The sequence below is a fragment of the Myxine glutinosa genome, chromosome 5, assembly GCF_964187855.1.
Source record: "Myxine glutinosa chromosome 5, kmMyxGlut1.1, whole genome shotgun sequence".
In the NCBI taxonomy this organism is placed as follows: Eukaryota; Metazoa; Chordata; class Myxini; order Myxiniformes; family Myxinidae; genus Myxine; species Myxine glutinosa.
Genome location: NC_136265.1, coordinates 186,548,028 through 186,692,206, shown reverse-complemented (window position 1 = coordinate 186,692,206; position 144,179 = coordinate 186,548,028). Strand labels below are relative to the sequence as shown.

General features: G+C 45.6%; 2 protein-coding genes and 1 long non-coding RNA gene across 12 annotated transcripts in view; all 3 read right to left on the bottom strand.

Moving 5' to 3' along the window:
- Nucleotides 1-13,739, bottom strand: part of MACROD1 (mono-ADP ribosylhydrolase 1) — a 193,258-nt gene extending 179,519 nt beyond the window's left edge. Inside the window, exon 1 of one of the 6 annotated variants that reach the window (XM_068115275.2) lies at nt 13,307-13,739. In XM_068115275.2, the coding sequence (XP_067971376.1) occupies nt 13,307-13,598 (292 nt within the window). In that variant the 5' untranslated portion in view covers nt 13,599-13,739. The remainder of the gene's footprint in view (nt 1-13,306) is intronic. The other 5 variants (XM_078779261.1, XM_068115276.2, XM_068115274.2 and 2 more) reach the window with 5 other exon arrangements.
- An 18,428-nt stretch (nt 13,740-32,167) lies between these two features.
- LOC137426597 (uncharacterized) lies at nt 32,168-56,522 on the bottom strand. The gene is made up of 4 exons (XR_010984376.2): nt 56,460-56,522; nt 55,394-55,588; nt 37,115-37,290; nt 32,168-34,335 (listed from the first exon to the last, which is right to left on the bottom strand). It is a non-coding gene; the product is annotated as an uncharacterized LOC137426597 (long non-coding RNA).
- Nucleotides 56,523-70,827: 14,305 nt separating this feature from the next.
- Nucleotides 70,828-132,827, bottom strand: LOC137426599 (serine palmitoyltransferase 2). 5 transcript variants are annotated; one of them, XM_068115267.2, is made up of 12 exons: nt 132,537-132,827; nt 110,949-111,137; nt 103,235-103,389; nt 101,563-101,711; nt 96,572-96,696; nt 87,151-87,244; nt 85,960-86,065; nt 81,255-81,474; nt 80,880-81,006; nt 80,553-80,688; nt 80,241-80,370; nt 70,828-73,052 (listed from the first exon to the last, which is right to left on the bottom strand). In XM_068115267.2, exons 1-12 carry the CDS (start codon nt 132,639-132,641, stop codon nt 72,957-72,959), a joined length of 1,632 nt encoding a protein of 543 aa, XP_067971368.1. In that variant the 5' UTR covers nt 132,642-132,827; the 3' UTR covers nt 70,828-72,956. The 5 variants fall into 5 exon arrangements, with proteins under 5 accessions (XP_067971368.1, XP_078635383.1, XP_067971366.1 ...); XM_078779257.1 differs by having other exon boundaries at nt 132,549-132,827; XM_068115265.2 differs by lacking the exon at nt 70,828-73,052 and adding an exon at nt 73,716-73,928 and having other exon boundaries at nt 132,537-132,811.
- Nucleotides 132,828-144,179: the final 11,352 nt, after the last annotated feature.

Genomic DNA, 144,179 nt, shown 5'->3' with positions numbered 1-144,179 from the left:
ATCAGGCACAAACGCGCAGAATGGCGGGACACAGCAAAGCTCCGCAGCCTTACCTATTAAAATGAAACACGAAACTGCGTTCAGATATATACAGAAAATAATACAAGGATTTATTCATGAAAAGTAAAGACAGTGAAAAAGCACGTGCCGGTAATAACTCTAATAAGAAGCCTAAATTGGGATCCCACACACAACAGATAACAAACACGATACAAGGGAGATGAATACGAAAATAACACGTCTCGTCATGTAAACGCAGAGCTCGGGCTTATCTGGCTCGAGTCGTCTTCAGTGTAACACGGCCCCGCGGCCCTCTCCGTCCGCCTCCGAGCGCCACCAGGCCTCGTCAGTTCAACGGCACACCACGAGCTCCCTTGCTCCAAAGGTCCAACGCAGGGCTGCACAAAGCAAGCGAACTCCACTCGACCAGGGACAGGAAGGACTCTCCAAACTCGGGATCGCACCAGGACCTTCTCAAGCCGTGAACTCCTTCGAACTCCACTCACACCGGGAGTGCTGGCAGCCAACTGCCGAAAACGGCATCCGACCGTCGATAATATCTCTGGCCGATGACGTCACATTGGCGCACTCCTCAGCCAATAAAAGCCTCCCAACTCGCCGGCTCGCCCAGGTCGCGCCCTCTGCGGCATCACTCCACTCTCCCGTCCCCGACCCTGCGGTCCTTGTGTTATAACACGTGCTAGGCGAGGCTTGTAGGCCTTGGAGGTGTAAATGGTGGCGGCCAATTGTGGCGGTGTTTTTGGCCTGGTTTCCTGTCCGTTTGTTCCGAAGTCATTGTCAGGGAAAGGAATTATTTAATGTTGCACTAGGGACCTAATGTTTATGTGGTTTGCAGTGCCATAATGGACAAAGGTTTGACTACTAGGTGAGACTCACAGGGGCGTTATCTTTAATCCCTCACTACTTATCACACGAATCTCCTGGTAGATCCACAATTATACACTTTATCCCGACAAACGCCTAAACATCAAGAACTTATTACATGTAGAGTCCCTGTCACGACAGTCGAATACCTACCGATACAGATCTACCTAGCTCGAGATGTTGCTCTACCAAATCCATAACAATATTTATCAAAAGGTCTAAGAGTAGAGAAGATCCATAGGGTCCGAAAGTTCAATCAGTCATTGGTTAAAGGAGTACATTGGTTTTAATACGCAAAGAAGAACAGAGTCAAAAACAGATTTTGAGAAAGACTTTTATAAATTGATGAATAATGCGGTCTTTGGTAAGACCATGGAGAATGTGAGGAAAAGACAAAATATCAGACTAGCAACATCTTGGGAACAAGCATCAAAATTAATTAATAGACCGAGTTTTACTAGAACTGAGGTCTTTACTGAGAACTTTTGTGCGATCCATTTGGTCAAAGAGAGTATTGAAATGGACAAACCTATTTATATTGGAACATCAATTCTTGATTTATCAAAGTCATTAATGTATGATTACTTTTACAATAACTTGAGGAAGAAATATCAAAATGATGTTAATCTACTTTATATGGATACAGATACTTTTATTTTGAAAATTAATACTGACGATGTTTATTCAGACATGAAAGAGGACATTAATATCGATGATACTAGTAATTATAGTACAGAGAGTGAGTTGTTCTCTTCTAATTTGTGGGATTGAGGTCAAAGGCTTATGCTTATAAATACATTGTGAATAACGTTGAAAAGACTGATAAAAAGTTGAAAGGTGTAAAGAAAAATGTTATTGAAGAAACAATAAACTTTAAGGATTATTATAACTGTTTAACAACAAAGAAAGAAGAGTTTAGAAAGATTAATGCAATAAGAAGTTTTAAACATCAATTATATTCAAAGAGGTGAATAAGAAAGCATTGGGGGCTTTTGATGATGAGGTTTATTTCAGAAAATGGAATTGATAGTCTCCCTTATGGTTATAAGTGTTAAAATATATATAAGTGATAAGTTGAAAAGGGGGGTTAGGGATTTTAACGGGCTACCGCCGCCTTTTTTACGATTTTTTTTTTTTTTTTTTTTTTTGTATACTGAATCGAGGCTCGTGAAAGAGCTAACATTTACTTCACAAACAAATCAACCAGACAAACAAAATATATAAAAAGAGGGAGCGGAAAACAAGATGGGGAGAGAAGGGGAAGCACACAAACACAACATTTGAGAGCAGGGAGATGTGTGGAAGGGAGAGGGCTTGGGGGGAGGAGGCGTGGGAAGAGGGGGGGGGGTGGAGGGAGAAGTATAAAACACAAGGACACCAAGGACTTCCAGGACAGAAGTTGGTATTTCAAAAAAGTGGCATTGGGGTGAAATTAGCGGGGGTAGAAAAGATCAAGGTTTTGGATGGGGGAAGATAAGAGATGGTGGTGAACAGCTGTTTTAAAGACCTGGAGGGTGGAGTGGGATTGAAGAGAGTGAGGGAGTTTGTTCCAGAGGTGGGAGAAAAGAGGAATGAAAGAGTGAAGGTGAGCAGAGAGTCTTGATTTTGGCAGTTTAACCATAAGAGGGTTGCAGGCAGATCTTGTGCGACCTGTAGGAATATTTGGGGGACAGAGCCCAGAGAGAGCTGGGGGAGCAAGGCCGGAGAGGAGTCGGTAGAAGAAGGAAAGACCACCAACCTGCCTGCGATGAGTGAGTGAGAGGCCCTTGGAGTTAGCTTCATCGCGGGAAATTCCAATGATTCTGAATGCTTTGGTTTCAACAGCGTGAAGACGAGCTAGGTGTGAGGCAGGAGCACCAGCCCAGAGGGGAGAGCAGTATTCCATTGAGCTGCGGATGAAAGCCTTGTATGTGGTGAGGAGCTCAGGTGTGCCAAGGAAGGACTTCGCACGACGGAGGATGCCCAGTCGGCGACTGGCTTTGGAGGCCAGATTTGAAATGTGGTTTTCCCAGGAAAGATCATGGCAGATAGTGAGACCCAAAAGCTTGAGTGACAGAACTTCTTGGAGAGGATTATTCAGAAAGTGGATGGGAGGGTTGTCCAGTCGGTCTTTTCGGAGAGACATCGTAAGAGTGTGAGATTTGTCAGGATTGAAAGACATGTTCCACTTGTTTGCCCAGTCTGTGATTTTGTCCAGGTCTGCAGAGAGTGAGGAGGCAGCAGACTGCCGATCTGAGGGATGAAGAATGGAGATACAGAGGATTTTCAAGAGAGTCAGAGAGATCATTGATGAAGACCAGAAAAAGCACAGGGCCCAGAACACTGCCTTGTGGAACTCCAGCCTGAACAGGAAGAGGAGATGAGAGAAACCCATTCAGGGCCACACGTTGACTACGACTAGAGAGGAAGTCCGCCAGCCATGCGTGGAGATTTCCATGGATACCAAAAGAGGAGAGTTTGGTGAGCAGAGCAGGGTGCCAGACCGTATCGAAGGCACGGGATATGTCAAGGGAGACTGCTCTAATTTCCTGTTTGGCATTGAGGACCTCCATCCATTGTTGAGAAAGCAGAAGCAGCATGTCCAGAGTAGAGTGTCCAGGTCTGAAACCAAATTGATGATCAGAGATCAAGCCATTGGAGAAGAGGAAAGATTTCATATCTGAAGCAATGATGGATTCCATGACTTTGCTGATAATTGGGAGAAGGCTGATTGGTCTGTAGTTGCTGGGATCTGTTTTTGCACCTTTTTTGTGCAAAGCGGTGATGTTGGCAGATTTCCAAGCAGATGGAAGATGACCTTGAGCAAAAGAGAGGGTGAAGAGAACAGAGAGAGGGAGTGAAAGAGCGGAAGAACAGGATTTTAGGACCCGTGGGCTGATGCCGTTAGGGCCAGTTGCAGAATCCGGGTCGAGGGTTGACAGAAACTTTTCCACATTGTCAGGAGGAAAGGACACAGAGTCCAGGAGCAGCTGGGTACGACTGGGTACGGTGGGAACAGAGAGGGATGGGTTTGGGACACAAGATTTAGAGGCAAACACAGAGTTGAGGCATTCAGCTTTTTCACGTGCGGAGTCAGCCGTGTGGCCATTTGGGGTGAGGGAGGGGATGGAGGGGGAACAAACACCAGAAACAGATTTGACCAGACGCCACCAGGATTTGGAAGAGGGAGACAGATAAGAGAGTTCGGTCCTGAGAACGGAGAGATATTGTTTCCTGGCTCTCCTGAGGGTGGACACACACTTGTTTCGGGCTTTGTGAAAGGAAATGAGATTTCCTTCCGTTGGATTTGCTTTCCAGGAGACAAAAGCAAGTTGTTTCTGGGCAATAGCCTCACCACAAGATTCCGTGTACCATGGACGGGAGGAAGGGTATGACAACAGAAGACGAGATGGGATAAATCTGTGCATGAGAGAGAGCAGTTTGCTTTGGAAGAATTCCCAGGAAGAATTTATGTCAGAGGCAGTAGAGATGGGAGACCAGTCCAGATGATTGATGGCTGCTTGAAGACCGTGCCAGTTGGCCTGAGTGAAATGCCAGACTCGTCGACGCTGAGAAGGCTCTCTGAGAATGGTCAGAGAGATGTCCACTTTAACAAGCACATGATCAGAAGAGCCGATTGGAGCAGAAGAAGAGCAGCAGACATTTTCAGGGAAGTTAGTCATAACCAAGTCCAGAAGAGAAGATGCTCCGTTGACTGAAATCCGGGTCGGGAAATTGACAGATTGTGTCAGTCCCAGTGAGTCACAGAAGTCCTTTGCTGAAGAGCCATGGCTGGTGAGAGAGGTACCCACACCCAGCCAACTGGCATGGTGACAGTTGAAATCACCACATATGAGGAAGAGAGAGTTGGGATGGGTAGATAGAAGTTGGTCCATATTCTCAGACAGCGAGATGTAGATGGAGTCATCACTGTTTGGTGGACGGTACAACACACATATGAACAAAATGTGGATTACATAAATGATAGAACCAAGTATTAACCAGACTAAAGAGTGGAGGTGTAATCAACCTTGGTATATAAATGGAAAACATAATGAATGTGAAAAATATCAAACAAGTAAAATTGAAAAGGCAACTGGTAAAAAAGTTCTCAAAACAAATAAGAGAATTAATTTAAATACTGGTGAGTTGGGTGAAAAAGATGAAAATATTTTTGAGTGGACGGAAAACTTTGATGGTTGTCAGGAAAATATATACTTTAATTTTAAAATGGTGTGTGGCACTGGAGGCGCTCAAACAAGAACATTGAGGGAGGTTTATAATTTTATCTTAGCTCAGTTAAAATATCTTGATAAAGAACCAAGCTCAAACATCTTCTTTGTTAATTTATTAGATGGTGATGGTAGTTGTAGGAGAATTAAATTATTTCCTACGCATAAACAAATATTTGTAGGATCATTGTTTGAGTGGTCTACTAGACAACATTGATCATTGATATTAAGAGGGTGAGAGGGAGCAAATATTCGTAGGATCATTGTTTGAGTGGTCTAATGAACAACATTGAGGATAAGAGTAGGTTATCTTTTGCTATAGCTAGTATGTCAAAAGGCCAAAAGGTTCATAAAGATCAGGGTGGCAGAAATAGAGGCGTTAAGGGGAGCTGAGGGAAAGTGATGGTGAGAGGAAAATTTACATGTAAGTGAATGGAGAAATAGGGGTGGTCCAGGAACAACATTTTTCCTCTACTAGTGTGTAGTTTTGGAGAAGAGAGCAAATGTACCTATTTTTGGGGTTGGGGGGGGGGGGGGAATCAACCCCTCCCCCCACCCCCTCTTGTCGACACCCTTAGACTACAATTTTTTTTATTGCCATGATTAAACATTGGTAAATCACGGGTGACGAAGGTTGTGGTCAGGTTTCAACAAAATAGCATGTGTGGTTTGAAAGAAGCATATACCTGTCCATATTTTGGGGGAGTCAAGACACCCCCATTCAACCCTGATTATTTTAATGCCGTGAACAAACTTTGGTAAATCACGGGTGATGAAGGTTGTGGGCAAGTTTCATCGAAATTGTGTGCAGTTTCAGAGAAAAAAGCACATACCTATTTTTTTTGGAGGTCAAGCTCCCCTACCACTTAGACCTTATTTTTTAGGTAATTTCATCTCGATTCTCAAAGAGATGAACTTATAAAATGGTTCGTGATGTCTGGATGTCTGTCTGTCCGTCTGGTCATCCAACTGTCCGTTAACCTTTTCTTCTTTTTGCCACTCCTCCATTGTCACCTAGCTGATTGTTCTGAAACTTGTCACATGAATACAAGACAGTATCCCACACAATCGCATGGGATTAAATTTTTGACTCTCAAGGGGGAGGGGAGATAGGTTACCCACCAAACTTCGGAAACCTACTCATCCCTTATTTACCAACAGATTGCTCTGAAACCCGACAACCCTTCTACTCGATAGCCCACACAATCTTTCAGACTTCGATTTATCGATTTTGGATCGTGGAGGCTCAACCCCTGTCACTTCAGATCCCTACTCGTTCCTTATTTACCAACCGATTGCTCTGAAACCCAAATACAGACCTTCAACTCGATAGTCCACAGGATCGCTCTGTCAGATTCTTTAATAGGTTTATAACTTGAGAGCGACTGAAAGGATCCAAGTCAAACTCGTTTCAGGTATAGTTACGGATTTGTCACTTCCGTTGTGGTGGTTTGCATCCACTGTCAATATTTCTGATTCCATGTACTATTATTGTGTTCAAAAGGTTTATTGTTCATGAACTGTTTTCAAAAGGTAAAAAAGTTAATGTTAAAAGAAACAGGAAACCGGACCGGGAACCGGACAACAAAGAGGAAGAAGAGGGGAAAAAGAGGGCGGAGCGAATGAGTCGGACAAGAAAGCAGAGTTGCTCCGGGTTCTGAAGCGAACGTTGGCGAGCCAGAGTCACTAGCGAACTTTCGGGTTTCCGGGAAAGGGATTCCTACGACAGAGTTGTCATCGCTGTGACCGGTCAACCTGCGTGTCAGGTTTTGCGATCGATTCAGGAGAGAATCATCGCCGTGCCGTGCGCCATGAGACCGGGTCTTCGGCCATTTTTACTCGCGCAGGACTGGTGCTTCGCTCGCGGTTTCGTCGCTTTTCGACCATCTCCACCGCATTCAGACGTCGATCTGGGGCGTGTGTGTGACGTGGCTTTTTGAAGGTTAATTCGTCCATACCCGAGGGTGTGATCTCTCAGTCGCCTGTAGGGAGCCTTTGGATTTCCCAGGCGCCTTGGTGCAGCTTCGGTTGTGTGACTGTATTTGCCATCCGCACGGGATTCTTGTCTCGATTGGACCTCGTTCTGGCGATCGCTGGAGCGAATCAATTTCGTCTCGAAGCCGGGAATAAGAGACATTGGGGAATGTTCGTGTTTCACTCACTTGGAGCACAGTGAGTTAAATATTACAAAACTGATGGTACCATCATAGGACATATTGATTGTACTTTTGAATACTATTATTGTTGTACTGTTATTCTTGTGTGAATTTAGAATACTACTTAGCCTGGCGTTGGCTTAGCGGTCAGGGTGCCAGCTTGGGATCCTAGGATCCTGGGTTCGAATCCCAGTCGATCGCTGAATTAACGCCAGGGGGGTTGACTCAGCCTGTCATCCTTCCGAGGTCGGCAAATTGAGTACCAGCTTGCTGGGATGAATGATCACGGTGTGTACCCCGATTCAGAATAGGCACACTGTATCCCTGCGCATCGTAAGAGCATGACCAGGGGTTGGCGTCAGGAAGGGCATCCGGCCATAAAAACATTGCCTCAAACAGGGAACCATGATTGTCATGGGGCCTGCAAGGCTAACCCCCGCTCTAGCGGGGGAAAATGGCCTTAAAACGATCATTCATTCATTAATTTGTTATTCTTGTGTGATCTTAATACAATATTTGTTTGTGAGTAACAATTGGGGTGGCTTCTCCCTTGATCTTTGACATACAGAATAACACATCTTTCTGCCGTGACTCCTCTCGGGGCTCGGAGGTACACCGTGACCAGGGGGTCGGGGAGGAGCACGTAACACTCGTAACAGTATGTATAATGATGTGAAGTTGAAATGATTATATTTTGGGGTCAAGAGGTCAAAGGTAAAATGTCGGACGTCCCCTGATTGAACCCGGTCAAGAACAGTTAGCCGATATATCAAATGCTGGTATCTGGTAATCATTTGGACAGTCCGACATTTTACCTTTGACCGTGACAACCATAACAACAAGTTGCATCATCAACAAAACTTGGAAACTTGGAGGATTTTAGAAACTGCCTGCGTTGGGTAAAAAGTCGTTACTGAGCAAACTTGTGAACCAGTCATCGCATTTTTACCAAACCTTATATAATTAAATATTGTTCCGTTAATTGGGGGGGGGGGGGGGGGGGTTAGGGGTGGGATTAGCGATTAACTTAGAAGAGATATCATTGAATATAATAGCATAGTCCGCGTGCGAGTAGGAAGCAAATCTCGATGCAAGGATGTAGGGACCCGTTAGCTTAAGGATTGTGTTTGAATGTGCATGATGCGATGGTCGTGCTTGTGATAAGATATGGAGGGTTTAAAGTTAAGGAAACATGCGTTAAAACTTCTTGTAAACATCTACCGGGTGTAGACAGAAAGCCATGAACAAACATCTCTGCAGAACAGAGTTCACACCAGCACAGAAAAACGAAGCAGAAAGCCATGGGATTCTGCCAGGCAAAAAGAGAGAGGTGGCTGAGTTATAATCGTCCCCTGAACGGGGATGGAGCCCAACGTCTGAAGGAGGGGGCAGAGAGTTGTCAAGGGAGACTGAAGAAGGAGCGAGAACTCTCGCTTCTGTGTAAAAACACACAGGAGGATTTGTGATAGTCCTGTGAGGAAACTGCAACAGATTTTGAGGAGCGCTTGTTTGTTATGAGAGAACTGAGAAAATTGGTGAGATCTGAGAAGGATTGGCGAGAACTGAGGAGAATTGACTGGGAACAGTTCTAGAAGGATTGCGAGAGGTCTGAGAGAAGGGGGGAGGGGCCTGGAAAAGCAGGAACAGTACACAGATGAGCTCTCGGTTTAGTGAGGAGAATCAGCAGTGAGAGGGAGGAAATGAACAGTGTGCTGGGGAGCTCACGTTTTGGTGAGGAGAACTGAGGGAGGTCAGAGAAGATTGATCTTGCTGAGAAGGAAGAGAGCTTTCAAAGGTCATCCTGCCTGCCTGCTCTGGTCCTGGAGCCACTAATCTTCCCTCTATTGCCGGTTTATCATCCTGCTCGTCACTTCACCTTTTTGTCCTGCTGTCTCATCACTTTGACCTCACCCTGTCCATGTCATCGCCTATCTTCCCGCTCCCCAGCAGCCCCACCAGAGATAAGCTGCCCGGTTTTGTCACTTTTCCACATCTGACTGTGACTGCAGTGAGGTGCCTTAGTTTTTATAGGATATATTGTACTTCCTTGTTTACCTCATTGTATGTAGTGATAATTGATTTAATTTTCTTGTTATATTTCAGGAATAAACCTGTTTGGATATAGAAGCTGTAATATAAGGTCCTCATTATTCTCCTCTGCAGTGCACGTGAGCTTATACCGCCAGAGTTAAAGCCTGTTTCAGGCCATCCGTTCATGGGTCGGTGTCAACCAGCCTGCGAACACGACAATAGTATGATGTAAAGATGAACTGATTCGATTTTGGGGTCAAGGTCAAAGGTCAGAGGTCATGCTAAGTAAACAATATTTTGTTACCGCAATAACTTCAGAACGGCTCGCGGGATCAAAGTCAAACTTGGTACAGGTATGCATAATTATGTAAAGATGAACAGATGAGATTTCAGGGTCAAGGTCAAAGGTCATGTGAGGTAAAAATTCTGTTACCACACCAACTTATGAACCAGTGATGGGATTTTGCCCAAACGTGGTGCAAGTATATATTATGATGCAAAGAATAACTGAGTAGATATTGGCATCAAAGGTCAGATGTCATGTCAGGTAAAAATTTTATATTTGAGAACAGCTGAAGGGATTTGAATTAAACTTAGTACTAAGCACATATAATAATGTAATAATGTGGGCAGAGGCATATCGGTCGATGTCGCAACGTCAAAGAGTGCCCTCGTAGTGTTGATTTGAGAAGTATTACGGTATATAATTGTGTATTCCTTCTGTGTCCGTCACACTTTATTCTTTATTCTAAAGCGTTCCTGCTGTCATACCATTAAAACCGCTAAATTAAAACTACAAGTTCTGCTTCTTCTGCTTCACTCTTGGAAAAACTGTCTTTCAAGAGGGGCATTATTATGATTAAACACCTAGTTTTTCTTCCAAGTAAATTGATTATTAGTTTTCCAATGGTACCATTTTAGCGCACATGGAACGTAAATTGCTCAAGGGAAGTAATAGCATCGCGCAGTGTCCGTCACTCAGATAGAAAGACAGGCAGTGAGTCAGGCAGTCAGGCTGTATGTAAACACTTGCAACTTCTACAAAACTACACACACTACTTCCATGACACTTGACCACAACCTTCATCACCCATGATGTACCAAAGTTTGTTCATGGCCTTAAAAAACAATATAGAGCAATTTGTAGATTGCAGACCCTCGCCAGGACGTTTTTAGAGGTTAAGGCTTTTGTGTTAAAACAAATATGGCGGCCGAACCACGTGACTGATGACGTCTTCATTTTTACTCTCCACCAATTTATCCCTAGATGACGCTCAATAAATTTCATCTTGATCGGGTGAAGTTTTGTAATTGTCGAATTATGACATCATAATGGAGGCACCTATGACATCATTAACATATTTTATTCCCCGTGGAGTTCTTTACAATGAGCTATGTCTCAATTTTTTGTATGCTGCGCTTGCGGAGATATAGAGATGCAAAGCTTTTCGGTTTTTCCAAGATGGCGCCCATACAACGTGACCTATGATGTCACAATTATCATAACAAAAATTCTATAGGAGGAGGTGCACCTCTGGTGAAACTTTCCTGTCAATCGGACCAACGGTTGCAGAGAAAATCATATTTATTCTGTGCGGACAAACAGACAGACAGACAAATGAAAAATCACTCAGAGCGACACTTGGCAAAACAGAACAAAGTAGAATGGCACTCTGCAGAGAATTGTTTTGACCTCAAAAAATAATTAGTGGTTGAATACTCAAACTTTTGGGTCCCACTATCTGCCATGATCTTTCCTGGGAAAGCCACATTTCAAATCTGGCCTCCAAAGCCAGCCGCCGACTGGGCATCCTCCGTCGTGCGAAGTCCTTCCTTGGCACACCTGAGCTCCTCACCACATACAAGGCTTTCATCCACAGCTCTATGGAATACTGTTCTCCCCTCTGGTCTGGTGCTCCTGCCTCACACCTAGCTCGTCTTCACGCTGTTGAAACCAAAGCGTTCAGAATCATTGGAATCTCCCACGATGAAGCTAACTCCAAGGGCCTTTCACTCACTCACCGCAGGCAGGTGGGTGGTCTTTCCGTCTTCTACCGACTCCTCTCTGGCCTTTCCCCCCCAACAGCTCTCTCTGGGCTCTGTCCCCCAAATATTCCTACAGGTCGCACAAGATCTGCCTGCAACCCTCTTATGGTTAAACTGCCAAAATCAAGACTCTCTGCTCACCTTCACTCCTTCATTCCTATTTTCTCCTGCCTGTGAAACAAACTCCCTCACTCTCTTCAATCCCACTCCACCCTCCAGGTCTTTAAAACAGCTGTTCACCACCATCTCTTATCTTCCCCCATCCAAAACCTTGATCTTTTCTACCCCCACTAATTTCACCACAAATCCACTTTTTTGAAATACCTACTTCTGTCCTGGATGTCCTTGGTGTCCTTGTATTTTATACTTCTCCCACCCCCCCCCCCCCTTCCCACGCCTCCTCCCCCCAAGCCCTCTCCCTCCCACACATCTCCCTGCTCTCAAATGTTATGTTTGTGTGCTTCCCCTTCTCTCCCCATCTTGTCTTCTGCTCCCTCTTTTTATATATTTTGTTTGGCTGGTTGATTTGTTTGTGAAATAAATGTTAGCTCTTTCACGAGCCTCGATTCAGTATACAAAAAAATAAAAATAAAAAATTCAGTGACCTGATATGCAAATTGTCGTCAAAGTTTAAGTTCATCTGATGAAAAGTGACAATTTTAGAAATTCGGCCTATGTTGACCTTTTGGCCTATGTTGACCTCAAAAATAGTTGGTGGTTAGTTTCAGTAAGGTGATATGAAAATCCTATTCAGATTTCAAGTCAATCGGCTAAAAATTAAGGATTTTAGATATTTGAAAAAAGTGGTTGACCTTTGGCCTATGTTGACATTTTGACCTCAAAAATATATATGATTTTGTCGGACCGGAGGGGAAAGGCAACGCACTCGGTAGAGAGCATAAGGAGTGGCATTGGATCAATCTTGCTTGCTTTTTATTCATGAGACATGACCTTAAATTGTGGAGTTGGACAGTTTTGAGTCATATCCCTCCTCAATTTATTAAGCCATTCAGTGGACCTGGAAACATAGACCAGTTTTTGATCAGATGATAGGATTTGATTCCTTCCCCAAAATGCAAGCTTCATCGGCTCATCCATTTTGACATGATACAGATGTTTTTAAGCTCACTCACAGCCTCCCTCTCTTCGAATTGCTTTGTAACATGTGCACATGGAAGGAGACAGTTCTCGTGGTTGTTGCAACAGTTTGATAAGCAGCAGTTTACTTTCGGTATGTTTTGAAAGACAAAATACCGGTGCTGCCAGTTCAGGAAGTATCGGCAAACAGCATCTGGAAACCAAGAAGTGGATCGAACCGCGGATTTCCCCCAGAATTCCTTGCGGTAAACACGTGACAACCATAACAACAAGTGTTGTATCATCAAATTTCACAAAATTCGATTTAAAAGAAAAAGAAAACCATAATCAAGAGGAATAACATTTCGTAAACGTCCAACACGACTTGCTCCAGCATGCAAATCAATGCTGAAACCAAAGAACATTTATATTATCGGCAACCTCATCAGAGCTTCAGTAGGACTGGCCAGCCGCTTCGTGAAAGACTTGTGTGAAAAACTTTCCCTGGACGACCCCACAAAAGGTGGGAATAATTAGGGTCGTGAAATATCCCATAATATCAGCGCTAACCCATAATGCCGTGCGCGCCGCCACGTTGGGTGTATATTTACTTCCCCAGCAACGAACGATGGCATCAGTAGCTCTAGTCCAGCAAGTTTACCTCGTCGTTCCGACTTTCTGCAATGGAAGGTTATAATTATGCGGTCTTGTTTACCTTTCCACACTCGTTTATCTTGCCAACCAATATGGCGCCCGCGCACTGCATAACCATAATCATCATCATCATCATCATCATCATCATCATCATCATCATCATCATCATCATCGCGATCATAATAAAGTTCACCTTAAAGTTAAAGCTCCCTCACTTCCTTAAAACTCCAACAAGCCCGTCCTTACCTTTAGCTCTCTCCCACGAGGTCCAGTCGACCTTGCTCTGGTTCGCGGCCATTCCGCGCCGCCGCACCCCAAGGCAGGCGAACAGAGCGCTCTTGCCAGGAGGCGCCGCAGCTCGGCGTGGCCTTCTGTCCGCGGCCCGCAACGGTGACCGAGAGGCCGGGGAGGAGGACGAAGGCGACGAACGCTCGGACGTTGTAGATGCGGACGATTTGACTCTGGAGAGCGCTTCCCCTCGCCGAGGCTTGCCGAAGGAGCGCAAAGGTGCGAGCCGCCGAGCTAGGGCCGCCAGCATGGAGGGGCCGCCGCACTGGTCGCGCCTCGCACTGTACAAGACCCTTTGGCTGGCCCTGCGCTCCTCGCACTGTACGCGACTCGCGGATCATCGACGTCAGCGGGGCACGTGCTCGTCATCCAACGATTGTTGTTCTTGTTGTTGTTGTTGTTTAAAAGACGTTTTGATTCAAACATTTAACATACGCCGGAGAAAATTTAAACATCTCCGTGTTATTGACAGAACATCAACATTAAGAACTTGTTGCTCGGAGTATTAAAAAAAAAATGCGTTTTTTGGTTGTTTTGCTTAGTCAACAGGGTTGTGTTCCGTTATCAAGCAGCTTGCTTGAGTCAAAGTGCTCAAGCAAGCACTCCAACGGAACGGAGCGCTCGCCTCCGCTCAACAACATGGCGGTCTCCATGGAAACAGTGCACCGTGTAAATGCTGTCCGGCCCGTCGTTGCCAGTTTTACTCAATCATTTCGCAACAACTTCCTAAAACGAATCTATTGTGTTGAACGACGACAAAGTAAAAGAAGGAAAGAAAGATTTTTTTAAAAATTGCAGTCAAGAAGGAAGGAGCCCCTTGCCGAGCTTATCTATACACCGACCACTGCTCATATTGGGGAGGTCCTCAATTTGTCCTTCGATACTCCACTGCATCCTCGTTGATAAGGGCTTATTTAATTGGATGGTTGGCCCAGTGCTCACTTGAATTTATTGGTTGATGGAGGTTGTTTTTTATGGCATATTCAGAAAGCCAATTGTTTATGCTCCTGACAGAGAAAGTATATACAGTATTGCCTAATTACCTCCACCACTGAAGGTGGACTGAGATGATGTTTTCACCCCTGTGTGTTTGTTAACAGGGTATCTCAAAAGGTTATGGACGGATTCGGACGAAACTTGGTGGATGAGTTGATTCGGTGACAACAACAAGCCGCTTCGATTTTGGTTCAGGTCCGAATCCAGATCTGGCCTATCAGTGGGATACAAAATATAAACTGTTGAGTCTGGTGGAGGTATGCTCTCCACCGAGTGCTGTTCTAGCTTTTGAAGTGTACACTGCGATCATCTTTTTTAAAGGCCACTATTATCCCACCTTTATTGTAAGGTTGGCTGAAGGAAGCTTTCCCGAGTCTTACCAAGCGGAAAGACCCCACATACGTCAAAACCCCACATACGTGAAGCAAAAAGTGGGGTTTAAGCAATTGGTTCACAAACGTCAGTTTATGATGGAGGAACAACTTGATTTCTCTTGAATGTTAAATTTTGAACACAAATCTGAAAGAATCGGAAAACGAACCTGTAGTTTAACAGTACTTTGGCTCTGAATTTGTCCCGATCGTTCATGCACAGAGAGGAGTGCGATGTGTTTTTTTTTACTCTGTCTGCCTGTCTGGCAGTCAAACAAAATGGAAGCAGGAAACTTCAGAGAAACTACAGAGATTTTGTCCAGGTTGCAGACCTGGACATAATCACAGACTGGTCAAACAAGTGGAACATATCTTTCAATCCTGACAAATCTCACACTCTCACTATGTCTCTCTGAAAAGATCGTCTGGACAACCCTCCCATCTACTTTCTGAACAATCCTCTCCAAGAAGTTCTGTCACTCAAGCTTTTGGGTCTCGCAATCTGCCATGATCTTTCCTGGGAAAACCACATTTCCAAGCTGGCCTCCAAAGCCAGTCGCCGACTGGGCATCATCCATTGTGCGAAGTCCTTCCTTGGCACACCTGAGCTCCTCACCACATACAAGGCTTTCATCCGCAGCTCAATGGAATACTGTTCTCCCCTCTGGGCTGGTGCTTCTTCCTCACACCTAGCTCGGCTTCACGCTGTTGAAACCGAAGCTTTCAGAATCATTGGAATCTCCTGCGATGAAGCTAACTCCGAGGGCCTCTCACTCACTCACCGCAGGCAGGTTGGTGGTCTTTCGGTCTTCGACCGACTCCTCTTCGGCCTAACTCCCCCAGTTCTGTCTGTGCTCTGTCCCCCAAATATTCCTACAGGTCGCACAAGATCTGCCTGCAACCCTCTTATGGTTAAACTGCCAAAATCAAGACTCTCTATTCACCTTCACTCTTTCATTCCTCATTTCTTCCGCCTCTGGAACAAACTCCCTCACTCTCTTCAATCCCACTCCTCCCTCCAGGTCTTTAAAACAGCTGTTCACCACCATCTCTTATCTTCCCCCATCCAAAACCTTGATCTTTTCTACCCCCGTTAATTCACCCCAGATCCACATTTTTGAAATTCCAACTTCTTTCCTGTAAGTCCGAGCAGTGTCTCCGCCAAACAACATCGTCTTCAGAGAAACCCAACTCCATCAAACAACATCGTCTTCAGAGAAACCCAACTTCGTGACACAACATCGTCTTCAGAGAAACCCAATTCCACCAAACAACATCGTCTTCCAAGAAACCCAACTCCGTCAAACAACATCATCTTCAGAGAAACCCAACTCTGGCAAACAACATAGTCTTCAGGGAAACCCAATTCTGACAAACAACATCGTCTTCCAAGAAACCCAATTCCACCAAACAACATCGTCTTCAGAGAAACCCAATTCTGACAAACAACATCGTCTTCCAAGAAACCCAATTTCACCAAACAACATCGTCTTCAGAGAAACCCAACTCCGTCAAACAACATCATCTTCAGAGAAACCCAACTCTGGCAAACAACATAGTCTTCAGGGAAACCCAATTCCGACAAACAACATCGTCTTCAGAGAAACCCAATTCCGACAAACAACGTCTTCAGAGAAACCCAACTCCGTCAAATAACATCGTCTTCAGAGAAACCCAATTCCAACAAACAACATCATCTTCAGAGAAACCCAACTCCGTCAAATAACATCGTCTTCAGTGAAACCCAACTCCGTCAAACAACATCGTCTTCAGAGAAACCCAACTCCGTCAAACAACATCGTCTTCAGAGAAACCCAACTCCGCCAAACAACACCGTCTTCAGAGAAACCCAACTCCGTCAAACAACAACGTCTTCAGAGAAACCAATCTCCATCAAACAACTTCATCTTCAGAGAAACCCAACTCCGTCAAACAACATCGTCTTCAGAGAAACCCAACTCCGTCAAACAACATCGTCTTCAGAGAAACCCAACTCCGCCAAACAACACCGTCTTCAGAGAAACCCAACTCCGTCAAACAACAACGTCTTCAGAGAAACCAATCTCCGTCAAACAACTTCATCTTCAGAGAAACCCAACTCCGTCAAACAACATCGTCTTCAGAGAAACCCAACTCCGTCAAACAACATCGTCTTCAGAGAAACCCAACTCCGCCAAACAACATCGTCTTCAGAGAAACCCAACTCCGTCAAACAACAACGTCTTCACTTCAGAGAAACCCAACTCTGCCAAACAACAACGTCTTCAGAGAAACCCAACTCTGTCAAACAACATCGTCTTCAGAGAAACCAAACTCTGTCAAACAACATCGTCTTCAGAGAAACCCAACTCCGTCAAACAACATCGTCTTCAGAGAAACCCAACTCCGTCAAACAACATCGTCTTCAGAGAAACACAACTCCGCCAAACAACATCGTCTTCAGAGAAACCCAACTCCGCCAAACAACATCGTCTTCAGAGAAACCCAACTCTGTCAAACAACATCGTCTTCAGAGAAACCCAACTCCGTCAAACAACATCGTCTTCAGAGAAACCCAACTCCGCCAAACAACATCGTCTTCAGAGAAACCCAACTCTGTCAAACAACATCGTCTTCAGAGAAACCCAACTCCGTCAAACAACATCGTCTTCAGAGAAACACAACTCTGTCAAACAACATCGTCTTCAGACAAACCCAACTCCGCCAAACAACATCGTCTTCAGACAAACCCAACTCCGCCAAACAACATCATCTTCAGAGAAACCGAACTCTGTCAAACAACATCGTCTTCAGACAAACCCAACTCCGCCAAACAACATCGTCTTCCGAGAAACCCAATTCCGTCAAACAACATCATCTTCAGAAAAAACCAACTCCGCCAAACAACATCGTCTTCAGAAAAAACCAACTCCGCCAAACAACATCGTCTTCCGAGAAACATAACTCTGCCAAACAACATCGTCTTCCGAGAAACATAACTTCGACAAACAACATCGTCTTCCGAGAAACATAACTCCGACAAACAACATCGTCTTCCGAGAAACATAACTCCGACAAACAACATCGTCTTCCGAGAAACATAACTTCGACAAACAACATCGTCTTCCACACGAAACGCACCAATTAAAGTGTTGTTTTGAAAACCACCAATGAAACCTACTTTTCCTGCTGTCTAACACAAAACTGAAGGGGAGCAAGACCGGGGTGTGCTCATTTACCAAGCAGTTAGCTAGCGCTTGCAAAGCCAGCCGTTCCTTTACGGTTTTGAATGGAGTGCTTGCTCGAATGCTTAAATTAAACCACTTGGTGATCTCTCCACAATAAACTTGGTAAATGAACACACCTAATGTTTTTGAGACCCAACCATAGATCGACTGTAATCTATATACCCCAAAGAGGAATGACACTTCCTGCCGCTCCCGTAGTGAGTGGGTACAACAACAACAACAACAACTGAGTGAGTGAATGAGTACATTAAAATGTCGGTCGGTGGAGCCAGCCGTCGTAATGACATCATAGACGTAATGACGTAGCATGACGGCTGCACACAAAACTGCTGCTACTTTAATATATAGAAGATGATATATTTTAACCTCCATTACCTTTGCAGTCACTACAAAGGGATTAGTGTTACGATTAGATGAACTATAATATTAACGTTACGTTATCATTATTATGAAAATGATATTACTAAAGAAAACCGAGGCCAATTCCTTACTTCCGCGTTATTTGTACCGTACCGTACACCGCTTATCATTGATTCATGAACCATACACCGCTTCAATCTAGAAACTTTGCAATAACGACAAAGGGATTGCAGTGTTACAATTATATTTACTATATTATTAGTATTAACGCTATTATTATCATGAAAACAACACCACTGTATTAAGAAACCAGGGCCAATTTGTCCGAAGCGGCCCGAAGGTGAGGCATGAAGGCGTGAAGCCTGAGGCCTATACGTAGTGTCGTTGGAAGATCCGTAACGTCTATGCTTTTGATATTTGATCATTTTAACAATTTGTTTGCTTGTATTTCACACTGAATGAAAAACATAAAGGTAGAGCATGGCGATTGTGATATATGACAGGTTCAACGATATGTTCGGCTTGAACGGCATAGAAAATAAAATGGCGGAGTGTGTAGTCAGCTGTTGTACGCCGTAATGACATCAGACGTAATCACATCACCCTGTCATGTGACCAGATCCTCAGCTCTGATTATTGGTATACGTTTGAGGGGGCGTACACACATACATACAGACGGACAAACACTGTTCTCGACTGCTTTGCCCTATGGGCTACGGTTACGCCGTAAAAAAAATTGTACAGGTGCTCCTTTGGTGAAATTTCACGTCAATTGGACTAATGGTTGCCGAGAAAATGAATTTTTAAATTGCAGACATGCACGCCACACATACGAACATAACCAAGTGCCTAACCCTGCTTTTCGCTTCGCAAGCGCAGGGTAATGATGTGGACATTCATGAATACAGCACAAATTAAAAAATGATTAATCGATGGCTAATCTTGGCATTCCAATAATTAATGCAATGATTAATCGTCAACTCTTGCTTGCATGTTTTTAACCAGATAATATTTTTAAACAAACATACTCGTATTCGTAATCTTCAGAAACAATTAACAAAATTTGATTGAAGCGTATTTTTGCATTTTTGTCAAGTATCAATTTCTAAGTGATGATATTATCAATTATCGATTTTTTTTTAAACCCAATAACCTTTTATAAACATCCCATTTATACTCTTCAGATTTGTTTTCATGATTTGATATGCATAAATACGGTTTGGTTTTATAAATGCTCGATTTTTAGTTGATAACTTCATCAATTATCGATTTATTTTTTTTGTTCACACCGACCAAATATATATCTGTGTGTGTATATACTAGGGCATTGCCCGTACGTGGGTGCCCGTTCCTTGCCAATGCCCGTACTATATATATATCTAAAATTATATCCCCCCCCCCCCCCTCTATTTACATGAAATGGTTTGGTCCATTCGCAACGACCACAGAACCCCCCCCTCTATTTACATGCAATGGTTTGGTCCAAAGCGAACGGTTTGGTCCATTCGATGTGATTCGATGATTCGATGTGAATGGTTTGGTCCATTCGCAACGACCACAGAACCCCCCCCTCTATTTACATGAATGGTTTGGTCCATTCGCAAAGCCAAAGCGAACGACCACAGAACCCCCCCCCCTCTATTTACATGAATGGTTTGGTCCATTCGCAAAGCCAAAGCGAACGACCACAGAACCCCCCCCCCCCCCCCCCCTCTATTTACATGAATGGTTTGGTCCATTCGCAACGGCAAAGCGAACGGCGAACGGCTAAATCGCCATAGCTCGGTAAGTACTTGTCCGATTAATTTCAAACCTTGAAAAGGCACATCCTCGGGTCCCCAGCAATATACCTGGCAAGTTTCAAGTATATCGGACCGGTAGTTGTCGAGAAACAGCGGTCACAGACAAACGTACAGACGTACAGACGTACAAACGTACAGAGATTACTGGAATTATAGATAGATATATATATGTATATATATATATATATATATATATATATATATATATATATATATATATATATATATATATATATATACATATATATATATACATATATATATATATATATACATATACTGTATATATATATATATATATTGTTGCGGATATGGGATTTGGCCTCCATATCCGCTTGTAAATATTCCCCTATTTCCCCAATACTCCCCAACTATCCCCAATCCCCCATTCCCTAGTCCCATTGTCTGTAAACAACACTCTGTAGAACCGACCTTCCCCTTTTTCCCCCATTAAATGTCGTGCCCAGGTTCACCGCATCTCACGTAGACAACTATAGGACATCTTGCTAGTTATTCTTAGTCTATGTCAGTTAAGGACTCGTTTCCATTAATTCTGACTCTTCGTTGCACCAGAATGTGATTGTATGGCACCAGTAGTGAGTTTAGGACCTCCCCATACCTCCTCCCATCTTCCTCATGAAACAACAACAACAACAACAACAACTACAACAACAGCGCGCGGGGAGTGTGCGTCCTCACTCCGGCTTGGTTAGCCGCCATTGCCCATGTGCGCCGACGGGGTTACCACGAAGGGGCTGACTGTCGGCCCCTCGTCAAGGGCGGAGCCCGGTAACCCCCCGCACCCAATAAGAAGCAACGGGCCGATTCCATCTGGGGCGGAGCTAACGAGCCGAGGGCGTGTCACTCCCCGCTGGATATACGCAGCCACTTACCGGACGTGACGAGAGATGCGCCCCCAGCTTGGAGAGAGAAGTCGCCACCTCCGAGCGCTGAGAGACCTCCCTGCATCTTTTGGACCGCGCTTTATCCTGTCCCTGAGCCAAGGTGCACCTTGTGCTATCCATCGACTACCTGCCCTTCCTTGCCATCAATCCCGGTGTGAGTCAGTCTTGTCCTGTTTATCTGTGGTCTGTCGGGGTTACTATAAGACCGTGATTAAGTGCCTACCTTCCTATGCTGTCCCTCTTGTCCTTGTAATCTCAACGTTCCGAAATATTATAACCTCCTCCGGAGGTCTTGAGAACTGTACCCCTGGTGTCGTGTCATTTAACCCAGCCGTTGTGTCCTTTCCTCAATTGATTTAGCGTAGCGCGACTCGGCCAACGTTCGAGTATAATCGGGTAAACTGTGCAGACGCGGTCATACCAAACCGCTCGGTAAACCAACATCCACAACCGCGTCTGTAACATTTGGTGTCGGGAAGTGGGATTCGATCCGGAGCGCGTTTCACGCGCTCGAAATTATAACAGCGAAATTTGATTTTGTTTTACGAAAATAAAAACCCGAATTTTGAAAGTCGCGCTATGGCAGACCAAGACGGCTGGGTTCCGGTAGTAGGGAGTGAGGCAGGGTCGATCCAGGACCAAAATGAGGGACAAGAGGGGAGCGAAGCAGTGAGGGTAGCAGATTCGCAAAATAGCGTCGTCACGCACGAGGTGGCGGGCGCGCGAAATGGCGCCTCGCACATGGCCACGGCGCCCACGCCCGCGACCGTGGTAGCGCCACCGGTGGATTTGAACCTTTTTCTTATGCAAATGAAGGCCCTTATGGACAAGAATAATGAAGAAATGAAAAACAGTATGGGGGTAATGAGGGACGAAATGAGGGCTGATAGTGAGCGATTAGAGGGCCAAATGGGGGTAATGGGAAACCAAATGGGGGTAATGAGGGATGAAGCGAGGGGTACCGGTGAGGGGTTAGACAAGAAATTGGGGAAGTTAGACAATAATTTTGAGGGGTTAGACAACGGGATAAAAGAGGTGAGAAATGGGTTAATGGGGGTAGAAAACAGAATGGCCGCTCAAGAGAATCAAATGGAAGGGATGCAAAAGGGGTTAGAGGGGTTAGAAAACAGGATGGAAGGCAAATTGAGGGACATGAGGGACCAAGCGGAAAGGGAAGTTAAACAAATGGGGCAGCAGATAGAGGGGGTCAGAATGGGGGTAGAAACCAAACTGGATGCTCACAGGAAGGAAATGGAGCAGATGAGGGTGGCATCTGGGCAGGAGATGCAAGTGATGGGGGAGGAGATCAGAAGAGGAGTGAGTGAGGAGGTCGGAGGAGTGCGCGAGGAGGTGAGGCACTGTAAGGAGCGCATGGAGAAGGAGGTGAGAAAGGGGACTGTGAAATTGCAAGGTGGTATAGAGGAGTTGACGCTGGGAGTAGAACAACTGACAGTGGGACAAAAGGAGTTGGGGGACCAGGTAAAGAAGAACACAGCGGTAATAGAGGGTTTAAAATCGACACAGAAGGAGATGAAAAAGGACGTAGGGGTAATTAAAAAAAGAGTGTCAGACGGTACATGAGGACCTGAGGAGGAAAATGAACAAAGTGGTAGAGGTGATGGAGGTTAAAGAGCGGGAGGTGCGGGAGCACATAGAAAAAAATAAAGTGGAGTTAGAGGAAGAACTTAAAGGGGCGCACAAGGAGATGAAAGAGGTTAAACAAAAATTAGAAGAAGTGGAAGAAGGGGTGAGCGAAATTAAGAAGCGACGGAGAGAGGATAAGAAAGAGATAAAAGAGGAGGTAAAAGAATTGGTCCAAAGTCTGTGTTCGGATCGTGATGATGTGCTCATTAACCGGATGAGGGATTGGCAGGTGATGGAGGAGAAGCGAAGAGGAAGAGGACCCGGTGTAAGTGGTGACCAATATGGTCGTGCGTATGATGCGCCAGGGGATTTAAGAAGCTTGGGGGTCGAGATGGACCCGGGTGTTCGTGAGAGGCCGTTGGTGAAGTGTGCGACAGGTCTGGTGTGCGAAAAAGGAGGTGTGCGAGGAAGTCCGACTCTGGGGTGTGTGAGGAAAGAGTGCGTGCCAAGGAGTGAGGGTGCTGGCGAGAGTGAATCGGTCGTAGCGCGTGTGCGAGGGAGCACATGGAAGCGCGGTGTGGTAAGTGTTACAGAGGGTGTGACGGGAGAGTGTGCGCAGGAGTGTGCGCGAGAAAGGTGTGTGACGGACAGGTGCATGGGGAAAGAGTGCGCTGTCAAAGGCAAGGAAGAATGCATGCCTGTGGTGAGTGTTACAGAGGGTGTGACGGGAGAGTGTGCGCAAGAGTGTGCGCGAGAGAGGTGTGTGACGGACAGGTGCATGAGGAAAGAGTGCGCTGTCAAGAGTAAGGGTGAGTGCGCTGTCAAGAATGGAGGTGAAAGTAGTGAGAGTGACACGGAGCGTGAGTTGGTTGTGACAGGTGAGAAAGGAAGCACACCTGGAATGGTAGAGCGTGAGTGGGAATGCACGCTGGAATTGGTAGTGAGGCACGTGGTTGGGTGTGCGAATGAGAGCACACCTGTGGTTGTCAGAGAGGAGGTGACAGAGGAGGGGGCGCGAAGAGGGGTGTTGGTGAGGTGTGCGACCAACGAATGTGTGCCAAAGTGTTCGGTGGTCAGGTGTGTGACCAAGGCTGTGAGTGGAATGAGGGTACCTGGGTGTGTAAGGAAAGGTACGAGGAGCATGGGAACGGCTGGATGTGTGAGCAAGGAACGGGCTGCGGGGTGTAAGCATGCAGGTGAAGCATCGACGTTAAACGGGTTAGCGGTTAGAGCGACTTTTAGCCGAATCGGGCCCTCGGTGCGTGCTGGGCCTCGCTTTGAACGGCCGCGTCCGTGCTCCACTAGGCGGAGCGGGCGGCTGGATAGGAAGGGTCGTCATGGCGACCACTTTTTGTTGAGGCATTCTGGCAGGTCGAGATCGGGCCATGGGATGGCTCCGTGCCGAGATGGTGCGTGGGATCTCGGCCCGGGTAAGCCCCCGTCCCTGCCCCGAATGCGGGACGTATCCAGCCGCTGGCACCAAACAACCCGCATTCATTGCTCGGCTTTACGAAGCCGGGCTTTGGACAGGAATTGGCGCACCGAGAGGCATTAGTGAGTAGACGGGTGATGAGGATAGTGTTTTGGCCCCGAAATTAGAAAAAGGCAAAATTTGAGGATTGGCAGTAATGATTGGCAGATGATGACTAGTGATTGGCAAATTTTTGATTTGTTGAAATTTGATGTGAAAAATTGGTAGTGGGAGATGCCCGATGTGGTGGGATGGCAACTCTGTCATCCCTCACAAACAAGGGGGGCAAAGGAGCTATAGCTTATGGGGTGTATGGCAGTGAAAACTAGCCCGGGTGGGTTAGGATATTGGTAGGGATCTAGCGAAGATGACATTAGGTGACGTTAAGTTTAGTTAGTGACATATATATTTTGTCCTATCTCCTATTTGTCCTATTTGTCCTATCCTATCTGTCCATATATATTTTTGTATGCGTGCTATTGCTTGCATATGAAAAGACATCACCGAAGGGTATAGTCTGTATATATATATATATGCCAAGTCTGTATATATATATATATATATATATATATATATATATATATATATATATATATATATATATATATATATATATATATAAACAGACTTGGCATTTAATATGGAGTATTTTTTTTGTGGGGGTGAACTTACTTTTCAAGATGATTTAGAACCAAAAGTTCATTGGAATTATGTTGAAATTATTCTAGATTTTGTTAATGTGACCTTTAAAAGAAACAAAAACCACATTTGACATTTCGAAGCAAATAAATTGATCCTTGAAAGTGATGTAAACTGATATCGAACTCAATTCACGGACAGTACTGTGGTAAACTTCTGTACGTTTTCCAGAAGTATCTCTTTATTTTGCACATTAGCCAAAAAAAATTCAACAAAAACAAAAGCTAAATTATGACTGGGATTACGGACAGTAAAATTACAGTTCAGTACTTCGTGTAACCCCCACGAGCATTCAGGAGAGCACGTACACGTCGAGGCATGCTGTTCACGAGATTTGCCAAGGTTTGGACAGGAATCGCTTGGCATGCAGTGACAATAGTCTGCTGCAATTCACGCACAGAGGTAGGCTGCTGGTCCAAGTTGAAAATTTGACGCGTTAATTCTGCCCACAAGTTCTCTATCGGATTCATATCCGGGGACATGGCAGGCCACTCCATATGCCCTACACCACGGTCAGCAAGAAAGTGTTGGATCATGCGAGCATGATGAGGCCGTGCATTGTCATCTTGGAAGACAAAGTTTCCTCGAAAGGCTGCACGAGCAAATGGAAGCAATGTTTCTTCCAGAATGACCCTGTACTTGAACTGGTTCAGGTTTCCATTCAGAACAACCAGGTCAGTTTTGCCCCCTGCATGAAAAGCAACCCAAACGGCCACCCCACCACCTCCAGCTTGGACTCTTGGCACTATACAATCTTCGTTGTGGGCTTCATGCACTTGTCTGCACACTCGGACGCGGCCATCTTGATGATAGACCAGAAATCTAGACTCGTCACTGAAGGTCACGTGATTCCAGTGTCCTGGCTGCCATTGATGGTGCTCTCTGGCCTACTGCAATCGGCGCTGGCTGTGTTGTCTGGTCAGGCGTTGCTTTCTCGGGGGATGCCTGGCACAATAGCCTGCTTGAACCAGTCGTTGGTTGACTAGCCTTCTGGATACAGGCACATTTGTCAGTTGCTGCCACTCAGCCCTAAGCCGTTTAGCTGACTTGGTACGGCCATTGCAGACTAACCGGTGCAGCTGGCGATCGTCTCTCCTTGTGGTTCTGCGTGGACGTCCTGGCCTCGATATTGGAGTAGGGACACCCCTCTGAGCATTTCGTTTCAGGATCTTTGACACCTGACCTTGAGTGATGCCATACTGCCGAGCAATAGCACGCTGTTTCATGCCAGAATTTCGTAAAGCCACCACTCCATGACAAACAGCATTGTCAAGTTGACCGACCATCTCCAGAGGAAGCCGCAATAACTTTTGTAGACATGCAGCAGTTGTTTTCCACTAATACAGAACGCAACAACCCTTATATACCCGATTGTGAAGCCAATCGTCAAATGTACCTGTCCTTACATTTTGTCACGCCACCTGTGGTATAATCCTGTTATTGACTTCTTGCTGCGAAAGACAATCAGTGACATGGTTCTTTCAACAAAGACATCACCGAAGGGTAAAAGAAACTCACCACATTGATATACTGAGTTCAGAAAATAAACCCGTCAAGAAAAAAAAAATATTCCATATTAAATGCCAAGTCTGTATATATATATATATATATATATATATATATATATATATATATATATATATATATATATATATATATATATATATATAATATATAATAGATACGTCACATAACACTACATACTAAAATACGAATCCTGAAAATATGGTACTTCTGTCCATCATGTCCTCATATTTCAGAATCTGTAAGCTGCCTGACTACATGAAGTCTCTTGGTTATTGAGCGTTCTTCAACATTTTTCTCTTAACTGTGGAGCTCGCTAGCTTTTGGAATTATCAAGAGTAAGCTTCTTTCAGTGTGAGTGGTGGTGGATGCTGTGTGGTTATTTTGGTGCTCTTTGAAGGCCATCCATATTTATAACCTCGGCTCTGGGAGAGCCAAAAGCCAGGAACAGAAACACTACCAGCAGGAAAGAGAAGCAACAATACACTCTCATATATTCTGACGGTGCTCTCTGGCCCACTGCAATCGGCGCTGGCTGTGTTGTCTGGTCAGGCGTTGCTTTCTCGGGGGATGCCTGGCATGATAGCCTGCTTGAACCAGTCGTTGGTTGACTAGCCTTCTGAATACAGGCACATTTGTCAGTTGCTGCCACTCAGCCCTAAGCCGTTTAGCTGACTTGGTACGGCCATTGCAGACTAACCGGTGCAGCTGGCGATCATCTCTCCTTTTGGTTCTGCGTGGACGTCCTGGCCTCGGTATTGGAGTAGGGACACCCCTCTCAGCATTTCGTTTCAGGAACTTTGACACCTGACCTTGAGTGATGCCATACTGCCGAGCAATAGCACGCTGTTTCATGCCAGAATTTCGTAAAGCCACCACTCCATGACAAACAGCATTGTCAAGTTGACGGACCATCTCCAGAGGAAGCCGCAATAACATTTGTAGACGTGCAGCAGTTGTTTTCCACTAATACAGAACGCAACAACCCTTATATGCCCGATTGTGAAGCCAATAGTCAAATGTACCTGTCCTTACATTTTGTCACACCACCTGTGGTATAATCCTGTTATTGACTTCTTGCTGCGAAAGACAATCAGTGACATAGTTCTTTCAACAAAGACATCACCGAAGGGTAAAAGGAACTCACCACATTGATATACTGAGTTCAGAAAGTAAACCCAAGTCAAGAAAAAAAAAAATTCCATATTAAATGCCAAGTCTGTATGTATATATATATATATATATATATATATATATATATGTATATATATATATATATATATATATATATATATATATATATATATATATATATATATATATATATATATATAATAGATACGTCTATTATACGTATCTATTATATCTATTATACGTCTCTATTATACGTCTATTATACGTATAATAGATATATAATAGATACGAAAAAAAATATTCCATATTAAATGCCAAGTCTGTATATATATATATATATATATATATATATATATATTATATATAATAGATACGTCACATAACTCTACATACTAAAATACGAATCCTGTAAATATGGTACTTTTGTCCATCATGTCCTCATATTTCAGAATCTGTAAGCTGCTTGACTACATGAAGTCTCTTGGTTATTGAGCGTTCTTCGACATTTTTCTCTTAACTGTGGAGCTCGCTAGCTTTTGGAATTATCAAGAGTAAGCTTCTTTCAGTGTGAGTGGTGGTGGATGCTGTGTGGTTATTTTGGGGCTCTTTGAAGGCCATCCATATTTATAACCTAGGCTCTGGGAGAGCCAAAAGCCAGGAACAGAAACACTACCAGCAGGAAAGAGAAGCAACAATACACTCTCATATATTCTGTAAGGAATTCCCTACCATTAGAGCTTTGCCATTTTACAAACTCGGATTTAAGACCTTGCAAAGTTGCAAAGCAGAGGATTCGCTGTAACATTTTAAACTCTGAGAGCCACGTTCACTGGATTTCCAACACTATCAAACTAAATAAGCATTTCCAAAGATACTCAACAGAAGACTATGGTTAACATTGGGTAAGATAAAACAGTATGCGTGGTGTTGGCTGAGGCCATGGTCCCATAGAGCCTGCGTTGGTATACGATGGTCTGCGATGGTCGGATATTCGAGCATCGTGGAGCCCATCCTGCGTCGACGTACGATTTTGTGGCCATCGTAGGTTGGAAAATCATCTTTTGAAATGTTCAAAAGATGGTCTACGATGGTCAACGTCGTCGACCGTCGTACGACCACATGAGACAATCGTACGACCACGAAGATAACTTTCACCTGTCCACAAGTAAATGCCAGACACGTACTATATCGTACGACATTGTACGATATCGTACGACATTGTACGATATCGTACGACATCGTACGACAACGTACGACAATCCTGTGAGGACGCAGGATGATCCTGCGTCCTCGTGCGTCCTCGTAGCTACTTTGGGAGTATATAAACCCCAGCCATCAGCCATCACTTCATCATCATCAGTTCATGCCGACTTGTTCAGAGTGATCATCATGGCGTTGATTCCACCCCAGAGGCTGAGGAGGCATCAAGAGCAAGATGACGTTGACGTTGACATGATCGCTATAGCTGTTCTGCTGAGGAGGCGTCCAGATCAAAGAAGAAGAAGACAGTTTTGGGTGCGGCCCTGGATAGCCAGGCGAGGGTTGTTCGGCACGTATCATCAGCTGATGACCGAGTTGGAGCGGGAGTCTCACGGAGATTTCAAGGGCTGCCTGTGCATGGAGCCGGCCATGTTTCACGAGATGCTTGAGAGGCCTCTGCCTCTCCCTGCTGAATCAGGTCTTGTTCTTCTGGGTCTTCCTCCACAACAGGTGCCGGCTGCCTCCCCTTGTCCTTGCCCTTGCCCTTGCCACCTTTTGGAGCCATCTTCTTTTATCTTCAAATAGTTGTGTACTGAACTGAAAGTGGAATTGAACTGAATTATATACCATCCTGTGATGACTCATGACGTCGTACGACTACGTGAGACAATCGTGGACCTATCGCAAGATTTTCGCGCGACGTCGTACGACTTTATCGAGCTATATCGGAAGCTACATCATACGATAACGCACGTCATCGTACGATGGTCGTACGACGACGCACGTCGTCGTATGATTGCAATAGCATAATATTTTATTGTCTAGCCATCGTAGGTTTGGGCCATCGTAGCCCATCGTATATCAACGCAGGCTCTATGGGACCGTGGCTTTAGCGGTTAGGGTAGCTGGCTTAAGATGGAGGGAAGGAGTACACGGTACAAAACAAATTGACACTTCAAGGAATTTCAGGAATGGAGTCGGAGATTGAAAGATGTGGATTTGGGGTGTATTAACGGTGGTGGAAAAGATTAAGGTTTTGGATGGGGGAAGATAAGTTAACTTTCAAGTTAAGTTATGTTAACTTTCAAGTCTTCAACCCTTACAATAAAGGCTACTTATTTATTTGTTTGTTCTAAACAAGATCTCGGATAGTGGAAGTGCAATAATCAGGGACTTGTGTCACGCTCAGTTGATATTTAATATTTTCTAGTGGATTGAAAGCTTACTCACCTTAAGGCTTAAGGCACCTTTAAGACGACTAATGAAACAATGGAGATAAGAAAACGTCCAATTGTGTTGAAGAACACTGCCGATGTCACACAGGTAACTTGTGAAAAAATAGGATTTGCTGAGGTTATTTGCCGTTTGATAGTAGATTTCTACCATTAGGATAATTCTGTCAATTTTTATTTTATTTTATCTGGCATGCTTGACTTTATTTTAGTTTAATAAAAATAATAATCATAATAATAATAATAAGAAGAAGAAGAAAAGAAACAACCTATTTTTCTTCTTATTCTTCTTTCTCACCTCAAAGGGTCATCACTCATCAGTGATGCTCCAAAAAGTATAAAAGGAAATAAACTAAAATAAATCCTGAAAGGTGTCAGAGAGCGAAGCTAATCAGAGGCACAACATGCTGAGGTTGTCAGATCTCTCAGCCACAGTGTGTTTGAAGAATGTGAGGGTGTTTGGTATAATTAGCAAGCCTGCCAGTGCCCATCTTGTTTTTCCATATCAAAGTCAAGTAACTAAAGGCCCGAGTGCCGAGCAAATGCAACCAGAGCCAGCAATATTTTACCCTAAACAAACACACAAGTGAGCCTGCTATTGTATTTCACACATGCTCAACACAATTATTTTAGCGGTCCGACTTTTGCTCTGATGGTTGAAGGACCAGAATACACTTTTACGTACTATACTTTGGTTGTAATGATAGTGGACAATTTTAAATGATTTCACCAACGTTGTTTAGGCCATTTAAAGATATTTTTTTCCTGTTAAACGTATTCATCACCTGAGGTTGTGTGTGTGTGTGTGTGTGTGTGTGTGTGTGTGTGTGTGTGTGTGTGTGTGTGTGTGTGTGTGTGTGTGTGTGTGTGTGTGTGTGTGTGTGTGTGTGTGTGTGTGCGCAAGCGTGTGTGAATACAAGATGTCACAAAAGAAAGTAAAACAGCAACAAATACAGCTCCAACAATTGCGAAAAAGACTAAATAAAAAACAAAATATCAACAGATACACCAACAACTGGGTCAATGACAAAAGAGCAGGGAGATATAAAAAAGAGTTGGACAGATTGGAGATAGACAAAGAAGGCTCCTTGGAATGGCTAAGAAGAAGTCAGCTCAACTGGGATGAAGGACAAATCATAATAAATGCTTAAGACCAAAGACACGACACCAATAGCCTTAAGAAAATGGCAGGAATGAGTTAATCGGACAAGTGTATGTTCTGCAAGGCAGAAACAGAAGGTAAGAGTCACCTCCTATCAGGATGTAAAAAAAATCAAATCAGAACAGCTGTACACCCAAAGGCACAACAAGGTACTGTTATGGATTTGTCAATTCCGCCTTTGTTGTTATTATGTACTTGTAGGATTTTTAGTTTCAGGTAATATTGTTGTTAAGATTTTTGTGTGAAATGGAGATAACTTTAGTAAAAGGTAAAAATAAATGTTTGTGAAGGGAAAAGGAAAATGCGGAAAAGAAACCGGAAGAGGAGAGAGGAGGACATCGGCAGGGAGAGGAGGAGACAGACGTGAGTCGCATCGAGGCTGCGAGCGGACTTTTTTGATATTGATCGCGAATGAGTTGAGGCTTCCCGGGAAAGGGATTGCCCGCGACATCGTCACATATTGTGATTGCAAATAAACCTGTGTCTCAGGTTTTATTACCAACCGTGAGTTATTGTTGGAGGGAAAGCAAGCGCCTCCATTACAGGCCGATCCGCCATTTTCCCTCGAGGAGACCGTCCGTCTGGTGCATCAAGTTTGTCATTGGGAATTCCATATCGACCTCATCGTGTTGATTGCCGTTGGTTTCCATATCGGCTCAATTCCCCTATCAACCTCTCACCTCGTAACTCCTCATCCACAGTCGTGCCAATACCTGCCTATTGATTTTCCGTTCTGCACTACTTTGACCTTCAACCAGCATGGGGATCCGTGCACAGACTTTATGGAATGTTACATTCCACTCACGTTTGGCGTATCGTCCGTTTATTGCTTTGAGAGCATTGGGGGAATGATGGTACCATCATAGGTATTGTTAATAATTTGATGCCAGTGATATTTTCAATGTACTTTCTTTAATAGTGTTATTATAGTGTGTGTGAGAGTTCTTAATACAATTACTTCTTTTGTTCTACAATTGCATTGGTGTGGTTTTAACATGGTTTATGAGAACACAAAAAATAACAAATCTTTCTGCCGCATTCCCTCTCGAGACTCTGAGGGGCACCGTAACTGGAGTTTGGGGAGGTAACATGTAACAGTACATAGAGTAATCCACCGGCACATCTGCAGAAATTACAATATCCCAGTTCCACAAAACTCGTGGAAACATGAACCAAAAGCAATCATTGAAAATAAGGAAATAACACTCATGTACGACCTAATGATCCCATGAAGGACGAACAAAGAAAACAAGCGTTACGCCTAGGTCCCCCGTCGGTGAAGTGGTGAGTTGACAAAGTGGAAGACGCAAGGCGGCCATCTTGGATTTTGACGTGGCCACCCAATTTTCAATAGCATTCTCCCTTATGCGTAGATACACCCACACACCAGATTAGAAGTTAGTAGTTCGTTTATTTTTCAAGATATTTCGCTCACAAGGTTCAGACATATATATGGTGGCGGCCATCTTGGATTTTGACGTGGCGACCCAATTTTCAATAGCGTTCTTCCTTATGCGTAGATACACCCACACACCAGATTAGAAGTTAGTAGTTCGTTTATTTTTCAAGATATTTCGCTCACAAGGTTCAGACATATATATGGTGGCGGCCATCTTGGATTTTGACGTGGCGACCCAATTTTCAATAGCGTTCTTCCTTATGCGTAGATACACCCACACACCAGATTAGAAGTTGGTACTTCGCTTATTTTTCAAGATATTCCGCTCACAAGGTTCAAACATACATGGCGGTGGCCATCTTGGATTTTCACGTGGCGACCCAATTTTCAATACCGCTCTTCCTTATGCGTAGATACACCCACACACCAGATTAGAAGTTAGTAGTTCGTTTATTTTTCAAGATATTTCGCTCACAAGGTTCAGACATATATATGGTGGCGGCCATCTTAGATTTTGACGTGGCGACCCAATTTTCAATAGCGTGCTTCCTTATGCGTAGATACACCCGCACACCAGATTAGAAGTTAGTAGTTCGTTTATTTTTCAAGATATTTCGCTCACAAGGTTCAGACGTATATATGGTGGCGGTCATCTTGGATTTTCACGTGGTGACCCAATTTTCAATAGACTTCTTCCTTATGCCTAGATACACCCACACACCAGATTAGAAGTTGGTGCTTCGCTTATTTTTCAAGATATTCCGCTCACAAGGTTCAGACATACATGGCGGCGGCCATCTTGGATTTTCACGTGGCGACCCAATTTTCAATAGCGTTCTTCCTTGTGCCGAGATACACCCACACACCAGATTAGAAGTTGGTACTTCGCTTATTTTTCAAGATATTTCGCTCACAAAGTTCAGACATATATATGGTGGTGGCCATCTTGGATTTTGACGTTGGTTGCACCCACACACCAAATTCGAATTCGGTCCTTCGCTTACGCATGCACGCACGCACGCCCACATGCACGCACTGATGGACGGACGCACGCACGTACGCACGCACGGCCACATGCACGCACGGACGGACGCACACACACACGGCCGGAGGGGAAAACCATAGTCCCCCTTTCGCTCCGCGGTGCGACGGGGGACAACAAAGCATTGTAACCAGATGTAGTACTGAGGTACAAAAAAAAAGACTGAATTGCTAATTCCGCAGCCCACAATGGGTGCAGCCTGCTCGACCGAAGGAACTATTTCTTAACGACCTGGGTCGGTCAAGGCGGCCGCGTTACCTGCACACACCTTCAACCGCCCGCCAAGACCTACCTAATCATCAAACATCTAAACCTCTAGTCGGGCGCGACGGGTGGATTTACTAACAGTAACAGAACGCTTTTCCCTTTCCGCTTCAGGAGCCACAGGGTCAGGAGAACCCCGTCCCTTCAGATTCGAATAAGGTGTTGGGACGTGCTTCCAGTTCGGGGTATAGTCAAGCTCAACCAAAATTCCATTAGCCAACATTAAAAAAACAATAATAATAATTAATTAAACTAATCAAAAAGCCACTGAAATTGGATCGGTCTTCGGAAACCGCTGATCACGCTTTGACCACTCGCGGAGGGTGCGTCCTCCACCCATGGTGGTGTGCTCGTCATGCCCAGTCTGTAGTTCAAAGGCATGATGCAGGTGCCCGTGGAGTGGCGTTGTAGCTGGTTTGGGTATTTATGGCTGCTGGGATGCAGGTGGGGGGTTCGTCCACCCACTCCAAAGGATGGCGGTCGGGACACCAGGTCCTCACCATAGGAACAAGGGCCACCTGCCCCATGGGTGTTGGGCATGGGTTCCGATCGCCCGGTTGGTCTGGAAGTGAGGGGTGAGGTCCCTTGCTTGCTGCGTATCACCAGCCCTCGAAACTGAACAAACATGAACCAAAAGCAATCATTGAAAATAAGCAAATAACACTCATGTACGACCTAATGATCCCATACAAGCATGAGCATAGAACACAAAGCATTGCGACCAAATATGGTACTGAGGTACAAAAAAGAAAAGCCTGAATTGCTACTTGAGGTTTCAGTACCCAGTGGTTTTGGCCTAACAACACAGAAATCAAGATGTTGACCAGGAACATGAAGAAAATGATAATTGGAACAACGGAAATGTTACAGAAGAACCTCAGAGCTTTTAAAAAATCATCCCTGGGAATATTATGACAGACAAACTACAGTTGGAAGCTGTCCGGGACTCGGTGACGATCTTCAAAAGAGTCCTCCAAACAAAACTTTGAGAATAAAAACAAACTTCACAAACTGGTCCAAGAATCATGGTCCCTTATGCTTCAGTCACATTTGGCTCGGCGGCCGTAGGGTCTAAAAAATCTACGGCCACTAGCAATTATAGGGCGGCCGCAGTATTTCCACGGTCACACAATGTAGCAGTCACATATGTTTTTATTTTTCGGGTAGCCACACGGGGTATTTAGAAATTGTGGAGACCGAAAACGTGGGGGTGCCGTACGGTCTTTGATTTGATGTCGCAAGGTGACCTTAGGGCGTCCCTGCGGCGGCCATAGAATTTTCAGGGCAGACGCAAGGTAGCCTCAAGGCGACCGCAGGGGGGCCCTAAGGCAAACGTGCGGCCAGACGGACGGTAACGAGTGGGTATATATACCAGTTCTTTTTCATATGTATAACAGCACTTACAGTTGTCATGGCTACGGCTTGTCGAATTGCTACGGCCAACCTAGAAATGAAAAAAGTTATAACTCCGCACTATAATTCCACGGTGACCCCTACGGCCTGTAAAAGATAGCCATACGCCCTAGGGCCACCCTGAGGCCACCTCAGAAACTCTGCGGCCGCCGCACGTTTCTGTCAATTTAGGGGGGGTACGGCCGCCGTATCCTAGCTGTAGAGCAAATGTGACTGAGGAGTTACTGAAACGGAGGTGCTACTTCTTTCCACCTTCTGATTCCCACATAAGGATATAACAACCAACAGCACACACATTCGTCTCCTCTTAAAGGAGCCCGACAAATCCATTTTGACCCCAAATACTATGAGTACGGTACCATAAAAACGCGACAAGTTATTTGAATAATCTGATAATTTTTCCCTTTGTTTGTGGATTACGCTCCACATAGTTTTGATACTTTGCCTTGCAATGACAGATACCACGCTCTATTCATTGACTAAGTTTCTATCAATATCCGCAGGTACCACTAGGTGATGAACCCTAAATTAACACTTTGTCAAGGAGAGCCACTTCATCCATTTGGGGTAGTTTGCCCTCGTCTCCCCAGAAAGTTGAATTTTCAAACAATACAGCACACCAATTGTATGCACACAATAATACTGTATTTAATGAGTTTCCCTGTGGGTAATTTATTTTCATTATAAATGACAAATATAAGGTGGAACAAAGCAATTTTAATCTTACTATAATTCATCAAATATCTGTCTGTCCGTCCGTCTGTCTGTCCGTCCGTTTGAAGGTACTGCAAAAACGGCTGAACCTATCGCTACGATTTTCGGGTGGGTAATCCTGGGATTTCCTGGAGTAAAATAGTCTATTGTTTTTCCAATTTCAGGTTTGGCTTCCAGCATTTCCAGGTTGGACTCCCGCATAATGTTATTTTCCACGGCTGCACCGATTGGCTGCACCAATCGGACTCGGTGACCTCGGACAAAGACCTTTTTTAGGACATGGGTTGAATCCCTGCTTGAGAGAATGCCAACCCCCTCCCTGCCATCACGGCCGTCTCTCCAACTCACAATCCCACGAGATATACGGAAAGGACGACCCAAAACCAATTATCTTCTTTTTGATTCGTATATAAACATCATTAAAAGTAAATAATGACCTCGGCCAAAGTTCAAACAACGTGAGTTTAATCTCCACATGAGAGAATTCCACATAGCTATTTGGGCGGTGTATACGCTAACAGATCACTGTCTCCATCGATCTTGCCAAGGCTGTAACACCTATCGGCTCAAAATCCTTTTAACTGTTGATTTGGTAGTTTTTACAATGAAGGAAACATTTAAAATGTTGTTAAAAGTTTATTTTGTGATTAATTTGTGACTGGAGTTATGCTGTTTGGAATGAAAAAAGAGATATCGAGTTCAAGTGAATGACGACATGCCGTGATGGTTTCTACTTTCTAAACGTGAACTTCGCGGATCGCCATATGCAGATTCGCCACAGACCCACGATCGATGTTTCTACACGTGAACGTACCCGTTTGTTTGCAAACGGGTACGTTTTTCATGGAAGTCCTTCACGGACTTGTTGTCCATTACGTCCATTGTCCATTGTCCATTGTCCATTGTCCACGAACTTGTCTGACGTGCGACTGAGGGTGCTACAGGAATGTGGAATTTATTGATTTCATGCTTTAGCATTCGCTGTATCTGCATTGCCTGTTTGCTTCTGGCCTCCCACCCATGCATAGCACAGGTATCTCACTAGTAGGAAATAAAACGCCTTTACATTTTTACAAAAGTTCATGATAAGTAAACTTTTCCAATCTATTAACATGGCAGTGGAGTGAGTTTTCTTCAGCACACGGTGCTCTCGTTAAATGGTCAGATCCTTGAAGATCAGGTTAACAAAAGCATCTCACCATAGGAAATAATATTTGTACACGTACACGCAAGTGCACGTTTACATGCGCATATGTTCAAAACACACCTGCTTCCATAAGCATCACTCGCTGACCCAGATCCGCAGTCTGAGGTGCAAGACGGTGGTTGGAAGAAGGACTCAAACCTGAAACGTCGCTTCACTTTCTTTCACATGGTGGTTACCTGTAGGTACCACACCCCTCGAAACATCTGGTCCAGAAAAATGAATGGTCCTTGATTTTTCTGCCGACGGCAAAAACATCACATCACAGTTGCAATAACCTGAGATTGCCAAGCAATGATTGCCCATCTCCGCAATCTCTTCAAAGCGTTCTTTTTCCGAACATTCACAAACTAAAGACATTCCATATTCAATGGTGCGTTGGAATGTAGGATGGAATGGGTGTTGCTGACGTTACAATACCTGCAGCAATTAGTAACAGAAAAACGCCACGTACATCCACTTAGCAGGAAACACAGACATGCATATGGAGAACTATCCTCCGTATTACTCATTGTTCACTTCCATAGCTGATGTTGCATTTCCAATAAAATTTTAAACATTATATTCCGAACAACTCTCAGATAATTAGCATACGTCCATTCATAATTCCCATCGTGCAAGGATTTGCTCAAACCAGCAGATGTGCATATTAACATTACAACATGAGGCAAGCTTTGCCAGAAATTGGAGCCTTTTCATGTATTCGAGATTAAGCACAAAGGTGCTTCACACTTGGCCCTCAGGTGTGCGGACATGAGAAGCAGACGTACAGGGATTTGCCCGCTGACACCACTGATAATATTACCAAGGACGATATACATTCCAGGCCCCTGGCTGAGCTGCAACCCAAGAGCTTAATGCAGAACATATACATCTAGACGAGGGAAAGCCGGCCATTTCCGCACACATGTCAGGAGTCGTTACCGATACACAAATAGCATTTTTGGAGTTGGCAAAGGATGAAATGTCTTTTGTGACACAGGATTTACAACGCAGGCTTACATGCTTTCCTTGCTTACGTATCGTCTGGGAAACCCACACCTGGAGCTTCATTCAAGATGTCCTCTGGAAAATCGGAACCGGCAACCTCATCGTCAAGACGTGATTGGGGGAGACTCGGACTTCCGGGGGATTGACAAAACAAGGTTAACAGATACCTTTTTCCTTCAGATGAACGCCAAGATATTTGTAAGAAATTTACCTCCCTCGGGGAGTCCTTTGAACACTCGAGAAGCACCATCAGATGTCCTGCGACTCAAAAAGGGGATTAGATGGAACCAGAGTCATTCCAAACAACATGTGGGAGCAATATAGTGTGCAATCCCACTCTTGCGTGAGAGTGAGGCTGCGGCGTTTTATTCTTCGATTTAAACACTTAAGATCAGGTAAAGGTTTCCAGGTTTTAGAAGGAATGGAGGTTGCGGGCAGGGGTAGGAAGAAAGACAACAGCACACCTGAAAACAATACAGACTCAGAGAAACTACGAGGTTGAAATATTCTGCCGAAGCGCTTGAGTAATGCGCAACAAGTGGAGACTCTTTAGGTACCATTCCAAAATCTGGGAAACAGGTGGAGACTCTTTAGGTACCATTCCAAAATCTGGGAAACAAGTGGAGACTCTTTAGGTACCATTCCAAAATCGGGGAAACAAGTGGAGACTCTTTAGGTACCATTCTAAAATCTGGGAAACAAGTGGAGACTCTTTAGGTACCATTCCAAAATCTGGGGAAAACGAGTGGAGACTCTTTCAGTACCATTCCAAAATCTGGGAAACAAGTGGAGACTCTTTAGGTACCATTCTAAAATCTGGGAAACAAGTGGAGACTCTTTAGGTACCATCCCAAAATCTGGGAAACAAGTGGAGACTCTTTTGGTACCATTCTAAAATCTGGGAAACAAGTGGAGACTCTTTAGATACCATTCCAAAATCTGGGAAACAAGTGGAGACTCTTTAGGTACCATTCCAAATCTGGGAAACAAGTGGAGACTCTACTCTTTAGGTACCATCCCAAAATCTGGAAACAAGTGGAGACTCTTTAGGTACCATTCCAAAATCTGGAATCACGTGGAGACTCATTCGGTACCATTCCACAATCTGGGAAACAAGTGGAGACTCTTTAGGTACCATTCTAAAATCTGGGAAACAAGTGGAGACTCTTTAGGTACCATTCCAAAATCTGGGGAAAACGAGTGGAGACTCTTTCAGTACCATTCCAAAATCTGGGAAACAAGTGGAGACTCTTTAGGTACCATTCTAAAATCTGGGAAACAAGTGGAGACTCTTTAGGTACCATCCCAAAATCTGGGAAACAAGTGGAGACTCTTTTGGTACCATTCTAAAATCTGGGAAACAAGTGGAGACTCTTTAGATACCATTCCAAAATCTGGGAAACAAGTGGAGACTCTTTAGGTACCATTCCAAATCTGGGAAACAAGTGGAGACTCTACTCTTTAGGTACCATCCCAAAATCTGGAAACAAGTGGAGACTCTTTAGGTACCATTCCAAAATCTGGAATCAAGTGGAGACTCATTCGGTACCATTCCACAATCTGGGAAACAGGTGGAGACTCTTTAGGTACCATTCCAAAATCTGGGAAACAAGTGGAGACTCTTTAGGTACCATTCCAAAATCTGGGAAACAAGTGGAGACTCTTTAGGTACCATTCCAAAATCGGGGAAACAAGTGGAGACTCTTTAGGTACCATTCCAAAATCTGGGAAACAAGTGGAGACTCTTGAGGTACCATTCCAAAATCTGGGAAAAACGAGTGGAGACGCTTTAGGTACCATTCCAAAATCTGGGAAACAAGTGGAGACTCTTTCGGTACCATTCCAAAATCTGGGTTAACACGTGGAGACTCTTTAGGTACCATTCTAAAATCTGGGAAACAAGTGGAGACTCTTTCGGTACCATTCCAAAATCTGGGAAACAAGTGGAGACTCTTTAGGTACCATTCTAAAATCTGGGAAACAAGTGGAGACTCTTTAGGTACCATTCCAAATCTGTGAAACAAGTGGAGACTCTTTAGGTACCATTCCAAAATCTGGGAAACAAGTGGAGACTCTTTAGGTACCATTCTAAAATCTGGGAAACAAGTGGAGACTCTTTAGGTACCATTCCAAATCTGGGAAACAAGTGGAGACTCTTTAGGTACCATTCCAAAATCTGGAATCAAGTGGAGACTCATTAGTCATTAGGTACCATTCCACAATCTGGGAAACAAGTGGAGACTCTTTAGGTACCATTCCAAAATCTGGGAAACAAGTGGAGACTCTTTAGGTTCCATTCCAAAATCTGGGAAACAAGTGGAGACTCTTTTGGTACCATTCCAAAATCTGGGAAACAAGTGGAGACTCTTTAGGTACCATTCCAAAATCTGGGAAACAAGTGGAGACTCTTTAGGTACCATTCCAAAATCTGGGAAACACGTGGAGACTCTTTAGGTACCATTCCAAAATCTGGAAAACAAGTGGAGACTCTTTCGGTGCCATTCCAAAATCTGGGAAACAATTGGAGACTCTTTAGGTACCATTCCAAAATCGGGGAAACAAGTGGAGACTCTTGAGGTACCATTCCAAAATCTGGTAAAAACGAGTGGAGACTCTTTAGGTACCATTCCAAAATCTGGGAAACAAGTGGAGACTCTTTCGGTACCATTCCAAAATCTGGGAAACACGTGGAGACTCTTTAGGTACCATTCTAAAATCTGGGAAACAAGTGGAGACTCTTTCGGTACCATTCCAAAATCTGGGAAACAAGTGGAGACTCTTTAGGTACCATTCTAAAATCTGGGAAACAAGTGGAGACTCTTTAGGTACCATTCCAAATCTGGGAAACAAGTGGAGACTCTTTAGGTACCATTCCAAAATCTGGGAAACAAGTGGAGACTCATTAGGTACCATTCCACAATCTGGGAAACAAGTGGAGACTCTTTAGGTACCATTCCAAAATCTGGGAAACAAGTGGAGACTCTTTTGGTACCATTCCAAAATCTGGGAAACAAGTGGAGACTCTTTTGGTACCATTCCAAAATCTGGGAAACAAGTGGAGACTCTTTAGGTACCATTCCAAAATCTGGGAAACAAGTGGAGACTCTTTAGGTACCATTCCAAAATCTGGGAAACAAGTGGAGACTCTTTAGGTACCATTCCAAAATCTGGGAAACACGTGGAGACTCTTTAGGTACCATTCCAAAATCTGGAAAACAAGTGGAGACTCTTTCGGTGCCATTCCAAAATCTGGGAAACAATTGGAGACTCTTTAGGTTCCAAAATCTGGGAAACAAGTGGAGACTCTTTAAGTACCATTCCAAAATCTAGGAAACAAGTGGAGATTATTTAGCTACCATTCCAAAATCTGGGAAACAAGTGGAGACTCTTTAGGTGCCATTCCAAAATCTGGGAAACAAGTGGAGACTCTTTAGGTACCATCACAAAATCTGGGAAACAAGTGGAGACTTTAGGTACCATCCCAAAATCTGGGAAACAAGTGGAGACTCTTTAGGTACCATCACAAAATCTGGGAAACAAGTGGAGATTCTTTAGGTACCATCACAAAATCTGGGAAACAAGTGGAAATTCTTTAGGTACCATTCCAAAATCTGGGAAACAAGTGAAGATTCTTTAGGTACCATTCCAAAATCTGGGAAACAAGTGGAGACTCTTTAGGTACCATCACAAAATCTGGGAAACAAGTGGAGACTCTTTAGGTTCCATTCCAAAATCTGGGAAACAAGTGGAGACTCTTTAGGTACCATTCCAAAATCTGGGAAACAAGTGGAGACTCTTTAGGTACCATTCCAAAATCTGGGAAACAAGTGGAGACTCTTTAGGTACCATTCCAAAATCTGGGAAACAAGTGGAGACTCTTTAGGTACCATCACAAAATCTGGGAAACAAGTGGAGACTCTTTAGGTTCCATTCCAAAATCTGGGAAACAAGTGGAGACTCTTTAGGTACCATTCCAAAATCTGGGAAACAAGTGGAGACTCTTTAGGTACCATTCCAAAATCTGAGAAACAAGTGGAGACTCTTTATGTACCATTCCAAAATCTGGGAAACAAGTGGAGACTCTTTCGGTACCACTCCAAAATCTGGGAACCAAGTGGAGACTCTTTAGGTACCATTCCAAAATCTGGGAAACATGTGGAGACTCTCTTTAGGTACCATTCCAAAATCTGGAAAACAAGTGGATACTCTTTAGGTACCATTCCAAAATCTGGGAAACAAGTGGAGACTCTTTAGTTACCATTCAAAAATCTGGGAAACAAGTGGAGATTCTTTAGTTACCATCACAAAATCTGGGAAACAAGTGGAGATTCTTTAGGTACCATCACAAAATCTGGGAAACAAGTGGAGATTCTTTAGGTACCATTCCAAAATCTGGGAAACAAGTGGAGACTCTTTAGTTACCATCACAAAATCTGGGAAACAAGTGGAGATTCTTTAGGTACCATCACAAAATCTGGGAAACAAGTGGAGATTCTTTAGGTACCATTCCAAAATCTGGGAAACAAGTGAAGATTCTTTAGGTACCATTCCAAAATCTGGGAAACAAGTGGAGACTCTTTAGGTACCATCACAAAATCTGGGAAACAAGTGGAGACTCTTTAGGTTCCATTCCAAAATCTGGGAAACAAGTGGAGACTCTTTAGGTACCATTCCAAAATCTGAGAAACAAGTGGAGACTCTTTATGTACCATTCCAAAATCTGGGAAACAAGTGGAGACTCTTTAGGTACCATCACAAAATCTGGGAAACAAGTGGAGACTCTTTAGGTTCCATTCCAAAATCTGGGAAACAAGTGGAGACTCTTTCGGTACCATCACAAAATCTGGGAAACAAGTGGAGACTCTTTAGGTTCCATTCCAAAATCTGGGAAACAAGTGGAGACTCTTTAGGTACCATTCCAAAATCTGAGAAACAAGTGGAGACTCTTTATGTACCATTCCAAAATCTGGGAAACAAGTGGAGACTCTTTCGGTACCATTCCAAAATCTGGGAACCAAGTGGAGACTCTTTAGGTACCATTCCAAAATCTGGGAAACATGTGGAGACTCTCTTTAGGTACCATTCCAAAATCTGGAAAACAAGTGGATACTCTTTAGGTACCATTCCAAAATCTGGGAAACAAGTGGAGACTCTTTAGTTACCATTCAAAAATCTGGGAAACAAGTGGAGACTCTTTAGGTACAAATCCAAAATCTGGGAATCGTCGCAATTCATCACAGTTAAACAAGGTTGCCCAGAAAAAAAGTAACCTATGATGGGTGTTTCACTGCTTTTTTTTTAAACAACCTGAAACAACGATAAATCATGTATATTGGAGCCAAGTATTATAAAGAAGAAATATAGAATTGCTATATATAAAAGCCTAGCAGAAGTACCCGGCGTTGCCGGGCGGGGGAGGGGGGTAGGGGAGGGGAGGCGGGGGAGGGGAGGGGAGGGGGGAAGGGGAGGAGAGGGGGGAAGGGGAGGAGAGGGGGAAGGGGGAGGAGCAAGGGGAGGGGGAGAGGGGGGAGGAGGGGAGGCAGGAGAGGAAGGGGGTTCATTTATATGTTGGTGGGTGAATGTGGCGTTCATCACGTTTCTGAGTTAAGTGTGATGCAGATCAGGAAGAAGAAGAAGCCATACTACCAACTTCGTACACTTCCGGAATTATTTGATTTATTTGTATTCAAATGTCTGGTGATTGTTTTGTATTTATTTATGCGAATGTGTACTTGTATATAACTGTCATTAATTTAATAAGGCTTAGGCACTATCGAGCGATTTTTTTTTTAACTCCAAAAAAATGATCTTTTTTTTTTTCATACTTTTTTTGGCCTAAAACACTCCCAGGCACTCACTGATGAACCTCTGAAAGTTTGACAAAGATCCGTTCAGCCAACTCTGAGAAAAATGGCGACACACAGACAGACAGACGGACAGACAGACATCTCTCTTATATAGTAGATAATTATTTATACAACTCATCACAGAAACAAGTAACATGTTACAACAATTAAATTGGCACTCCGTTCTTCAAAATCACAAAATACTATTTTTAATGAGTTACTTTCCCCTTGGCTAATGCTATGCCTGTTATTTACTATATTTGTGTTTCTCTCTGAATTCGAATGAACGTCACCCTCCACCTGACCTAATTAGAGGTGTTAAACTTCGGGGACCTTACATATTGCACACGTGATTTGATATAGCGGTTTCGTACGTGTATAGATAGATTTTACTTTAATTAATTTGGTTACATGTAAATGTTTACTGTATGAGCTTACAGCATACTCATGTCGTGTGTTTTTTTGTTTGGATCATGTTTGGATTTGATGATTTAAAAATATCTGTGATGCAGTAAATTCCCTGAAGTGTTTCATGGAAAGCGATTTCGATTCCAATGCTGAAGGTGGTACTGTTGATATACCAGCCTGGACCATACCCTAGCTGAAAGTATTTACATCTATCTATAATTCCAGTAATCTCTGTTTGTACGTCTGTACGTTTGTACGTCTGTTTGTCTGTGACCGCTGTTTCTCGACAACCACGGGTCCGATATACTTTTAACTTGCCAGGTATATTGCTGGGGACCCGAGGATGTGCCTTTCCAAGGTTTCATATTAATCGGACAATTACTTACCGAGCTATGTCCAAAAAACGATTCAACCAATCAGAGAGCAGCGAACGATCGCGTGTGCCGAACGTGGAGGACACACTCTGCCTCGGATGGCACATTTGAGAGCGTATTCATTTATTTCACGTTTGCAAACTATGTTGGCGTTAAACTATGTTTTAAAACTAATAAAACCGAATTTGCGATTCATTCGCTTTCCTGCGCGTTTGTGCACGCGATGGCGATTTCTTTACCAAACTCCGGAAGCCGTTCGCTTTGGACCAAACCATTGCATGTAAATAGAGGGGGGGGGATATAATTTTAGATATAGATATAGTACGGGCAATGCCCTAGTTATAGTAATTATAATACTAGTAGTGTTATCCATTGTGTAGAAACTAGTAGAAAAAATGGCTCGTTTGCATTGGGAGTTGCCATAAACTTCTATTTTTACAGAGGCCCACCACCTACGGCCCCAAAATATCACAGAGTTGCCTCATAGTCCCACCTACCTTACGTTACTATGATGCAAGAGACACCTGATCAGTTCAGGTATGGGAGCATGTGCCGGAGCCACGTACACTTCTGCCTAGACATCCCCCAGGCAGGTGCCTGGCCTATCCCCATCTCCTCGAGATGTCACTCAATCTGCTTCAACCACGAGACACGTGGTCAGCCCGTTGACCTCCACCGCTCATGAGGCTCCCTCACAGAGAGAATCTGGTGAGCAGGAAAATGAGGGACATGTCCATACAGCCGCAGTTGATGCTCACGGCCTCGACAGGTAACAAATATCACCTGGGTCTCTCTCAGCAAACCCTCGTTAGACACAAAGTCCAACCAGCGATAGCCAAGGATTATCCGAAGAGACCTGGTGCTGAAGAAGTTACGTCTGTCTCAGATCCTTGGTAAGAGTAAGAAAAGAACCACCTTTGGAGGCCATTTTTCCCCGCAGAGCAGGGGGAGACCTTTTTCGGGCACCGTGGTCCCCTTTTTGAAGCAATGTTTTATGGCCGGATGCCCTTCCTGCCGCCAACCCTGTTGGTCGCCTCTTGCGACACACAGGGAATTACCAGTGAACTGGTGCTCAATTTGCCGACCTCGGAAGGATGACAGGCTGAGTCAACCCCCCTGGTGTTAATTCAGCGATCGGCCAGGATTCGAACCCAGGATCCTAGGATCCCAAGCCGGCACCCTAACCGCTAAGCCAACAATAAAAATTCGGACTTTTGTCCTCCTGCATTAATACAGGCAGTGCCACACCCATGGTCAAGTGAATCCATGACTCCCATGCCTGACCTCAATGTCTATTGACTTCGAGCTCACAACATGCAGAGACATGAATGTCACTGCCAAGGTAAGCGAATCTCGCTGTGACCTCATCATCCTCACCACAGACAGGGACAGACAGGATAGCAGGATCCAAGATGTCAATGAAAGCCTGAATCTTAGTCTTGACCCAGGAGACACGTAATCCCAATGGCTCCGACTCCTTATTGTATTTGGTGCATTGAGGGCCCCTGTAAGGATGTCGATATCCTCCCTAGAATTCATTCCATACAAGTTTTAAAAACAATGTACACACCGCTAATGAACTCCAGTGGCACCTGGCAATCTATATTATAAAAGGAGCCGTGTCTGTCTGTCTATCTGTCTGTTTGTTTGTTTGTCGTGTTATAACTTGAGAATGGATTAACAGATTTCAATAAATCCAACTACGGTGGATTCGGGTAACTCCTGGGAGTGTTTTTGATCCAAAAAAACCCAATTTTTTTTATGGGTACATGGACATGCGTGTAAAAACGACAAATGCCAACACGAGACGTTGGCTATCCATGTAGAGGTCAGGATCTCCCAGGTATCCTTTTTTTTCCTTCCCCCATGGATTAGCCATCGAAATAAAGATTGGTATTTCCATCAGCGAAGCGACGGGTCTTATATTCTAGTAAGTCAGAAATGGAACCAACACACCGGACAGCACACTTAGTATCAGGGTATAGTTCAGATATCAGATCGATCAGCTTTGGTGGCACCCCACGAAGACCGAGGCTCCTCCAGAGGGCATCCCAATTAACCGAGTCTAATGCTTTGCAGAGAACACCATAGGCTGCAAGCACTCTCGTCTGTGAACAGTGAGGACCAGAAGAGGAAGGATACGGTCAATCGTTGACCCCTTTGTATAAAGCCAGACTGCTCTGGGTGCTGGTGCTCAAGCAGGTGGTAGCAAACCCTATCAATAATTATTATCAGAGCACAGACCTAGCCCGACACTGACAGCAGCATCACCCCTCAGTGGTTTTGCAGTCCTGGCGATCACCCTTCCTTTTCCAGAAAAGGATACGACCCCTCTTCTGGTTAGTTGGGATTATGCCTGTGCTCCAAACAAAGCACAGAACTGACATGAGTACATCAGTCAACATGAGTCAGTACATGAGTCAACGACATGAGTACAGCTTTTCCGCCAGTCTAAAGAAGTTCAGCAGGGATGCCACAAATTCCAGGAGATTTGCTCCCTTTCCACTGGATCTCCATAATCTGTGTTTCCACAATCTACGGCGGTTCACAATTGATTGGAGGGTCAACAATAGGGATAGTAACACCTCTGTCAATCAACTCAAGAGCTGGTAGGTCAGCCTGGTAGAGCCTCTCAAAATAACCGGCCCAGCGGGCCTTCACTTCAGATCCCTTTATCAAGAGCTCACCACCTCCACCCAAACTGCAGTACATCGAGGGACAGGCATGGAGGAACACAATGCATGGAGGATTCCTCTGTTAGTAAGACGACAATCACAGATCATCGGCCTGCTTACAGATGATAAGGGTAGATGAATGGATGAGGGTGGATGAATAGAGGATGACATGGTTTAGGCTTTAGGGGAATGCAGGTGGTACAGCAAGGGGGAACACCAGCCTTCAGGCCCTGCTGGTATAAAAATATGGTCTCCTAGAGCGGTTGCGGATCGAGATTGGTGAAGCCAGTGGCAACGACGAAGACCTGGCTATGGTGAGATACACCTAATTTAGTCAGGTTCACAATGTTAACAAATATAATTTCGTTCAAAATGTTAGGAGATTAGCAAACCTGTACATTTTTGGAATCATCAGAACATGGAGAATCCGAAAATCAATGTTGGCATTTGCACAGACACCTGCATGGCCGCCATTTTGGATTTTCAAAATGGCCGCCATAAAATACATATTTTGCGCTATCTCGGCTTCTAGTCAACCTAGAAACTTAATTCAATATGCTAATCCTATGTTTTCTGGGTCATGGAATCCAATAAAGGCCTCAAAATAGTGCTCAGGATTATAGAAAAGCCACAAACAAAGGTAGTTGAAAACCATTGTCTTTATATTTGTGATATTGTAGCGGCTGCCGCTGGGGTTTCACAATCGCCTTGCACCTATCAAGGACGCGGAGCGATCACCATGCCGGGCTCGTCCAGGACGCCCGGGCAGGCCCGCGCTCAACTTGCCAGGCCTCGGTCGGGACGCCCGGGCATGCCCGGGCATGCCCGGGCAGGCTCGCCCTCAACTTGCCAGGCCGCAGCCAGGACGCTGGGCCACGCCCCCTGGCGCCGGGCCTGGGCAAACCCCCTGGGTTAATAGATATATATTGCTGACCGATAAACGGGTTTTCAGAGTGCCTGAGTGTTTGATTTCAATAAAGCAACTCAGATGAATTCCAGCTTTTTGTCGCGTCCATTCTTCTGATCGACGTGGGAGCCCCAGCTCCTTCATTGGTGACCTATCGACATGGACACGGCAGTCGCCCTTAAACTGCCTACCTTCTGGGAGGCTCACGCTGCGGTTTGGTTCGCACAGGCGGAGTCCCTGTTCGCCCTGCGAGGCATCACGGCCGACGACACCCGCTTCCACCATGTGGTAGCTGCGCTCGAGTCGGCTACCGCAGCCCGCGCCCTGAGCCTCCTCGAAAGCCCGCCAGCCGCTGACAAATACGGCGCGATTAAGCAGCTTCTCCTCGATGCTTTCGCCCTCCCATCGGCGGAACGTGCACGGTGCTTGCTCGAACTGCCTGAGCTCGGCGACACGCGCCCTTCCGAGCGAATGGACTACATGCTTTCACTGCTCGGCGAGCACTCTCCGGCATTCCTGTTCCGGGAGCTGTTCCTCCGTCAGCTGCCTAACCCGGTACGCCTCGCCCTGGCAAGCACGACGATCACAGATCCCCGGGCCCTTGCCAGAGAAGCCGACAAGATCTCCGCTGCAGGACGGCGCATCGCAGCGGCGACATGGGACCCACCGCCGTCCGACGCAACAACCATGGCGCCCGAGCACCCGGCACAGTCGACGGCCGAACTGCCGACGCAATTGGCGGCCGCTCTACCGTGCCGACCACCTCCACCCGACCAAGCGTGGTGTTACTATCATGCCAGGTTCGGACAAAAGGCCCGGACATGCCGACCCCCGTGCACCTTCGGCAGGCCGGGAAACGGCCGGGCCGGCGTTCATTACCAGCCATGAGCGCCGGCCATACGGGCAACTTACTGTTCATCACGGATAAAGCGTCCGGACGGCGCTTCCTGTGCGACACCGGCGCCCAACTGAGCGTCATACCCGCCTCTGACCAGGACAGGCAATCCGCGGTTTGCGGCCCCTCCTTAGTTGCGGCCAACGGATCGACTATCCGCACCTTCGGCCCGCGCAACGTCACCCTCTGCTTCGGCGGCCAACGCTTTGCTTGGACGTTTGTAACCGCCAACGTGCCCGTGGCTCTGCTAGGCGCCGACTTCCTCTGCGCACACGGACTGCTGGTGGACGTCCAACGGCGTTGTTTAATCAACGCTGAAACCTTCAGCTCCCTGGTATGCACCTTGAGCAGCTCCGCGCCGACCGAGCTGGCATGCACCGTCCCGGCGGCGAACGAGTTTGCTCGCCTGCTCACGGAGTTCCCGGCCCTCACGCGGCCGACGTTTTCGGCCGTCGCAGTACGGCATGGGATCGAGCACCACATACCAACCACGGGCCCGCCGGTCTACGCCAGGGCCCGCCGCCTCGACCCAGCCAAGCTCGCCGTAGCGAAGGCCGAATTCGACGCGTTGGAGCACCTCGGCATCGTGCGGCGCTCCGATAGCGCGTGGGCCTCGCCACTGCACATCGTGCCAAATCCGGGGGGTGGATGGCGCCCGTGTGGCGACTACCGCCGTCTGAATGACGCTACCACCCCCGACAGGTACCCGATCCCGCATATCCAAGACTTCTCCGCCCGTCTGGCGGGACGGGTCATTTTTTCGAAGATTGATCTCATACGGGGATATCACCAGGTACCTGTCAGGGCGGCCGACGTCCCTAAAACGGCAGTCATCACGCCGTTCGGCTTATTCGAATTCTTGCGGATGCCGTTTGGTCTCAAGAACGCGGCTCAGGCGTTCCAGCGCTTGATGGACGGCGTGCTGCGTGACCTGCTGTTCCTTTTCGTTTACCTGGACGACATCCTCGTCGCCAGCACGTCCCGGGCCGAGCACCTCCTCCACCTCCGAACACTGTTCGAGCGCCTCAGCGAGCACGGCCTCATCGTCAACCTGGCCAAATGCCACTTCGGCACGACGACCGTTGATTTTTTGGGCCACCACATCACCAAGAACGGGGCCGTGCCGCTGCCAACCAAGGTCGAGGCCATCACCACGTTCCCGCGTCCCCGCACCATAAAGGCCCTGCAGGAATTCCTGGGAATGGTGAATTTTTATCACCGCTTCGTGCCCCGCGCTGCTCACCTCATGCGGCCCCTCTACGAAGTCCTCCGGGGCAAGCCGGCCAAGCACGACATCGTCTGGTCCGCAGCAATGGATGCGGCCTTCCAAAGCTCAAAGCGGGCCCTCGCCGACGCAACACTGCTCGCTCACCCGGTGCTCAACGCTCCCATCGCCCTCACCACGGATGCCTCCGACTACGCGGTGGGCGCCGTCCATGAGCAATGGGTGAACGGGGTTTGGCAGCCACTCGCTTTTTTCAGCCGGCAGCTCCGGCCGAACGAGCTCAAATACAGCACGTTTGACCGGGAGCTCCTCGGTCTACACCTGGCCGTCCGCCATTTCCGCCACCTCCTGGAGGGCCGACCTTTCACGGCGTTCGTCGACCACAAGCCGTTGATTTACGCCATGGCCAAGGTCACGGAGCCATGGTCGGCCCGCCAACAGCGCCACCTCTCCGCCGTGTCGGAGTTTACCACGGACATCCGGCACGTCGCCGGCAAAAACAACGCCGTGGCCGACTGTCTTTCCCGGGCCAGCGCGAACGCGGTCCACCTGGGCGTGGATTTTGCGCTTATGGCGGCGGACCAAACCACCGACACCACGGTGCAAGCCCTCCGGGCGGCGGACACGGGCCTCCGCCTGGCCGACATCCCCTGTGCGGACACTGTCCTGCTCTGCGACGTCTCCCAAGGCCAGCCTCGCCCCATCGTGCCCGTCACCTGGCAACGCCGCATCTTCGCCTCCCTCCACGGCCTTTCCCACCCGGGCCGGAAAGCTTCCCAGAAGCTGGTGTCGGCGCGTTTCGTCTGGCACGGCCTTCGTCGGGACGTCCACGATTGGACCAGCGCCTGCACGGCCTGCCAACGGGCCAAGGTCCACCGACACACCCAGGCCCCGCTGGCACCTTTCACCGTGCCCGAACGACGTTTCGACCACGTCAACGTGGATCTGGTGGGCCCCCTCCCCCCGTCACGGGGGTTCACACACCTGCTCACCATGGTGGACAGGACCACCAGGTGGCCGGAGGCCGTTCCCCTCGTCTCCACCACCACCGCCGACGTGGCGCAGGCTTTCATCGCCACCTGGGTCGCCCGCTTCGGCGCACCGGCGGACATCTCGTCAGACCGCGGACCACAGTTCACCTCCGAGCTGTGGGGCGCGGTCGCCCGCAACCTGGGGGTCAAGCTCCACCGTACTACGGCCTACCACCCCCAAGCAAACGGGTTGTGCGAGCGATTCCACCGCTCCATGAAGGCCGCGCTCATGGCCGGCCTTCAAGACGGCGGTTGGGCCGACCGGCTGCCGTGGGTCCTTTTGGGCCTTCGCACGGCCCCCAAGGAGGACCTCCAGGCATCCACCGCCGAGCTGGTCTATGGCCAGGTGCTACGCGTCCCGGGCGAATTCGTGCCCGACGCTACCAGTCCCTGGTCCGCAGCTCACCAGCGCTCGGACCTCCAGGAGGCCGCCCGACGGTTTGCCCCCGTGCCGACATCCCACCACGGTGACCCCCGGTCCTACGTCCCCCCAGCACTCCACACAGCGGAGTATGTTTTTGTGCGTCACGACGCACATCGGTGGCCACTCCAGCCGCCGTACGACGGGCCCTTCCGGGTGCTGCGACGGGACGACAAGTCGTTCGTCATCGACATCGGCGGCAGGTCGGACCGGATTGCAGTGGACCGCCTCAAGCCGGCGCACGTGGACGTCGACCACCCACCACGGGTGGCCCTTCCGCCGCGGCGAGGCCGCCCCCCGTCCACGGGGCCCCCCACTCGACCGCCCACCACCTCACCGGACCCCCTCCCACGACCCGCCAGGGGTCGCTTCGGCCGGGTCATCAGGACCCCCCTCAAGTTGACCCTGCCGGTGCAAGTCGATTCTGGGGGGACGTGTGTAGCGGCTGCCGCTGGGGTTTCACAATCGCCTTGCACCTATCAAGGACGCGGAGCGATCACCATGCCGGGCTCGTCCAGGACGCCCGGGCAGGCTCGCCCTCAACTTGCCAGGCCGCAGCCAGGACGCTGGGCCACGCCCCCTGGCGCCGGGCCTGGGCAAACCCCCTGGGTTAATAGATATATATTGCTGACCGATAAACGGGTTTTCAGAGTGCCTGAGTGTTTGATTTCAATAAAGCAACTCAGATGAATTCCAGCTTTTTGTCGCGTCCATTCTTCTGATCGACGTGGGAGCCCCAGCTCCTTCAATATAACTGTATTACATAATACATGATATTGCAAGTCCTTTGAAGTTATAGGTATGGGTTTATAAAGCAAGTAAGCAGCCTTGTTAGTATCAGATTGAACTATAAGTCCTATACACAGGATCTACGAGGTCTATACCGTTCAGGAATATGCTTTTACAGATCTTCATCACTGTCCTGGTGCCATTTTCGCAAAGGTGCCTACGCAAATGCCAACATTCATTCATTCATTCATTCATTCATGCTCTGAATATTCCAAAAATGTATCGTTTTGCTAATCTCCAAAAATTTTGAACGAAAAAACATAGTGAACCCGACGAATTGGAGCAAACTGGTCCAGGGAGTTAGTGAGGCAAGACCGCCATATCACCCACATTCATGCAGATATAGGATGGTGCAGAGAGCTGAAAGGGACAATTTGAGGAATAGGATGGAGAGGTGCAGAGATGCCAAGGAAATCACAGTCTACAGAATGAGTCAAAGGTCCTTGTTGTGCGGTCGGCCAGAGAAGCTTTTTGGCCCAATTGTTTCAAGAACCGGCCGGCCAGGCCTGCCCTTCGACTGAAGGCGATTTGATCAGGAATTTGTCATTTGTTCAGGGTGCTGGCGGTAACTCTCCGACTCTTCGCGAAAGACCTTGGCATGCGTAAACCAGCGAGGTTATTGCTACAATACCCCTCAGTAATTTTGCAGAGATGGTAGTGAAAATAATAGGTTGAAAGAACTTGCAAGGCATTTGTTATGGCAGATGAGAAGTCCCAAAACTCAAAACTTTCCTTGAGAACAAATATCTCAAATTCAGTTCGAAATTGTTCAACATCTTTAAAAAGAAAAAGTCCTGCAACTTGCCAAAATGTACCCCAAAATGCCCCATGACCTTCTTTTCTGGGAATGTTAAATACCATGAGTAATGAGGTCATGCTCGGCCATGTCAGAAAGCATATTCATGAGCCGATCAGAATAACGTGTGGCCAGACATCTTACTTCAACCTGAACATGATGGGTGAGCCAGCTCGGTTTTTAATGACTCATCACCCCCATCATGACGTGGTAATTGCTCTGAGATTAATTCAGCCTCGAAAAACCTTTTAGGAAATGATCAAATTTTAACCCTAACAACTCGGTTTGCCAGTACAACATCCCTACACCACCATGTATACATCCCTACACCACCATGTATACATCCCTACACCACCATGTATACATCCCTACACCACCATGTATACATCCCTACACCACCATGTATACATCCCTACACCACCATGTATACATCCCTACACCACCATGTATACATCCCTACACCACCATGTATACATCCCTACACCACCATGTATACATCCCTACACCACCATGTATACATCCCTACACCACCATGTATACATCCCTACACCACCATGTATACATCCCTACACCACCATGTATACATCCCTACACCACCATGTATACATCCCTTCACCACCATGTATACATCCCTACACCACCATGTATACATCCCTACACCACCATGTGTACATCCCTACACCACCATGTATACATCTCTACACCACCATGTATACATCCCTACACCACCATGTATACATCCCTACACCACCATGTATACATCCCTACACCACCATGTATACATCCCTACACCACCATGTATACATCCCTACACCACCATGTATACATCCCTACACCACCATGTATACATCCCTACACCACCATGTATACATCCCTACACCACCATGTATACATCCCTACACCACCATGTATACATCCCTACACCACCATGTATACATCCCTACACCACCATGTATACACCACTACACCACTACACCACCATGTATACATCCCTACACCACCATGTATACATCCCTACACCACCATGTATACATCCCTACACCACCATGTATACATCCCTACACCACTACACCACCATGTATACATCCCTATACCATCACACCACCATGTATACATCCCTACACCACTACACCACCATGTATACATCCCTACACCACCATGTATACATCCCTACACCACCATGTATACATCCCTACACCACTACACCACCATGTATACATCGCTACACCACCATGTATACGTCCTAACACCACTACACCACCATGTATACATCCCTACACCACTATGTATACATCCCTACACCACTATGTATACATCCCTACACCACTATACCATTGCACCACCATGTAAACATCCCTACACCACTACATCACCATGTATACATCACTACATCACTACACCACCATGTATACATCCCTACACCACTACACCATTACACCACCATGTATACATCCCTATACCACTACACCATCACACCACCATGTATACATCCCTACACCACTACACCACCATGTATACATCCCTATACCACTACACCATTACACCACCATGTATACATCCCTACACCACTGCAGCACCATGTATACATCACTACACCCCTACACCACCATGTATACATCACTACACCACTACACCACCATGTATGCATCCCTACACCACTGCAGCACCCTGTATACATCACTACACCCCTACACCACCATGTATACATCCCTACATCCCTACACCACCATGTATACATCCCTACACCACTGCAGCACCATGTATACATCACTACACCCCTACACCACCATGTATACATCACTACACCACTACACCACCATGTATACATCCCTATTGAGAATATGAACCACCCAACTCTGCAGAACGTTTCCGTAATGATTTTTCGGAGATCAGAAAACGATGTTTTAATGTTTTGAATTCTCAAATCACTAATGTTTGGTCGTTCCGCTGCGCTTGCTGTCGAGTTCACTTCCAGTGTAAAATACCTTTTATCCTAAAGATGAAGATTTAATTTTGACGGTGCTGGCTTTCCAAAACACTCCTCGAATTCTTCTTGCACCTGTTTCATCGTCTTGTTTGTGTTTGTCCTCTCATGGTAGCACTACCAGCCTCTCTTTCAGTGCAAATGGACTGATGTCTGCCATCTTGGTTTAATTTAATAATCTTCAAATTTGTATTATCTGCAAAAAAAGAAAACAGTATAAATACATGGTGTAAACAAATCATGTATAAGCAGCTAAAACCGTGTCCTGGGACATTGTGACTCACCTGGTATATATCTGCTCTTTTGCCTCAAAATTGTACAACAAAACTGTCCAGGCAGGTACAAATTACAATCCCCAATTTATTTAATATATTTGCTTCCACCACCAAAAGTGGACTGGGATTGTTATGTTTTCACCCCTGTCTGTTTGTCTGTCCGTCTGTCCGTGAGCAGGATATCTCAAAAAGTTGTGGATGGATTCCGACCAAATTTGGTGGACAGGTTGGGTGTTTGACGAGGACGAAATGATTCCATTTCGGTGAAGATCCGTTTCAGGGAATTTTTAAAATGGCGCGTGTAAGTTTTTACTTTTGCGGCCCACTTTTTGTTTTTCTTCTTCCCTCCCCATGAGCAGGTATATCTGCCCACCTTGTGCACAGTGGGGCCCCACTGTAGGTTAGACTTAACACGGGTTCAAAGTTCACTTCCGAAGTTTCACAGGTGAGAAGCTATGAAGCAGTTGATGCTCTTCTTTTGCAGTTTGGTCCTGTACAAAAAAACCTCCTCTTCTAATTCGACATGATACATTTTGGCGGGAGTGCGTGCTAACAAATGTTTTTATACTTCTAAAAAGGTGAGAACAAGTGCAAAAAATTTCTTTTCTTAAATCGAATTTGCAACTTTTTCCTCCACCAACGTTGATTGGGAAGCAACATCTTTTTCCTTTCACCGAGGTGAGAATATTGAATTTCGACAATTCCTCAAAATGTAATTTCCTTTTGAACACAACACGGGTCCATAAATCAAGGGTAAGGGACGTCAGGCAAAGGGGACTGCGGCTCGGTTACCGTGCTTCCGCTCCGCCGAGAACAAGCTCGAAGCATCTAGAACACGGAAACTTAGCGAGTGACGATGAACAAGGAGGGCCTCGCAGGGGCGGCCCCCGGGGAAGCGTGGGGGCGGAGCGAGTGCAGAGAGCACTTTCTGATTGGTCGAAAGTTTTGAGGCCGGTGACCACACACGCGCAACCGCACGTGCGGAGCGCTACGAGTCGAGTGTGCGCTGAGTGATGACAAATGGAAAACTTCCTCCACTTTGCCCAAAAAAGATAAAAGAAATCAACTGCAGCCGGCAGGAGCAAATCCATATCTGGAAACATCTAAAAATACTTTTGAAATTGAAACAACAAAGTTTACAGTTTGGATTAAAGTGTCCGATTTGTCAAGTTGAGGGTTTCATTTCCCGGCAGAGCAGAATGTTTATAAAACCGCAGTGGGTTACCTGTGAATGACGGTTTGTCGTGTTGTCCAAGGTATTCAGGTAAAGGTTTCTGCATCGCATACACCTTCAGAATCCATGGTTCCCGATGACATATTCTGCCACTGCACATCCCTGTTCAAAATCATGGAATGGCAGGAAATGCTATGCAGGTAACACAAGCTGAAATTCACCTACAATAGCAAATTGTTCAAGGTTGAAGTGGGCTTTCAAATTCGATAAAAATAATAAAACATCACCTGTTTGACGAATACAGAAGGAGATACCATTTGCATAAAGATCTTTGGGATGGGGACACAGACATTTGAGAATGTACACTTTGGCTTTTATTTTTATACAGATATTTACCCTCGCCCGAGCAGAGGATATTATTGCCTTTGAGTCTGTTTGTTACTTGGGAAATTTTTTTTATGTACAAGTATGTTGATCACTCCGGTTTGTGTGTATTTATTTGTTTGTGTGTGTGTGTGTGTGTGTTTATGTGTGTGTATTTATTTGTGTGTGTATGTGTGCGTGTGTTTATTTGTGTGTGTATGTGTGTGTGTTTATGTGTGTGTATTTATTTGTTTGTGTGTGTGTGTGTGTGTGTGTTTATGTGTGTGTATTTATTTGTTTGTGTGTGTGTATTTATTTGTGTGTGTGTGTGTATGATTTTGTATTTGTGTGTGTGTGTGTATTTGTTTGTTTGTGTGTGTGTGTTTTTGGGTGCATGTGTGTGTGTGTGTGTGTGTGTGTATTTGTTTGTGTGTGTGTGTTTGTGTGTGCATGTGTATTTGTTTGTGTGTGTGTGTGTTTGTTTGTGTGTGTGTGTTTGTGTGTGCATGTGTATTTGTTTGTGTGTGTGTGTTTGTGTGTGCATGTGTATTTGTTTGTGTGTGTGTGTTTGTGTGTGCATGTGTATTTGTTTGTGTGTGCATGTGTATTTGTTTGTGTGTTTGCGTTTGTGTGTGTGCATGTGTATTTGTTTGTGTGTGTTTGTGTGTGCATGTGTATTTATTTGTGTGTGTTTGTGTGTGCATGTGTATTTGTTTGTGTGTGTGTGTGTGTGTGTGTGTGTGTGTGTGTGTGTGTGTGTGTGTGTTTGTCTGTCCGCTCACTTATACTTGCCTACAGGTCACAATTTAAACTGATCTTTACGAAATTTCACCAAATGTTGGAGTTGGTGGTCCGACAGAATGCTATTTATTTTAGAGGTCAAAAGGTCAACCACTCTTCTTCAAATTTCTAAAATCCTCAAATTTAATCCGATTGACTTGAAATCTGAATAGGATTTTCATACAGTCGTGGCCAAAAATATTGGTACCATTACACTTTTTTCAAATAATGCACCATTTCTTCCAGAAAATTGTTGAAATTAAAAAATAATTTGGTATCCACAGATGTATTTTTTTGGTTTGCAGTGGAACAAAACCAAAAAGCTGAAAAAATACTAAATCTTAGTTTATTCCACACAGAAATCCCAAAATGACCTGGACAATATTATTGGCACCTTTTAGAAGTTGTTAGAAATAATTAGATTTCAAGCAGGTGATTCTCCTTTACTTTGGAATTGAACTTACCTGTGGTGAGTTGCAGGTGCCTGCAATATAAAAATCACTCATTCAACCAGTTTGAATAGAGAAAAGGAGTCATTGGTGCTGTTTTGTGTCACTGGGTGCACCACAATGAGCATGGAGAAAATAAAGAAAACCAGAGAATTGTCTGAGGAGGTCAGACACAAGATTGTAGCCAGGCATGGACAATCTCAAGGCTACAAGTCCATCTCTAGAGACCTTGATGTTCCTGTGTCCACCATACGTAATGTTGTCAGGAAGTTTAAGGCCCATGGCACTGTAGCCAACCTCCCTGGACGTGGCCGCAAAAGATAATTTGATCGAAGATTGCAGCGAAGGATTGTTCAAATGGCAGAGAAAGCACCTCGATCAACTGCCAATCAGATTCAAGCTGACCTTCAGACACAAGGTACAACAGTTTCTACTCGCACCATCCGTCACCAACTAAATGAAAGGGGGTTCTGTGATAGGAGACCCAGGTGGACCCCACTGCTGAGAGAGAGACATAAGAAATCCTGACTGAAGTTTTACAAAACACACCTGAAAAAGCAAAATCTTCTGGGAGAATGTCCTGTGGACAGATGAGACCAAATTAGAGCTTTTTGGTAAAGCACATCATCTCTATGTTTACAGAAGGGAAAATGAAGCCTTCAAAGAAAAGAACACCTTCCCTACAGTCAAACATGGAGAAGGTTCAGTGATGATTTGGGGTTGCTGTGCTGTCCTGGCACTGGGTGCCTTGAATGTGTGCATGGCATCATGAAATCAGGAGATTACGAAGGCATTTTGAAGCGCAATGTTAAACCCAGTGTCAGAAAGCTGGGTCTCCATCGAAGGTCATGGGTCTTGCAGCAGGACAATGACCCCATAGACACTTCAAAAAGCACCCAGGAATGGTTCAAGATAAAATGCTGGACTGTTCTGAAGTGGCCAGCAATGAGTCCATATCTACATCCCATTGAACACCTGTGGGGAGATGTGAAAACAGCAGTTGGTGGAAGGCACCCTTCAAATCTGGGAGAACTGGAGCGGTTTTCACAAGGAGAGTGGGCCAAACTGCCAGTGGAGAGGTGTAGGAAGCTCTTTGATGGCTATAGGAAGCACTTGACTGCAGTTATTTTGTCCAAAGTCTGTGCTTCCAAATATTAAATCAAGGGTGTCAATAATTTCGTCAATGCCATCTGTTTTTATTTTCTGATTTAAAAGGATATATTAAGTTCTGAATCAAAAACAAAGGTTCTGTAATATTAACAGTGAAATAAAGAATTGTGGAGACTAAATACTTTTGTCAATTTAAACTTATTTTTACAGAAAATTGTGAGTTATTTGAAAAAAGTCCAAGGGTGCCAATATTTTTTAGCCACGACTGTATCAGATCACTAAATTCAACCACCAAATATTTGTGAGGTCAAAAGGATGCTCTACTGAGTGCCATGTACTTTCTTTTGCCAAGTGTCGCTCTATGAGCGTTTTTTCATTTGTCTGTCTGTCTGTCTGTCTGTCTGTCTGTTTGTTCATACAGAATAAATATGCTTTTCTCTGCAAGCGTTGGTCCAATTGACAGGAATTTTTCACCATATGTGCACCTCTTCCTGCAGAATATTTTAATGATAATTGTGTCGTCATAGGACACGTGGTACAGGTGCTATCTTGGAAAACCCGAAAAACTTTGCACCTCTATCTCCGAAAGCGCTGCATCGAAAAAAATTGAGACATGGCTTATTGTAAAGAACTCTCCATTGGGAATAACTTTTGTTGATGATGTCATAGGTGCCTCCGTTAAGATGTCATAATTCGACAAGTACAAAACTCCATCCGATCAGGATGAAATTTCTTGAGCATCATCTTGGGATAACTTGGAGGAAAAAAAAAAGAAGATTTCATCAATCACGTGGTTCGGCCGCCATATTGGATTGAATATAAATCTATGTCACCAATAAATCAGACAAAAACAGCAGCTAATAAACACCACACAAACTACAAACATCCTGGCAGGGGTCTGCAATCTCTGATTGTGATTTCTTGTTTTATTTTTGATGCCAATTTATATTATTATATGTACTAGCAAGTTAGATTAAAATGTGGTAGGGATTGAGAAGGCAAAATACAAATGGCGTCTTCTGTCATTGAGCCGGCAAGCTGGGAGCAACAATGTGCATTTTGTGCCACATCTGATGCAATTTAAATCTATATATATATATATATATATATGTATATATATGTATATATATATACTGTATATATATATATATATATATATATATATATATATATATATATATATATATATACTGTATATATATATATATATATATATATATATATATATATATATATATATATATATATATATATATATATATATATATATATATACATACATATATACTGTATATATATATATATATATATATATATACTGTATATACGTATATATATATATATATATATATATGTATATATATATATATATATATATATATATATATATATATATATATATATATATATAAATTTTTATATATAAATACATTTAAATACAGTGCTCTAAACGGCGGTGAGGTGCTTCATTTGAAGCTTTGTTCGATAAATGTAGCTTTTTGATGCTTAGTGTCCATAATAAAAATTTGTTTTGGTGTCAAAGCCGATGACCAATTGCAAATTAATAGTAGGATACAACAACACAACATGCATTTTAAGGCCATTTTCCCTGCTAGAGCGGGGGTTAGCCACAAATTAATTAATAGTAGGATGATACATGTATTTTTATCAGCGATTTTTTTGTACGCCAAACATCCTTAGCTTTTGGACTTTTGTTTGGTGTTTGACAATAAAACCGAAATTATTATTATAATAATGCACCATAGTACTAATACAAGGAGAGGAATTATAGAAGGGTGAGGACAAGATATCAGGGGTGCTGAAGCTCAATGGTGGAAATGGTCGACGACAAGGTACCGGTGGGCAGCAGACTTGACATCTTGGAGGACAGGAGTTTGAGGCAGAGTTTGAGACAGCTCCACAGGTGAAATTTTCTGGCAGAATGTGCACATCTTGAAGGCACTGGGCCTGGGTGGATAGTTTGGAAGGCAGGAGGCACATGACCAGAATAGTGCCGGTTAAAAAAGAAACTGCAACGTGACCAACCTTCAAATGGCGAGCAAGAAGCAGACCCTGGGACATCTTCTCAATGGGAGATTCCAATGACACAGAAGGCCTAAGATTCCATAGCTTCAATGACAGGGGAAAGAGAGGGCAAGATGGGAAGCATGAGCATCAGTCCACATTGGGGAACCACATTCGATGACGCCCCAGACAAAGGCCTTGTGGACAATGATAAACTGACAGGTCCTGCAGAGAATTTCAAGATGAAAGATACCAAATTCCCTTTCGGCAGATCAGCTGAGGGAGCTACCAGAGCCTGCCTGAAATATTCCACACAGAGTGGACGGTCCGCAAACCGAGACCATGGATTTTTCCAATGACGACGACATGTCATTGATGTACATCAAGAACAGCATCGGTTCCAAAACGCTATTTTGTGGGACACTGGCCTACTGATACAGTACGGGATCGTATTCCATCCAAAGCAACCTGCTACTTAAAAGAGCGCAGGATATCCGATCTGTGAACATACACACGCAAAGCCAGAATGGAACGGTGATAGCACTTGCTTGCAGTTTGGAAATCAGGGCAAAGTTCTAGATAAACATAGCATTGTAGCGGTTACCGCTGGATGCACACAATCGCCTTGCACCGGCCAGAACACGGCCAGACGCGCCTCTCCCGGGCATGCCCGGACTCACTGTTCCCGGGCACGCCCGAACCTCCCGGGCACGCCCGGTCTCGTCTTTCCCGGGCATGCCCGCTCTCGCCTTTCCAGGGCTCGCCCAGAGCGTCCGGGCATGCCCGCTATCGCCTTTCCAGGGCTCGCCCAGAGCGTCCGGGCATGCCCACTATCGCCTTTCCAGGGCTCGCCCAGAGCGTCCGGGCATGCCCGCTCTCGCCTTTCCAGTGCTCGTCCAGAGCGCCCGGGCACGCCCAGCCTCGACTTGCCAGGCCGCAGCCAAACACGCCCGGGCAGGTCCAGACTCGCCTTTCCAAGGCTTGCCCTTGACACCCGGGCATGCCCGGTATAGCTTGTGCCGGGCAAACTTCCCGACATAAATGTGTATATATATTGCTGCTCGATAAACGGGCTTTTGGTCAGAATACCTGAGCTGTTTTGTTTCAATAAAGCAACTCGGACGAATTCCGTCTTTGGTCGCGTCACTTCTTTCGACTCGCGTTGGAGCGCCGCTCCTTCACTGGTGACCTACCGACATGGACACGGCAGTGACTCTTAAACTGCCTACCTTCTGGGAGGCTCACGCGGCTGTTTGGTTCGCCCAGGCGGACTCCCAGTTCGCCCTGCGAGGCATCACCGCGGACGACACCCGCTTCCACCACGTCGTGGCAGCGCTCGGTTCCGCCACCGCGGCCCGCGCCCTGAGCCTCCTCGAGCACCCGCCGGCTGCCGACAAGTATGACGCGCTGAAGACGCTCCTCCTCGACGCTTTCGCCCTCTCACCGGCGGCACTCGCACGGCGCCTGCTCGACCTGCCCGAGCTCGGCGACACGCGCCCGTCCGAGCGCATGGACTATATGCTCTCGTTGCTCGGTGAGCACTCTCCGGATTTTCTGTTCCGCGAGTTGTTCCTTCGCCAGCTGCCTCACCCGGTACGCCTCGCCCTGGCTGGCACGTCGATCACCGATCCCCGCGCCCTCGCCAGGGAAGCCGATAAAATCTCCTCGGCGGGCCAACACATCGGCGCGGCTACCTGGAGCCTGCCGCCGTCCGAGGCGACGCCCACGACGCCCGAGCGCCCTGCGCGGTTGGAGGCCGAACTGCCGGTGAAACTGGCGGCCGCCACGCCGCACCGACCGCTTCCGACACGACGGCCGGGGCCTCCACCTGACAAGGCGTGGTGTTATTACCACGCCAGGTTCGGACACAAGGCTCGGACGTGCCGACCCCCGTGCACTTTCGGCAAGTCGGGAAACGGCCGGGCCGGCGTTCAGTCCCAGCCATGAGCGCCGGCCACTCGGGCAACTTGCTTTTTATTCGGGACAAAGCGTCCGGGCGGCGTTTCCTTTGTGACACCGGCGCCCAACTGAGCGTCATACCCGCCTCCGAGCAGGACAGGCGGGACGCCGTTTGCGGCCCCTCTTTGGTCGCTGCTAATGGCTCGGCCATACGCACTTTCGGCCCGCGCAACGTCACCCTCTGCTTCGGCAGCCAGCGCTTTCAGTGGACCTTTGTGACCGCCTGCGTCCCCATGGCTTTGCTGGGCGCCGACTTCCTCTGCGCGCACGGGCTGCTGGTCGACGTCAAACGTCGTCGCCTTGTCAACGCCGAGACCTTCAGCTCCCTGGCGTGCACGATGAGCAGCTCCGCGCCGACCGAATTGGCGTGCGCCCTCCCGACGGCGAACGAGTTCGCTCGCCTGCTCGCGGAATTCCCGGCCCTCACACGGCCGACGTTTTCGGCCGTCGCAGTGCGGCATGGGATCGAGCACCACATACCCACTACGGGCCCGCCGGTCTACGCCAGGGCCCGCCGCCTCGACCCGGCCAAGCTCGCCGTGGCAAAGGCCGAGTTCGACGCGTTGGAGCACCTCGGCATCGTGCGGCGCTCCAATAGCGTGTGGGCCTCACCACTGCACATCGTGCCAAAGCCGGGGGGTGGATGGCGCCCGTGTGGCGACTACCGCCGCCTCAACGACGCTACCACCCCCGACAGGTACCCGATCCCGCACATCCAGGACTTTTCCGCCCGTTTGGCGGGACGGGTCATATTTTCCAAAATTGACCTGATACGGGGATACCACCAGGTACCTGTCCGGGCGGCCGACGTCCCGAAGACGGCCGTCATCACGCCGTTCGGCCTGTTCGAATTTTTGAGGATGCCGTTTGGCCTCAAGAACGCGGCCCAGGCGTTCCAGCGCTTAATAGACGGCGTGCTGCGCAACCTGCCATTTCTTTTCGTCTATCTAGACGACATCCTCGTCGCCAGCACGTCCCGCGCCGAGCACCTCCTCCACCTCCGAACACTGTTCGGTCGCCTCAGCGAGCACGGCTTAATTGTCAACCCGGCCAAATGCCACTTCGGCACGACGACCGTTGACTTTTTGGGCCACCGCATCACCAAGACCGGGGCCGTGCCACTGCCGACCAAGGTCGAGGCCATCACCACGTTCCCGCATCCCCGTTCCATCAAGGCCCTACAAGAGTTCCTCGGCATGGTGAATTTTTATCACCGATTCGTGCCCCGCGCTGCTCAGCTCATGCGGCCCCTTTACGAGGCCCTCCGGGGCAAGCCGGCCAAGCATGACATCGTTTGGTCCGCGGCCATGGACGTGGCCTTCGCGAGCGCAAAACGGGCCCTCGCCGACGCAACGCTGCTGGCTCACCCGGTGCTCAACGCGCCCATCGCCCTCACTACGGACGCCTCCAACTACGCGGTGGGCGCCGTCCATGAACAATGGGTGGACGGGGTTTGGCAGCCACTCGCTTTTTTCAGCCGGCAGCTCCGGCGGAACGAGTTAAAATACAGCACGTTCGACCCCGAGCTGCTCGGTCTATTCCTGGCCATTCGCCATTTCCGACACCTCCTGGAGGGCCGCCCGTTCACGGCTTTCGTCGACCACAAGCCGTTGGTCTACACAATGGCCAAAGTCACGGAGCCGTGGTCGGCCCGCCAGCAGCGCCACCTCTCCGCCGTGTCGGAATTCACCACGGACATCCGGCACGTCGCCGGCAAAGACAACGCTGTGGCCGACTGTCTTTCTCGGGCCAGCGCGAACGTGGTCCACCTCGGCGTGGACTTCGCGCTCATGGCGGCCGACCAGACCACCGACACCTCGGTGCAGGCCCTCCGGGCGGCGGACACGGACCTCCCCCTGGCCGACATCCCCTTTGCGGGCACCGTCCTGCTCTGCGACGTCTCCCAGGGCCAGCCTCACCCCATCGTGCCCGTTTCCTGGCAGCGCCGCATCTTCGCCTCCATCCACGGCCTTTCTCACCCGGGCCGGAAAGCTTCTCAGAAGCTGGTGTCGGCGCGTTTCGTCTGGCACGGCCTTCGACGGAACGTCCGCGACTGGGCCAATGCCTGCACGGCCTGCCAGCGGGCCAAGGTCCACCGCCACACCCAGGCCCCGCTGGCACCTTTCACCGTGCCTGCACGGCGTTTCGACCACATCCACGTGGACCTGGTGGGTCCCCTGCCCCCATCGCGGGGGTTCACCCACCTGCTCACCATGGTGGACAGGACCACCAGGTGGCCGGAGGCCGTGCCCCTCACCTCCACCACCACCGCCGACGTGGCGCAGGCGTTCATCGCCACCTGGGTCGCGTGCTTCGGCGCACCGGCGGACATCTCGTCCGACCGTGGCCCACAGTTCACGTCCGAACTTTGGGGCGCGGTCGCCCGCTCGTTGGGGGTCACGCTGCACCGCACCACGGCCTACCACCCCCAAGCCAACGGGTTGTGCGAGCGGTTTCACCGCTCCATGAAGGCCGCACTCATGGCCGGCCTTCAGGACGACGGTTGGACCGACCGGCTGCCGTGGGTCCTTTTGGGCCTCCGCACGGCCCCCAAGGAGGACCTCCGGGCGTCCGCCGCCGAGCTCGTCTACAGCCAGCCGCTCCGCGTCCCAGGCGAGTTCATGCCCGACGCTACCAGTCCCTGGTCCGCCGCACACCAGCGCTCGGACCTCCAGGAGGCCGCCCGCCGATTTGCCCCCGTGCCAACGTCCCGCCACGGTGGCCCCCAGTCCTACGTCCCCCCGGCGCTTCGCACAGCGGAGTACGTCTTTGTGCGTCATGACGCGCACCGGGGGCCACTCCGGCCGCCGTACGACGGGCCCTTCCGGGTCCTGCGACGGGGCGACAAGTCCTTTGTCGTCGACGTTGGCGGCCGGTCGGACAGGATCTCTGTGGACCGCCTCAAACCGGCGCACATGGACGTCGACTGACCACGGTTGGCCCTTCCTCCGCGGCGAGGCCGCCCCCCATCCACAGTTCCCCCCGCTCGACCACCCACCACCACGTCGGACCCCTCCCCACGACCCTCCAGGGGTCGCTTCAGCCGGGTCATCCGGACCCCCCTTAAATTGACCCTGCCGGTGCAGGTCGATTCTGGAGGGGCGTGTGTAGCGGTTACCGCTGGATGCACACAATCGCCTTGCACCGGCCAGAACACGGCCAGACGCGCCTCTCCCGGGCATGCCCGGACTCACTGTTCCCGGGCACGCCCGAACCTCCCGGGCACGCCCGGTCTCGTCTTTCCCGGGCATGCCCGCTCTCGCCTTTCCAGGGCTCACCCAGAGCGTCCGGGCATGCCCGCTATCGCCTTTCCAGGGCTCGCCCAGAGCGTCCGGGCATGCCCGCTATCGCCTTTCCAGGGCTCGCCCAGAGCGTCTGGGCATGCCCGCTCTCGCCTTTCCAGTGCTCGTCCAGATCGCCCGGGCACGCCCAGCCTCGACTTGCCAGGCCGCAGCCAAACACGCCCGGGCAGGTCCAGACTCGCCTTTCCAAGGCTCGCCCTTGACACCCGGGCATGCCCGGTATAGCTTGTGCCGGGCAAACTTCCCGACATAAATGTGTATATATATTGCTGCCCGATAAACGGGCTTTTGGTCAGAATACCTGAGCTGTTTTGTTTCAATAAAGCAACTCGGACGAATTCCGTCTTTGGTCGCGTCACTTCTTTCGACTCGCGTTGGAGCGCCGCTCCTTCAGCATGAGAGATGTCCAGTGAGATATCCCTGACGTTTATCTTTGATTGAGAGCATCCATCCAATGGTGACACAGAAGTAGTGTGTCCAAGATGGGATGATCTGGGCCAGACTGCAGATCAGAGAGCCAGTACCAGATTCTGCTGCAATTATAAATTCCATTTTCTTACATTGGGAAGGAGGATGACTCCCATGATTTTCATATGATGGTGTTTACATGGTACAGGAGAAATGACTTGGATAGAGCAGGGGAAACAGGAGTAGACAAGGCAGATGGACCGTTTGAGTATTAGGGTGCTGACATTGTCAGTACAAGTTGCAAAATCACGACAGGTGAGGAATTTCTCTACCTCGTCAGGAGAAAAAGTTCATATTCTGCAGGATGTAAACTTTCCACCAAAGCCTCACCGCTGCTTTCTGGTAATATGCGACTAACGTATGAATGCTAAACGAGGCCTTTTGCGCAGTTGCTGTGTGTGTGTGTGTACTTTCAGTGACCTGGTTCTCCTCGACAGGCACTTTTAACCTGCCATCACTATCGTGAAGTGTGATTCAAATAGTCTTTGAAACATAATTTTCAGGATTTTGACGAAAGTGGCAATTTCAAAGTGGTTAACCAGGTTTGCTCTGTTCCTTAATGCAAATCGGACTTACAAGAATATAGAAAAAGAGAAAAGTAGGTAACTATGTAAGCAAGGTAGAAACAAAGTATGTGTCACCACCTATGAGGATGTACAAAACTCATGTCAGAGCAGCTGCACACCCAATATCTCAGTTCAAGAAAACTGGTGGAAACATGAACTGAAAGCAATCACTGAAAACAAGGACGTCATGCTAATGTATGACCGAATGATCCCATCAAGCAGGAACAAAGAAAACAAAGCATTGCGACCGGATATAGTACTGAGGTACAAAAAAGACAAGCGTTACGCCTAGGTCCCCCGTCGGTGAAGTGATGCGAGTTGACAAAGTGGAAGACGCAAGGCGGCCATCTTGGATTTTGACGTGGCGACCCAATTTTCAATAGCGTTCTCCCTTATGCGTAGATACACCCACACACCAAATTAGAAGTTGGTACTTCGCTTATTTTTCAAGATATTCATCTCAAGGTTCAGACATACATGGCGGCGGCCATCTTGGATTTTGACGTGGCGACCCAATTTTAAACAGGGTTCTTGCTTTTGTCGAGATACACCCACATACCAGATTAGAAGTTGGTACTCCGCTTATTTTTCAAGATATTCCGCTCATATGGTTCAGACATATATATGGTGGTGGCCATCTTGGATTTTGACGTGGCGACCCAATTTTAAATAGCGTTCTTCCTTATGCGTAGATACACCCACACACCAGATTAGACGTTGGTACTTCACTTATTTTTCAAGATATTCAGCTCACAAGGTTCAGACATACATGGCATCAGACATACATGACGGCGGCCATCTTGGATTTTGACGTGGGTTGCACCCACACACCAAATTCGAATGCGGTCCTTCGCTTACGCACGCACGCACGCCTGCACGGACACACGGACAGAGGGGAAAACCATAGTCCCCCTTTCGCTCCGCGGTGCGACGGGGGACAAAAAGGAGGCATTGCTAATTGAGGTGTCAGTCCTCAAATTTTGGCCTAAACTAAGCAAAAAACAATAAAATGACCATAGACCTCAAAAATGAAGTGGAAAGATTCTGGAAGCTGAAGAGAACCAAAATTGTACCAGTGATTATGGGAGCAATAGGAATGATAAAAAGAACATTGCAGAGATCTTAGAAGCCATTTCTGAGAATATTACGACAAACTAACTGCAGTTGGAAGCTGTCCAAGGCTCGGTGACAATCCTCAAAAGAGTCCTCGGAACAAAACTTTGAGAACAAGAAAACTTCAAAAACTAGTCCATGAATCATGATCCCTTACTGAAATGGAGGTGGATACTTCAAGACCTGGAAGGACTCCGTTCCACCTTCTGAAACCTTCACATGGAGATTAACAACAGACACAGACACAGACACAGACACAGACACACACACCTTTCACCTATAGATGCAAATATCAAGTACAATTTCTCCTGTGGCCCCAGAAATAAACAAATTTATTTTATATTTATAATGGCACTCAAAGCCCACACAACTCCCACTTCTCTCAAAAATGATTAATAGTAAATAACATCATGTAAAACTTAGCCTTTGCATTGACAAGCCGCCGATATGATCTTACCATCGGTGTTAAGAAGCACGATGGTTTGATCAGAATGCACCATCTACAAACTTTCGGGTGGGTTTTCACGGGCCCACATCGTCGCGAGGTTATGCAGTACGGGGTGCAAGATATCAGCTTTTTGGAATAGTTGATCAGCGAGTTCTCCAAATCTTTCGTTATGCAGAGGCACACCCTTTTCTCACAAGTATTGTCGGCTTCTTTCAAAGTTTTTTTTTTATCCGGTCGTTTCATGCTACAGTCCTTATCTGGCACGCAGGAAATACATCTAGGCCACCCCAATGAACTTCATTACTAGGGGTTTCTGTGCATATGCACCGAACAATTTAGGATGGAATACGTCATTTCAAAAGTACCGCCTTGCCTCACCACATGAATGCTTTGATGTCAACCTTCAAAAGGAACTTTGTGATACACCTCGGTCCAACAGCAAAGGTGACTGCATTGGCTGCCATAGTAGTTTTACCAAGAATACTTTGTCCAGTGGAACAATCACATTATATTGCAACTTGTCTCACAAGTTGCTTCAATAACATTAGTAAGCCAATGAGGTATAGGATGGTACAGGAAGAGGGAGGGATTAGGAACCTTGGCATTTTCTGCACAGCAAATCAAGGCAGTCAGGCTTGGCATATGCAGTGTGCATTGTAAACCTGTTCTTCAAGAACAAAATAACAGAGGATCAGCATGTTCCGGTCCAGGGATAGACTACCAATTGTCAAAAAGTTTTAGTGGATGATGAAAGACCTGCAAGGCTCGCTTTGACTCTGGCATGAAATGGCGGACCATTCCTTTGTCACTACAACTGCAAATTCATCTCACACCCCTTGGAAACAATCCAGTTTATTTATTTACTTTCTTTGCACCGGCCAAACAAGTTCCCTAAAGCCCAAACACTATGTTTTCTGGTACACACTTTGCACAGACCAACATTATCGAATTTCAAGGGAGTTCAATGACCATTTCTACACTTCCAAAACTGTCACCCAATTCTCCTGCATTTTAATGTGTAGCAATTTGGTGATTCTCCAAAATTAGCTGTTTAATTTCCGGGTCAAAGCAGTTGGTTGCATGTGAGAATACCCTAAAATCACTCACCAAATGACGGCCATTTTTTTTTTACCTCGCTGCATCATTTAAACAACTATGTGCAACACAGGCAACACTGAGTTCTCTCCTGTGAATACCAGGAACTTTGACGTCATCCTTCAAAAGGAACTTGATGATATACCTCTATTCCACAGCAGATGTGACTACATTGGTGGCCACAGTAGTTTTAACCAGCATGCTCTTTCCAGTGGAAACGTCACGTTCTAATGCAACTTCAGTCTCTTGCTTGCTTCAATGACTCGATCTGTTTAAGCTCAAAACGAATGATAATAAAGCACAAAATAAGCATTTGAGAAGCTTTTAATATTGAAAATATATGTACAGAACAAAACATTATTCATTCTAAAACTCCGAATCAAAACAATGTAAGGAATCCAAAATCAGTGGTACTTCTCCTCGTGCCAACTGGATCGCTCATGAATGGGCAGAGACATGGTGTGAACAAGAACAGACAATGCGGAAAGTACAAAGTCAAGAAAAACAAAGGGTGTATAGAGCCGGTATATGTAACGTTCACCTTAATGATATTTTTTAACCAGCAAAGTGATTTCATTGGTTAATGGAAAATAACGCCAAAGAAAAAGAAAAATCCTGTTAGGATTGGCTCACACCAAGGAAAGTTAACTTTTACCGATACGGGTAACAGCTTCACTCGAGCGGAATCGCTCGACTAGTAAAACACCATTAAGGCAAATGTTTTCGGTTCTGGGTGAATACACACTGCCAAAGAGAAAAATAAAATAAAAAAGTTGCACATGCACGCACACACACACACACACACACACACACACACACACACACACACACACACACACACACACACACACACACACACACACACACACACACACTCGTATAACCATAACACTCCCCACCGAGAGTTTGAGGAATTATCAAAAAGTGTATCAAATTCCCAGCAAGGACAATAGCTCACATCCTCACAATCATTTAGAATCTGATGCCTGTACAAGAAAACAGCTACACTTGGAACCTCGGCTTGGGAGACAATATGCTCACGGACATAAATTAGCACGTTAGTAAATCCTACCCCCAAAACCACCTCTGCAATTTGCAAAAATAAACTTAGATTTGCAAAAGGGGAGGGGGAAAATATAAATAAAATGAAGTCCTTCCAAGAAAGTCATTTTATACATTATTGGTTTCATTATACAACCTACCAAAACAGTCCTTCTTTCGAATCGATACGAGAGATGTAGCAATCCCAAGGCACCAGAGTGGGAAGACTTGCGAGAAGTACATTTCCACAAGAAGCCAACAACCGAGCTGAAGGAAGAACGTGCAAAAAGAGGTCGTAGACAGACAGGCCAATGAATGAGCAAGAGCGAACATCTCCTTCATTACACGGCCACATCACGTCGCCGCACTTGGACGAACGTAGCGACAATCGGACAAGGAAATAATTTTATGGTTCCTGGCCATGCCTCCAGAGAAGAACATCGCTCGCTCACGGAATGATCCGCTATGTACACAGGTAGGCCAGCTTTCCACTTGATGAAATGGGCAGGTACCAAGTATTTGTTTGTCTCAAGCTACTCCCCGCTCCCTTTCATTTTGCAGATTTAGATTTCAGTGTCATTTGAACAAGTTCTACTCAATGGTGCGTGACGAGAGGAGTTTCGGTTTTTGCAGCATGAACCTTTTATCGATAACTGAGCATTGGATATGTGTGTTCAAACCAAACTGTAAACCAAAGGCTAAATTAAGCATATGGGAATTGAAAAAAAAAATTTCAACAATAATAACTGAAACTCAATATTCGTTTTGTTTCGATCTCAAAGACCCAACGTGACCAAACTGCTGAAAGTAAGTCTTTGACTCCAGGGCTTGCTTGCATGAGAAATGTCGAAACAGTTGTAATTTTCGGTGTGCAATGTTTAACAGAAAATAAAAAACAACAACTCTGCAAAGTACAAGGATCATGCTTCCAATTAAAAAATCTGAAACATGCAGGCAATCATCGACAGATGCTTTGGCATTATGGAAGGGAGTCAAGAAGTCTCTCCCACCACGAACCCACCCCTCACCATCTCCTCAACAATGAAGGAATGATGCTCACCAGCAAAACTTTGCATTGCTTGTTTCTCACCAATGTCACACGTTTTTACCATTGTTGGGTGAGTTGCATGAAGCCAGTGGAATGTGTCAGTATTTTTGCTCAAACTTCTAAAAAAAAGTGCAAAACAAATAAAAACAATAAACTCCCGATCGTAATGCCCTCACAGCAAACAAAAAGACCAGACGTAGTATTTAAATAATTGAGCCTTAGATTAAAACCTGTGAAGGTCTGTAAAGAATATGATGCACGCGAGTGTGAATAAGGTGATGCAAGGTGAACCGTGACACTTTCCAGGACAAAATAAACCGTCTGAGAGCCATCAGTTGTGTAGCGCGTTCAATAGACCAGCTCTTCAATGAGCTGCTGTGATCTGCGGTGCCGAGAATACTTCACTTGCAAGAGATCCCCGACTTCATCCATTGCTTTCAGCACCTGCAAGACAAGGCCATGCCAAGGGCAAATTAAAGAAGCACTGTAAATGCCATGGCATCACAAGATAAATATTCATGGGAATTCTTTTTACAAAAAAAAAAGCTAAATATGTGTTTGCGCAACACGACATTGCGAGCAAAATGATGAAGGGGACAATTTTTTTTAACTTGAACGGTACTTGGTCGAGCGCATACCTCCGCCAGACTGAGCAGTTCACATTTTGTATCACACCGATAGGCCGGATCTGGATGTTCACCAAAATCAAATCAGCTTGTTCTTGTCACCTATCCAACTCATCCACCTAGTTTCAAGCTCACCTAATGTTGCATTAACAGCGGAAAATGGAAAAAACGTTTTCTACAGCCTTTAAAACTTTTATTTTATTTCAAATGAATTATACACTCGAACATTGAAGAGCACAAATCACCTTGTTGTCACTTCCAAAAACCTCCAGTTTAGCAGTACTTGGCCAAAATATTACGCCATCTGGACCGATGAAATTTGCCCCTTGCGCTTTTCAGTGCGGTGGAATATTGAGATTCGGACAAAATTGTGGCTCGTGATCGGAAATATAAATTGTGCTCAGCAATGCAAAACAAGAGTTGCAGGCGGTGGGGGAGGGCGGGGTGGGGGGGGGGAGAGGAGGGGAGGGTGAAGGTCTGAAGGTCTGAAGTTGATAGGTCTGAAGTTAAGGGTTTGGTTTTTGAACTTTGTTTACATAATGCGGTGATGTTGGTGGAGTTCCAAGCAGATGAAAGATGACCCAGTGCAAATGATATGGTGAACAGAGCAGAAAGAGGATGTGCAGGAGCAGCTTGATACCCTCTCTCTTTCAGAGGTCCTTCTTGGATGAACAATTCCCTCCCTCTTGGAAAGCTGCAAACATCACATCCAAGGAAATGCTACAAAACTGATCCCTTCAACTACAGATCGTTCAGCCTTCTCCCAATCATAAAAAAAAGAAATGGCAGGTCATCTTTGCCACATTGACCTCAAATGCCACCTCCTCTCCAACTCGCAATTCTCTGACAACCAGTTTTTCTTTATATCTGGCCATTCCATTTGGATTACATTATTCCTTCTTATACAGCTGTGGATGGATGCTCTAAACTAATTTCATTTACTTCCATTTTAATTTGGCCTTGCATTATTTTCGAACAGAATGTAGGTCGATGTTCTCTCAAATGTGTTATTATATCTCCTCTGCAAAGCCAACTTGCATTTTCCATATGAATTGAACACAGGAATGCTTGTCTTGTAGTGTAATGGCCTCCTGATAAGGGTGAACCTTGAGGGGATTGGTGTGATGCTATGGGCATGTGACGAAACACAATAACACATTTGAGAGAACATCGACCTACATTCTGTTCTAAAAGAATGCAAGGCCAAATTAAAACGGAAGTAAATGAAATTACTTCGACACTCTAAACCGCAAGCAAGCGGCTAAGCCATCTCTCGATCTTCTGAAACAAAGCTGGGTGTGAGACAGTATCAAAGTTGTCTTTGTTTGGTTATACAAGTCCTCCTGTGGAAATGCCTCTCCGATTCCTTCTGAGCAGAAACAGCAGGTGTCTCTTGATGGTATCTTTCCCAATTAACTTTCCCTTTAGGTTTGGGTTCCACAAGGCAATGTCTTTGGAGCTGCATTATTCTTGATCTTTAGGAGTCTTTTGAAAGACAACTTTACCATTTGCATGACTCCTCCACCATGTACAGAACAATAGATCACACTTGTGGAAGACGGGCCATTTTGTCAGACCTGGAAATAAACCGCTGGTCACTGACTTTTCTGTTAAATGCCGGCAAGATTCAAACCCGACAACAGTCTTTCAAAGAAGCTTATTATCTGCCACAACCTTTCATGGGAGGATCATATCACCAAGTTAGTATCAAAGGGCAGTTGCAGTCTAGGTATTCTCCATAAAACTAAGGCATTCCTGTACCGCATCAAGCTCATCACTGTGTACAAGGCTTTCATATGGAGCTCTATGGAGTACATCTCCCCACTCTAGGCTGGCAATGTAAGAATGTGAAACTCCTGTTTCTCATATTGCTTCTCTTGAGGCAGTCAAAAACAAGTATTTCCGCAATCTCAAGGCAGGAGGCAGATTCCCACAGACTGTTATTCATACACTCGCAGCAAGTTGGTGTGCTCTTTAATTTACATGAAAACTAGCGTGGATCAGCTCGCTACACTTGCCTCACCACACGTCGCCGCCGCAGATGCACGGGCTTGTTTTAACCGAGGATAATGACCTGACTGAATTTGAGTTGTTCTGTTGTCATGATTTACATCAATCATCATACAAACATTTCATTTGTACAAATTTATTGATGATATTATTTAATTGTAATTAATTTGTAATCAAAAAAGGTCCAAGTGGTGCTCCAAAGCTCCAAATGGTCAACAAGGGGTCGAAGGTACTTAAGGGGTATAAAGGTTTAAACGTTATAAAAGGCTGGAAGGGTGAAGGGATCTAAAGGTGTCTAAAGTATTGAAAGGGTCTTAAAGGTAAAAGTGGTCTTCAGGGTCTTGGGGCTCTTCAGGAGCTTGGGGTCTAAAGGGTCTTCTGGGTCTTTTCAGTCTTCGGGTTATTTTGAGTCATCTTGGTCTTTTGGGTCTTTAAGGTTATTCGGGGTCATCTGGGTCTTCATGGACTTTTGTGGTCTTAAGGGTCTTCGAAGGTCTAAACTCTAAGGGGTCTCAGCAGTCCTGAGGGCCGAAAGGTATATTCCAACAACACGTAATTAATAGACTACATAATTAATAGACAGGATGCAAACAGCGTTCAAAGAGTACATTATTAATATAAACACACAGCTTCACAGCTTCCTGGACGGACAGGCAGACGGATGTACAGCTTCATGGATGGACGGACGGCTTCACGGACGTGTTTTTCGGTTTTATATATACAGATCTGGCATGGGTCCCGTCTTGCCCTCTCCTACGTCTCTAGCCTCTCCAAGACACCTCAGATCTCATGCATTTCTCTTGAAATCCTCATCTGCTCCCCCTCTCAAAATCCAGACTGGTTGCCCACCTGCATCCCTCTGTTCTACTGAATGTGATTATCTCGTCTTTCTCACTTCAGTCTATTTTAAATGTCCTGGCCATCACTATCTCATATGCTCATGCACATCCTCAATCATCTCTACACATTCCTCTGCTTTCCCATTATGTACCTCTCTGGTCTATTGTTGCTAGTTTTTGTGTTTTTCATCCTGGTGCATGTCCAACTCAAAACCAACCCTCCCACCCTCCCCCTCTCAGCCCCCCTCTCTCCCAACCACCAACACATTTTGGTAGCTTGTCAACGTGCTGCTTTCATCGTTCAGCTGCTTGATGAGCCTGGACACTTGTATACAACACAACAACATGCATTTTAAAAGGCCATTTTCCCTGCTAGAGCGGGGGTTAGCCTTGCGGTCCCCATGACAATCTTCTCCATTTTGCCCTATTTTCTGCATCTCTCCTTGTTAACCCCCTTGCCTGCATTTCTTCTTCCACCATCTTTAGCCAAGTCTTTCTCGGTCTTCCCCGTCTTCTACTTCCTTCTCCATTCATTTCCATCACTCTTCTCAACCAGTCACTTTCATCCTTCCTCAACACATGACCAAACCATCTCAACCTGTTCCTCTTCACAGCATCAATCACAGGCTCTATTCCCATCATCTTTCGCAATTCATCATTTGTCTTCCTCTCTCTCAACGATACTCCGCACATCCGTCGAACCATTCGCATTTCCACCCTTTCCAACCTTCGTTGCTGCTCTACGTTCATTACCCATGTCTCGCTCCCATAAATCATAACACTTCTCACACATGCAGCATACACCTTTCCCTTCAGCTTCAACGACACTCCCCTCCTCATCAGCACGCCACTCAGTTCCCGAAACTTCTTCCATGCACATCTCACTCGAGCAACCGTTGCCGAGTCTGATCCACCTTCTCCATTCAGCATGTCTCCGAGGTAGCAAAATGTTTTCACACCTTCCAGCTTCACGCCGTCTCCAAGATCCAACTCAACATTTCCTCCATCTGCAGCTCCCTCTGTGCACACCTTACATTTGAATGTAGCTACCACACTGGTTAATGACCCTCTCAGACCACTACATTTTTGATGAACCCACTCAGCGCACATTGTACACTGAATGGAGTTCACTCCGACACCCTTCCTACACACAGCACAGGGCCACTTCCCAGTTCTTTCCACCTCACCACATGCTTTACCACTTGCCATCACCTTCGTCTTTCCGATATTCACCTTCACCAAGCTGCCTGCTTTCCCTCGAGGTCCCCATGTGCTGTTTTTGTCTTTCCCTCGCGGTCCCCATGTACTGTCTTTCCCTCGCGGTCCCCATGTACTGTCTTTGTCTTTCCCTCGCGGTCCCCATGTGCTGTTTTTGTCTTTCCCTCGCGGTCCCCATGTACTGTCTTTGTCTTTCCCTCGCGGTCCCCATGTGCTGCCTTTGTCTTTCCCTCGCGGTCCCCATGTGCTGTCTTTGTCTTTCCCTCGTGGTCCCCATGTACTGTCTTTCCCTCGCGGTCCCCATGTACTGTCTTTGTCTTTCCCTCGCGGTCCCCATGTACTGTCTTTGTCTTTCCCTCGCGGTCCCTATGTGCTGTCTTTGTCTTTCCCTCGCGGTCCCCATGTGCTGTTTTTGTCTTTCCCTCGCGGTCCCCATGTACTGTCTTTCCCTCGCGGTCCCCATGTACTGTCTTTGTCTTTCCCTCGCGGTCCCCATGTGCTGTTTTTGTCTTTCCCTCGCGGTCCCCATGTGCTGTCTTTGTCTTTCCCTCGTGGTCCCCATGTACTGTCTTTGTCTTTCCCTCGCGGTCCCCATGTGCTGTTTTTGTCTTTCCCTCGCGGTCCCCATGTACTGTCTTTCCCTCGCGGTCCCCATGTACTGTCTTTCCCTCGCGGTCCCCATGTACTGTCTTTGTCTTTCCCTCGCGGTCCCCATGTGCTGTTTTTGTCTTTCCCTCGCGGTCCCCATGTACTGTCTTTCCCTCGCGGTCCCCATGTGCTGTTTTTGTCTTTCCCTCGCGGTCCCCATGTACTGTCTTTGTCTTTCCCTCGCGGTCCCTATGTGCTGTCTTTGTCTTTCCCTCGCGGTCCCCATGTGCTGTTTTTGTCTTTCCCTCGCGGTCCCCATGTACTGTCTTTCCCTCGCGGTCCCCATGCACTGTCTTTGTCTTTCCCTCGCGGTTGTCAGCTCTTTCACGAGCCTCGATTCAGTATAGAAAAAAAAAAGACCTTTTGTCTCCATACATTCCTTCCACTTGTTCATCTTTTCCTTCAGTCCATCCATACTTTCCGCAATCAACACCAGATCATCTGCATACAACAACTCCCATGGTAAACCCTCCTTTACGTTCTGAGCCAGCACCTCCATCACAGCTACAAATAGTAGTGGACTTAGTACCGACCCCTGATGCACTCCCACCTTCACCTCAAACTCACCACTGTTCCCGTCCTTCGTCCTTACAGCTGTGCGCGCTCTTTTGTACATTGCCATCACTACTCTGATCAACCATTCCTCCACTCCTAACTTACTCAATGCCCCTGTCAATACTTTGCGTGGAACCCGATCGAATGCTTTCTCCAGATCAACAAACCCAAGAAACAACTTCTTCCTCTTCTCCATGTACTTCTCCTGCAACTGCCTCACAATGAAAAGCGCGTCTGTCATTCCTCTTCCTGGCATGAATCCAAACTGCATTTCATCGATCTTCACTTTCTTCCTTATCCTCCTCTCCAACACCCTTTCCAATACCTTCATTCCATGCTCCAATAACTTTATCGCTCGGTACGAGCCACACTCGAGGGTCACCTTTCCCCTTGTATAGAGGGACGAGGGTACTCAGTTCCCAATCCACTGGAATGCGGCCTTCTTTCACCACCAGATTACAGATCTCTGTCATTCTCTTCACACCCCAACTTCCTGCTGCCTTCAACATATCTCCCACAACTCCCGTCGGCCCTCCCGCTTTTCTACCCTTCATTGCTTTTATCGCTTCCTCAACTTCCTTCTCAGTTATCTTCTCTGCCGGTCCTAAAACTGGGTTACTCTCTATGTTGCCATCCCATTCATTCTCTGTATTCAACAGCATTTCCACATATCTTTTCCATCTTCCTTTAATTCCATCTGGGTCGACAACGATTTGTCCCACTTCATCCTTCAAGCAACTCACCCCCATCACATCACACCTTTCTTTCACTATCTGCTTTGCAATCCTGAATACTGCTTTCTGACCCTCTTCCGAATCCAAGCGTTCTCCGAACATTTTCCTACATGCCTCCTGTGCCTTTGCTACCTCTTTCTTTGCAGCCTTCCTGGCTGCCTTATAACTTTCATGCTCTGCTGTTTCTGCTCCCGTACCCTTTGCCTTCTGCCACTCCTTGAACTTCTTCCTCTTCTCGTCAATCCTCTTTCCAACTTCATCATCCCACCACCATGTTTCCGAGTGCGTCGGTGGTCCTTTTGTCCATCCACATACCTCACCAACGGCTCCCAACAGACTAGCTTTCATTGACATCCAACCACTTTCAAGCTCAACCACATCATCCTCGACCCTACTCAGCCTCTCTTTTAATGCCTCCCTTACTGTCACCTCTTTCAACCTCCACACCTTCATTCTCGGTTGGTACTTCACCCGCCGAGCTCTCCTCGCACCTTTCACCCTTACGTCGCAGACAACCAAGTGGTGCTGTGAAACAGCCTCCTCCCCCGGGATCACCTTTGTGTCCCGGAGGTGCCCCCTATCTCGCCTACGCACCATCAGGTAGTCAACGGTTGTCGTCGACCCACTTGACGTGTATGTAACAAGCTTATTATCCTCTTTCTGGAACTGAGTATTACAAATCAACAAATCAGTTCCATCAGCAAACTCCAAAATCCTTTCACCTTCTCCATTTCTCACACCATATCCGTAACCCCCATGAACTCCGTAAAAACAATCCATACTCCTTCCCACATGCCCATTTAGGTCTCCTTCTACCACAACAACTTCCTCATCTTTCACGTTTTCCATCAGCTTCTCTATCACACACCAGAACTTGTCCTTCTCTTCATCGCTTCGACCAACCTGCGGAGCATATCCCGAGATGACGTTCACCGTCCTTGTATCCTTGTATCAACAACAATAATAATAATACTAATAATAATGACAGTAAAACCTGTGTACCGTGTCAAGCATTTCACGTGTGTGCGACGCAGACACGCAAAAGCGGGCCCGAGACTCAATGATTGGTGTTGCTGGAAAGCCAACCACCACAACTCCAATCCTCTTTTTGAGCATCTCTCGTCCGAATGCCCTAAGGTGGGGACACAGCCAAGACAGCCAATCACCTCAGATCACAAAATCACCTTCCCGTGACCTATACTTTCCTTGCCTTTCTATATAATCTATACCAGCAATCATGCAAGGTACTCCAAACAAAATATGGTGCAAATACAAGGGGGTGCAAGGGGGTGGAAGACATTTAAGGTTACAAACCCAGTCTTTGCTGGCAGGTAGATCAGGAGGGGGACGACGGGCGAGTCATCATTCCCATAGATAACAAAGCCCAAATTCCTCAGCCCCTGTCGGAAGTAGTGGGTGTTTCTCAATAACTTTCTGATGCGATCCAGACCTGCAACAAGACAAATTACAATTTAATTACATATAAAGATGAAGAAAGTTCCGAACAATATTAGGATTTTTTAAGATGAAAGGATGGAAAAAGTGGGGGTGGGAGGAATGGATGTGATTAGCATCAAATATAATATTAAAAGCAATGAAAACAACAGCAAGTGATGGGGTACCAAGTCTTATTTGGAATACCTATGGTAGTACCGTCTTCTCCCATGATGCACTTCATTGAACTGATTATCTGCTGTGCAACGGGCGGTGACATGGATGTTGCATAGGCCGCACTGTGCGATTTTGCTCTCAGGAAGTCCACCAATGCCTAGTGAGTGCACAACGTAAAAAGGGCACATCCAAAGCATGCCGATGAATAATAAACTCCACATATGTACGTGTACACACACATGCAGACAGACATGCATGTAGACGGTCATGTTTTCTGGTATATTTTCCATTTGGTGCAAAGCTATTTTGTCTAAATACATCCAAAAACATTCGTGTTAAAAATACATTTACAAATCATATTTAAACACAACATGTGCACAAACATCCATGGCCGATGGCAAATACCTTGCTGCCTCCGATGTAACCTCCAGCTGCGCCAAAACTTTTCGTAAAAGTACCCATCATGATGTCTACATCTCTGGGGTCCATGTCAAAGTAATCGACAACACCACGTCCTGTGGGGCCCACCGCTCCAATACTGTGTGCCTCATCAAGGTACAAATAAGCTTTGTACTTGCGCTTCAACACCACTACTTCTGGTAGATGGACGATGGAGCCCTCCATACTGCAAATATGGTGAGTCGAGAGGAAACAGGGAACAATTTTAATTCCAACACGTCGGAATTTATTGCACAGTCTACATCAAGTTGCTTGGTGTTCAAACCTTTCCAGTTTTAACTTGGGATTAATAAACTAATTCAAATAGAAAATACCAGTTTGTTCATCAAAATGGTTAAAAATGAGAAAAGCCAATGGGAAGGTTTGCACCGAACCACTCTTTCCATGATGAATATAAAAAAACAAAATCATAAGGCACATGTAGCTTTGTGTGGAATATACACAAGAAGTAGAGAAAATATGGGCAATACCCCTGGGCGCTCACCTGATAGACTACAGCAGTATACTAAACCAACCAAAAGTATTGTTATGTTTATGGAGGTAGATAAAAGGATCCCATAGGAAAGGTAGGATTGTACAATTGTAGCATGGACCATGGACGCGTAGGAGAAATCTTGACATACTTAAGTAGGGAAACTGTAGCTTAAGATTGTTTATGTGTCTTCACACGAGGAGTGAAGCAGTGCAAATTAGTGTAGGGAATAAGGCTAACTTTCCCCAGTGCGTGATTTCCTCTCTGTAATTTTCCCTTTACGTTTTGCTGACAAGGCCGGCCATGAAAACCTCCTTTAAACAACAACCGCCGACAAACGCCAAGCAGAGCCGATCGGACTAAGCCCCACCCAAAGGACCTAATAAGGAAAAAGGCCACGCCCCCAGGGTGGTGTGATGGGGAGGTGGAGAAAGAGCCGGCATGCCACGCCCCTGAAGGTCATGATTGGCCGAGAGGAGCATGGGGTGAGTTGGAAAGAGCTTTGCCATTGGTCGGTGGGATGTCATCTAGAAGCTTCCAGAGGGGAAGAAAAAAAAGAGTGCGTCTCTCTTCGTCCTGGTGAAGAAGCTTGGCCATTTTTGTGTGCTTTTGAGGAGAGCGTTTTCCTGTGACGATCGTTAAGGAGCTTCGATTATTGTTGGTGCAAGGGAGCTGGAGGCCACGCTGTCCCTCCCGAACAGTGGTGGAGAACACTGAGAGGGCCATCTTGGCTGCTCACTTCACGGCTTGGTGCGCTCGCGTCGTCGGCCGGAAAGACCGACTGGACAACCCTCCCATATACTTTCTCAACAATCCTCTCCAAGAAGTTCTGTCACTCAAGCTTTTGGGTCTCACTATCTGCCATGATCTTTCCTGGGAAAACCACATTTCAAATCTGGCCTCCAAAGCCAGTCGCTGACTGGGCATCCTCTGTCGTGCGAAGTCCTTCCTCGGCACACCTGAGCTCCTCACCACATACAAGGCTTTCATCCGCAGCTCAATGGAATACTGCTCTCCCCTCTGGGCTGGTGCTCCTGCCTCACACCCAGATCGGCTTCACGCTGTAGAAACCGAAGCTTTCAGAATCATTGGAATCTCTCGCGATGAAGCTAACACCGAGGGCCTTTCACTCACTCACCGCAGACAGGTTGTGGTCTTATATCTTATAAACCAAAATATATATATAAATTTGGGGGGCAACTCCCCAGCCTCCATAGACCCCTATAAAAACGGATTTTTCCAATGCCGTGAACAAACTTTGGTACACCATGGGTGATGATGGTTGTGATCAAGTTTCATCCAAATTGTTTGTGCAGTTTCGGAGAATAGAGCAAATACCTATTATAGGGGGTCAATCCCCCTGCTAAGCCCCTTAAACCCTGATTTGTTTTTTAAGCCATGAACAAACCTTGGTGCATCACAGGTGACGAAGGTTGTGGTCCAATTTCATCAAAATCGTGTGTGTAGTTCAGAGAAAAAAGCAAATACCTATTTTGGGGGCAACCTCTCCGTATACCCCCATAGACACCAATTTTTTTTTAATGCTGTGACCAAACGTTGGTAGAATCATGGGTGATGAACGGAACATTGTGGTCAAGTTTCATCGGAATTTTATGTGTCGTTTGAGGAGAAAGCAAATACCTATTTTGGGAGTCAACTCACCCACCACACACCCCCTTCCCCCACCCGTAGACCCTCTTAATGCCCGATTCTCCTTCAATGCCGTGAATAACCTTTGGTACATCATGGGCGATGAAGGTTGTGGTGAAGTTTCATCGGAATTGCATGCGTAGTTTCTGAGAAGAAAGCAAATATCTATTTTGGGGGTCAAACCTGGGCCCACTTTGATCCCCCGTAAACTTTCTCAGACCCTGATTTTCTTAATGCAGTGAACCAACTTTGGTACATCACGGGTGATGAAGGTTGTGGTCAAGTTTCATCAAAATCGTGCGTATAGTTTCAGAGAAGACATAGTTGTTGTGTTTGTGTGCTTCCCCTTCTCTCCCCATCTTGTCTACCGCTCCCTCTTTTTATATATTTTGTTTGTCTGTTTGATTTGTTTGTGAAATAAATGTTAGCTCTTTCACGAGCCTCGATTCTGTATACAAAAAAAAATTAAAAATTTTTTGGGGTGGTCAAACCTTGACCCACTTTCACCCGCGGTAGACCACCTTATATGCCTATTTTTTAATGTTGTGTAAACTTACCCAAACAAACTTCAGTTGAAACATACCAAACATCATTTTAGCAAAGTTTAGTCACAATGCCATCAGCAGTTTCGGAGATGCTGCAAGTGTTGACAGACCGACGGACGGACAACGAGCCATCCCATAAGCTCCCCGGAACTATGTTCCAGGTGAGCTAAAAATAAAGGATATTTGTCAAAAATTTGCATCCTTTTTTAAATTAGCAAGGTGTGTGTGTGTGTGTGTGTGTGTGTGTGTGTGTGTGTGTGTGTATGTGTGTCAGCTCCATTACGGGCCTTAAACAATGTGTTGAAAAAAAAAAAAACTGCCTGGAGATGCCCACAAACGTCCCTAGACGGCCGGGGGGATTCGAGATTTATTTATTTATAACTTTTTCAGATGGTATTTGAACAATAGAACGTAAATACAGCAATACACATAAGTAATGTATATATGGATGAGATGATACACCAGATGTTTTTCAAATTGCAGAAAATGCTTCGACTTTATTCCCATTTTGTCAGAATTTCATTATTGTGATTGTAAACAAACAGAATATGGAGAAACAGCATGAATAAAGCATTAGTGCTTATTCTTCTTCTTCAAAACCTGACAGAGAAACTTGCAGCTACTAATGTGATAGGCAAAACATCAACATAAACGATCATTTTATTATTACCTGTGTTTTTTGGTGAAATACTTCTCCAATTCAGCGAGAAACATTTTTCTTCTTCAAACTCAGAAAGCATAACGGAGAAACGCAGCTACTGAGAATTCTTCTTCTTCTTCATACCCAGAAAGTATTACGTAGAAACTCAGCTATAGATTACCTAAAGGCTCCTTCGTTCACTGCTGTTATGTCTGGGCACATGCCGTGTGTATATATAGAGCCTTGCGGCTCTGAAAATGCCTTAAAACTTTAAAAGAACAAGAAGATCCCTCCATCTCCATATTCAGCGAAGCGACTGGTGGAATATTTTGTTGGAGTGTTTGCCTGGGTGCTTAAGCCAATTGGCGAGCGCTCTACAAGCTTCGACCTCGACAAGCTTCCATGGCAATATGTGGGGACATGTTTCTTGGTTCTCTTACGTAGCTCGGTTCTCCATGGGGACATCTCCGGAGTTAGGAAAGCAAAATAAATTCGAGGAATATGATGAGTAAAGCAACGGTACAAGTGAACTACGAGTTCAAAAGAATTGAAAAATGTTTTCAGTGGCAACAAAGCAATGAATCCCCACACCATGGAAGGATGGCCGACAGGTACGCACACTCGCTCAAAGCCGTCTAGCCTGGGTTTGAATCTGAACCCAGCTATAAACTGTCATCCTGGTGTTTCACAGACAGGGTGATTCATCAATGTGTGTGCGGTCCCTCAGATTAATGTTAAACTAGATATCACATCTGCCGGAATGTCTCTCCCCTCTCAGTCCCCTCCCCTCTCTCCCCCTCACCCCCCAAACCCCCCCCCCCCACCCACCCACTCACTCTTTCCCCCTCCCCTCTCTATGTTTCTCTTGCACTCACCCCTCTTCCTCACACCCTTCCCTTCTGGACTGTACAGTTTAGCAACATGTGGTGAGGCGTCGCTCTACCACCATTCCCCACTCTCCCACCTCCCCTCTCTCTCTCTAACTCTCACTGCCACCTCGTTCTCTCTACTCCCCCTCTCTTTGGGAGGGGCCTGGGACCGGGGAGAGGTGTGTGAGGGGTGGGGGCTGGAAGAGGGAGGGGAAGAAGTGGGAGGAGGGAGGGGAAGGGGTTGGAGGAGGTACCTCTTCGACGTCCTGTATTGTACCTCTTCACACCCCTGTCCTCCACCCCTTATGTCTTCCATCACCATCTTACTCCATCACTACACTATGCCTTGAAGAAGATGTCAGGTTGGATTGTGTTTGTGGTGTGGGTGTGGTGTTGGATTGGGCATGAGACTTGAGGATATGGATGAGGCATGATGGGCTTATTCGTCTCGTCCAGTGTCGAGCTGTTCTTTTACCTGTAAATTCCCTCCACAATTATCAGAATCTTCTTCCATGGTCGGTGTGTACGTGGCTGTCCATTCACTATGGCCTCCCTCAGTAACTGCTCCAGACTCTTCATATCTGAGACGGTGAGAACACAACAAGCAGTGAAGCTATTATCCCCACAGCACCAGTGAACTACTCAATTTTTACTCTCACTCATTCACCCATCCATTCTCTTTCAGCCGAGATGCACAGCCACATCTACTACTCATAAACTCAAGGTTGCAATGCATAACCTTTTTGTGCAAAACTTCATTGCAACCAAAGCAATATTCAAAGTTCATGCATGAGTGTACTTCAGTTTGTAAAAAGTAGTAAAATAATAATAATAAAACCCTGCAAAATAGGACATTTTGGCAGCAATTTCAGAAGCGAAAAACAAGCAAATAAAAACTCAGCCAATCAAAATTGGACTGTAATGAGTATTCTGAGGATTGTATACCAGAGGAATGCAGTATTTTACAGTATTATGGAGGGAAGGAGGAGTGGGGAAGTATTTTGCCATATTGTAGGCCTTTTACTTTTGAATATTCTGATTACATGCAATTATATTTGTATTGTCAGACAGCCAAAACTGAACAAATGAATCGGTTTCCTTGACGTTTGCAATTGGTTGCAATCTGTTTTTCAGCCTCTAATATCAGGCTTCAGGGTCCTTGATCATTGATGCATCATTTTCTGAGACTCCCGTACCAATTCCGCAGCACCAGTTCCAGAAAGCACATCGGCAGGATAAGCACTCCAGCAAGGGGATGCCGTAAACGCTCACTGGAGCATCAATGAGCAGATTACAAGCAAAGCAATCAAAGGCGTTTCGACACTGCTTCACATAATCATCCAGGCTTAACTAAACATGATAATTACAATCACATCTTTGGATAGTTGCACAGAGGTGGCAAAAAAAAAAAAACACCTAAAGCTGTTGCACTGCGTCTATAGGTATGCTTTATAACACTTGTGTTTTACATAGCTCAACTGAAAGCTTCACAAATCGTATATCACAATGTTATTTGCAAAGTCCGCTTTTTGCGGTTTGTATCGTGTTTCCAAGCATTTAAGTGAACGTGCAAGACGACTCGGACGTTGAGAAAATGCCAAAGTATCTCATGCCTGAAATGTAAATTATGAAGTCTAGATGCAAATATGTCGAGAGTAAAACTCACTGTTGTGCTTGAAGACTCGGATCGTGGCACCTGAGAGTCGTGCACCCAGAACAAGTGATACATGGTTTAACTCGTCACTCAAGATCAGGCATCCCTGCGAGGCATATTGGAAATGAGATTGTGAATAAATATTCATATGTAACTGTAAGGTACTCACAAAGCCCTTTCAAAACGTGAGATTTTAAGCTTTGTCTTTTTTGGAACGGTGTTTATGATGATCCGTGTTTTTTTTGTGTGCGGTTTTTAGACAAAACTGAAATGGACATCGGTGCTTTTAGCCGATTTTAGACTGAAGCCGATATAAAAGCCCTTGCATGTAACAGCTGAGTTTCACTTTTCACTCGCACTTTACTAAAAGCAGGGAAAGGAAACATTTTGTGCTTCAATACCACCAACTTCATCTCCCTATCACAGGTTATGTAAATTAGGGTGAAAACAATGTTTAAATCACGCTGTTATAGTTATAGCCACCGCTGCAAGCATTTACAGTCTACACCATTCCCTACATCTCCCCGATAATACTTGGGCTTTATCACACCACAGCCAGAGGCTTTCTTTGCACGAGTAAATAAAAGAGCTTCATCAACACGTTTCTTGTTGCCTGGTTGATTTGAAGGTGGTTGTGAATTATACGAAGGTGTTAGAAAAGCTTAGGGGAACTTTCAAATAGAGGCACTCTGACTACAGAGTCAAAGAACATCCATATAGAAGACATGGAGAGGATTTGCACATTATGCTTTCGGGGCAATTCCGTATTAGAACATGATAAAATTATAAAATCAAGAATTGCTCTAAAAGGGCCAGTTAATGCTGAAAAGTTATAGCTTGAAATCTAACCCATCCAGAACAAATTAATATATTTACCAAAATAACCTTAGATATGCAATTTGGGGTGAATTAATAGAAATTGGCTTTTTCCAAATTTTTTAGTTTTGAGAAATTAAATTTCAATGTCTATAAATTCATCGTAAATAGGATCCAGCAAATTTCCAAGTATTACCAGACAACGAATTGTGATATCATTAATGCCCCTGCAAAATTTAGATGCATTCTCATAGCAAATGTGGACGTGAGATTTTATATTCGGCAAGCTTTTTAGGGTAATGTCCCGTACGACACATGGAGGTCGAAAGGTTTGGACCATACTTTAAGTGGGCAAGCTACAATCTTGCAATTCAAACTTTTCTAACTTAGACTTGAGTAAAAAAAAAACCCCAAACAGAAATTATTCCTCTAATTTATTAACAAATAATAACCTCTTGAATTTTCTCCGAGAAGACATGCCATAATGTTTGTATATTATTAAAAGAATTCTTTACTGTATAACCCAAAAAGGTTCGATTACAAATACGACAGTTAAGCTGTATTAATCAGATATATACCAGCCTGAATTTGAGATACACTACATGGTCAAAAGTATGTGGACACCCAAACATCATACCCGTATGTGCTCGTCGAACATCTCATTCCAAAATCATAGGCATTAATATGGAGTTTGTCTCCCCTTTACTGCTGTAACAGCCTCCACTCTTCTGGGAAGGCTTTCCACTAGATGTTGGAACATTGCTGCGGGGATTTGCTTCCATTCAGCCACAAGAGCATTAGTGAGGTCGGGCACTGATGTTGGGCGATTAGGCCTGGCTCGCAGTTGGCGTTCCAATTCATCCCAAATGTGTTCGGTGGGGATGAGGTCAGGAATCTGTGCAGGCCAATCAAGTTCTTCCACATGTAGTGTTAAGATTTCCCTTCACTGGAACTAAGTGGCCTAGCCCAAAACATGAAAAACAGCCCCAGACCATTATTCCTCCTCCACCAAACTTTACAGTTGGCACTATGCATTTTGACAGGTAGCGTTTTCCTGGCATCCGCCAAACCCAGATTCGTCTGTCGGACTGCCAGATGGTGAAGCGCGATTCATCACTCCAGAGAACACGTTTCCACTGCTCCAGTCCAATGGCGGCGAGCTTTACACCACTCCAGCCAACACTTGGCATTGTGCATGGTGATCTTATGCTTGTGTGCAGCTGCATGGCCATGGAAACCTATTGCATGAAGCTCCCGACGAACAGCTGTTGTGCTGACGTTGCTTCCAGATGCAGTTAGGAACTCGGTAATGAGTGTTGCAACCGAGGACAGACGATTTTTATGCGCTACGGCTTCAGCACTCGGCGATCCTGTTCTGTGAGCTTGTGTGGCCTACCACTTCGCGGCTGAGCTGTTGTTGCTGCTAGACGTTTCCACTTCACAATAACAGCACTTACAGTTGACCGGGGCAGCTCTAGCAGGGCAAAAATTTAACTAAATGACTTGTTGAAAGGTGGCATCCTATGACGGTGGCACGTTGAAAGTCACTGAGCTCTTCAGTATGCCCGTTCTGCTGCCAATGTTTGTCTATGGAGATTACATGACTGTTGATTATATATACCTGTCAGCAATGGGTGTGGCTGACACAGCCAAATCCACCAATTCGGAGGGGTGTTTGCATACTTTTGGCCATGTAGTGTATTTGCTGGTGCAGACACTCATTTGTTATTTCAGGAATTTTTTTAAGTTTTAGACTTCATGGAGATCAAACATCTGCTCAAGTATCTTTGTACATGGATGCAGGTGAATCATGAAAAAGGCAAAACTTATACCAGTCTTCATTCCTTTCCCCCAACAAGTCACCATTTACTCAAGAATGTTGAAACGAGTCTGCAGCTGAAAACTAGCTTCTGAATTCAGTGGAAAATTCCATTGTAAAATTAGTCTTCAATTTTAAGTTTAAAACGTTGACAGGTTATGAAATTGTTAAACCTGATGTTATTACCGTAGAATTTCTTTAAATGTTATACTTGAATGCAAGGGAGTGATGTTTCTTCTATTTTTTTACCATTTTACCATTTTTATTCTTTCAATGATGAGGGTTATTATGACAAAACTGAGGGTAAATGCATGTAGCCTATTGCACCCATGTATTCTTCTTTGTGTAAACAATTGACTGCCATGTTTTAACATCCATTTTATGATAAAGAAAACAGTTCTTCATCTATATGTACATGTGTGTGTGTGTGTATGTGTATATATATATATATATATATATGTATGTATGTATGTATGTATGTATGTATGTATGTATGTATGTATGTATGTATGTATGTATGTATGTATGTATGTATATATATATATATATATATATATATATATATATATATATATATATATATATATATATATATATATATATTGTTGTGGATATGAGAATGTTTTTTTTTTGTTGTTGTTATTGTGTAAATTGTTGTTAAAATATCGCCCTCCTTACTCCAGTGTTGTATAAAGGTCAAAGGGCGTTCCCATAGTTAGTTCCATAAAGCATACATGAAGGACACCATAATATCCCTGTTCAGTAGTTTATTTCCTTATTATGTGTATTAGGGTAAGGCCTTGTCTTCCATTAAGATGACACTCCATTGCACCAGGTGAAATAAGAGTAGATTCCGTTCACATTCCCTTATAGTCAATTGCCAACTACAATTGCCGCCATTAAGCATGTGCTCAGCTCGGGGAAGAAGGGCGTGCCCGCCCATCATCATCAAGGGTGGAGTCAGAGGGCCTGTGCCCACCAATCAGGGCCGAAGCGAGCTCACCGAGGGGCGTGTCCTGAAGGCCGGCGGCTTGATCGCCTGAGGCGCTATAAAAGCGCGCGCGCAAGAGCCGAGTGCGTGGTTGGACCAAGCGAGAGACGTGCAAAGAGAGGTGCGTCAGAGAGTTGGCAGTACACAAGCAGCGCAAAGCATTGAGAGAAGGAGTTCTGAGAGCAAGCATTGAGAGAGAGTCCTGAGAGCAAGCAAGAGGAGTACCACGAGCAGTACCAGCAGCTTTAAACTCCACCAAGCAGCGTTGGCTCCACCAGGCAGCTTTAACTCGACCGGCGGAGCTCGTCCCGCGGCAGCTCGCACGACCGCAGCTTGGGCGTTGACGGTGGTGCCGACCGTGGCCGCGGAGGAACGGAGCTGCCGCTCCCGGCCCGACCGTGACCCAGTTCCAGTGGACCTTCCTCTCCCTCCAGCCATCCACCTCCTGCCATTCCTATCATCATTCCCCACGTGAGTCTGTCTTTGTTTGTTCTGTCCCTGGGTATTAATTAAGCCTGTATAGTTAAGCTAAGTTTCGCTGTGTCGCCTTGCCTCTTCTGTAAATTATTTTATTATCCTTCCTTCTCCTTGGTTACTTTGATCGTGTAAATAGTAGGAATAAATTTAGTAGCATTTCAAACCTAGTTGTCTTCTTCTTCTTCTTCTTCACATCCGTGTCGCCTTTGTCTTTTCCCTATTGAATACCTGTGGCGCGATTCGGCCAACGTTCAGGAATCGGGTTAGTCGGGGTAACTGTTAGGGCCGCGGTGCCATCCGCTCGGCAAACCAACATCTTATCCGCGGTCCGTAACAATATATATATATATATATATATATACTAGCAGAAGTACCCGGGCGGGGGAGGGGAGGGGAACGGGGGGGGGGGGGGGGGCGAGCCCCTCGGCAAAGCGAGCGTTTTTTTTTTTGTCATAGCGTCATAGCGTTCATAGCGTCATAGCGATTTTTTTTTTCATAGCGTCATAGCGTTCATAGCGTCATATCGTTCATAGCGTCATATCGTTCATAGCGTCATATCGTTCATAGCGTCATATCGTTCATAGCGTCATATCGTTCATAGCGTCATATCGTTCATAGCGTCATATCGTTCATAGCGTCATATCGTTCATAGCGTCATATCGTTCATAGCGTCATATCGTTCATAGCGTCATATCGTTCATAGCGTCATATCGTTCATAGCGTCATAGCGTTCATAGCGTCATAGTGTTCATAGCGTTTCATAGCGTCCATAGCGTTTCATAGCGTCATAGCGATTTTTTTTTTCATAGCGTCATAGCGGTCATAGCGTTTCATAGCGTCATAGCGATTTTTTTTTTCATAGCGTCATAGCGTTCATAGCGTCATAGCGTTCATAGCGTCATATCGTTCATAGCGTCATCACGTGATCGCTCTGAGCGAATCAGCGCCCACCTGCTCTGATTCCGTTGATTCCGTGCGCTGAAATGCGCTGAGGTAAATATGAATAAAAAATATGGATCGTCAAATATTTTGAGTTCGGCCATGTTCGTCCCAGGCTCAATGGCCATGTCTATGCCAAATATCAAGCACGTAAGCCTCTCCGTTTAGGAGTCTATCGGTAACATTACACACACACACACACACACACACACACACACACACACACACACACACACACACACACACACACACACACACACACACACACAGTGTTTTATATATACTAGGGCATGCCCGTACGTGGGTGCCCGTTCCTTGCCAAAAAAAAAAAATAACGCTACCCGTACGCTCTACCCCGCCCGTACGCCCGTACGCCCGTAAACAAAAAAAACAACGCTCTTCGCTTCCGCCCTTCGCTCTGACTGAATTGGGAGAAATAATGCGCATAAGAAATCGAGAAATTATTATTTTCTCCGGAAGAAATCGAATTACGAACCGTAATGGCGCACGCGCTCGGCTCGGCTCGCTCTCACATCGGCCACGCCTACGCAACAACGCGTTCTGTGATTGGCTGCCGGAAGTGCAGTCTTCACTGTCCGGAAGGTCGCAAATCGCAGTTACGATGAATCGCAAATTAGTTTTAATTAGTTTTAAAACATAGTTTAACGGCAACATAGTTTTCCAACGTGAAATAAATGAATACGCTCTCAAATGTGCCGTCCGAGGCAAAGTCTGTTCGCCACGTTCGGCACACGTGATAGCTCGCTGCTCTCTGATTGGTTGAATCGTTTTTTGGACATAGCTCGGTAACTACTTCTCCGATTAATATGAAACCTTGAAAAGGCACATCCTCGGGTCCCCAGCAATATACCTGGCAAGTTTCAAGTATATCGGACCCGTGGTTGTCGAGAAACAGCGGTCACAGACATACAGACATACAAACATACAAACATACAAACATACACACAGAGATTACTGGAATTATAGATAGATAGATATATATATATATATTGTTGCGGAACCCAACGTCGGCCTATGGTTCCCCTTTGAGGGGGGATTAGTCCCCTCGTTTGTGACTGACCGACGTGGTCCCTGAAGCTGCACCGCGACCTCCGGAAAGGCCAGTGCACAGCCCCGTTCGTACCGCGGACAGATGTTACTTGATTGCCGAGCGGTGTTTAGCAACCGCAGCACGAACTGTTACCAAGACTAACCCGATCCTGAAACGTTGGCCAAAATCGTGCCACAGGTGTCCAATGAGGGAAAAGACAACAACGACGGATGTAGAGGAAAGAAAGGCAAAGGGGTAAGAAATACCAATATGATTTATTTACTATTTACACAATTGAAAGGAACCAAGGAGGAGGAATAATAATAAAATAAAACAGAAGAAGAAGAAGCGGACACAGTGCACCTTAGCTTACCTATGCAGTCTTAATTAATACCCCAGGACAAGACACACAAAACAGACTACGAGCAAACTCACACGAATGGGGAAATTGCAGGCAGGAATGAAAGGACTGGAAGGAGAGGAACGCTCCGCTCGAACCGGAGCACGGTCGGCCCGGGAGTCAGCAGCCGCCGCCCTTCCTCGATCGGCACGTTCAGCAGCCGCCGTCAACGCCCTAGCTGCGGTCGTGCGGGCTGCCGCGATACGAGCACCCTGGCGGAGTCAAAGCTGCGTGGCTCCAAGCTGGTGGTGGTGGATTTCAAGGCTGATGCTCATCTGCCGCTTCTCTGGCTCATCTCAGGACGCGTCTCCCGTCTCTTTCTGAAGCTCGTCTGGACTCATCTCTTGCGCGTCTCTCTCCAGAACTCATCTGAGGTGGGGGCATCTCTCGCGGGTTATATAGGCCACGCCCTTCAACCTTCCCGAACCTACTCGACGGTTCTCCCCACGCCCTCTCAAAGCCAAACCCCTCGTTCTGGGTTGGTCAGCAAGGGCTGGCTCACTCCTCCCCTCTATGACGAGGTGGAGACACGCCTTTCTTCTCCGAGCCGACCGCGTGCTCAATGGAGGCAAATGCAGTTGGTAATAAAGGCTTTTGGAATGGGAATGAAAAAGGGGATCTATCTATTTGAATTCGGTGCAATGGAGTATTAATTAATGGAAGACAAAGCCTTAACCTAATACACAGAATAAGGAAATAACTACCAACAAGGAGGAAATCTATGATTGGCTAACGTGATTGTATATGAACTAACTAAGGGACGCCCTTTGACCTTTATACACAACTGGAGGAAGGAGGGTATTATTTTTACAACAATAAAAAAACACAATTCTCATTTCCACAACAATATATATGTATGTATGTATATATGTATGTATGCATACATGTGCACTTGCATTCAAGTTGTCCTGTACGACAAGTTTTCTTCCTTTTTTCGAAATATAAAATTATATTTTGATAACATTGGATACTTCTTTGCTGTTACTTTCCATGTTTTTTGATGGATTCAATTATATTTCAGGAAAACTGATTGTTTTGACCATTGTACAAAATTTGACATTTTTTCAGAGATGTCCTGTACCACACATTTTGGATGTTCCACACGACATTTTTCTCGGAAATGTTTATCTTGTTTGCTTGGTCATTAAAAATGTTTTTGACAGCACAGTTATATCTAACTCTTCTTTGGTACCTTGGTTAAAGTCTGAAATGAGTTTCAACAAAATTTTTATGTGCAACTCATCGTTATGGGGCTAAACTTGGATTTTTCAAAAACATGTTTTTACTATTTTTCAACTTTTTCACCAAAAAAAAAGAAAAAAGATTGATCCCTTTAGTTGACTATTGATTTATATTGCCTTGTCATATTAATATTATGTAATTTGTACAAAACAGATGTTCATTCCTTATTTGCATGATCAACAGGCTTGAAAATGTCCAGCACAACACATGTGGAATCGCCCTTTTTCAGTATTTTTTGAAAAAGATGCGAAGACTGATAGATGAAGATGCTATGATAGGAAGGAACAAATTTTGTTTATGATATATAAAACCACCTTTAGAGGCCATTTTTCCCCGCAAGGCGGGGGTTGGCCTTTTTCGGGAACCGTGGTTGTTGTTGTTTTTTGGTCCCCTTTTTGAAGCAATGTTTTACGGCCGGATGCCCTTCCTGACGCCAACCCTTTTTGCCGCCTTTAATGACAAACAGGGAATTACCAGTGAACTGGTACTCAATTAGCCGACCTCGGAAGGATGACAGGCTGAGTCAACCCCCCTGGCGTTAATTCAGCGATCGACCGGGATTCGAACCCAGGATCCTAGGATCCTAAGCCGGCACCCTAGCCGCTAGCCCAACACCAGGGTTATGATATGATGAATATATGATGAATGCAAATAAAAGGAAAAAAAATAAAAAATAAAAAAATTAACTTGATACTTGAATTTGATTTAGGTTGTTGTTGTTGTTTTATGTGGCGCACTGAGGCAAAATATTGCAAAATGGAGTAATACAGAAGGAACACATTTTAAAAAGCAATCTTATCTATATCTCTCTGGCTCAATCTCCCCCTCCCTCGGTCACTCAACACATCACATTGGGAACTTCATTGGGAACATTGGGAACTTGCTTCCCTCCCCCAACTTCCGTTTTCGAAACTTTAATAGGATACTGAGAATTTTACATCGTCTAATGGTCATTCTAAATTAAACAAGAGCGAAGTTAATGGCACACCATCGCAAATCCCCACGCTTCCGACCAAATCAAAGTTGAAAGATGGTAAAAAGTTTCACCAGGAATGACCCAATATCAAATTTAGAGTTTAATAGCCCTCCCCCCACCCGTTTTGACCTGTGACCCCAATTCCCCAGCACCTGAGACATAAACCCCGAATCGAATGAAAAAATTCGTTAAATGTTTCATGCATCTTACAATGCAATGTTGATTACATATACAAAGTTTCATTTTAAAATGAGCCTGTAATTGCATTTTCTGGAACTTCACCTTCACAATTACATCATAGGAGGGTTGGGGATGTTTAAGATACCGTGTCTCAGAACTGTCATTTTTACCCTACTGTGGACGCTAAAGGTGTGCTTCGCGAAGAGTAGGTGAACTATTCCCGGCACCCTAAACAAATTACACATTGCTACACTGCATCAGCGGCACAATTACACCCTCAGGAAATGATGCTACCTGCAGCCATGTGCTGCATGCAAAAGGAGGTGGCATTTCTCAGCAATGTGCCGAGTTTGTCATGTTAAACTCGCCAATGAGCCCCAGATGATGCATTTCAAATAATTTAAAACTTGAGGGGGCTTTGTGTAGCATGACAATCAAAACAGTATCACAAAATCAATTTTATCAGCATTACCATGAATTGTCACAGGTACAAACGACACTGCAAATAATTTTAACTGTATTTAGCCAATTTCCAGTCTCACCTTCTTCACCAATGCTGGAATGTTCATCGAGTTGGTAGCAAAGCCCATACCAAATACCATCGCTGCCTCAACACCCAAGAACTTGGCCGTGAGCTCTTCCAACTCCTCATGCTTGTCCAAGTTCCCTGTGCGGTGTGTTTGTGTGAGATATCCCAAGATGAGTGACCCCTTTTTGGCAGCAAAAGACAAAGGACAAGTTTTCCTTCCACATAACAATACAAGCTCAGGATTGCATTAGCGGATAAACAACTTCTCTACTTATGGTTTAAACACTAAAATAGACATTTTTCTTTCTTCATTATTATAGAAAATTTGAATTTGAGATTTATTTCGCCAAATAGACAAAATAAGATTTCTTCACAAATCACAAATGGTTTTCAATGTGATTTATCAAAACCATTCTGTATAATGTAGAGATTACAAAATCACCACTTTGTGATCAGGTTCTGCAAATGACTCGTGTTGTCATGATAACCAATCAGCAGGATGCATTACCACATTTTTTTTTTTTCACTGTAAAATTTTAATTTCACACGGAACCAAAGATATTGGAACACACCTTAAGATAGAACAGCACTCGGTAGAGCACACATCTCCACCAAGCTCAACAGTTTGAGTTTTGTATACCACTGATCGGCTGGATGTGTGTCCTGATCTTAACCAAAATTTAATCGTCTTGTTCTTGTCGTCTAACCAACTTATCCACCTCGTTTTGTCACAACTCATCCACATTTTGTAATATCATGCTATATATCGCTATTGGCCCCATTTCTCAATGGTGAAGAATTACTTGAGGAAAAAAAAAAATTGTATCCGGATCTGGATTCAGATCTTCAAGATTTAATCAATTCTTCCTCGTCATACACCCAACCTGTCCACCAAGTTTTGTCCGAATCTGTCCACAATTTTTTTTAAATTTGAAATATCCTGATAATAGATAAAAAGGTGTGAAAACATAACCTCCATCTAACTTAGTGGCAGAGGTAACTAGAGCAATGTGACGGTGTCGCCAATATGCCTCTGCATAATCCCACAACGGGTAGATGCCATCGTTCACCGTCCTAAAAATAAACAAGTTTGATTTAAATGCCTCCAGCTGTTTTCAAGTATCATATTTTCACCACCCTTGACAGGTTTCACATCGATAGGTGAAGCGGTTTCAGAGAAGGGATTTTGTAAAATATCGTCTTTCAAGCTAATATGGCTGCCATACCACATGGTACGTGACCTAAAAAAAAAATGTACACTCTGCATATGTATGGGTAGGAGATCACGTTTGTGAAGTTTAGTGTTGATCGGATAAGGTTCGTTTTTCTATCCAAGATGGCTGCCAAACCACGGGACCTATGACATCATCATTTTAAAACTATATGCAACAGTGGAGTTAGATGATGTTTGTAAAATTTTGCATTGATAGGGTAAGCGGTTTCAGAGATATAATTATTTAATATTTCCCTTCAATCCAATATGGCTGCCACACCATGTGACCAATGATGTTTTCGTGATCATCTTTTAATCGCCATGCCTAGTCAATGACACACGTAAAGTTTTGAGTCAATCAATTTGGTGGTTTGGAAGATGTTTTTTTTAGGTTTTAGGCTAAATCAAACATGGCTGCCAAGCCAAACCGTGATGTCATAAATTAAATATTTCAATACAAATGGGTCATAGATCATGTCCTTGCAATTTCAGAATTTTAGGAAAAGGAATTCGATTAAAACATTTTTGGCTGGTATACCACTTCACCTATGAGGTCATCATTATCATGCTTTTGTTCCCCATTGGGAGCACTTGACAACGTGCCAAGCTAAAAAAAATTCCATGCAGCAGTTTCCGAGAAATAATTTTATTATTATTTGCATTTAATCCAAGATGGATGCCATACCACGTGACCTATGACCACAATTATCATAAAAACATTCTGCATGGGTGTCACTCCAACTCTGAAAGTTTTGTCTCAATTGGACATGTGGTTGCTGAGAAAAACGAGGTTTAGCCCGTACAGACGGACGGACATACGAACGTACAACCCGAAAACATAATGCCTCCACCCACCTTCGGGGGTGGAGGCATAAAAATTGATGTTGAGAATCTGCATAGGCCAACCCAGAGCTCCGCCTTAGAGCCAATAGAACCACCCGGGGAGTCTTAGAATGTCATCTAAGTAGCATAATGAAGAGACCACAATACACAACAAATTTGGACATGCTTTGAATAATGACAATGCTATACTCAATTTCTACCAACACCTATATTATGACATGCTGAGGGGTCGACTGGGCTGGCAGGATGGCACCTTTAAGCTGTCTCGACTGGGTTTGAAACATGACCCAGCTATAAACTGTCATCCTGGCATTACACAGGCAGGGTGATTCACAGTGCGTGTCATCCCTCGGATAGACATCAAATTGGGCGTCCCACCTCCACCTGTCAGCATTACTTTGTGGACGTTAAATATTCTGCAGTGTCCTTCACAAAGAGTAAGCGAGCCATCCAAAGCACTGTGAACAAATTCCAAAATTCCTGCCCCAACTACTTCTGAGCAGGCAATGGCAAACCACCCAATATTAACTCTTGCCAAGAAACGGCTTCGGCAACACCGACACTCTGTAACAGAGTATGGTACATTAGAAGTAGAAGGGGTTGACTGAGTGCACCTATCTCCTTTGGTGTTCTGCTGTCTATGCTCCCTTTTGCGATCTCAGAGGCTTCAGTGCGACTTTATATTTTTCCATCGATGGTTTTGAACTTTCTCTGACTTGATATTATTGGGGTTATTAGGTGAAACATGTCTGTTTCTCCGGGAGAACACCAACATCTTGCTGCTCCAAGGCTATAATTTTGTTGTTCCAGCTGTATAGTTGTCACACACATGCACACACAGTCCATGTGGAGACAAGGCTGCAACAAACTGGTCAGAAAACAAGACGAAAAAGACAAAATGTCATAGCCCCCGTGGTTTTAATAATTTGCTGTACGGAGTTAAAGGCCGTCAGTCGGCCATCTTTGGTCGGATTACAAAACAAAATCTTCTGCATATGTAAACTGTCATGTAATATCTTTGTGCCAAGTTTGAACAAAATCGGTCCATGCATGTCGAGTTATGATTGGGGCACGTTTAAGTAGCAAAATGGCTGCAAGTCAGCCATCTTGGAACTGATTTCGAAAAAAATGACGAGCATATGTAACCCATCATTCATTTTGTGTGTGCCACATTTGAATAAGATTGGTAAATGCATGTCCGAGAAATGGTTGAAGACGTGGTCAACATCGAAGTTTTTACAACTAAAATGGCCGCCAGTCTACCAGTCGGCCATCTTTGATCAGATCGCAAAATAAAGTGAGGCACACGTATATGCAATCATGTGCTGTGCTTGTGCGTAGTTGAAACAAAATCGGATCATGCATGTTCAATAAATGGTTGGCGACACGTTTAAGTAACAAAATGTCCGCCAGTTGGTCATCTTGGATCTGATCTTGAAAGAAAATGACGTGCATATGCAAGTCGTCATTCATTATCTGTGTGCCAAGGTTGAACATCATCGGTAAATGCATGTCCGAGAAATTGTTGAGGACGTGTTCAACATCGGGGTTTTTTTTACAATTAAAATGGCCTCCAGTCGGCCATCTTTGATTGCATCGCGAAACAAAATGATGTGCATATGTATAGCATGTCTTGTCTTTGTGCCAAGTATGAACAAAATTGGTGCATAAATCTCCGAGATATGGTTGCGGAAGCACACGCGCACGTACGACAGACAGACCCAATCCATAAGCCCCTGTTTTGGATCAAGTCCAACGGCCAGTAAATCAACCAGATTGCTTCTATGCAAGGTCCTTTGACAGGAGACAAGTGGTGCGAACCATTCTTTAAAAGAAAAAAATCATTACACAAAAGGATATGATATATCAAACAATTCACACAATATTGCAAATAAAAGTATTTCCCCATAGATGTGACAGATCCACGCCACGCCAAACACAATATCTGATCAGTGGTTGAGGCCGACTATGTAATGGTACACTACGTGGGTGGCTGAAGAACACTGCAGATTGAGGCGGCATGGTAACTGGAGAACATGGTTGGAGAACACAAGGACGACAGAAGAGAGAGAAGCATGACAACTGGAAAGAGCCACATCCCAGGCTCCTCATCCTCTTCTCATCCTTTTCAAATCCTCATCTCATCTCATCTCATCTCATCTCTTCTCTTTTTCCACTTCATGGTTCAGAAGAAAAGAAATTCAGATTTCTTAAGAAATTCAGATTCAGCTTTCTTGTTTTCACCCCAAGTTTAGAAAAAAGACGAGACATCACCCACGGTGTTTCTAAAAGTACAACCTCCTGTAGCTAGCAGGCACCATCAAATCCATTTTATTATGTGTGTGTGTGCAGGTCTTGATGGACCACAACTGGAATGGTACCACTCACTATAAAGATGAAGAAGCATATGGTCTTTAAGATGCCGAGGAGTGACCAACTATCACAGCCATGGGCACACCTCCTCTCTGGGCAGATGACTGCATGGCTCCAATGGCCTTTCTTGCCTCAAGTCTTTTTTTTGTTCCCACTTTGCTTCTCAAACTTTGCTTAGCCTTTTTCATGTGTTCCTCCCTGTCTCGGCTTTTTAAGGGGTTTCCAGGGCCCACAACGCTCAGCCAAACTCTCCACAGCTTTCTAAATTTCTAGGTCTGCCTATGGGCAGAAGGTGCAGCTAACTAGGGAGTGGAAAGATGGTGGTATTATCATATACCAGCTTGCATGAAATTGTGTTGCACAAATGAAGAACTTGTGGCCTTGCATAATAATAATGTCCTCGTGAATTCATCCACACACTTATCTAAGCACAATTCTCCGTCATCTCCACTTGTGCCATGATGCAAACACACTGCCAAGTTTGAAAAACGACATCAAACTACCCAGGCTACATTGACCAATGACACGTCGCTGTATTCGCACATCATCAGTTAAGCTAGTCACGACTTGCTCACCAATCTCCTGCCGAGTACTGCAGACACCAACCCCATATTGCTGCGTCACATCTGCTGCTGCTTCTATGCAAGGTCCTTTGTTTTCAGCAAAGCCCAGGTAGTTGTAGGAACCCATATTGATAACTCCATGAAGAACATTACCTGTGAACCTTCAAACAGATTAGGGAAGATGAGGAAGAAAAGACTCAGATTACCTGCACAAGCAGATGCAATAGAGAAAAGCAACAACTTTAATGGCTCTAGAGGGTCAAGGCTGATTTGCTTTAAAATATGGTGAGTTTATCTCGGACCAATTTATTTAAGTCCATAATTGTCATGCTCTTGGCTTTTACTAAAATTTAATTAAAACTAAATTAAAATTTAAGATTAAACATGCTGGTGCATCGCTTCAATCTCTAAGCTGATGCCACGGTCGTGTCCCTGCTCTGCTGCACATGATTCAGGTGGACTCTGCAACATCTCATCTCATTAATAAGGAATAGAGGCATTCTACTACCAACCTAATCTCATAAACACACCTTGCAAAAACAAATAACAAAATCAACAGCAAACAAACATTCGATTAAAAAAAAACATTTTTATGCCAAAGACAAAGCTGTTTATCGCCTCTGATTTTAAGGATTGGGGAATTACCCCACAGGCGTAGCGAAAATACGTCGGTCTATGATGGGGAATAACTTGCCTTAAATTTATATGTTATTATGTTATTTATGTTATTTAATATGTTAATATGTTATTTTAAATTTATATGTTATTTTAAATTTATATATTAATTCATATATATAATTTTATATTTTGAACACTGCAGAACATGAATCAGAACATGAATCAGAATCGGAATCGGAACGAGGTGGTGTACGAAGGGTATGAGGGGTGGATGAGGAGGGTTTGAGGGGTGGGCGAGGAGTATGAGGGGTGGACGAGGAGGAGGAGTATGAGTGATGGACGAGGAGGAGTATGAGGGGTGGATGAGGAGAAGGAGCATGAGGGGTGGACGAGGAGGAGCATGAGGGGTGGACGAGGAGGAGGAGCTTGAGTAGTGGACGAGGAGCCGGAGCATGAGGGGTGGACGAGGGGGCGGAGCATGAGGGTGGACGAGGAGCATGAGCGGTGGATGAGGAGGCGGAGCATGAGGGGGTGGACGAGGAGGCGGAGCATGAGGGGGTGGACGAGGAGGAGGAGCATGAGCGGTGGACGAGGAGCCGGAGCATGAGGGGTGGACGAGGAGGCAGAGCATGAGGGGTGGACGAGGAGGCAGAGCATGAGGGGGGACGAGGAGGAGGAGCATGAGGGGTGGACGAGGAGGAGGAGCATGACAAGTGGACGGGGAGGTGGGGCATGAGCGGTGGACAAGGAGGAGAACGAAGGGTGGACGAGAGAGGAGTTGGAGGGGTGGATGAGGGAGGAGGAGGAGGAATATATTTATGTGCAAACAACAGCTATTTCTTGCCATATTTTGCACAGACAAGCAATATAGTACTCTATTCTTTTGGAAAGTATTACTTAAAACTTTTTAAAGGTTAAGTGAAAAAAAAAGGAAAAAATAAAATAAAAGGCCAATGTAATTATGAGCATTTGGACAAAAGGACACCCCAAAAACAAACTTTCACTGAGAAACAGCTAAACTGCAATTCGAACAAGAATAAGATAACACAAGGTCTGGGGTCTATACCTGAAATTCCAGTTGTAGTCATCACTGACACGCTCCACGATATCAAAACAAGCCCCTGGAACACTACAGAGAGGTCTGTTCCAGTTGTCACGTAATCTCATGTACACGTTCCGTGTGTAGAAATTTTCAAAGTCCTGGTAGAGTGGAACAAAGTCCTGTGCAACGGGCATGTGACAAATCAAAATCAGTTTCACCTAACCCAACACTGGGCGTACCAAATACCAGAAAATAAGAGCACGACTAAATTAATATGGAGAGCGTGAGCAAACCCAAAACAATGGTCGAGAAATTTCTAATCCAAAGTTTTAATTTAACAGCTTAAAAATAACCATCAACCACTAAAAACATCACTATTCTTTCACTACAAGAACTGCATGGGCTAAACTCTAGATGGGTTGTCTTGAGATATTTGTGCACTCACCTTTGAGCCATCTAATTAGATTATTAGGCCATCGCCTATGAACAATATTTTCTCTTCAACCCAAAACAATTCGGCACATTAGATTCCGCCAGATGGAATGGAATAAAACTCCAACATGTGATTCTTGTCAATATTTCAGGGAATAGCCTGGAACAGGCCTTGAATAGCCTTGAACAGGGAATAGCCTGGTGTTGGCTTAGCGGTTAGGGTGCCGGCTTGGGATCCTAGGATCCTGGGTTCGAATCCCGGTCGATCGCTGAATTAACGCCAGGGGGGTTGACTCAGCCTGTCATCCTCCCGAGGTCGGCAAATTGAGTACCAGCTTGCTGGGATGAATGATCACGATGTGTACCCCGATTTAGAATAGGTACACCGTATCCCTGCGCATCGTAAGAGCGTGACCAAGGGTTGGCGTCAGGAAGGGCATCCGGCCATAAAAACATTGCCTCAAACAGGGAACCATGATTGTCATGGGGCCCGCAAGGCTAACCCCCGCTGTAGCGGGGGGAAATGGCCTTAAAACGATCATTCATTCATTTCCAAGCGGTCACCCCTACAAGCATTAGGGGAAAGCCTAGGATTTTTCGCACAATCACCAACGCCAAACTAATGTCCGCATCAAGAATGAAGTGCCACTGTTCACCTCAAAACTGAAGCCCATTTAAGGACCCTCTGTATGGTGAACTGGCCTGAATATACAATCACTACCATTGAGCGTAGAGGACAAGATCAGAAATCTCAACCCTTCATCTAATTTTGACAACTTCTGCTGTTTCCTCAAAAAGAGCATACATGGGCATTATGAAGCTTGCACAGAGTGCTAGTTCCGGGACTGGCAACAGACTCTGACATTGTCGCAAACCTAAACATTACTATTCAGCCAAAGAGACGACCCCAAGTGGTAAAAGGTCAAGAGTCTCCTCAGCGCCAATGGAAATACACTAATAACAGACAAGTCCGAAGTCCTGGAGAGATGGGTGGAACAATTTAACAATGTTTTCAATCGACCACCAAGAATCAATGATGAGGCGGTTGCCCGCTTGGCCCAAATTGAAGTCAATATGTCACTTGCTGACATCCCAGGTAAAGCTGAGATCATGAAAGCAATCAGTCTCCTCTTGAATGGCAGGGCAACTGGGTCAGATGAAAAAAAAAAAACAGGTGACATACAATACTCACTGGGACCGACAGGGAGTGAAGAGGATTCAGTCTCTCAACAAAAGTGAAGGTTATACAGAGCAATTGTTCTTCACACCTTCTTGTATTCTTTTGAGACAGGGACAGTTTGCTCCAGGAAAGGAAACAAGCTCCACCACTTTTACATGACGTGCTTTGAGACTACACGATCAGATGGCAAGACAAGGTTCCGAATACTGAAATTCTCTCGATGACCTCACAGGTCCAGCATCCATACCCTGTTGAAGAAAGGTCAGAGAAGATGGGCTGGACATGCCACCAGAATGCCCGATGAGCACCTGCCAAAAAATATCTTCAAAGGTGCAATAACGGAAGGGAAATGTTCACACAGAGGCTAGAAAGTGTTTCAAGGATACCCTGAAGAATTTCAACATCACCCCTGGGACATCAAAGAAGCTTGCATAGGATTGCTCTACATGGCGGAGTCTCACCAGAAAAGGAGCCAATTCCTATCAACAAAACAGTCACACTGGCCAACAGGAAACATGAGCTTCACAAGTCCAGAGCCTCAAGCATCTCGTCTGCATCCACACTACATGCGTCCAATATGCAGTAGATCTTTTCATGCTCAAATGGGACCGATTTGTAATCTCCAAACACATTGCACCTGAAATATAAAGAATTATGGTTGATGTCATGGTCATCTTCGACTATGAAGGACGAAAAAAAACATTTCCGAGAAGCAGCACTGCTAAAACAGTATGACTAAATGAGAGACCTGGTCAAGCCACCAGGTTACTGCAGTCCCTGAACTCAGCCGGGTGAGAAAGATGGCCCGAGTCTGTTGAAAGCCGAAAATTCACACCAATCAAAAAACATTGAAAGTACTTGCTTACGAAAGGCAACTGCAATGTAAACAAGCACAAGTAACCACAAATGATGCCAGGCTCCGAAAAAGTCAAAAATTTGCACCCAAAACCAATTTAATGCATCTATATAACCCTATTTCATATATATATATATATATATATATATATATATATATATATATATATATATATATATATATATATATATATATATATGTCGAGATCATGCCTTTTATTGTGCCTTATGTAATTGTGGTTTGCATTTAATAAGGGTTGCTTTGTGAAAAGGATTAAGCTTACTATGTTCCCTCTTGCTTTTTAACTATGCTATATTTTCCAACTGTGCCAAAAAATGTAGAAAGATAGTGAAACTGCTTGCTCTGTTAGACCCCTAGTGAAAACGCGTCTGTCTGTCCTTGACCAAAAGCCAACATGGAAGATAAGTTTTAAGAATGTCACGGTGCTCTTTCTCCCTCCCGCATCTTGCCCTTTGCTCATGCCAAAGAAGATAGGACAAGGGTGGGGGTACTGGTCAACGTTTCCCCCATTGTGTATTATACTGCTGAAACTTGCCAAAATTAGCGGAGATTTTTATCACACTCTGCAAGTATATAAGGAAGTTCTTTCTGTAAGGAACTCAGGAGTGTATGTGGCCATGCTGTTCGTCTGTGAATAGTATGACTCTTACACCCTCCACAGCGCTGTGATATTGGTTCATCATTAAATCTTGTTATCTCTTGAACTCAAGGTGTGGAACATGGTTCTGTTCTCGACATATATATATATATATATATATATATATATATATATATATATAACGTAAAACATTGCTTCAAAAAGGGGACCAAAAAACAACAACTACCACGGTCCCCGAAAAGGCCAACCCCCGCTTTGCGGGGAAAAATGGCCTCTAAAGGTGGTTTTTTAAATATTTTTTTATATAACCCTATTTGTGAACGTCTGTTTGTTCGGTTGTGCCTCATGGACAGCCTAAGGAAGTGACTTCGAGAGGAAAGAGGGGGTCCATGGGGGTAACTTTTCACGACAAAAAACATGGGCACATCAGATTTAGACTTGGGGTGTGCCCAAGGGGCGTGGCTGCCTCTGACTATAAAAAGCCCACTACACACACACGTGATTGACTTTATTTTCCGGGCAACGCCGGGTAACTCTGCTAGTAGTTCATAAAATAACTTCGCGATGCCCTTTCATCATCTCCAGTCATATCACAATACAAGAGGAATGAGAACAGCACTCGGAGCGCATACCTCCGCCAGGTATGCACTCCACCGAGTGCAATTCAATTAATTTAAGTGTTGTTTCTCACTGCTCGGCCGGATCTTAACCAAAATCTAATAGGCTTGTTGTTGTTGCCTACCCAACTAATCACCAAACTTTATCATAACCCATCCACAACATTTTGAGATATCGTGCTGTACATCGTTTTTGGTCCTATCTCTCAAATGTAAAGAATCACTTGGAGAATTAAATATTATAGTATCCAGATCCGGATATTCACCAAAATCTGATCAATTCGTACTTGTCACACACCCAGCCTACCCACCAAATTTCATCCGAATCCGCCCACAACGTTTTGAAATGTCGTGCTCACAAACAGACAAACAAAACAAATAAAAACCGTGGGTTAATACATCACTCTGTCCACCTTAGGTGGTGGAGGTAAAAACCGATGAGACCTCAGTTGGTTCATTATTTATTTATTCATTTTAAGTTGAGGCTCACTGAAGAGCTAATAAAACATAACATGGACCAGAACAAAGAGAACAAAATGGAAGGAGGGGTGGGGGTAAACACAGCAACGTCAGGGTAGAGAGACAACAGAGGGATATTTGGAAGAAGTATGGGCAAGGGGAAGAATAAGAGAGTGAGGGGAAGAAGAAGGATGGGATTGAACAGACTGAGGAAGTCGGCTCCACAGGTGAGAGAAAAGATGAGCAAATGAGTAGAGGTGAGCATTGAGACTGGATCTCAGGAGTTTCACCAGAAGTGGATTACTGGAGGAACAGACATAGGCCTACTTGGAAGGAAAGACACGACCAGAAGGAGCCAGACCATATGACAAGCGATAGAAAACAGAGGTGCGACCTACCTGTCTGACGAGAGAGGTGGGCATTGTTCTCCTGCTAGGAAGATGAAGAGACAGTGATCCTTATTACCAATCATTATCTTGCAGTTCACAATGGCCTGTTCAATCCTTTGCTTCAAGACACACATCTGGTTCGCCATTCCCTTCCTTGCACAACACACGTGCATAGTCCACACAAATTGAGGAAACTAATCGGTGCAACCACATTCGTGTTTCGGATTCGTGTATCCCCACGAGAAGCGTTTCACACAATGGACACATCCTCACCAACATTTTGATCCGAATCTGTATCACACATCTCTATCTTCATTTACACAAGCTATATCAAGCATACAGACTGAGCACAACTGGAGCCCACCAGTCCATATGACGTCATGGCACAATGATCCTTGAACGCCATCAATTAAAAGTATATGATCAAATAAATAAGCAAGGAGGGAGTAAGGTACCACAATAATAACTTGATGAAAAATTGCTCTTTGTTGGTGGCAATGACAGCAGTTTGTAAAATACAAAGATACATTGCAAACTAAATGTGTCATAAGGTCTTAAAATTAATTGATCACATTTGCTTAGGCTTCTTTCTTTTTTTTTCTTTTTTTGTATACTGAATCGAGGCTCGTGAAAGAGCTAACATTTATTTCACAAACAAATCAACCAGACAAACAAAATATGTAAAATGAGGGAGCGGAAGACAAGATGGGGAGAGAAGGGGAAGCACACAAACATAAGATTTGAGAGCAGGGAGATGTGTGGGAGGGAGAGGGCTTGGGGGAAGGAGGTGTGGGAGGGGGGGGGGGGGGGTGGGAGAAGTATAAAACACAAGGACACCAAGGACTTCCAGGACAGAAGTTGGTATTTCAAAAAAGTGGATTTGGGGTGAAATTAGCAGGGGTAGAAAAGATCAAGGTTTTGGATGGGGGAAGATAAGAGATGGTGGTGAACAGCTGTTTTAAAGACCTGGAGGGTGGAGTGGGATTGAAGAGAGTGAGGGAGTTTGTTCCAGAGGCGGGAGAAAAGAGGAATGAAAGAGTGAAGGTGAGCAGAGAGTCTTGATTTTGGCAGTTTAACCATAAGAGGGTTGCAGGCAGATCTTGTGCGACCTGTAGGAATATTTGGGGACAGAGCCCAGAGAGAGCTGGGGGGGGGGGGGGGGGGGGCAAGGCCAGAGAGGAGTCGGTAGAAGACGGAAAGACCACCAACCTGCCTGCGGTGAGTGAGTGAAAGGCCCTTGGAGTTAGCTTCAACGCGGGACATTCCAATGATTCTGAACGCTTTGGTTTCAACAGCGTGAAGACGAGCTAGGTGTGAGGCAGGAGCACCAGCCCAGAGGGGAGAGCAGTATTCCATTGAGCTGCGGATGAAAGCCTTGTATGTGGTGAGGAGCTCAGGTGTGCCAAGGAAGGACTTCGCACGATGGAGGATGCCCAGTCGGCGACTGGCTTTGGAGGCCAGATTTGAAATGTGGTTTTCCCAGGAAAGATCATGGCAGATAGTGAAACCCAAAAGCTTGAGTGACAGAACTTCTTGGAGAGGATTATTCAGAAAGTGGATGGGAGGGTTGTCCAGTCGGTCTTTTCGGAGAGACATCGTAAGAGTGTGAGATTTGTCAGGATTGAAAGACATGTTCCACTTGTTTGCCCAGTCTGTGATTTTGTCCAGGTCTGCAGAGAGTGAGGAGGCTGCAGACTGCCGATCTGAGGGATGAGGAATGGAGCGACAGTGCAGGTCTAAGGTGACCCATCACCTTAGACCTGCATTAAAACGCTCCCATTCACTCATCACGTATTCTAGACGAACAAATCAAGATAAAGTAATCCCAATTCCTTCATCCAGAACTGACCAGTATGGAATTATACATCCGAGTTGCTAAAATCGATCCTGACGTTCACGTTTAGTCAAGAAGGTACAACTACCAGGTCAATAAATAAACACAAAGTGCAAAAAATTATTTATTTCTTTTCAGGTCTATAAGAGCTCTGCATGGTGATTGTTGTTGTTGTTGTGGTGGTTCTTGTTGGCGGTTGATTTTTGAAATGCTCAGTTGCTCACCCATTGGTCGGACAGCTGCCAGACCCCACCCACATTTGTCGCTCGACTCCACCCACAATGGCACCCAGACAAAATAATATGGCTGCCATCTTGGTTTCTGGCGGGCCTAAGACATGAGGCACTTAGGCCTCTGGTGATTATACACTGCTTGGGTGTGTTGAATCAGATTTGCATTGGCTTTGTTTGGGCTGAGTGTTATTCACGACGAGGGAACCCAAAAAAACTAATCGTATGTTGAATAAAAACTAATAGTAAGGTTTAATCAAGCCAGTCAGCACACACGGTCCGCACCTCCCTAAAAAAAAAATAGCATGGGCCGAAGACATTAGGAGCTTAGGCCTCTGTTGATTATACACTGCCTTTATTTGTTAGGTCAGATTTCCATTGGCTTTGTTTGGATCGAGTATTACTCACGATGAGGGACACCAAATATCTCATTAACTTCGAATAAAAATTACAGTCCAAGTAAGGTTTGATCAAGCCCATCAGCACGCACCGTGCACGCCTCCCTAAAAAAAGATTACGTAATTTTTGAACGGCCCCATATTGGGGTTAAACAATTCGTGACTGTGTAAAAAAAACATAGGGTAATACTCCTGGCTCTCACCTGGTAGAATAAGCAGTATACTGCACTGACTAAGGGGATTTTAAACCAATTTCAATGGTTGCTAGAAGACAGGGCAACACGTAGAATCATACTAACATAATCATAAAACTTCAAACAAATAAACAAAAAATGGACGACAAACCAAAAATAAAATGACGGATGGACGACGTGCCATCACATAAGTTCCCCTGAATTTCGTTCCAGGTGAGCTAAAAATCAGCTCGTTCTGATGTAACCGTGGGGAGGGTGATGCGGATGAAAGGGGTTGAGGCCATCTTTGAATAGCACATTAAATAAGTATCCCAATCTCACTTCATCTTTTAAGAGTGCTTTAAATGCGCATTTCCCAATCGGCCCATTATGGATTTTATCGCAGGTTGCGACCACAGTTCGGTCATTCTTGTTAAAAGGTGAAAACAGCAAACAATCTAGTTCTGAAAACTGTGAAGTTGATGTGCCATGTGTGGTCATCGCACTGAACTTAGATTCCATGACGACCGAATGGCACAAGTTTGACTTGCCTTTTGTTCTTGGCGCTCCGTGGCGTTACAACAGTGCTCGATGCCCCAGGATCGAAGAAAGTCACGCAGGTAGCCGAACAGCGTGAGTACACCATAGCCCATATATGTTATTACAGCGACCATCATTGGAGTCTCCTCAAAAGATTCATGAAAGGGATGCTTGTAAAGTCCATGGGGCGAGTCCTCTTCCTGTGGAACAAGATCACGATGGATTAAAAAGCTGAATTGGGAGATTTACAATTTCAAAAAATGCAAAGTTTCCCCAACTGCAGCTTGAATTAAATGGCAGTCGAGTCGGTCGATGCTTATTCGTTGCTACATAGTTCACAGTTTCTTGCTTTGGAAAGATCAAGAAGCAGAAATGTTGTCAGGAAATTAATCGTTAGAATTACAACTCGTGTCCCAATTTGGTCCGGCAGAAAAAGAAAAGCTTCCTTAAAGAGGACCACAATGTCCAGTTGCCATAATAACATAGTTAACCTCTATAATACATAGTCAGAGTCATCAACTTCACGATATGTAGAGTCATGATAAATTTGAACTTAATATAGCAATACAATTGCAAAGTGTACCCATTGTTCAAGCTGCGGTACTTCATTGGCATGCTTGATAATATCATGCACTTGGTGTAGGTAGTTCAAAGTTATAAAATTTAGCCAAGGTCACTGATCAAGCCTGGTGTTGGCTTAGCGGTTAGGGTGCCGGCTTGGGATCCTAGGATCCTGGGTTCAAATCCCGGTCGATCGCTGAATTAACGCCAGGGGGGTTGACTCAGCCTGTCATCCTTCCGAGGTCGGCAAATTGAGTACCAGCTTGCTGGGATGAATGATCCGGGTGTGTACCCCGGTTTAGAATAGGTACACCGTATCCCTGTGCATCGTAAGAGCGTGACCAAGGGTTGGCGTCAGGAAGGGCATCCGGCCATAAAAACATTGCCTCAAACAGGGAACCATGATTGTCATGGGGCCCGCAAGGCTAACCCCCGCTCTAGCGGGGAAAAATGGCCTTAAAGCGATCATTCATTCATTCATATTCACTGATCAAGTCAAATTGGCTAAAGTGTCCAACGAGGTGTCAATTTGTTTTGTTCCCAAGACCTAGCCTGGGTACCACCAACACACGTGTAAAATTTGGTGGAGATTGGACCAGCTCCGTTTTTAATCTACGATTTTCAGGTACTCAGGTACACACACGCACACACCATTATTTAATGTAGTAGGATGCCCTAGCAAGACTGTGAAAACCACAATGGCATGCAGGTACATTCTTATCCATCAAATTCACCTGCAAGAAAAGAAGAAGAAAAAAGGATATCTTCCTTTTATTCAGACCATCGTGGCAAGGAGCACTATTGGAGTACAATGAACATTGCAGCGTACACAGCGACCGGTAGCTCGACTTTGCGTCATGTGAACCCATGTACCATAAACAAGCTGCGATCCACACACTCCTGAAAAGGGCACTCGACATAACATCCACAATGGAGGGCAATGATGTTGGCACTGCTTAAATTGCTTCTGTGTGTTACCTTTTATACCAGGTGCGACTCAAAGGACTGACAAGTAGCAAGGTGTTGAGGTCAATAAGGGTGAGAGCGAATTAGAAATTGTATTCACCATGAGAGAGGCGTTGACGAAAGACAAAGAAAGGTGTGCAAGAACGAGCGGGCAGACGCGATCTATGCGGTGCCTCGTGTCTGCAGAGCAAAACACTGAGGAGAGACGAGAAGGACGTTGGGCCAATGCATAAGAGCTTTGTGAGGCATTTGAATGCAACCATCCTGAAAAAGTCTGCCATTGCCAAACATGGTCCAAGGGTAGGCCACACACTTATGGAACAATCTCGACATTTTGGCTGCAACACCAAACTGGACCAGGAGGCGGATGTTGTAGGCATGGCACACCGGGGAAGCGAGATCACCTCTCACAGCAGAGACCGTGGCCTTGCCACAGGCTTATAGACCCTTTGTGCATAAACACACCACAGATGCACAGATACAAAGCGAGTGCTGCACACACACCTGCCAACCCCACACATGGACCTGCCTGTGCCACGTCATCCTGCACAGCACCTGCCACTCTCGCCAGGCATGCTGCACCGTACGAGCCCACCCAACAGCATCCTGCACAAGCACCTGCACTGCCCACCTGCACCGTGGGATGCTGCACACCTGCATGCCTGTGCTGCAATCATCCTGTGCCTGCTTTCCCATCAAGACTATGTGCACGATCGTTTTCCCATCATTTCTACAGCTCCGACTTTGACTTATTGACTGATAACCCGGAGGAGGGATCAAATTTTTACTCGCTAGGTTTAACTAACCCTGCATGTTTAGACATGCACACAATTAATGACAGGTCATGCAACGCTCGGACATCTCATCAAACAAATTGGCCTAGTGATCAGTCATCCATGGTACATAAGCTCCGACACATATGGTTCTCGCCAAAACTTGTGTGTGGTTATGAGAAGGACCATCCATGTGCCGTGAGATTTAAAACTTTTTTCAGAAAGTAATATGTATAAAAACAGGCATGTTTGAAGTGGCAATGCCATACAAAGTTTACTTTTTATTAAACGGCCCTCGACTGAAAAGCCATAGACTGCAGTATTTCATTAGTTTGCAATATCTATTTCAGGTTTAACAACTGTCGAAACGTTGTCTTTCAAAAATAAATATATAAATAAATAAAAATAAAGATAAATAAATCTTATCGTTTTTTTTAATGCTAACTGGTAGACATCAAATTTCATTGAGACAGAAAAGGAACGTCTTATTTATTATTATTTTTTGTATACAAGATCGAGGCTCGTGTAAGAGCAAACATTAATCACAAAAAAAAACAAACGGACACACAAAACATACAATAAAGGGAGTGGGAGACAAGATGGGGAGAGAGAGGGAAGCGCACAAGTACAACAGCAGAGAACAGGGACATCGGGAGATCTGTGGGAGGGAGAGGGCTTGGGGGGAGAAGGCATGGGAAGGGGGGAGGGTGGGAGAGGTATAAAACATATGGACACTGCTAGGACTTCCAGGAAAGCAGTCGGAATTTCAAAAAAGTGGATCTGGGGTGAATTAACGGGGGTAGAAAAGATCAAGGTTTTGGATGGGGGAAGATAAGAGATGGTGGTGAACAGCTGTTTTAAACATCTGGAGGGAGGAGTGGGATTGAAGGGAGTGTGGGAGTTTGTTCCAGAGGTGGGAGAAAAGAGGGATGAAGGAGTGAAGGTGAACAGAGATCCTAGATTTCGGCAGTTTAACCATAAGAGGGTTGCTGGCAGATCTTGTGCGACATGTAGGAATATTTGGGGGACAGAACCCAGAGAGAGCTGGGGAGCAAGGCCGGAGAGGAGTCGGTAGAAGACAGAAAGACCACCAATCTGCCTGCGGTGAGTGAGTGAAAGGCCCTCGGAGTTAACTTCATCGCGGGAGATTCCAATGATTCTGAACGCTTTGGTTACAACAGCATTAGGTCTTAGGTTCAACAAGCCATATACTTGGCCCTTTCGTCCTCATATGGTTGTGTCCCAGCCAACACGAAAACTCTTTCTTTGCAACACTCATCAGCTGGGCGTCAAACATCCTGGGAATGCATTTGTTACTTTTCAATTCTAAAAGTAGTTCGACTTGCATCAGCCTTGCATCAAACTTGTTCAAAGAACCAACATCATCTGCAGTGGCCAAAGTGGGATCTACAAACCAAAAATGAACAAAATTACAATCGAAGCGGATGTAAAAATATTAGTTACCTGCAAAGGATATAATAAGTGTGATTTTTCACAAGCTGGTCAGACACGTGGAACATGTCTTTCAATCCTGACAAATCTCACACTCTTACTATGTCTCTCCGAAAAGACCGTCTGGACAACTCTCCCATCGAATTTCTCAACAATCCTCTCCAAGAAGATCTGTCACTCAAGCTTTTGGGTCTCACTATCTGCCAAGATCTCTCCTGGGAAAACCACATTTCCAAGCTGGCCTCAAAAGCCAGTCGCCAACTGGGCATCCTCCGTCGTGCGAAGTCCTTCCTTGGCACCTCTGAGCTCTTCACCACATACAAAGCTTTCATCTGGGGCTTGATGGAATACTGCTCTCCCCTCTGGACAGGTGCTCCTGCCTCACACCTAGCTCGACTTCACGCTGTAGAAACCAAAGCTTTTATAATCATTGGAATCTCCCACGATGAAACTGATTCTGAGAGCCTTTCACTCTCTCACCGCAGGCAGGCTGATGGTCTTTCTGTCTTCTACCGACTCCTCTCCGGCCTAGCTCCCCCAGCTCTCTGTGCTCTGTCCCCCAAATATTCCTACAGGTCGCACAAGATCTGCCTTCAACCCTCTTCTGGTGAAATTGCCAAAATCAAGACTCTCTGCTCACCTTCACTCTTTCATTCCTCTTTTCTCCCACCTCTGGAACAAACTCCCTCACTCTCTTCAATCCCACTCCTCCCTCCAGTTCTTTAAAACAGCTGTTCACCACCATCTCTTATCTTCCACCATCCAAAACCTTGATCTTTTCTACCCCCGTTAAATCACCCAAAATCCGCCTCTTTCAATCTCCGACTTCATTCCTGAAATTCCGAGTAGTTAATTTGTTTTATACCGTGTACCCCTACACACCCCCGCCCTCTCCCTTCCACAGATCTCCTGGTGTCCCTGTTCTCTACTGTTATGCTTGTGTGCTTCCCTCTTTCTCCCCATCTTGTCTCCCCCTCCATTTTTTATGTTTTGTGTGTCCGTTTATGTTTTTTGTGTTTTATGTGCTAATGTCTGTGTAATGTGCTAGTTCTTACACAAGCCTCAATCTTGTATGCAAAAAAAAACATATAAATAAATAAATAAATAAGTAAATGGAGATTCCAATATTATAACAGACAAGGAAATGCCCTCTACTATGTAAAATCCATAACTTTCCTGCTACTCGCTCCTGACTGTTTAAAATATGATAAATGAAAACATTAAATCTGTAGGATGCATAAAGCAAAGCAAATGTTATTTTAATGAAAATTCTCACACCGTTAGCTCGCAATCAAATGAAAGTAATCATATTTTATGCACTTAGTACAATAATCACCAATTGCTCACATCAGATAACGACGGATGCTGCACAGAAAGACGCACAGCACACGCACCCTATTTTTATTTTCAAAAAGTCTAACTTCATGAAAGAACAAGATGTATTACCTTTAATAGACACCTAAATAGTCGTTTCAAATCGAGTGTTATCTTGTTTTGCTGCAAAGTACTGTCATGTGTCTACCCTGTAGTGAAGACCTCAGGGCAACAGATGACCAAACGAGCTTTAACTCCGAGGCGTATACCCAACTATGGCGGCACCTTTTGAACGCGCGGGGGTGGTGGAGGGTAGCAAAGACTTACCTGCACGACTGGACTCGACTGGGGTTATCTGATCCCCACATACAAATAAACGCACAAGACAAGGAATTGAAAATGTAACAAATAATGGGTTTAATGAAAATAGATGCAATACAATAAAAAGGTAAAACTAAATTCCTAACTGAGGGACCCTCCACTCACACTCGATTACACGACAGAGGGAGAAATAAACCAATGTAAAAATAAATGTGTAGTGTGGTGCGTTGGCTGGTACTCAGCTCTGGTCTCCCTCACATGAACCTCTAACCCTGATGGTCATCGACTGGGTCCCAGGAACTTCACTTCAACCACCTGGTTGATCAACAATAGCATGCTTGAGTGGTTCTGTATGGGGATCTTTCCCTTTAAATAATGACCCTCATAATAAAATCCTTCAGTTCTTGTGGTTAGACATTCACTTACAGCTGTCTATAGTCACTCTGTAAGGAAGAACGCTGTAAGGACGAAGGACGGGAACAGTGGTGAGTTTGAGGTGAGGGTGGGAGTGCATCAGGGGTCGGTACTAAGTCCACTACTATTTGTAGCTGTGATGGAGGTGCTGGCTCAGAACGTAAAGGAGGGTTTACCGTGGGAGTTGTTGTATGCAGATGATCTGGTGTTGATTGCGGAAAGTATGGATGGACTGAAGGAAAAGGTGAACAAGTGGAAGGAATGTATGGACACAAAAGGTCTGAAGGTGAATATCGGAAGGACGAAGGTGATGGCAAGTGGTGATGGAGAGAGAGAGATGATGAATCGAGGAGATGAATTCCATCGAGGAGAGATGCAGAAAATAGGGCAAAATGGAGAAGATTGTCATGGGGACCGCAAGGCTAACCCCCGCTCTAGCAGGGAAAATGGCCTTAAAATGCATGTTGTTGTTGTTGTTGTTGTCTATAGTCACTCGAGAGGTTTCTGACAGGGAAAACAACAAGAAAATTCAGATGCCATGCCGGACATCTGAACAACATTTAAAGGAAATTGGGATGCTTGAGGTTGGTGTAAACCAGTGAACAATTGCCCAACGTCTTGGTTGCTCACAGCCTGCAATTTCCAACCTGGCCAGGCGTTGCGGTGAAACTGGAACTGTGAATGATGGTCCACGAAGAGGAAGACCAGGGTAACCACCCCAAATCAAGATCGCTGGATTGTGCTGCAGCATGTTCGTGATCGTTTCCACCCTGCGACGCAAACAGCTGCAGTGACAAAAGGTCGCCACAACAACCGCATCAGTGTCTCTACCGTGCAGGGGCGCTTGAGAAGTCGGGGCCTGGTGGCAAGACGTCCTCGCAGAGGTCCAGTGTTGAACGCAGTGCATCGGCGGAACAGACCAAGATGGTGTCTGCAGCATCGACACTGGACACAGAAACAGTGGAGTGCAGTCTTGTTCAGCGATGAGTCCAGATTTTGCCTCCATGCTGCTGATGGGCGTCAACGGGTATGGCGCAGAGGTGGGGAAAGGTATGCATCATGCTGTATTCACCAGATCAATCGTTGCGAAGGACCCAGTGTGATGGTATGGGCCAACATTTCCACCCGTTTCAGGACACGTCTGGTCGTCATCGAAGGCAATCTCACTAGTCAGCGCTATGTCAATGAAGTTTTGAGACCTCATCTGCTGCCATTTCACCAGGCTCATCCTGTCATCACAGTTTTCCAGCAGGACAACGCTCGACCCCATGCTGCTCGCCTGACCACAAACTTCCTCCAGGAACAGGGTGGTGAAGTGATGCCTTGGATGCCTTATTCCCCCGACTTAAATCCCATTGAACATTTATGGGATGAGCTTGGTCGACCTCTTGCATCGAGGAGATCAGCGGCTGTCAATCGGAAAATGCTCATTCAAGGCTTGCAGGAGGAGTGGGACAGACTTCCCCAGGACCGCATCAGACTCCTGGTACGGAGCATGCGTCGGAGGTGTATAGCCTGCATCACAGCTCAGGGAGGACACACACGATATTGAGGACTGCTGTCATTCTGTCCTTGACTGTTAGGAGTGTTGTGTCCATTCCTGTGTCATTTTGTTTTGACTGTATTCAGGTGCGTGCCTTTGTGTTGCAGTGCTGTGACATTTGTTGCACCACCCCTTGTGATGTTCATGCTTTTTGTTTTTTGTGATTGAGGCAACATCTTGTTTATTGACATGCATTTAGTAAAGATAGCTGAACTTTACCTCTGTGTTCAAATATTTTTCATTTTTGCGTGGAGGATATCAATGTGTGTCCTAAAGATTTGATAAGTTTATTTTGATGTTGTTATATATATATATATATATATATATATATATATATATATTGTGGATTTGAGAATGGTGTTGTAGTTTTTATTATCGTTGTAATTGTAATGAAATTGTTGTAAATATCACCCTCCTTCCTCCATTTGTTGTGTATAAAGTTCAAAGGTCGTTCCCGTAGTTATTCCATATACAATCACGTAGCAAATCATAGATCTCCCTGTTCAGTAGTTATCTCCTTATTATGTGTATTAGTTTAAGGCTTTGTCTTCCATTAATTGACACTCCATTGCACCGAATTCAAATAAGGTAGATTCCCTTTGCATTCCCCTTTTGTCATCAATTGCCAACTGCATTGGGCGGTTTTCTGCATTCGCCGCTGCTGCTTTGTGGTTTTCGCCGCAAAACTCCACTGAACACGCGGTCAGATCGGAGAAGAAGGGGGAGGAGCCGCCGATCGTCATCACAAGGTGGAGCCAGCGAGCCGCGACCCGCCAATCAGGACCGGTGAGAAATCAGCTCGGGCGTGGCGCGGGTTGATCTGGAGGCGCTATAAAAGCGCACGCGGAAGCCTTTGAGGAGTGGGAGAGAGAGATGCGGCAGATGAGTCCAGAGCGAGGAAAGTGACAGAGCCCCACGAGCAGTACCAAGCAGCTTTGACTCCACCAAGTAGCGTTGACTCCACCAAGCAGCGTTGACTCCACCAGGCAGCGTTGACTCCACCAGGCAGCGTTGACTCCACCAGGCAGCGTTGACTCCACCAGGCAGCTTCGACCCGTTACCACGCGGGAACCAGGATCGGTGGCATCGGTGGACGTCGAGGTCCAGCCCGACGTCCCGTGCGGGATCAAGCCCGAACCATCTGCTCCAGCTGAACCTTCCTCTCTCCTTCCAGTCCTTCGTTCCTGCCTCCATTCCATCCTTCTGTGTACGTGAGTTTGTTCTGTGTGTCTTGTCCTTGGGGTTAAGTAAGACTGTAGTAGGTAAGCTAATTTGCACTGTGTCCTCTTCTTCTTCTGTATTTTATTTTATCATCTTTCCTCCTCCTTGGTTTCTTTTGGTTGTAAATAATAGCAAATAAATCATATTCGTATTTCCTACTGCTGTCTTCCTCTTCTTCACATCCGCCGTCTTAGTGATTTCCTTCATTGAATACCTGTGGCACGATTTGGCCAATGTTTCAGAATCGGGTTCGTTTCTGTTAATAGTTCGTGCCGCGGTTGCTAAAACCGCTCGGCAATTAACATCTGTCCGCGGTACGAACGGGGCTGTGCACCTGCCTTTCCGGAGGTAGCTGGGCAGCGTCAGGGACCCCGTCGGTCAGTCAGAGACGAGGGGATTAGTCCCCCCTCGGTAAGGGGAACAGAGGCCGACGTTGGGTTCCGTAACAATATATATCTATATATATCTATATATATCTAATTATCTATATATATATATATATATATTGTTACAGACGCGGTTTTGGATGTTAGTTTACCGAGCGGTTTGGTATGACCGCGTCTGCACAGTTTACCCGATTATACTCGAACGTTGGCCGAGTCGCGCTACGCTAGATCAATGAAGGAAAGGACACAACGGCTGGGTTAGATGACACGACACCAGGGGTACAGTTCTCAAGACCTCCGGAGGAGGTTATAATATGGGATATGCGGACCGTTTAGATTACAAGGACAAGAGGGACAGCATAGGAAGGTGGGCACTTAATCACGGTCTTATAGTAGCCCCGACAGACCACAGATAAACAGGACAAAACTGACTCACACAGGGATTGATGGCAAGGAAGGGCAGGTAGTCGAGGCTCAAGGTGCACCTTGGCTCAGGGGCAGAATCGACCCGGTCCGGTCCAGAGATGCGGGAGGTCTCTCAGCGCTCGGAGGTGGCGACTTCTCTTTTCCAAGCTGGGGGCGCATCTCACGTCACGTCCGGTAAGTGGCTGCGTATATCCAGCGGGGAGTGACACGCCCTCGGCTCGTTAGCTCCGCCCCAGATGGAATCGGCCCGTTGCTTCTTATTGGGTGCGGGGGGTTACCGGGCTCCGCCCTTGACGAGGGGCCGACAGTCAGCCCCTTCGTGGTAACCCCGTCGGCGCACATGGGCAATGGCGGCTAACCAAGCCGGAGTGAGGACGCACACTCCCCGCGCGCTGTTGTTGTAGTTGTTGTTGTTGTTGTTGTTGTTGTTTCATGAGGAAGATGGGAGGAGGTATGGGGAGGTCCTAAACTCACTACTGGTGCCATACAATCACATTCTGGTGCAACGAAGAGTCAGAATTAATGGAAACGAGTCCTTAACTGACATAGACTAAGAATAACTAGCAAGATGTCCTATAGTTGTCTACGTGAAATGCGGTGAACCTGGGCACGACATTTAATGGGGGAAAAAGGGGAAGGTCGGTTCTACAGAGTGTTGTTTACAGACAATGGGACTAGGGAATGGGGGATTGGGGATAGTTGGGGAGTATTGGGGAAATAGGGGAATATTTACAAGCGGATATGGAGGCCAAATCCCATATCCGCAACATTGCACCCTTCTCTACCCTCGGGGCGTCCCGACCCGATAAATTTTTACCTACTTTAGTGTGGCACTCAGATGTAGTTCCCTCTACTATTAACTCTACCCTGAGTGCGACAGTTTTACAGATGTTCACAAATGAGTAAATATGTCCCCCTGCGACGTTGCACCCTTCTCCTCACAGAAACACACCCACAGGATAACCGAATCGCGGAAAGAATTCTCAAACTAAACATACAGCCGGTAGGGAGCATTATTTACATAAGACTACACTGATATTTACACTACGATCCAGGACCTGTTTTTGGAGGAACACATGCAGATGTTATGCATAGAGAGAGCACGCATGCCAGCATCGATACACCAACCCACGAGTGCTCTGTGGCCCTATGGCCTTTAATAAATGTTCAGAGCACCCCGTTCAAGCACCAAAAGCACCACCCCATCACACAGTCAGCACCATCCGGTGCACCAATAAAGTGTTCATAAATCACCGGTGGTGTCGCAGCCGGCCGATGTTCTGCCGCTGGTCTTGCCTTCATGTGGTGCACTTGGCCTTCTTGCTTCTTTAAAAAATAAAGAAAGGCGCCAACCGCGTCCATTTCTTTATTGTGGCCGTCAGGGGGCCAACTAAAAGTGGTTCACCTGTATGGCATAGGTGCCACGTTGACCCATAGGTCCATCCACGGGTGGTGCTTGCCCGCAAGAGAACTGCGGTCCATGGTGGGCGGACACAAAAATTGCGGTCCATATGGTGTATCGATCCCGGCAGCGAGCAGCGAAAGTGCAGGCCCACAACTGCGGAGCCAGCACCTCTCTCTCCTCTCTCTCTGCCCCAAAGCCAGATCCTCGGAGGTGGGAGACAAAAGAAAAGACAAGTGAGTAAGGTGGTAAGGGCGCAAAAGTGCACGCAATATAAGATGATGCACACTGGGGGCACATGGGAACCAGGTGAGACAGGTACGATCCTAACGTACGCCCCCCCCCCCCCACCAGGTAACCTACATTGCCCCTCCCTTACCCCTTACTGTATCCACAAAACACAAGACTACCCATAAACATCTACTTTACAAATCAACAAACGTCCCTACTGTCTTCCCCGTTCCTCCCATAAACCAAATTCGTCTTCTCTCCCTCCTAACCAATCAAATTTGCCATTTTCAACTCTCATCAAAATTTGCCATCTCCAACTCAACATCAAAATTTGCCATCACCAATTCATCATCAGTCCCTCCTAAGGAGGGAGAGATGGAATCACCCCAATGTCTCATCCACGTCGTGATGCGTCTCACAAATCCAAACAGCAATTCTCACTTCCTGCACACAGAACAAAGAAAACACAGGTGTGGAGTCATCATCATCACCTCAGGTAAGTGGCTGCGTATGGTGCGACAGGTTCATCAATCCTAACTATTTCCTAAATGACTTTAACAACTTTACATTACCCGGGGTCTTTCTCCTGCCAAACCATTGGCCCTCTTACACTATGGGTTCTAAAAACCAATTCCCATTGACCAAACTGTGGTGCTTTTCAATTTGGGGTCTCACTCCCCCGATTCATCTCCCGGTGCCCTCGCACAATTTCTGGGCCGCGACGTGTAGCTCTCCCAGCAGGTCTACCCACCTGCACACCTCCACCACTGCAGTTGCCTCCGAGCTTACCTGCTCCTTACCCTAACCTAACTACCTGGGGAAGGCCCTCTGGCGCTCTCCCCACTCGGTGCCCTCTCTGGCACTGGGCTACCCGGGTCCGTCCTCCGGATCCTCGGGCCCCATCCACAACTCTACCGGCTCCCAGAGCCCACCTGCGGCCTCACCTGGCCGACATCCTCACAGTGGTGGAGTGCCCAACCAACTACACACACTAACAGGCTACACGCCCAGCCATTTCCACAACACTAATGCACCCATCCACAATACCATTCTGCAACCGCACCACAAATGCCAATATCCAACCACAATTTACCTATACCCTCTACCTAACACTTACACTACCCGCCCCGGGTACTCGTGAAAGGGGTCCACTCTTCCCCCATCCACACCTTCGCACCATGCACACCACTCCGTACCACTTACTCCAACTCTCTCCACACCACTCATTCTCTGCTCCATATATTCCACACACCTGCACTTGCACACCTGTGCTCTCACACCTGGTGCCACCTGCACCCTTCTCTCCCCAAGCGCATTCGCGCTGATCCACAACACTCACTACTCATACACTGCTCCACACACCTGTCCAGTTGCACACCTGTGCAATCACACCTGTTCAATTCTCACACAGCATCATCTCATCTAACTACTCCCCTCTGAAACTTGCGCTTCCCAGTCGTCCCTTTAAACTATTGCGCTCCCACGTCATTATCATCCACACTAATCTACCTGCGTCCCCACTACAGGTATCAGTCACTAACTAAACTTAACGTTACCTAATGTCATCTTCTAGGGCCCTATCAATATCCTAACCCACCCGGGCTAGTTTTCACTGCCATAAACCCCATAATCTAGTGCGCATTTGCCCCACATGGGAAGGGTGGCAGGGATGCCACCCTTACCCACCCACCGGGCCCATCGCTCACTACCAATTTTTGCACATCAAATTTCACAAATCAAAAATTTGCCAATCACTGCCCATCATCTGCCAATCATTACTGCCAATCATTACTGCCAATCCTTTGCCAATCATCAAATTTTGTTTTTCTAATTTCGGGGCCAAAACTCTAACCTCATCACACAGTCTACTCACTAATGCCTCTCGGTGCGCCAATTCCTGTCCAAAGCCCGGCTTCGTAAAGCCAAGCCATGAATGCGGGTTGTTTGGTGCCAGCGGCTGGACACGTCCCGCATTCGGTGCAGGGAAGGAGGTTTACCCGGGCCGAGATCCCTCGCACCATCTCGGCACGGAGCCATCCCATGGCCCGATCTCGACCTGCCGGAATGCCTCAACAAAAAGTGGTCGCCATGACGACCCTTCCTATCCAGCTGCCCGCTCCGCCTAGTGGAGCACGGACGCGGCCGTTCAAAGCGAGGCCCGGCACGCACCGAGGGCTCGATTCGGCTATAAGTCGTTCTAAACTCTACCCCGGTTACCTTCGATGCCTCACCTGCATGCTTACACCCCGCAGCCCGTTCCTTGCTCACACATCCAGCCGTTCCCATGCTCCTCGTACCTTTCCTTACACACCCAGGTACCCTCATTCCAGTCACAGCCTTGGTCACACACCTGACCACCGAACACTTTGGCACACATTCGTTGGTCGCACACCTCACCAACACACCTCTTCGCGCCCCCTCCTCGGTCACCTCCTCTGTGACAATCACAGGTGTGCTCTCATTCGCACACCCAACCACGTGCCTCACTACCAATTCCAGCGTGCATTCCCACTCACGCTCTACCATTCCAGGTGTGCTTCCTTTCTCGCCTGTCACAACCAACTCACGCTCCGTGTCACTCTTACTACTCTCACCTCCACTCTTGACAACGCACTCACCCTTACTCCCGACAGCGCACTCTTTCCTCATGCACCTGTCCGTTATACACCTTTCTCGCGCACACTCTTGCGCACACTCTCCCGTCACACCCTCTGTAACACTCACCACAGGCGTGCATTCTTCCTTGCCTTTGACAGCGCACTCTTTCCCCATGCACCTGTCCGTCACACACCTTTCTCGCACACCTTCTCCCGTTACATCCTCTGTAACACTCACCACAGGCGTGCATTCTCCCTTTACACCCTCCGTAACACTCCTCACTACGCGCTACGCGCTTCCATGTGCTCCCTCGCACACGCGCTACGACCGACTCACTCTCGCCAGCACCCTCACTCCTTGGCACGCACTTTTTCCTCACACACCCCAGAGTCGGACTTTCTCGCACACCTCCTTTTTCGCACACCAGACCTGTCGCACACTTCACCAGCGGCCTCTCACGAACACCCGGGTCTATCTCGACCCCCAAGCTTCTTAAATCACCTGGCGCATCATACGCACGACCATATTGGTCACCACTTACACCGCGTCCTCTTCCTCTTCGCTTCTCCTCCATCACCTGCGAATCCCTCATCCGGTTAATGAGCACATCATCACGATCCGAACACAGACTTCGGACCAATTCTTTTATCTCCTCTTTTATCTCTTTCTTATCCCCTCTCCGTCGCTTCTTAATTTCGCTCACCCCTTCTTCCACTTCTTCTAATTTCTGCTTCACCTCCTTTATTCCCCGGTACGTCTCCTCAAGCTCGTCCTCCAAGGCTACCTTGACCGTTTCCATGTGCGTCCTCACCTGCCGGTCCTTCGTCTCCATTACCTCTGTCACCTCGTCCAACCTCGTTGTCAGTCCCTCACGTACCATCTGACATTCCCTCTTCGTCGCTATCAAGTCGTCTTTTAGTTCTTTCTGTGTCGCTTTTAACCCTCCTAATACCGCAGTGTTCCTTTGAACCTGCTCCGTTAGTCCTTTTTGTCCCTACGTCAGCTGTTCCACCTCCTGCGTCAGGTCCTCTATGCCCCCTTGTAACTTTACAGTCCCCTTTCTCACCTCCTTCTCCATGTGCTCCTTACAGTGCCTCACCTCCTCGCGCACTCCTCCGACCTCCTCACTCACACCTCTTCTGATCTCCTCTCCCATCACTTGCATCTCCTGCCCAGATGCCACCCTCATCTGCTCCATTTCCTCCCTGTGAGCATCCAGTTTGGTTTCTACCCCCATTCTGACCCCTTCTATCTGCTGCCCCATTTGTTTAACTTCCCTTTCCGCTTGGTCCCTCATGTCCCTCAATTTGCCTTCCATACTGTTTTCTAACCCCTCTAACCCCTTTTGCATCCCTTCCATTTGATTCTCCTGGGCAGCCATTCTATTTTCTACCCCCGTTAACCCCTCCTGTATTTCCCCTAATCTATTGTCTAATCCCTCTATTCTACTCCCTAACCCTCTGATCTGGGCCCCCATGTCATCCCTCAATTTCTCGCTATTGGACCCCATTTGGCCCTCCAATCGCTCACCCTGAGCATCCATCCGGTTCCCCATTACCCCCATTTGGCCCTCCAATCGCTCACCCAATCGCTCACTATCAGCCCTCATTTCCTCCCTCATTTTCTCGCTATTCTGGGCCATAAGGGCCTTCATTTGTATGAAAAAAAAGGTTCAAATCTACCAGCGGCGCTACTACTGTCGCGGGCGTGGTCGCCGTGGCCATCTGCGAGGCGCCATTTTGCGCGCCCGCACCCTCGTGCGTGACGACGCTATTTTGCGAATCTGCTACCCTCACTGCTTCGCTCTCCTCTTGTCCCTCAATTTGGTCCTGGATCGACCCTGCCTCACTCTCTTCTACCGGAACCCAGCCGTCTTGGTCTGCCATAGCGCGACTTTCAAAATTCGGGTTTTTATTTTTTTTTGTAAAACACAATTAAATTTCGCTGTTATAATTTCGAGCGCGTGAAACGCGCTCCGGATCGAATCCCACTTCCCGACACCAAATGTTACCCTAATGGTACAATTGGTGTTCCAAAATTTGGGCCTAACAAATTTAGTCCCAGGTCCGAATCCAACTCCTCGACACCAAATGTTACAGACGCGGTTTTGGATGTTAGTTTACCGAGCGGTTTGGTATGACCGCGTCTGCACAGTTTACCCGATTATACTCGAACGTTGGCCGAGTCGCGCTACGCTAGATCAATGAAGGAAAGGACACAACGGCTGGGTTAGATGACACGACACCAGGGGTACAGTTCTCAAGACCTCCGGAGGAGGTTATAATATGGGATATGCGGAACGTTTAGATTACAAGGACAAGAGGGACAGCATAGGAAGGTGGGCACTTAATCACGGTCTTATAGTAGCCCCGACAGACCACAGATAAACAGGACAAAACTGACTCACACAGGGATTGATGGCAAGGAAGGGCAGGTAGTCGAGGCTCAAGGTGCACCTTGGCTCAGGGGCAGAATCGACCCGGTCCGGTCCAGAGATGCGGGAGGTCTCTCAGCGCTCGGAGGTGGCGACTTCTCTTTTCCAAGCTGGGGGCGCATCTCACGTCACGTCCGGTAAGTGGCTGCGTATATCCAGCGGGGAGTGACACGCCCTCGGCTCGTTAGCTCCGCCCCAGATGGAATCGGCCCGTTGCTTCTTATTGGGTGCGGGGGGTTACCGGGCTCCGCCCTTGACGAGGGGCCGACAGTCAGCCCCTTTGTGGTAACCCCGTCGGCGCACATGGGCAATGGCGGCTAACCAAGCCGGAGTGAGGACGCACACTCCCCGCGCGCTGTTGTTGTAGTTGTTGTTGTTGTTTCATGAGGAAGATGGGAGGAGGTATGGGGAGGTCCTAAACTCACTACTGGTGCCATACAATCACATTCTGGTGCAACGAAGAGTCAGAATTAATGGAAACGAGTCCTTAACTGACATAGACTAAGAATAACTAGCAAGATGTCCTATAGTTGTCTACGTGAGATGCGGTGAACCTGGGCACGACATTTAATGGGGGAAAAAGGGGAAGGTCGGTTCTACAGAGTGTTGTTTACAGACAATGGGACTAGGGAATGGGGGATTGGGGATAGTTGGGGAGTATTGGGGAAATAGGGGAATATTTACAAGCGGATATGGAGGCCAAATCCCATATCCGCAACAATATATATATATACATATATATATATATATATACATATATATATATATATATATATATATATATATATATATATATCTATATATATATCTATCTATATATCTATATCTACACAAAGAATTAAGTTAAGCACCCCTACACAACGAATTAAGGTAAGCACCCCCTAATATATATTCTTTGTGTATATGTATACATTGGCATATATTCTAAGGTATGTGAGATCAAATAATGATTGGTATGACATTAGCAATTATCCATTGATGAAATTGAGTGATCAAAGTGAAAAAAAGTGATTGGTTGAGTCAGTGATCCGATCACGTGGGTCCTACACACGTTATTGACGCAAAGATCGCTAGAGGTCTTCTCAGAACAATGACTGTACGTTAGAAAACATAAACGTCATCCACACTGTCCGTGATGGACCTATAGCTCCATACTTAAATTGAGGTGAAAATATGCCTAAAATTCCCAAAAAATTTCACCTTAAATTATTCAGAATAAAATATTGAAAACGGCATGATTGTTATGTTTTTATGTGACCATAATATCACTTCTCCAGAAAATATAGCAATATCATGGGTATATTACACTGTTTTGACGACAACAAACTTGTAATGTGCGAGGTTGTAAAAAAACGGGGGGGGGGGTGCTTAACTTAATTCTTTGTGTATATATATCTATATATCTATATATCTATCTATATATATATACATATACATATATATATATATATATATATATATATATATATATATATGTGTGTGTGTGTGTGTGTGTGTGTGTGTGTGTGTGTGTGTGTGTGTGTGTGTGTGTGTGTGTGTGTGTGCACAAAGTATTTAGCCAATTCTGTATGATTACCTTTTTGTTGATTCACTTGACCGGTAAACGTTTTCAGTTTTTGCAGTTTGTGTATTATGTCAGAGGACATTCACAGCAAACTCCCTTAATATTCCACATTAATGGGAACAAATTCCTTTACATTAGTCCAATGGAACCAGGTTATCTGGAAGTTTATAACATAAACAACCTGAAAATTGCATCATCAGACTATAGTCAGCACTGCTCAAAATTAGCATTTACCTTGTTGTCAAATAAATAAATAATCGTAAAAAGGCAGATCATGTGTCACGCAACCAAACCACCAATTAGAGTTTTCCGAGGGATAATTGATTCGTAACCAAGTTACTAATAATGACTACTCGTTCGTGAGGAACACGATTGCCGATTTAGTGGAATTTGCATTTCAATACACCATTATTTGCATTATAAGCCTGGTGTTGGCTTAGCGGTTAGGGTGCCGGCTTGGGATCCTAGGATCCTGGGATCCTGGGTTCGAATCCCGGTCGATCGCTAAATTAACACCAGGGGGGTTGACTCAGCCTGTCATCATTCCGAGGTCGGCAAAATGAGTACCAGCTTGCTGGGATGAATGATCCCGGTGTGTACCCCGGCTTAGAATAGTAACACCGTATCCATGCACATCGTAAGAGCATGACCAAGGGTTGGCGTCAGGAAGGGCATCCGGCCATAAAAACATTGCCTCAAACAGGGAACCATGATTGCCATGGGGCCCGCAAGGCTAACCCCTGCTCTAGCGGGGAAAATGGCCTTAAAACGATCATTCATTCATTCATTATTTGCCCAAGAGATTCGTAGAAAGCGACGACGCACACCATCATCATCATTTACCCAATTGTTGTGACGTTACCCGGCCCCCCCTATCAATTTACCCTTGCTCTTGCAGAGAGGGAGAGGGATAAAAACACACAAGTCGGGGGAACGTGTGTGAAAGTAAAACATCAAACTTAAGACCCAGTGGTTCCCAACCACTATTGAACCAACATGTTGCAGACCACTACGTATGGCACAGCGACGTGTCGTGCAGACATCCCGTACCTGCAAAGAATCTTATCTTTAGAAAGGCGAAAAAAAAACAAACAAAAAAAAAACAGCAAGCTGATGAAGCTTCGTGAAAATGAGATTATCAACTTGCCAGGAGAAGAGCAAAATATGGTGAGAATTCCATGTGGAACGTAAAACTAGCTCGCAAGTGATTTTATTGCAATTTGGCAGCTACAAGACTAATCCCCGCTCTAGCAGAGAAAAGTGCGTGTGTGTGTGTGTGTGTGTGTGTGTGTGTGTGTGTGTGTGTGTGTGTGTGCGTGTGTGCGTGCGTGCGTGCAGCTACAAGACACAGGGACAAGACGCATCGCCCCAAACAGCGAATTGCCCCGAGTGTGAATCGCTTGAGTGCCAGGTGCATAGTAGCAGTGTTCATCTGCAAACTTGGGCCTGCTGAAAGCTCGAAGGCAATAAAGAACTTCCATTAACTTTACTTTCCACACTGTGGTTTGGCCATTAATTAAGGCCATACAAGAAGCACCTTTAGATGCCATTTTCCCCCGCAGAGCAGGGGTTGGCCTTTTTCGGGCACCATGGTCCCCTTTTTGAAGCAATGTTTTATGGCCGGATGCCCTTCCTGCCGCCAACCCTGTTAGTCGCCTCTTGCGACACACAGGGAATTACGAGTGAACTGGTGCTCAATTTGCCGACCTCGGAAGGATGACAGGCTGAGTCAACCCCCAATTAAGGCCATACAAGGGGAACGGATAAACTTACCAAATGAGAGAGCTGGTGGTGCTGCTTCAACGATGACAGAGCACGAATGTCCGATTTAAACTATTAGAGGTTTCACCTTCAATCGGGTTCCACCTCCAGGCAAACTCTGCAACTTCAATTTCAACATTTACCAACGAGACTTTATTTACTTTTCCTACAGGACCACCGGCGACCACCTCACGGACCCTTGGGGTCTGCAGACCACGACATGGAGACCAACGATCTATTAAAAGGAATGCATCGAATACGAATTCCAATGAGGTGAATGCAAACCATCCCAGAAAATTCAACAATCAATTAATCTACATCACTTCAAGGTCACTGGATGCAGAAAACATTCCAACAATTTTCTGCCAATCGGTCCAAGATCACTCATGCTCTGTAATTAACGCAATCTCCAGGAAGATCACCGTTTGAAGCAAAGTTTTGGAAGACCTAATGAATGGCTCAGAATTAAACGGATATTCTTTTGCTGCTCAGAAAGTTTCTATCTGACTGGATGTCTGTCCATCAGCAGTCAGTGAATTATTACAGGAATTCTTCTGGAAGGCTCACTTGGTTGCACTTTGATGGATTTGAGGGTCGAGGAAGAAGAACCAACTGAAACCCAAATCCTATCCAGGTTCCTCCTGATGACTCCTTCTTTGCTCCTTACTTATTCAGGTTCCTCCTGATGACTCCTTCTTTGCTCCTTACCTATTCATTCATTCTTCTGATGACTCCATCTTTGCTCCTTACTTATTCATTCATTCTTCTGATGACTCCTTCTTTGCTCCTTACTTATTCATTCATTCATTCTTCTTATGACTCCATCTCTGCTCCTGACTTATTCAGGTTCATTCTGATGACTATCTTTGCTCCTGACTTATTCAGGTTCATTCTGATGACTCCATCTTTGCTCCTGACTTATTCAGGTTCCTTCTGATGACTCCATCTTTGCTCCTGACTTATTCAGGTTCATTCTGATGACTCCATATTTGCTCCTGACTTATTCAGGTTCATTCTGATGACTCCATCTTTGCTCCTTACTTATTCAGGTTCCTTCTGACTCCATCTTTGCTCCTTACTTATTCAGGTTCCTCCTGATGACTCGATCTTTGCTCCTGACTTATTCAGGTTCATTCTGATGACTCCATCTTTGCTCCTTACTTATTCAGGTTCCTTCTGACTCCATCTTTGCTCCTTACTTATTCAGGTTCCTCCTGATGACTCAATCTTTGCTCCTTACTTATTCAGGTTCATTCTGATGACTCCTTCTTTGCTCCTTACCTATTCATTCATTCTTCTGATGACTCAATCGTTGCTCCTTACTTATTCAGGTTCATTCTGATGACTCAATCTTTGCTCCTTACTTATTCAGGTTCACTCTGATGACTCCATCTTTGCTCCTTACTTATTCATTCATTCTTCTGATGACTCAATCGTTGCTCCTTACTTATTCAGGTTCCTCCTGATGACTCAATCTTTGCTCCTTACTTATTCAGGTTCATTCTGACGACTCCATCTTTGCTCCTGACCTATTCAGGTTCATTCTGATGACTCCATCGTTGCTCCTGACTTATTCAGGTTCATTCTGATGACTCCATCGTTGCTCCTGACTTATTCAGGTTCATTCTGATGACTCCATCTTTGCTCCTTACTTATTCAGGTTCCTTCTGACCATCTTTGCTCCTGACTTATTCAGGTTCATTCTGATGAATCCAATGAAGTATTTGGTCTTACATTTGATCATGTACAGTGATGCCCACCAAGGACTAGCAAATCCGTTTTGATTTATTTGTTTTCCCTTTCCCAATCAAGGCACTCACTCTGAGCCGGTTACCTGGCAGTGACCTCTGACCCTGATAGAGACGTTCTGTCATTTGATGTGACGTCACATCCCCTTTTACCGTAGGGGATTCAATAACAAATCTGTTTTCATCATTTCGCTTTCCACGAATTATAAACGTTTTTGGGAACCTGTTCATCTCATCCTGACACTCGTGACCGCGATGACCATGCGCGACCCCCTTTTACCCCCTTTACCATTCACACTTTTCTCGTCGTTCGCGCGTATCCAGGAGCAACGTTTACCAAGTGCGACATTTGAAGACGAAGGTGTGAAGTACGAGACGACGAGACGACGAGACAAAACGGCACCAGCTCCGTACACGGGGGTTTCCTCACACGAGGTCCTGCACACACAAAGTCATACAAACACACCGACGGCCTCGGACGCACCTTCACGCCTACCTGGGGCTTCACCACACCGTTCCGGCCCGAGTGCACGACGTGTCCGGCCCGTCCATTAGCGATGGGGTCGTGTCCGGGCGTTTTTCCGCCCATGACGAAAGCGAAGTTTTTATGGTCCGAAAAGTAAAGCAAATTCAGAGAAGGGGGACTAATTAAAGCAGAGAAAGATGGTCGAGGAAGTATAAAACAAAAAACACCTCGTCAGGTAAGAGCCGCTGGTAATCGCACAACACACCCACTAAACCCGGAAGCGACTCGTGAAAACCCCGCCCAGTCTCCGGCCAATGGCACTCCTCGGATCGGGTCACGTGAAAGTGCATATTAAACATTTTCGCTATTTATCATTTAGTTTAAGTTCTATTCGCCAGTGTTAGTATAAATCTTGCAATAGTAAAAATTCCACCGCTACAAAATTACTTCATACCCGTCGTCATTTGGATCAATGAGCCATTTTTGATCCAACGGTCCGATGATACGGCCTGACTGGAATTCGATACTGTACCGAGAACCATTGGGGATAGAGGGGTACAGTACATGGAAAACTGGAATGGCACTCGGTGGAGGGCACACCTCTGCCAGGCTGAACAGGTTACCTTTTACATCCCACTGATCGGCTGGATCTGCATGCAGACCTGAAGCAAAATCGAATTGGCTTGTTTGTGACACCTAAACCAACTCGTCACCAAGTTTTGTCATAGCTTGTCCACAACCTTTTGAGATATCGTGCTATATATCGTTTTTAGCCCGATCACTCAATGGTAAAGAATCACTTTTAAAATTCTCGTTTCTGGATTTTAACCAAAATCAGGATCTGGATTTTAATCAAAATCAGGATCTGGATTTTAACCAAAATCAGGATCTGGATTTTCACCAAAATCAGGATCTGGATTTTAACCAAAATCAGGATCTGGATTTTAATCAAAATCAGGATCTGGATTTTAACCAAAATCAGGATCTGGATTTTAACCAAAATCAGGATCTGGATTTTAATCAAAATCAGGATCTGGATTTTAATCAAAATCAGGATCTGGATTTCAACCAAAATCAGGATCTGGATTTTAACCAAAATCAGGATCTGGATTTTAACCAAAATCAGGATCTGGATTTTAACCAAAATCAGGATCTGGATTTTAACCAAAATCAGGATCTGGATTTTAACCAAAATCAGGATCTGGATTTTAACCAAAATCAGGATCTGGATTTTAACCAAAATCAGGATCTGGATTTTAACCAAAATCAGGATCTGAATTTTAACCAAAATCAGGATCTGGATTTTATCCAAAATCAGGATCTGGATTTTAACCAAAATCAGGATCTGGATTTTAACCAAAATCAGGATCTGGATTTTAACCAAAATCAGGATCTGGATTTTAACCAAAATCAGGAGCTGGATTTTAACCAAAATCTAATCAATTCGTTCTTGTCACACACCAAACCTGTCCACCAATTGTTTCGGCTGAATTCGTACATAATTTCGGAGATACCCTGATCACAAACAACCAAATAATAAATATGTCGTGCATAGCACGATACTTGGGAAATCCCTAAAATAAGTTGTTGACCTTTGGCCAATGTTGATCTTTCGACATTATGACTAAAATCAATAGGTTTCTTCCTTATGACCAACTCTAGTTCCAAAACAATTTGAGTTCCAAAGCTTCAATATGGATTCATAATAAATAACTGTCCAGACACCTGTCCACCAATTGTTGGGAGGCTCCCTGTATCGCACGGTTCAGTGCTGGGGTTCTGCCTCTGAGGCCTACATGGTTTTGCACTTTGCAGTGACCGACCCTCTGATGGTCTCGGTGCCGGCGAGGTGCACCCTCCCTCCCATGCCAGCATGGACTGTGTGCCCCTGTTCGTGGATGTGGCGGTTTTAGTGACGTTCGGGTTCATGACCTTTCGGGCCGCTGCTGCAGTGGTTGGGAGGCTTCTGGCGGTGGGTTTCAACGGCTGGGTTTTGAGCAAGGATTGTGATGGAAGAATGCCTAAAGCCTTGTGAGTGATACCATTTTCTTTGCTCTGCATTTTGCCCTCGTGCCCATCCATGCCCTCTTTGGGATGCTGACTAAATGGGAACTGTCCTGGATTTGGATGGATTCGGCTCCTGGACCCACACCTGGCTCTGCATTGCACACCTGGCTCTGCATTGCACATCTGGCTCTGCATTGCACACCTGGCTGTGCATTGCACACCTGGCTCTGTGTTGGAACCTGGCTCTGCATTGCACATCTGGCTCTGCATTGCACACCTGGCTCTGTGTTGCACACCTGGCTCTGCATTGCACACCTGGCTCTGTGTTGCACATCTGGCTTTGCATTGCACACCTGGCTCTGCGTTGCACACCTGGCTCTGCATTGCACATCTGGCTGTGCATTAACACATGGCTCTGCGTTGCACACCTTGCTTTGCATTGCACACCTGGATCTGTGCTGCACACCTGGCTGTGAATTGCACACCTGGCTCTGTGTTGGAACCTGGCTCTGCATTGCACACCTGGCTCTGCATTGCACATCTGGCTCTGTGTTGCACACCTGGCTCTGTGTTGCACACCTGGATATGTGTTGCACACCTGGCTCTGCATTGCACACCTGGATATGTGTTGCACACCTGGCTCTGCATTGCACACCTGGCTCTGCATTGCACATCTGGCTCTGCATTACACATCTGGCTCTGCATTGCACACCTGGCTCTGTGTTGCACACCTGGCTCTGCATTGCACACCTGGCTCTGTGTTGCACACCTGGCTCTGTGTTGCACACCTGGCTCTGCATTGCACACCTGGCTCTGCATTGCACACCTGGCTATGCGTTGCACATCTGGCTCTGCATTATACACATGGCTCTGCGTTGCACACCTTGCTTTGCATTGCACACCTGGATCTGTGTTGCACACCTGGCTCTGCATTGCACATCTGGCTCTGCATTGCACACCTGGCTCTGCATTGCACATCTGGCTCTGCATTGCACATCTGGCTCTGCATTGCACACCTGGCTCTGTGTTGCATGGTTCTCCTTGGCTTTGTCGGCGGCGTTTTGGGTCTACCTTGGCATCGCGGATTGGCGCTCCCTTCCTGCCACGGCTGTCCTCCCTCTGCTCATGACCTATCTGCTCGCCGTCGGTCCCACCACCGGGCACGTTACTGCGCCCCTCTGTTTGGTCTGCATGTGGACCTTGGTGTTCTCCACTGCGTGTGCATGGGACTTCTCCGTGTTTTTCTGCACAAACGCCAAGGATATTGTCGGAGTTGTGGGATGGAGGTCGGAGGTCATTGTTGCAGCCTCCGTGGCTTATTCGGATTGGTTGAACTTCATGAAGAGAATTGGTACAGCTATTGTTTTTTTATGCCTCCACCAACAAAGTCGCCGGAGGCATTATGTTTTCGGGTTGTCCGTCCGTACGGGCTAAACCTCGTTTTTCTCAGCAACCATATGTCCGACTGAGACGAAACTTTCAGGGTGAGAGTGACACCTACGCAGAATGTTTTTATGGCAATTGTGACGTCATATGTCACGTGGTATGACAGCCATCTTGGATTAAAAGCAAAAGCCTTCTCCCAATTATCAGCAAAGTCATGGAATCCATCATTGCTTCTGATATGAAATCTTTCCTCTTCTCCAATGGCTTGATCTCTGATCATCAATTTGGTTTCAGACCAGGTCACTCTACTCTGGACATGCTGCTTCTGCTGTCTCAACAATGGATGGAGGTCCTCAATGCCAAACAGGAAATTAGAGCTGTCTCCCTCGACATATCACGTGCCTTCGACACGGTCTGGCACCCCGCTCTGCTCACCAAACTCTCCTCCTTTGGTATCCATGGAAATCTCCACGCATGGCTGGCGGACTTCCTCTCTAGTCGTCGTCAACGTGTGGCCCTGAATGGGTTTCTCTCATCTCCTCTTCCTGTTCAGGCTGGAGTTCCCCAAGGCAGTGTTCTGGGCCCCGTGCTTTTTCTGGTCTTCATCAATGATCTCTCTGACTCTCTCGAAAATCCTCTCTATCTCTTTGCTGATGACTCCACTCTCTGCCGCTCCATTCCTCTTCCCTCAGATCGGCAGTCTGCTGCCTCCTCACTCTCTGAAGACCTGGACAAAATCACAGACTGGTCAAACAAGTGGAACATGTCTTTCAATCCTGACAAATCTCACACTCTTACTATGTCTCTCCGAAAAGATCGACTGGACAACCCTCCCATCTACTTTCTCAACAATCCTCTCCAAGAAGTTCTGTCGCTCAAGATTTTGGGTCTCACTATCTGCCATGATCTTTCTTGGGAAAACCACATTTCCAAGCTGGCCTCCAAAGCCAGTCGCCGACTGGGCATCCTCCGTCGTGCGAAGTCCTTCCTCGGCACACCTGAGCTCCTCACCACATACAAGGCTTTCATCCGCAGCTCAATGGAATACTGTTCTCCCCTATGGGCCGGTGCTCCTGCCTCACACCTAGCTCGTCTTCACGCTGTTGAAACCAAAGCTTTCAGAATTATTGGAATCTCCCGCGATGAAGCTATCTCTGAGGGCCTTTCACTCACTCACCGCAGGCAGGTAGGTGGTCTTTCTGTCTTCTACCGACTCCTCTCCGGCCTTGCACCCCCAGCTCTCTCTGTGCTCTGTCCCCCAAATATTCCTACAGGTCGCACAAGATCTGCCAGCAACCCTCTGATGGTTAAACTGCCGAAATCTCGGCTCTCCGCTCACCTTCACTCTTTCATTCCTCTTTTCTCCCGCCTCTGGAACAAACTCCCTCACTCCCTTCAATCCCACTCCTCCCTCCAGGTCTTTAAAACAGCTGTTCACCACCATCTCTTATCTTCCCCCATCCAAAACCTTGATCTTTTCTACCCCCGCTAATTCACCCCAGATCCACCTTGTTTGAAATTCCAACTTCTTTCCTGGAAGTCCTGGCAGTGTCCATATGTTTTATACCTCTCCCACTGCCCCCTTCCCACGCCCCCCCCTCCCCCCAAAGCCCTCGCCCTCTCTCAGATCTCTCGATGTCTCCATGTCTCTCGGTCCCTGCTCTCAAATGTTGTGTTTGTGTCCTTCCCCCTCTCTCCCCATCTTGTCTACCGCTCCCTGTTATATGTTTTATGTGTCGGTTTGTCTTTCTGTGTGATTAATGTTCGCTCTTTCACGAGCCTCGATATTGTATACAAAAAAAAAAAAAAAAAAAAAAAAAAAATAATAATTAAAAAATTATTTCTCGGAAACCGCTTAGGGGAAAAATTTGAAACTTGGCACATTGTCAAACTCTCCCAATGGGGAACAAAAGCATGATAATGATGACATCATAGGTGAAGTGGTATACCAGCCAAAAATGTTTTAATCGAATTCCTTATCCTAAAAATCTGAAATTGCATGCACATGATCTATGACCCATTTGTATTGAAATATTAAATTTATGATATCATAGGTCACATGGTTTGGCAGCCATATTGGATTTAACCTGAAACCTTAAGAAAACATCCTCTCCCAAACCACCAAATCGATTGACTCTAAACTTTACATGTGTCATTGGCTAGGCATGACGATTAAAAGATGATCATGAAAACATCATTGGTCACATGGTGTGGCAGCCACATTGGATTAAAGGGAAATATTAAATAATTATATCTCTGAAACCGCTAACCCTATTGATGCGAAATTTTACAAATATCATCTAACACCATTGTTGCATATAGTTTGAAAATGATGATGTCGTAGGTCACGTGGTTTAGCAGCCATCTTGGATAGAAAAACGAAACGTACCCGATCAACACAAAACTTCACAACGTGATCTCCTACCCATACATATGCAGAGTGTACATTCTGCATATGTATGGGAGTGTACATTAAAAGGTCATATGTCATGTGGTGTGGCAGCCATATTTGCTTGAAAGCCGATATTTAAAAAATTCCCTTCTCTGAAACTGCTTCACCGATTGATGTGAAAGCTGTCATGGCTGGTGAAAATGTGATACTTGAAAACAGCTGAAGGGATTTAAATTCAAACTTGTTTATTTTTAGGACCGTGAACGATGGCATCTACCCGTTGTGGGACTATGCGGAGGCATTGTGCCAACACAGTCGCATTGTTCTAGTTTTTCATAAATTATACATGCTTGTATATGTACTCGTAATTTTTAAAAAAAAATAAGCAGTACTTTTTAATTCATTTAACGTATTTGCAGATGTAATTACGCTCATTGCAATTTATTACTTGCAAAATCGAAGATTTTTCAAGTATATTGGTCGGTTGCGTTTGTGGTTCTGTCTGTTTGTTTGTTTGTTACTTGCAAAATCGAAGATTTTCAAGTATATTTCAACTTTGTGGTTCTGTCTGTTTGTTTGTCTGTCTGTTTGTAACTGGCCTACAGGTCATAATTCTAAACCGATCGTCACGAAACTTCACCAATCTTCCCATGAGCAGTTTCGGTGATATAGAAGTGCAACGTTTTTCGTTTTTTTCCCAAGATGGTGCCTGTACCACGTGACCTTTGACGTCATAATTATCATTAAAATTCTACAGGTTAGTGAAAAGGCGCTTCAGGATAGGCGCTTCTACGGTGAAAATGTGACCTATGGTGAAACAGCTTCTTTGATGAAAACAATAAAAATCTTATCATGTGTGTTTGTGGTTTATAATATTTCACAAGCCCCCGGCTACGGCGCTGTTAGGCTTTTGGTCTTGTTTTCTCATACTGATTGTATCAAATGTACTTGTCGAATTATGACGTCATAATGAAGACAACTATGCCATTGAAGCGCGGTGCTACGCGCGCGACTTGCTACCAAGGAGGAAGCGGACAACGCGGTTAAACAAAAGTGTCTTTATTGACAAGAGGTCACTGTAGCACTGGCGCGCTCCGGGCTGCGCGCCCAGTGTATATGCTGAGGTCACGCCTACCCCTCGGGCGTGGCCGCCACCCACTTGGTGCGCGGAATGATGTCACCACGCCAGTGGGCTTTCGTGTCCGCCACACCATCATCATTATCATGTCTTATTCCCCATAGGGAGTACTTGACAATCAGCCATGTTTCAATTTTTAGCCGCGTCGCAGACGCTGCTCATAGAGTGCCCTCTGCTGTTGTTGTTGTTGTTCTTCTTCTTCTTCTTGTTCTTGCAGAGAAGACAAAACCTCAAAGCTCCACCCATTCTGGGAAACATAGCTCCACCCATTCTGGGAGAGCCTTCATATAAACAAATATCCACCATTTTATTAACTCGCATAGCTTTGAGGCCTGTTTTGTCGGCCCATGGTGTCTTCCTCTCTCACACAGTTTTATTTCAAATCAAATTCGATATATCATTTCATTTTTCACAGTCGCTAACATAGTTTTAGACTCGGTTGAAAAAAAACGGGAAGAAAATCCGATGAAAGTTGCCCTTTATAGAACGAAATGAATTCTCAAAGGCCTGTAACTTCAAGTCCATTGAGATTTTTTTTTTTTAAATCGCGGCATGGTCAGTCATACACCGCCCGAAATAACAGACGGGAAAATGCCGAGATATATATTTTGTTTAAATCGCGGCATGGTCAGTCATACACCGCCCGAAATAACAGACGGGAAAATGCCGAGATATATTAAAAACTTGTTGTACATCGCACCTTTCCTATGCCATCTCCAGGCGCTGTACAACGTCATTGCCGGGCACCAAAGGGGGCTCGGCAGTGACGCACGCTGAAAGGGAGTACTCAGTTTTCACTCTGGTTGTTGTCCACCGCACCTTCCCTATGCCATCTCCAGGCATTGCAAATCGTCATTGCCGGGCACCAAAGGGGGCTCGGCAGTGACGCACGCTGAAATCTATCTATAATGCCAGTAATCTCTGTGTGTCTGTCTGTGTGTTTGTCTGTGACCGCTGTTTCTCGACAACCACGGGTCCGATATACTTGAAACTTGCCAGGTATATTGCTGGGGACCCGAGGATGTGCCTTTTCAAGGTTTGAAATTAATCGGACAAGTACCTACCGAGCTATGTCCAAAAAACGCTTCAACCAATCAGAGAGCAGCGAGCTATCACGTGTGCCGAACCGTTAATGCAATGCAAGCGTTAATGCGTTAATGCAAGGCTTTTCTTTTTTTCCCTCTTCTCTTTCTACTTTTCCTTGCGATTAAATTGCAAACAGCCAAAATACGTTGGCGCTAATTGAATAATTGGCCATTAACACTAAAATAATCGTAACTGCGATATGCCAACTTCCGGACAGTGCAGCCTTCCCTGTTGTTGTTGTTTGCAGCAGCTGTTTGCAGCAAGGCAAGGCTTTTCTTTTTTTCCCTCTTCTCTTTCTACTTTGCCTTGCGATTAAATTGCAAACAGCCAAAATACGTTGGCGCTAATTGAATAGTTGGGCATTATGTTTTACAACTAATAAAAACGAATTTGCGATTCATTCGCTTTCCTGCGCGTTTGTGTACGCGATGGCGATTTCTTTACCAAACTCCGGAAGCCGTTCGCTTTGGACCGAACCATTGCATGTAAATAGAGGGGGGGGATTGTCACCACTCGCAAGCCGTTCGCTTTGGACCAAACCATTTCATGTAAATAGGGGGGGGGATATAATTTTAGATATATATATAGTACGGGCATGCCCTAGTATTAAAAATTCGTCCATTTGATGACAATCGTCACGATGAAATATTTAATTTATACGTCGTCACAATAATGTGGAGAGAGGAGCATAGCTTCGTTCACGTGTCGCCACACACGGGAAATTGCCGAGATATATATTTTTTAAATCGCGGCATGGTCAGTCATACACCGCCTGAAATAACAGACAGGAAAATGCCGAGATATATTAAAAATTCGTCGCCACACACGGGAAATTGCCGAGATATATTTTCACTTTGCACAAAAATAACATCAAGTAATTGAATCAATAGGAATGTCCTGTGCCTATAACATCGACGTTATAGGCACAGCTGCATCTAGGCATTGTGTAACATCGACGCGGCTTTTGTTTTAATTAAAACTTTTTGTACTTGTTTTCATTGAGTGGTTTCGGAGATATAGAGGTGTAACCTTTTTCCCAAATGGCGTCCATACCACGTGACCTATGACGTCATAATTATGAATAAAAAAGTTATCTAGGCGGATGCACTCCTATGGTAAAATTTAGTGTCAATAGGACCAACGGTTGCCAAGAAAATTAATTTTTTTAATGCAGACATGCACCGACGTACGTACACCGCCCGCACGCACCCAAACGCTTAACCCCGCTTTTCGCTTCGTGAGCGCAGGGTAAAAACAGCTCAGGATAAGTGTAAATCAAAATGGACAGCCAACATGTTTAAATGAACCTTCCCGCTTATTTTCCTTCATTTTATCAATTCAATTTTGTATAAAGTCCCTACATTTCATCACTTGCTCATCCCATGATTGGGGTGGAGTGACGTTGGTTATGTTTGTGCCTGAATTGTCATTAAGTGCAGGAATGTTTAATGTTTATCGAACTAATTGTTTCTCACAAAGTTCATTAAAGATATAAAATAAAAAACCGATCTAATTGTCATTTTAACAAAAACTTTTTAATTACACAAGCACCGTCCTTAATCTTCCATTTGATAGTAATTAATTCATTCGAAGTGTGAATTGCCGGATTATTAAACTTATTCAAAAAGGCTCCGTGATTAAGCGCTGGAAAATATGTAAATGAAACACTTGTTTTTAATGAGAAATGCACATCCTCCAATAACGCACACATTACATGGTACTTTTGGGCAACAATAAGGATGGTACTTTTGGGAAACAATAACGATGTAGTTGTGGGAAACAATAACGATGGTAGTTTTGGGAAACAATAAGCATGGGAGTTTGGGCAACAATAAGCATGGTAGTTTTGGGAAACAATAACGATGGTAGTTTTGGGAAACAATAAGCATGGGAGTTTGGGCAACAATAAGCATGGTAGTTTTGGGAAACAATAACGATGTAGTTGTGGGAAACAATAACGATGGTAGTTTTGGGAAACAATAACGATTGTAGTTTTGGGAAACAATAAGCATGGGAGTTTGGGCAACAATAAGGATGGTAGTTTTGGGAAACAATAACGATGGTAGTTTTGGGAAACAATAAGCATGGTAGTTTTGGGAAACAATAACGATGTAGTTGTGGGAAACAATAACGATGGTAGTTTTGGGAAACAATAACGATTGTAGTTTTGGGAAACAATAAGCATGGGAGTTTGGGCAACAATAAGCATGGTAGTTTTGGGAAACAATAAGCATGGTAGTTTTGGGAAACAATAAGGATGGTAGTTTTGGGAAACAATAACGATGTAGTTGTGGGAAACAATAAGCATGGTAGTTTTGGGAAACAATAAGCATGGTAGTTTTGGGAAACAATAACGATGTAGTTGTGGGAAACAATAACGATGGTAGTTTTGGGAAACAATAACGATTGTAGTTTTGGGAAACAATAAGCATGGGAGTTTGGGCAACAATAAGGATGGTAGTTTTGGGAAACAATAACGATGGTAGTTTTGGGAAACAATAAGCATGGTAGTTTTGGGAAACAATAACGATGTAGTTGTGGGAAACAATAACGATGGTAGTTTTGGGAAACAATAACGATTGTAGTTTTGGGAAACAATAAGCATGGGAGTTTGGGCAACAATAAGCATGGTAGTTTTGGGAAACAATAAGCATGGTAGTTTTGGGAAACAATAACGATGTAGTTGTGGGAAACAATAACGATGGTAGTTTTGGGAAACAATAACGATTGTAGTTTTGGGAAACAATAAGCATGGGAGTTTTGGCAACAATAAGGATGGTAGTTTTGGGAAACAATAACGATGGTAGTTTTGGGAAACAATAACGATGGTAGTTTTGGGAAACAATATGGATGGTATTTTAGGGCAACAATAAGCATATGTTACGGATTCGTCACTTCCGTCTTTGTGGTTGTCATCCACTTGAAGCATTTTGAGTTTAATGTACTATTATTGTTACAGTTTGAGTGTGAAATGGAGATAACTGTCTTCAAAGGTAAAAAATAATGTCTCAGAAGGAAAACGAGATGGGTGAGGGCAAAACGGAAGAGGAATAAGAAGAAGCGGCGGGCGAGCGGATCGAGTGAGATCGGGAAAGGAAGGCCGATCTGCTTCGAGGTGTCGAGCGGACGCTTGTGGACATTGGTCACGAGCGAATATTGGTTTCCCTGGGAAAGGGATTCCTGTGAGAGTGCCGTTATTGCTGTGGCAAATAAACCTGCGTGACGGGTTTTGCTTTTGGTTCCGAAAGTGAATCATCGCTGGAGAGCAGGTACGCCTCCATTACCGGCCCGTCCGCCATTTCACCTCGCACCAGCCATTCGCCTGGTTCTCGTGTGTGTCGTGGATTTCGCTTGGGAACTCGTTCTTCGCGGTTCTCCGCTTGGGAGCCGCTGATCGTTCATGTCAGCGTCATTGTCTGGGGAACCAAAGGTGTGAATTCCCAGTCGCCTTTTGGGTGAACTTTTACCGGACCGGCGTCCGCCCGACACCTCACCAAGCGGCTCGTCTGCAGCGTCGACTGTTAGCCGTTCTGGGTTCAGGTTTCAGTACGACCTTTTCTTGTAATCCGAAAGAGCCAAGGAGATCGACTTTGGCCTGGTATCGTGACACAGTGACTTTGGAGGATGTTACCGATTGCTCACGTGGGAATAC

Excerpts from the sequence above, each read along its gene's own strand:
- LOC137426599 (XM_068115265.2), bottom strand. The coding sequence starts at position 132,641 with ATGGGCGGAAAAACGCCCGGACACGACCCCATCGCTAATGGACGGGCC. Across the intron at positions 103,390-110,948 it reads CGGAGCGCCAAGAACAAAAG|GACTTTGTTCCACTCTACCA; the intron begins GCAAGTCAAACT and ends CCCGTTGCACAG. Across the intron at positions 86,066-87,150 it reads CCGAGTCTTCAAGCACAACA|ATATGAAGAGTCTGGAGCAG; the intron begins GTGAGTTTTACT and ends TCACCGTCTCAG.